The following is a 144,179-nucleotide window of genomic DNA, read 5'->3' on the forward strand; positions in this document are numbered from 1 at the left end:
TCCAATAGGATGGTGGGGGATTCAAGAGTCACGTAATATGTGTGAAAGAGTCACATGTGGCTCCCAAACCACAGTTTGGCCACCCCTGGAACAGAGCAAATGGGGGGTAAGAAAATGGGGAAAGAGGCTGTGGCTCAGTGGAAAAGCCTCTGCTTTAATCTCTGGCATCTCCATTTAAAAAGGGCCAGGAAGCAAGTGATGTGAAAGATCTTTCTCTGAGACCCTGGAGAGCTGCTGCCAGTCTGAGTAGACGATCCTGACACTGATGATTCAGGATAAGGCAGCTTCATGCCTATTCATGTGGGTCTGGCAGGGGTTTCGCCCTCATTCACTAAAAAAACCACTTCCTGCCTACCCACTACGTCGGTTTCCAAGGGCTGATACCCACTGGGAGGAGAAACCTGAGAAGTGAAACTCATTTGTTATGAGGGCCATATCTGACATGTCAGTTTTTTGGTCCAGGCCATGTATGCCATAAAATGCAATGCCAGGTATGTACCAGAGATATAAACTTCATGAAAAGGTAAAGGTAGTCCGTCCGTCCGTCCCCCTCCCCATGCAAGCACCAGTCATTTCCGACTCTGGGGTGACGTTGCTTTTTACAGGGTGGTTTGCCATTGCCTTCCCCAGTCATCTACACTTCCCCCCCAGCAAAGCTTCATGAAGGACAACCCCATTAACAATATTATTGATTTATTAATATTGATTTCTAGAAGTGAGAGCAACTGGTTTACTGGGGAACCCACAGAAGCCTGGCTCTCCTAGATCCCCCCACCCCCAGTTCTTGTCCCTCCTGTGTTTCCCATTAATGCGGAGGACTGAGAGAAAAGCTGGACAGAGGCTGTTTCACCTCCAGAGGGCGCTTTTTGTCCTCCTGAGGCCCCTTTTCCCTTATGGGCTGAGAACAGCACCAGTTGCTTGCGGGCCCAGGACAGGATTAACAATTAGGCAAAGCAGGCACTGACTTATGGGCCTTTAGGGACCCCAGACTGGCTTCCCTCCCATTTCCCCCCTGCTTGCAGCCCTCCCAGCCTGCACGCACTGTCAGCAACTGAGCCACTTTTTGCCTGACTTGCCTCATGTGGCTGCTGGTGTCGTTTCCAAGTGTGCCTCTCCTCTCCCACAGCTTTGTTAAAGGGGCTTTTGAGAAGGTGCCTGCAGACTGCAGTGGGGGCCACGGGTGGTACGGCGGGCGCTCCAACTCTGAGATAATCTGTGAGGGGGCCCCCAAGATTCTGACTGCCTAGGGGCCTGCACAGGGTTTAATCTGGCACTTTGCAGGCCAGATAAGAGCCCTGGACAGTTCAGTTCCATCCTGGGGGCTGAATGTTTGACGCCCCTGTCCTAGAACACCAGGCCCTGCAAGGAGACTGGAGATTCCAAGCCTGCATAGGACAAGGGCATGGAACTGCAGTCTTGGTATTTTAACACCTATTGCAAGAAGAGCTGAAAGGCTAACATATAAAGGAAAAGAGATGCTGGAAACCTTCACTTTTGCTGAACAAACGCATCAAGTCCCAGAGATACTAAGACCCCTAGTCAATAATCAGGTACAGGAGCAGGCTGTGAAATACAAGAGCCCTGGCTGTTGCAGTTCTTTGGCCTGCTCCACAATTCAGTTTGGCAGGGGAGCACTATGGAGCCTTCCTCATCCATTGCTAGAGACCACCGCCCCATCCCACCAGAGATCCCCTTCACATTGCAAAAAAAGCTGGGGGAGGGAACAGCTACAGGGAAGACTTGACAAGCAAGTTGGAGCTGGGTAACCCTGCCTCCACTGTCTTTTCTTCCCCAGTAAGCCCCCCCAGCCCCAAATCCCTGTAATCTCAGCAAACACGGCATTACTGAGGTATCTTTTTGTTCTGCGCTCATTGCTGGAGGTGTTTTCTTCTGAAATCCAGGGGGAAAGCAGAGTGGCAGCAACCACTGCCTAGCTGCTGAGCCCCCACTGACATAACAAATTGAATTCACTCCAAGGGAAGAAGGCTGACACCAGCCGATGCACTTCTGCGTTGCATAACAAGTTTGAGGCCAAAAAGTTCTAACAAGTTTCGAGAAAGGAGGCGTATGATTTGCAACCAAATAATAAGGGCTTTGGCAAAAGAAGGCCGGTAGAAGCAAAGCAGGCAAAGAGGGAGAAAGGAGAGCGGTTTGGAACGAAGGACCAAGAAGGGTGCAGGGAAAAGCTGTTCCCATCACTTTGCCTCCAGGCTTAAAAGCAGAGTTTTGGGGGCCAGGTGCCTACAGAGTAGAACAGCTTCTTTTCCTGATCAGGAATGGAGGATGGGGGTTAGATAGTTGCAGTGCTTCTTCATTCACCCAAAAAACATGAATCTGCCCACAGTTTGCAATCAAAGGTCAATGAAGGAAAAGCATCAGCCCCCCACCTCCTACACACGCTTGCTTGAAAAGAAGTCCCACGGTTTTCAGCAGGAAGGCATTGCACAAAAGAAGCGGGATGAATTAAGCAGGGATGATTCAAAGCCCTTACTGCTGCCCAGACTTTATTCTGCATTCGCTAACCTTCACTCCTGCTGTTAAAACACACTGTGATCTCCAAGGGGGTGGCCAACACAAAGTTATTGGGTCAGCCAACACTATCCCTCAACCACTGTCTGGGACCAGGGAAAACAAGCAAAGGAAGAGATGAGAAAAAAAATCTACCCTTTTGGTCTAAACACTCTGCCATCAATCCTCAGATGTGTATTTATTTTGGTTATGCTATGCTGAGGGGGAGAAGAGATCCTGCACATGTGATCAAAGCACCCATTCCTTTCATTACTACACATATTCCAAAGCTAAGCCCTGTACAGAAAAAAAAAACCCGAAAGAAAGAAATACATTTCCAGGCTAATCCCTGGATCTAAGCAAGCCCGGGAACCAAACAGAACGGATCATTCGCTTGTGGTCTGAGGACTGGACCGTCTCTGGTATTATCACGCCCACCTACGAGGGAGACTTTCAAACGAGCCATACCAATCAGGAAAAATACAGGACAGACAGAGGGAAGCAAATCTATCTCCAAAGGCACAGAGATGCTGCGCCGCTCCCCAAATTCTCCGCATATACGCTGTGCCTCTTGAGCAGACAAATGTGCATGACTCACCGCTCAATGATTTCTAAAAGGAGCCAAAGTTCAAGCAGAGCTCCAGCTCGCCTCTACTACACCAAGCGGCGTCTCCTAGCCCAAGCCTTTTGCCCTAGGACCACAGTCACAGAGATGTCTGCCCCCAGGGATACATCATCTTTTTAAAAGGCTGTCTTTAGCCCTTGACTGTGTAGCTAGGATTGCCAGATCCAGGTTGGGAAACTCCTAGAGATTTTGGAGTTGAAGCATGACATGGGGGGGGGGGGGGTTGGGGAGAGAGGGACCTAGCAGGAACTCCCTTGCATATTAGGCCACACACCCCTGATGTAGCCAATCCTCCAAGAGCTTACAGGACTCTTATTACAAGGCATCCTGTAAGTTCCAGGAGGACTGGCTACATCAGGGGGGTTGTGGCCTAATATGCAAAGGAGTTCCTGCTACAAAAAAAGCCCTGGGTATAATGCCATAGAGTCCATCCTGCAAAGCAACCATTTTCTCCAGGGGAACTGATCTTGGCCATCCGGAGATGAACTGCAATGGCGGAAGATGTCCAGGTGCTACCTGGATGCTGGCAACCCTAGTCGTGGTGCTCAACTGCTGGCCAAGACAGATCTCCCTGCTTCCACCTTCCATTGTTGTTCTCTCCGATAAAAACAAAGGACTGTGATAACCAACAAGCACCAGGCGCATTCTGTAAAATTAAAGCTTGCATTAAATGCACTTAAATAACTTCAGGATTATTTCACTGTGTTCTCAACCATTTTTAGATGCCAGGTCAAAAACTCTTTAGGAGAATTTCTGGAGCTCCCAGCTGGATTTATTGACTGCACTATAATATTGCAGGCAAGTTCTTGCATTGCTGTTTGTTGCGCTGTCTGTGACCTGTCTCAGTCAAATGGCAGGATATATGCCTTTGAATAAACGAAGTTCTATTTCAATTCTAGCCATTCTCCCTTATTCCCACTCCAGTACACCTTTAGCCCCCCTCCCAGCACAAAGCTTCTGGCAACTGACTTGCATGCTCTGTTGCAAAAAACAATACCTAATTAGGCCAGGGGTGTCAAACTCATTTTTTATGAGGGCCGAATCTAACATAAATGAGGCTTTTTGGGGCTGGGCCATGTGTGTTCTAATTTAAGATTAGGCAGTATACACTCTTTATTAAGGAAACAAACACAATTAAAGATTTTTTAAAAAGGTAAAACATGCTTAAAACATTAGCACTCGATGGTCTTAAAGGTGCTTTCTTGTATTTCTCCCATGGGATCCAGGGAACTGGGCAAAGGAAGCTCTGGCTCTTTCTTCCCTTCCCCAGGGGACCAGGAGGGGGATGACCCTCAGCCAATACAAGGAAGAAAGGCTTGGCTCAGTAGCTCTGCTGTGCAATTGAGAGAGCCTGGCAAAGCAAGCTTTCCCTCCCCACCCTTCATCCCCAAAGGAGCCCCAGTCAATGGAGAAAATAGAGGCTTTGCTCTGTAGCTCCTGTGCAATGAGCAAGCCTTGCAAAGCAAGCTGTTATGCAGAAGGAAGCAAGAGGTGGGGAGAAGGAAGCAGATGACAGCCAGTTGCTTGGGGGCATGACAGAAGCATTCTGGGGGCCTGATTCGGCCCTCAGGCCGCATGTTTGACACCCCTGGCCTAGGCATATAAAGAGTAACTGCAGTCCTCTTGAAATACAACCACCATAATTCCAAGTCCTCACTGTTCAGATGGACCGCTCCAGCTCAGAAGATTGACTCCTGCTGGGTAGAAGCCCATGCCAGTAAACAACACTCTCCTCCATCATGAGTCCTGAATGTCCAAATATGGTTTAGGCCAGGGGTGGCCAAATTTGCTTAACGTAAGAGCCACAGAATAAGCATCAGATGTTTGAGAGCCATAAGATGGACAGATGGAAGGAAGGCAAATAGATTGGGGGAGGTGGAAAGAAAGCAACTTTAACTTTGAATGCATTCTCCAAACTGCTGGCTTGGAGAATTGATTTAAAGAGAGAAATGCTCTCTCCAAATTGGTCGATGGGGGCTTCGAGAACCACATGTGGCTCCCAAGCCATTGTTTGGCCACCCCTGATTTAAGCTATAAGTCACACGAAGTTGCCTTATATTAAGACAGACCACTAGTCTATCAGTGTCAGTGAAGCTGCCACATACTGAAGCAGACCATTGGCCCATCAGGATCAGTACTGTCTATTCAAATTGTAAGCAGCTCTCCAAGGTCTCAAGCAGAGGTCTTTCACATCAGTTACTGCTTGGTCCTTTTAACTGGAGATGTTGGGGACTGAATCTGGGGCTTCTGCATGCTAAGCAGATGCCCTACCACTGAGCCATGACCCCCTCCAAGCTCTCCTTAGCCATGACTCCTCCACTCTGCCCAGCCTGCTGCCCTCACTAAGCCTCTGAGCAGATATTTTGTTTTGTACTTTAAGAATTTTTGAAGACACAGCAAACAAAAAACTCCATAGTTTGACATTATTCCGTTGTCTCCTACACCCCTGCAGCCTTGATTTCTCCCAAACCATTAGAAGGAAGGAGAAAATCGATCCACTCGCTTAAAGCCAAGCAACTGCTGCCGGAACAGTTGCAGAAGATCAGTGTGGAAGGTTGAGCAAGCTGCAAAGAGCTCTTATCCTGAAGTGTGCAGAGGAAAGGGACAGCCCTACAGGTGCCCGGGGCACAGACAAACACAGTTGCGGAAAATAGGAAACAAAAAGGCAGATTTTACAAATGAGAAACTAGCATGTACTCTAGGTCAAATCTTGGCCATGTAACATTTTGTTATGCTGTTCAGCATGCAATACAGCATAAGCGTAAGCAAGCAAGCTTTTAATTTGACAGGGCAGTCAGAAACCTCATCCCTGTCTTGCTACACATCTCCATCTAAAACGGTGACACTGATTTAAGTTCCAGTGGGACAACTGTAGGAGGCCTTCACAACAAAAACAAAAGGGAGCTATTGCAGCATCTTAAAACCTAACAGATGGCAGCGTCAACTTTCGGGGCCCCCACCGTGTCGGCTATATAATAAAAGCGGTTTTGTGTGGCACCTTACACAGATTTAAGGCAATTCGTTTTTCCATCTTCTCTTTTCGAGTTCACCCTCCGTGGCAGCTGACTTTGGATCGTCCATCTAATGGATCGTCGTGTAAATATATGCACATACTCGAGCTGCACACGTGGAACAACAGCACCACCAGAAAAGCAACTCCGTTACCCTTCACACGTTACAGCCCGCGGGAAATGGGTTAAACGGCTGAAGCAGGGCTCAATTTAAGCTCCACTCCACCCCACCCTCCACGCATTTTCAACATCGCTCCGGATCCCCGGAGGCAATGCCAGGAACTAATGCTCCTCCCCGCCCCACAACCGACGGCAAAGAAAGGGCAGGGTGGTCTCGGGGTGCAGGAGGCGATGTACTAGACTATAACTGTACGGCGTTCCCTCGCCGCCGCCTATCGTATTCTCCCCCCCTAAGCCACCCATTCCCTCCCCCGAACCTCCCGACATGCAAGAGTGTTTAACCCCTTGACCAGATCGGCGGCGTCCCCCTCGCTCCTCTTTCACAGACGGTTTCCTCCAGCTCCCTCCACTCCAGATCGCCTCCTCGGTCCTACACCGCAGAGGGAGGCGCGGGGCCCGGAGGCAGGCTGCGCCATGCCTTCATTCCCGCCCGCTTCGCCCGGCGCCCCAGCACTTTTCCATTGCCCCGAGCCACCCTGCCCGCTCGCGTCCCCCGCGGTCTCGCCCGGCTCCCCTCTTGCTTCCCGACCAGGCAAACTTTGGAGGCGCCGTCGCTGGCGACTCCCGGCGATCAGAGTTCTCCTCGGCGGAGCCCGGAACCCACCCGATTGCTCCGAGTTGCTGCTGCAGCACGCGTGGCGCTCACCTCTTCTTCGGACTGCGCGCTCCAGCAGCCCGGGAAAACTCTGCGGGCGCCCCCTTCCTGCTGCTCCCCTCTGCCAGTCCGCTGCTCGCCCGCCTGTTCCAATCCGGCCCCTTCACTCTCGGCCAGGCTCTCAGTACAGTGCAGCGGGGAGGGAAACACCACCCACAGCTTTAACTCTTCCTCCCCCGGGCGCAGCGCGCTCGGGACAGCCGCTGTCCAATGAACGCCGCGCTTAGGTCTTAGCTAGCTCCGTTTGTGCTTTGGCTGCATCGGCGAACAAGATGCAGGTTCAAATTGCAGACCGGCTCTTTTTTCCCCCATGTAGCAATTTTTGCATTTTGGAACCGTTTCAGTTTTCTGGATCGCTCATGTGTAGAACAATTGCATACTTTTTGTTTTTTAAAAAGGAATTTTTATAGCAAAATGCCAAAGGCTGTTCCTAACAATGCATAAAAACTTCTGGTAGCGAATAGATTTTTTCCTTCCGTCGGTTCGGAATGTGAGAGCCGTGCTTCTCAGAACCCGCTCTAATGTACGGTAAGTATATTAGAAATAACATCCAGGTAATACCATTTTATTAAAGCCAACCTGTATTTTCTAAGCTTTCGAGTTCTCCAGAAAGCGCAAGCAGCTTGAACATTTGCAGGCTTTCCTCAATAATTTGCTGGCTTTTAAAAAGTTTGGTGGCCCAGGCTCCCGTCTGATCTAGAAAACTAAGCAGGCTTCCGCCACGATTACCACCTGGACCAGAGGCCACTGAAGAAGTCCAGAGACAGGTGAGGGCAAACTACCTCTGTTCATCTCTTATCCTGGAGACTCGGGGGTCTTCATAGGTTGCCTATGCCTTAATATGCACTTTACACACACAATACGTTGGATTGCCTATATTGTGATTTTGCATCCTTCTTTGGAACAACAAAGCTGCCTGGAGCATCCATTAGGTGTCTGTCTCACATACTAAAGAAAGAAGGGGGCTGTGCTGCTGATCTTCACGTTCTCTTCCCCCCCTCCCCGCCCAACACTCGTGGTTTCATTGGGGCTTACACAGCAGCACTTGTGGGGGGTTGTTGTACCTAATGGGAGTGGGACAGATTTCGTTTGCCTCCCATAGAGGGCTAGTTCTGGAAGTTGGGATCCCTCCACAAGATGGGGTCCAGGAAACATGGACCAGAGCTTTCAGCTGATCCAAATGTGGCAAACAGGCTATTATTCAGGATTGGGTACAGGACCATATCACTCCCAGTCAGTGTTCCTTCTAAGCTGAGTTAGTGTGAGCTAACTCACTGATTTTTAGCTTCCAGCTCACACATTTTTGTCTTAGCTGAGGAATAATGACCCCAGAGCAGAGCACACTACTTTATGCAGTAGCTCACAAAGTAGAATTTTTGCTCACAAGACTTCAGCTTAGAGGGAACATTGCTTCCAAGTGTCTGGGGATTTGGTTCATAGATTTCAGGATCTAAAGAGCTTGGGCCCAAGGCATCGTCCAGCCTGCCGGTAAAGATCTTCCTCCAAGCCCCTACTCTCTGTGGTTCTGGCCTGCAGAGGTGGTGCAGGTGGCAGTCAGAGACAGGGCCTTTTAAGTGGTGGGATCTTGCCTCTGCAATGCTCTCCTGCCTGAGGCTCACCTGGCGTCTCCTGTGCTCTCTTAAGTGCTAGACCGAAATGTATAATCTCTCCTAAGCTTCAACTAAGGGGGCTGATCATTTAAAAAAATAATAACAGACTAAACCAATGTTCCCTCTAAGCTGCAGACTCTTGTGAGCAAAAAATCTACTTTGTAAGCTACTGGCATTAAAATTGTGAGCTACTGGCATTAAAGTTATGAGCTGCTGCATCAATTACTGTGCTCTGGGGTCATCCTTCCTGAGCTAAGACAAAAATCTGTGAGCTGGAGGCTAAAAACCTGTGAGCTAGCTCACAGTAACTCAGCTTAGAGGGAACAATGACTGTAACCTGTGGGCTCTTCTAGAAAGATCATTTTTAGACCACTAAATTGTGAGCTGTTTTTATCCTCTGGCCAGGGTTATAATAGTTGGTTAACTTTATCAATTTTTAAGCTATTTTATGGTTTTACTATTTCTGAGTTTGTGAACTGCAGAAGGCCTCCAGAAAGGCAGCACAGAAATTTCCTAAACAAACAATCCAAGCTTTCCCAGGCTCCTCCTTGCACTGGCTTCTCACTTACAGCTGGTCTGAATGAGATGGGAAGGAGGGAGAAGAGTGCTGAGGGAGCACAGAGGCTGCTATCAATTCAGACTTCATGGGAGGGATTATATTTCTTCACAGTGAATCCTAAAGTCACAGTTTCCTATAAACAGCCAGTACAACCTGCAAAGAGTTTCCCCTCCTGAGGTGCTCATTTACTCTTCATGGGGAGTTCTTACATGGCCGAGGTTTTTTTTTAAAAAAAGTGGCATCCCTTCAAGCAGTCTGAAGTGGTACAACCCACTTTGCTACCTCAGAATTCAGTCACCTCGGTCTGCTCCATGAACAGGCCAGGCCTTCCTCACCCCAGTGAACAACCAACCCCCATCACTGCTGTCACTCATCTCCCTCCCCGCCTTTTCCTGATAGCAGCTTTGTGAATGAGGTGGGGAGATGCTTCATCTAGAGGGCAAAAGGGGCAGTTGCCCAAGGCCCAGTGCTAGACCTATTGCATTGTACCCTTGGGTAGCAGGGTTGCTCGCTACCTACACCAGCTGATAGATATTGCTTCAAAAGTGGATTCGGGCAATTGAAAAGCACTAGCTAAATATTCAGCATACATACTTGGCATACGTACATATTTGGTGCTTTCACACATATAGCTAAATAATGCTGTTTCGATCCACTTCAGCGACTCTTGCGAGTGGATTTTGCCATTTCACAGAGCAAAATCCAGGTGTAAAGTGGATTGAAAGTGCCTTATTTTGTGTGTGTGAAAGCACATATATATGTGTGTGTGTGTGCGCGTTTTCACACACACACACACACACACTATATATATATATTATTTTTTAACTGGGGAAGGCAATGGCAAACCACCCCTTTAAAAAGTCTGCCGTGAAAATGTTGAGAAAGAAACATCACCCCAGAGTCAGAAATGACTGGTGCTTGCACAGGGGACTACCTTTACCTTTATATATAGTCTACAGTGTGGTAGCACTTATGGTAGGCCAGATGTAGCTCAGTGGTGCACATGGCAAGCATACTTGTGGCACTGATGCATATATGTGGCAATGCTTCAAGGAGATGTTGTTCTGTGCCACTCTTTCCTCCTGGCTTAAATGACCATTATTTATATTACTTTTCTTAAGGAGAAATGCATGTGTCATGTAAAGAATGTTTATTGGATTGCAGCTGCATGTATGTAGCAGCCACTGTCCAGAACTTTTTTCCTGTGTCCTGATAATACCCAAAATATCTCCCTACAGGAGCAGTGTCATGTATTAAACATCCCATTACGTTCTGGCTAGGCTGCTTTTGGCTGTTGGATCCATCTGTCATATTTTGATTGTTAGCCAGAGGTGAGGAAGCAGTTCAGAGCTAAGAGCCAAACTAAAAATTCATAATGAGCTGGAAGGCAGCCACTAATTTATATACTTAGGGATAGGTAATGACCATAGCATGTGTATAATTGGCATGAATGCAGTGAGCTGTAAACCAGAGACGTTAGACATATTGCATACATTATGTGGTATTAGTCTGGAATTCTAAGTCACATTGTGTATACGAATGCTAAGATCAGACCCAAGTCCCTCTAGGCCAATAATCTATTTCTAGCAGCAGCCAGTCACATGCCACTGGAAAACTCACAAGCAAGACATAAAGTCAGGGGGAGGGACAGTTTTCTTATTGGGCCCTGGCATCAGTATTTCAGAAGCAGACTGCTTCTGTACATGGAAGTTCCATTGACTTCCAAGACATAATAGCTGCTGAGAGATCTCTACTTCTCCATTAATGTGTTCAGTTTTTTTTTCTAAAGCCTTTGTTGTTGAACACACAAGAAGCAGCCTTATCAGACCATGGAGAGGGGGGGAGAGAGGGAATATATACGAACACAAAGAAAAGCATATACAAAATAGAAGGAAAAAACTGAACAGTTCAGAGCCCACATTTACCCCCCTAAAGTTGGTGGCCACCATAACTTCTTGCATATCACACATCTCAGCCTCAACTCCTTCATAGGGTTGTTGTGAAGATGGTTCTGTGCTCTTAGCAGACACCCCCTCTCTCCACAACTGTAGGGACAAGTTTCACTGCATCTAATGATGTCAGATGCAGCTTACACAAACTCGCACCATAATGAAGATGCTGCTTGATTCTTGGTGGGTGTGTGGGGAGGGCACACGATAGCTTATACCTTGAATAAAACTTTGTTGGTCTTAAAGGTGCCACTGGACTCAAAACCAGTCCTGGCATTTCCTTCCTGGAAGATCCTAGTGAAGGTTCTTGACCAAGAATGCTAGCCACAAGCACTGGACCCAACTTATTCCCTAGCAAGGCTCCTGTACTTTTTAATCGTATAGAAATAAAACTTCTGCCTATAGAGCAGGAAAAGACAAAACAACGGGCAATTTTTAAATTGTGCCAGAATATGGGAGGAGGGTTGCCAACCCACAGGTGGTGGCTGGATATTCCCTGGGATTACAGCTGATCTCCATGTGACAGAGCTCAGTCCACCTAGAGAAAATGGCAGTGGAAGGTGGACTACCCCCTGGAAGTCCCTCCCCTCCCCTTGCTCTCCTCCAGCTCCAAAATCTCCCAAGTATTTCCTAGCCCAGACCTGATAGTTCTAGTGAGAGGGCAGGAAAGCATGAGCTAGTGCTGGGCTTTCATGACCTTTTTTTTACGTTTCCAAGGTAATGCTGATTGCCACTTTGTGGTCATGAAGGAATATTCCTCAAGGAATCCTGGAGGTTTTCTTGGCTTCCTCTGGGCATAGAGCAGGGACCATCAGGAGAGTAGGGAACTGTGATTTCCCTGCATTGCATGGAGATGGACTACATGACCCTGGAGACTCCTTCCAGATCTTATGTTTCTATGCTTATTAACATAGATGACAGGATTTCATCAGGCACGGCCTCAGACTGTGGAATTCCCTTCTCCAAAAAGATCCACCAGGCTGCCTCCATTCTGCAAAGTTTTGATCATTATATTATTCCAGTGAATGCTTGGCATTTTTTATGCCCTGATGCACTGACAGCCCACAGATTCTGTTGCCGATTCCTGATTTTATGACTAGCTGGAACTTTTGATCTCTGCTGCTTTTAACAATTGTATTTCTATTTTTATTACTGCTTTCATTTTGCTGCTGTAAACTTTTTACAAATCTGTTCTATAATTACGTCACATTATAATTTCAGGTAGTGAGCTACTTTGAGTGCAGTTTGACAGACAAAAAAAAGGCATGAGAGAAGTCTTCCAGAGAAAGAAATAAAATAGCTCTGTTTGACTCACGCTCTTCAGTCATGCTCAAAATGGAAAAGAGTTATCTGTGCCTTTAATGATGTAAAGTGGAAGATTGTTTTAATTTGCAAGGTTTAATTTGCCCACAAATATATAATCTGCATATCTTGCAGACATAATTTAAGTTTTCTTGGTTCAAAATTAGAATGGGCTCAGAGCACAAACAATGTTATGTTTTCCTCACATTCTCCCTGGGTCTTAAAGGCACAGTGAGTTCTGTCCTCAGAATTAGATTCCCAGGCACACGGAGGCCAATTTGGATCAGAACCACTGCAGGCAAGAGGGTGGTATTTAAACGTATGGTGTTTTCCTGATCTTAATAGCCCTGTGGAACTGTCATATCCCGTTAAGAAACTTTTATGTATTGATGAGCTGTATGTCAGTATCCCCAGTAAGGCAAATAACAGTCCTGGAGGTAGTAGTGGTATTTGAGGCTTGGAATACAGTGGGGAAGAAAAGACTTGAGCCCTCCATGCTGGGAACACAGTTCAGACCAAAGAATTCACAGTGCATGTCTGATCATCAAGATACGGGAAGAAACGGGGGGAGGGGGGGGAATCTAACATGCGTTTGGGCCCTCACACCTACAACTCGCTTTACAGCAGGAATTATAGACTCTTTGGTAAAAGAAATATTTGGACACAAAGAGAACCACATACTTCACAGAATGGGAGAAAGTGACAAATTGGCTTTCAAGCTGAGATAAGGAGGGAAGTCAGTGCTTGGGTAGAAAAGAAAGGACAAGGATAGGGCACAGGTCCCTAAATGATATATTTCTAGATTTTTAACTGAGATCCCTGCCCCCTGCCCCAAACCTTAGGGCAGCTAACATCACAGAGAACAAATCTGCAATGTGCAAGCTACTAAAAAAGACCTATCAATGCCACTGTACAGCTTCAGCTGCGCCCAAATCAACTAACTCACCTGCATTCAAGTGCCTCTTTCAACAGACTGCCCATTGAAAAGAGTATTGCGTCAGGATTGTGCAGCAACAGGCCTTTGCTAGGCAGCAAAGGTGTCTCGTGGTTAAACCTCTGAGGTCATCATCAGAAGAGGAACACAGTCATGGATCTGGCCTCAGTGCCTACTTACATTTGGAGTGGAATCGAAACCACTTTATCTCACATATACATTACCTCATTTCACTCATTTCATTACCTCATTTCTTGGGGGAAAGCCGACAGGAGATGAAATGTCTCTGGTTCGGGAGGACTCGTCTCAAAGAGATGAAGGGTTAGCTGCTATTTTTCTACCGGGTAACGGACCGGAGTTGTCCACTGTGAAGGTGACAAACAATATGGACTGTCTGCCAGTGTCTCGAGGCGGCAGGAGGAAGGTGGCGGGCCTAGCTCGCCTGGGAAATTATAGATGTTTGTATGCAAATGCTAGAAGTGTTCAAAGTAAAATTGGTGAATTGGAATGTTTAGTGCTGGGAGAAAACATAGACATTGTGGGAATTTCAGAAACTTGGTGGAATGAGGAGAATCAGTGGGACACGGTGATTCCTGGATATAAGCTATATCGGAAGGATAGGGAGGGAAGGGTTGGAGGTGGGGTGGCTCTGTATGTCAGAGAGGATATACGGTCCAGTAAGGCTGAGATCAGAGAATTAGATTCACTTTTAGAAATGCTTTGGGTTGAAATAGAGGGCCCAAAAGGAAATTTAACTATGGGAGTTTGTTATCGCCCACCAAATCAAAAGAGAGAGGACGATTATAATATGATGGAAGGCTTAAAGATAGCGGCTAAACGTAAAAACTGTGTTGTAATAGGTGATTTTAACTACCCGCAGATTGATTGGGTCAATATGTGTTCTGGTCGAGAGAAAGAGATTGAGTTTCTTGATGCTCTCAATGACTGTGCTATGGAGCAGATGGTCTCAGAACCTACCAGGGGTGGGGCGATCCTGGATTTGGTCATAAGTAATGCCCAAGACTTGGTGAGAGATGTAAAAGTGATTGCGCCGCTTGGGAGCAGTGACCATAATGTTATTGATTTCACCGTTTGTATAAATAGGGAGTTGTCCAAAAAGACCACCACAACCACGTTTAACTTTAAAAGGGGTAAATACACTGAGATGAGGAGGCATGTGAGGAAGAAACTGAAAGGAAAGGTACATACGGTCAAAACCCTTGAGAAAGCTTGGACGCTATTTAAAACTATAATCCTAGAAGCTCAGATAAAATACATACCACAAGTTAGGAAAGGCACAAACAGGCATAAGAAAAGGCCTGCGTGGTTAACAAACAAAGTAATGGAAGCTGTAAAAGGTAAGAAGGACTCCTTTAAGCGGTGGAAAACCAGTCCAAGTGAGATTAGTAAAAGGGAACACAGGCTGTGGCAAATCAAATGCAAAACTGTGATCAGGCAGGCAAAAAGGGACTATGAGGAGCATATTGCAAAAAACATAAAGACCAACAATAAAACTTTCTTCAAATATATTAGAAATAGGAAACAAGCCAGGGAGGCAGTGGGGCCCTTGGATGACCATGGGGTAAAAGGATTACTGAAGGAGGATAGGGAAATGGCTGAAAAGCTAAATGAATTTTTTGCCTCCGTCTTCACTGTAGAAGACGAGAACTTTTTGCCCGCCCCAGAACCACTAATTTTGGAAGGGGTGTTGAAAGACCTGAGTCAGATTGAGGTGACAAATGAGGAGGTCCTACAACTGATAGACAAATTAAAAACTAATAAGTCACCGGGTCCGGATGGCATACATCCGAGAGTTCTGAAGGAACTCAAAGTTGAACTTGTGGATCTTCTAACAAAAATCTGTAATCTTTCATTGAAATCTGCCTCCATTCCTGAGGACTGGAAGGTAGCAAATGTCACCCCCATCTTTAAAAAAGGTTCCAGAGGAGATCCGGGAAACTACAGGCCAGTCAGTCTGACTTCAATACCGGGAAAGTTGGTAGAAACCATTATCAAGGACAGAATGAGTAGGCACATTGATGAACACGGGTTATTGAGGAAGACTCAGCATGGGTTCTGCAAGGGAAGATCTTGCCTCACTAACCTGTTGCATTTCTTTGAGGGGGTGAACAAACATGTGGACAAAGGAGACCCGATAGATGTTGTTTACCTTGACTTCCAGAAAGCTTTTGATAAAGTTCCTCATCAAAGGCTCCTTAGAAAGCTTGAGAATCATGGAGTAAAAGGACAGGTCCTCTTGTGGATCAAAAACTGGCTGAGTAATAGGAAGCAGAGAGTGAGTATAAATGGGCAGTCTTCGCAGTGGAGGACGGTAAGCAGTGGGGTGCCGCAGGGCTCGGTACTGGGTCCCATGCTTTTTAACTTGTTCATAAATGATTTAGAGTTCGGAGTGAGCAGTGAAGTGGCCAAGTTTGCGGATGACACTAAATTGTTCAGGGTGGTGAGAACCAGAGAGGATTGTGAGGAACTCCAAAGGGATCTGTTGAGGCTGGGTGAGTGGGCGTCAACGTGGCAGATGCGGTTCAATGTGGCCAAGTGCAAAGTAATGCACATTGGGGCTAAGAATCCCAGCTACAAATACAAGTTGATGGGGTGTGAACTGGCAGAGACTGATCAAGAGAGAGATCTTGGGGTCATGATAGATAACTCACTGAAAGTGTCAAGACAGTGTGCGTTTGCAATAAAAAAGGCCAATGCCATGCTGGGAATTATTAGGAAGGGAATTGAAAACAAATCAGCCAGTATCATAATGCCCCTGTATAAATCGATGGTGCGGTCTCATTTGGAGTACTGTGTGCAGTTCTGGTCGCCGCACCTCAAAAAGGATATTATAGCTTTAGAGAAGGTGCAGAGAAGGGCAACTAGAATGATTAAAGGGCTGGAGCACTTTCCCTATGAAGAAAGGTTGAAACGCTTGGGACTCTTTAGCTTGGAGAAACGTCGACTGCGGGGTGACATGATAGAGGTTTACAAGATAATGCATGGAATGGAGAAAGTAGAGAAAGAAGTACTTTTCTCCCTTTCTCACAATACAAGAACTCGTGGGCATTCGATGAAATTGCTGAGCAGACAGGTTAAGACGGATAAAAGGAAGTACTTCTTCACCCAAAGGGTGATTAACATGTGGAATTCACTGCCACAGGAGGTGGTGGCGGCCACAAGTATAGCCACCTTCAAGAGGGGTTTAGATAAAAATATGGAGCACAGGTCCATCAGTGGCTATTAGCCACAGTGTATGGAGCACAGGTCCATCAGTGGCTATTAGCCACAGTGTATGTGTGTATATAACATTTTTTGCCACTGTGTGACACAGAGTGTTGGACTTGATGGGCCGTTGGCCTGATCCAACATGGCTTCTCTTATGTTCTTATGTTCTTATGTTCACTGCTGATTACCATATTAATTTATTTATTCACAATCACCAACAGCATTTAGGAGCCTATCACCAAGGCAACATTCAAAGGCGGGGGAGAGATGACTACTTTTGATACCCTTGCTTGTTCATGCATCTGACAGATGATATATGGACTCCAGTCCATGATGCCAGAATCAACCATCAGGATTATAAATTTTCAAGACTCAAAGCTCCCTTCTTCAGATATGAGCTTTGACTCTCAAAAACTTATACCTTGAAAACCTTGTTGGTCTTTAAGGTGCTCTCGGAGTCAAACCCTGCTTTTCCGCTGCAGACTGTGACTACCTACCTGAAACATAACAAACCTGTTAGTCACAAGGCTTCTGTATGATTTTGTTGCAGCAGATTAACATGACTGTCTTCTCTGGCTCTTGTCACCTAATGGCAGGGCTGGTTCCAGATCCCCTCGCTACCTTAAGACCCTCAGTAATGCCTCCCTTCCCACAGCTGAAGAAGAATACTGCATTTATGCCCTGTCTTTCACTCTGAATCACAGTCTCAGAGTGGCTCACAATCTCCTTTATCTCCTTCCCCCACAACAGATGTCCTGTGAGGTGGGTGGGGCTGAGAGGACTCTCACAGCAGCTGCCCTTTCAAGGACAACTCTTGCGATAGCTATGGGTGACCCAAGGCTATTCCAGCAGCTGCAAGTGGAGGAGTGGGGAATCAAACCCGGTTCTCCCAGATAAGAGTCTGCACACTTAACCACTATACCAAACTGACCAACATGCTCTTGCATCCTTCCCCCACCCCCACCCATATGCCCATTCCCTGACAATGCTGAGCAGTGTGTATGACTGGAAGAATGGATGGCAGAGTGCTTGCAAGGAAGCAGGTTGGGGAAGGAGGGTGATGGACACCAGAGGAGTCTAATAGTCAGTGGCAGCCCTGGCAGCAGGACTGTTGCCAGCGGGGTGGGGGAGACAAACTGGGGGTGGTGCCTCCTATAGAATCCGCAGCACCCCCACCCACTGAAAGGGAAAACTGGGTTGGGGCGCTACAGATTCTATAGAGGGTACCGCCCCCCAGTGCTCCCTCGCTAGTTATAACTGCTGCACGGACTCTTATCTGGGAGCACCGGGCTTGATTCCCCACTCCTCCACTTGCACCTGCTGGAATGGCCTTGGGTCAGCCATAGCTCTCGTAGTTGTCCTTGAAAGGGCAGCTGCTGTGAGAGCTCTCTCAGCCCCACCCATCTCACAGGGTGTCTGTTGTGCGGGGGGAGAAGATACAGGAGATTGTAAGCTGCTCTGAGTCTCTGATTCAGAGAGAAAGGCGGGGTATAAATCTGCAGTCTTCTTCTTCTTCAGCACAGACACACTGAATAGATTAGTGGCTCTTCACAGCAGGAGGTGCTTCAGAAATGGCAGCCCAATGTAAGGCCTGCATCTCCCGCTGCACGAGAGCCATGGGCTGCGGAGTGCCAGTTCTGCACAGGTGTTTTGCGCAGCAAGCTGCAAAAGCAGAGCCTCCAGCTGCCTTAATCCCTCAGTCTCGATGGCAACTGAATTCATAATTGATGAGGAGAGGCTTCAGGGAGAGAGCTGCCATTCATTTGTCAGGGATGACAGAAAGGGGAAGGGACAGTCTTTCAAAGGACCGGCAGAGAGACGGGAGAAGCAGGAAAGGGACCACAGCTTTAAGAGGGAGAGGTTTCACTTTTTCGTTTCCTTTGCTTTGCAAAGACCAGCCCCTGCTTTCCTGGTGTGGGACTGGCGTGCAATACTGTTAAAGGAACCTCCTGGAGCAATATTTAGATATTGGATGTTGCTCTAGGGAATGGCTTCAAAACTGATTATAGCAACCACAGCAAAATCAACAATAAGCATTGTTTACATAGCACTTTTTAATTGCCTCACAAGAGCCTCATTCCTGCCTGTAACACTCGTGGGAGACAGGCAACAGCAGATGCCCTACTGAAGGAGGGCCGGGTCATATGCCCCAATCTTTGTGACTAGGTGCAGGCTCTGGTGTGGCTGGGAGGCACTCAGGGGACAGTTTTGCTGCACGCCCAGCTTGTTACACACTTGACATTTACTGTGCGATGCAGAAGCCGGTTGACGATGATGTAATCAAACGTGGGCTCAGCAAGTAGCTAAAAGTGCAGCAGAGCAATTCCCAAATCACTCCAGTGTATAACAAACTCTGCATGGATCCCTCCAATCCATATTTCCAGCATGCTGGTCTAAGTATAAGAACCAGCCTGAGCCTGATAGACAGAGCATTTCAAACCAGGTATCTGACGTCCATGGGACCCTGTGGGTTCCTGTCGTCTGTTGAAAGGGCTCCAGATGATGTTCTCTCCAGTCCAAGGCATGCTGCTTAGGTTTGCCACCTGAATGTGGAACTTAATCTTCTTAATGGTTAGACAGGGAGGGAGTTAGAACGGCGCAACTCGCGTTTCCACCAGCGTAGCAGTTAGTTTGCTCCCACAACACTTTCAGCCCACCTCACCCCCCCCCTTAGGATTGTGCTGCAAATGAAGCTCCACTAAACACACTTCTGACATTGGAGGTTCCTGCAATGGAGCCCAGAGACAGTTTCAAGGGGGGAAGAAGAAAGAAGAACTGCAGATTTATACCCCACCCTTCTCTCTGAATCAGAGACTCAGAGCGGCTTACAATCTCCTTTATCTTCTCCCCCCACAACAGACACCCTGTGAGGTGGGTGGGGCTGAGAGGGCTCTCACAGCAGCTGCCCTTTCAAAGACAACCTCTGCCAGAGCTATGGCTGACCCAAGGCCATTCCAGCAGGTGCAAGTGGAGGAGTGAGGAATCAAACCCGGTTCTCCCAGATAAGAGTCCATGCACTTAACCACTACACCAGACTGGCTCTCTGCAGTATGGATGCCTGCAGTCAAGCCAAGCCAAGCCCTACCAGGCAGTGAATATTAGAATAAAAAATGTAGTGCAAAGCCCAACTGCTTCATATATTTTATGTGAAACTTTCCCTCCTCCATCATAGAAATAATTTCCCTCAGGCCTCTTCATTGGCTTTTGTCCTCCTAGAAGCCTTCAAAGAATATAAACAGAACCAGGATCCTGCCAAAAAGGCCCATTTCAGTCCACCAAGTGGATGCTTCCTAGAAACCCATCATAGCTCACAGCTGAAGAATTATTTGATTCAGCCTCTTGCTACGGAAGTGCATGTAGAGAGAGAGACAGACAGCAATAAGAAAGCTACACATGATTCTAAGAGTTCTCATCGTTGGATAACCTCGTGGTGATCTTATTAATGCACAGGAAGGAACAGATGGAGAATTCCCTAAACCAGCAACATCCACGAGCCTTTGGACTTTAATTAACCCAGAAACAGGCACTCACCCCTGAAATGTCTCCCCACTGTGAGCCTGCTTAGCACCATGCCACACTGGTTGAGGTCAGCAGCTGTCACGACTAATGAACAAACAAGAGCAGTGAGGGCCGACTTTAATGTTTTTTGGGGAAAGCATGTAACAGACCTGCAGATTCCCTGCACCATAGCAAGGTAAGATACAGGAGGACTGGCAGTAAGCTCTTGGAGCTAAGGAAGTCTCTGTGCACCACCCTGGTTCTGAATAAGTCTGAAATAAGAGGGAAAAGCCCCGAAACAGCCACTTCTGGCTGCTCCTTTTAGACAGTGCCGAAGGAGGAGAGTCCTTTCTGGGATTAGTAGCAGTTCCAAAGGAGCCTCCAGAATTTCCTATGCTGAGTACAAGCAGGGAGGTTACGACGAGGGCAGCAACTCCACTGGGATATATGCAGACAGCAGTCCAGCTGGGAACATGAATGCCTTGTAGCAAGAAACAGCAGACGTCCTTCTTCTCTTGCAAGCTCCGCATCATGCGGCACCGAGTACAGAGGGCTCCAAAACTCCTCCAGAGAGAGCCCCCACCACCAGCCCCGCCACTACACGTGACCCCCAGCTCTGGCCAAGAAGCGCTCGTAGTTCTCCTCACACCTTCTTACGCAGCGGCAGAAGTAGTTCATGTCTGCAATGGCCTCCAGGAGGTCTGTCTGGACCAGACAAATGTCATACAGCTCTGAGGTAGGGATCATCTGGGCTCTGGCCTCTCCCAGCCTGGAGAACATCTGCCCGGTTAAAAAGAAGAAAGACAGGACTTGAGACGGCACAAATACTCTGATCTTTCCGGCAAGCAGAGAAAAACACCAGGGGCCCAAAACAGAGTGGCAGTGGAATCAAAAGCCACACCCCTCGCCTTGTTCACTTATGGGTTGGCAATACCTGCCTAGGATTCCCCAGAGTCTGGCAACTGGAATCTCTAAAACTCTGGAACAAGAGTGGCTAAACTTGCTTGACCTAAGAGCCACACAGAATAAATATTATAAGTCTGAGAGCTGCAAGACATCGGAGGGAAACAAATAGATGAGGAGAAAGAGAGGTAGAAAGAAAGCAACTTTAACTTTAAATGCATCATCCAAGCCGTCGACTGGCTTGCCTTGGATAAATCAACAGGACGGTGGGGGCTTTGAGAGTCACACAATATGCGTAGAAAAACCACTTGTGGCTCCCAAGTCACAGTTTAGCCACCCCTGCTCTGGAGTCTGGGCCTGGCCAAGCTACAGCACTAGAACTAGAACTACACCTCCTGGAACACAATGAATAACAAACTTGCACAGAAGACCACTGAGCATGCACAGAATGCCCCTCTCTTATTAGAAAATCCACAGCTCTCCTTCCCCTATCAGGGTGTGGCAGCCATCCTTTCCTAGCCTCACAATTTCCACATTGACCTTTGACAGGCTTATTCAGCTCATGTCAGCCTGGTGAACTTTATCCACGTTGCTATATGAGCTTCGGGTCAGGATGCCCACTCAAGAGACATCCTTGTTTTGGTAAAGCTGTATGTATAAAAGGCTGCTGCAAGGCAAGTCTAAAGTCTGTTTTGAGAACACTTTCTGACTTTGGCTTACAAAAGAATGAACTAGAGTACAAGGAGATAGCAGAGAGCCTAAAAAATGATGGAGGCTGCTTTACCTTATCCATGTTTGTTCCTTATCCTGCTATCCATTTAAAAATAAAATTTACAGTAAGGATGCCCCACTTCGAGTCCACCTTTATTTTCTGTCGGAGAGTTAATTTGCATCAGAATTTCACCCCTTTCCAGGTGAACGGACTTTTTAAAAAGATAACTGACTATAACTGAGAGAGCCAGTTTGGTGTAGTGGTTAAGTGCATGAACTCTTATCTGGAAGAACCGGGTTTGATTCCCCACTCCTCCACTTGCAACTGCTGGAATGGTCTTGGGTCGGCCATAGCTCTTGCAGGAGTTGTCCTTGAAAGGGCAGCTGCTGTGAGAGCCCTCTCAGCCCCACCCACCTCACAGGGCATCTGTTGTGGGGGGGGAGTAAAGGAGATTGTGAGCACTCTAAGACTCGGAGACTCAGCGTATAGGGCGGGATATAAATCCAATATCATCTTCTAAATAAGAACATAAGAAGAGCCCTGTTGGATCAGACTTCTAGTCCAGCATCCTGTCTCACACAGTAGCCAACCAGTTCCTCGGGAGGGCTATCAACAGGGCACTGAGGTCAAGGCCTTCCCTGATGTTGCCTCCTAGCTCTGGGATTCAGAGGTTAGTGCCTCTGAACGTGGAGGTTCCCCTTCAGTCACTATGGCTAGCAGCTACTGAAAGACATATCTTCCATGAATCTATCTAATCCCCTTGACAGTGGGTAACCACCACTAGTTCCTGAACTGCCCAAGCTCCTGAACAAGGGATCAGAAAACAGGAATACCATGTTCCAGTGCTTCACTTCCAAGCATGTCTGAGCCACAATACCTGCTTTTTCAAAAAAGAAAATCACCAGAGCTTTCTGCGACAAACTTAGCAGTGAGGAAAGGTACTCCAATTCTAAACTAAGATGCAATCATAGAGATGAACATCCCAACAGATGCATCATGACCAGCTCAGGTTCCAGAATCTTTTGGGAAAGCCAGCCTTTGGAAAACCTAAGACTAACAAGCTCTGGCTCAAAAGGAACAAGTGGGAACAAAGGTAAGAAAAGTGATCATTCCTCCCAGTGACTTTCACTGACCATCCAACTAAAAGGCTTGTGAAAGCCAGAAAGCACTCTTTGCTGAAGGAGAGGTACCTTGCCCAGAGAAGTTATTAAAAAGTAGCCCAAGGTCCTCCCTCATCCCCAGGGTGCTCACACACAGACACGTGCGTGAGACTCCTTTGTGGGCATTATTGCTCTGCTTGAACAATGATGCTGCCTCCCCCTGAACCACCCCCCGGTTTGCATGATGGAGTACAAATCAGCAGATGATTCCAAGTCATACAGGTAACAAGATTTCTTGCTGTACATTTCTAGGGTGAACAGTACCTAAGACTGCCTGGTTCACAGAACTGCCATACTGGATCTGGCAGACACTACTTCTGTCTTGCTGGAGAAACTGCAGCAGCCATAAGAACACAAGAAAAGCAGTGCTCAGTCAGCAAGTGGTCCATCCCGTAGTGGCCAACCAGATGCTCTGGAAGACCCATAAGTTGGACACAGAGGCCAAAAAGCCATTGATGGACCTTTCCTCCTAACTTTTGTCTAATGCTCTTTTAAGGCCATCTTTGTTGACAATCATCAGCACATCCTGTCGCATTGAGTTATATTAGTTGACTCTGCATTGTGCCAATAAATAGTTTCTTTTGTCTAGTGACACCTTTAAGACCAACCAAGAGTTTTATTCAAAGTGTAAGCTTTCATGTGCAAGCACACTTCAGATAAAATGAAATGGAAGAAAACCATCCAAACTTATCGACTGGGCTAAATAGCAAATTAGCATACAACATGTTGAAGACACTTTGAGGCAAAACAAGAACAACATTTCTTCCATTTCATTGTATCTGAGGAAGTGTGTGTGCACACAAAAGCTCATACCTTGAATAAAACTTAGTTGGTCAATTTTTTTGAAAAATGTTATTTTTTTTAATATGTTCAATCTAATATCAGTGTACTTAGACTTTGCCTTTTACTGACAATTGGGCTTTGTTAAAAGCTTGTAGTAAAAATTTCTAGTAATTGTGTAGATATGTTATATGTTCATTTCATTGTTTAATAGCATTACATCATTGAAGTATTTACCTCTAATATGATTTTCTATCTTATATTGTCTCATACCTCAAATATTTTTATGTCTATTTGGTTGGAATTTGTTTTATGGTTTAATAAAGTTTTTCTTGGGGAAAAAATTAAAACTTAGCTGGTCTTAAAGTTGCCACTGGGCTCTAACTTTGTTCTGTTGCTTCAGCGCAACATGGCTGCCCAGTTGGATCTTCCTTTTGTCTGTTGTGGATCTACTGACCATCAAATTCATCAAGTGGCTGTGAATTCTAGTCTTCTGGGAGAGGAAGTTATACATTATGTTATACACAATTTTATAACCCCTACAAACTAGGGATGGCAGCCTCCAGGTGAGACCTGGGAATCCTCCTGGATCACAACTCATTTCCAGACTACAGAGTGTCAGAAGACAAGGTCTTTTTGGCCTCAGCCTCCAGAGGAGGGTTAAAAGAGAGTCAGTTAGATAGGCACACTATGGATTTTCTTCCTGTTTACTCTTCTGTTTCTGTCCCCTTTGATGTGTAGATTGATACTTCTTAGGGAGCATTTTCCTTTCTGCTACACTCTTCCTCTCACACACACAAAGAAAGGAGCACGTACTTTTGTCTTTGAACAATGGACACAGGGCCTCTCATCCCTGCATCCATCACCATCTGTAGATAGTAAGGCTTAGAATCTCTCTCTCATTTATCCTGTCTAGAATGGATATTAATAAAGAACTCTCATTAGCTTTGAATATCTCTACTGGTTCTGTGTAACGTTGTAAGCTTGCAAGCACACTCAGCACCTTGCTTCTCTGCGTGGTCAGCTTTTGCACACTCTGCTGTTTAAGATAAAGATTCCTGGCTGTACCAAACCAGAGAATCCAACACAGGCTACAGAAATCACTTCCCCTCTGAGGAGAAATGAATGCTTTGGAGGCCCCGGAGCCCACTGAGGACCTTGTTCTCCCCGGGTTCCATCCCCAAATCTCCAGGAGTGACCCAACCTGGATCTGGCAATCTTGCTCCCCCAATCCCCCACCAGGGACCTGGGAACACCCCCAAAGACACATTTAATCATCTTTTTTCTAAGCTGAAAAAAAATCCAGACTTTTTAGCCTTTCCTCACAGGACAGATGCTTCAACTCCTTGATTCTTTTTCTAGTCCTTTTCTGCACCTTTCGTGAGCTGTACAATGTACTTTTCTGAGAATTGTATGCAGTCTCCCAAATGGAGCTGCACCAAGAGTACGAGAACTCTGACCTTTTCTCTTTTCACACCCTTTTCCTAATAACCCTCGGCCTGGAGTTCTTCCTTCTGTGCAGCTATTAAACCCACAGCAGCATCCCCTCATGCACTAAAATCAGGCTGCTGCCTGCACTCAGCAAATAAGTGCTTCTTTATATGAGGCCCATGAGCAGAGAACAATAAGGGGAGGACAGCAGGCTGGAGTGCAGCCAGGCCCCACATGCTTTGGGGCCAGAGATGAACCTGGGCTACAGGCAAAAGAAACCAGACGCAGCCCCAGCCCAGATAAAAATCCTCAGGGTCTCTAAGTCAACATGGGCCTGCTCTTGGAACCAGCTGGTGGCACAGAATCGCCAGGGGTTCTCTTCAGGGCACTGCTCTTTTAAAGTATCAGTTGACCAGGGGCCAGGGAGGCAGCAGGAAAAGAGGAAGACCTCACATGAGATGGATGGACTCAGTGAAGGAAGCCACAGCCCTCAGTCTGCAAGATCTCAGGATTGCTGCTAACAACAGGGCACTTCTGGAGGTCATTAATCCATAGGCTCCCCATAAAGCGGAAGATGGCACTTAACACACACACACAAATAAGGGCCAGAGAGAGGTGAGAAATGTTTTCCCCTCTCTCATCTTAGCCAACGGAGAGCAATCCATTTTACTGGGGGGGGGGGGGGGGAGAAGGAATGCCAGATGCTCACAAGAAGCTCTTAGTGTTTTCCCCAGAGAGCTCACTGTGTTATTGATCAGCTGTAAGGACCAAAGGAAGGGCAGAAAATCGACACCCTCCTGCGGCCAATAATGACACTTTGTCTACACAAAGAGCCTCGAGAGTCTATTGTGGCGGCTGGATTCCAGCAAGATCCAATTAACCTTTAGTGCCCAGCTGCTCCTCAGGCTGCCAGGCCAGCCAGTGACCAGAGCTCCGGCCGGCTCCCCCCTCCTCCTCTCGCAAAGAAAAACTTTCGACCAAGACAAAAAGCTGCCACAACAGCTAAAAACCTCCCCTCTCCCTTGCTTTGGAGCCTGCTCCAGTGCAAAAGCTGCCCTTTTAAGCACAGGGTGCTTCCTCAGGGCTGCTCAGAGCCAGTGAGGCTGCTGGGCTCCAGCGGTGAGCGAGCCGGAATGGCTCAGAGGATGGAAGGAGCTCTGCAGCAAGAGTGGGCACTAGGCAGCGCCTGCCATTCTGTACCTTCTAATCATCTGCACTTGTGCCTGGTAGCCAGCCAGCCCCTCCCCACCACGGCTGAAGCATCTCCCTTACCAAGTCAGGCAGAGGCTTTCATAAGCTGGGCAAGGAGAAAACATTCTGCCTGGATGTGGGAGGGGGGAGGGTGCCAATCTCCCACACCGCCCCAAAGCTCTCCTAGGGCAAGTCACATTTTCTCAGTCCCAAAGGTGATTAGCAAGACAAAGGTGAAACTAAAAGAACTCTATTTACATACAGCCATAGTGTATCCTTGTGGCCAAAGAAGCCTGCATAGAGTAATTGTTAGAACATGAGTGGCCAAACTGCAGCTCGGGAGTCGCATGTGGCTTTCACACAGGTTATGCAGCTCCTGGATGTCAAGGAGAAACTTAATGCAGGTTTTCTCTCAAGCATGCATGCATAGCATCAGGACTTGGGGACTGGATAAACATATGGAGCAGAGGTCCATCAGTGGCTATTAGCCACAGCGTATTGTTGGAACTCTCTGTCTGGGGCAGTGATGCTCTGTATTCTTGGTGCTTGGGAGGGGCAACAGTATAATGACTTCTAGAGTCCTGGCGCCACTGATGGACCTCCTATGGCACCTGGGTTTTTGGCCACTGTGTGTTGGAATGGATGGGCCATTGGCCTGATCCAACATGACTTCTCTTATGTTCTAGGACCTCAGTCAGCTTCTGAGCGCTGACTGTTTCCTCAGTGTGAAGTGCGGAAGGAGGGGGAAATAGGCAGGCTTGCAAGCTCTTCTCTACTACCACAGAGGCCACCTGGAGACTTAGAATAGGGAAAGAGAGCACAAGATCTGAGGGAGCCACTGAAAGGCGGGAAGGAAGTAAAGAGGGTGGTGCAGCGTTCCCCCTTAATTTCATAACTCTTGCAGGACCTGTATTTACATTCCATTGGTGTCCATGCAAAGAGAGATGCATAATGATAAAAATGGTGGTCAGTGATTTGTATGGTAGATAGGTGTTTCCTTCTTCCACTGGTGCCAAAAAATAAGACCACATGCTGGTCTTAAGGGGACTGCTATTCCCAGTTTTTGTTTTCTTAAAAAGTCTCCTAGCATGGTTGTGTTGTAAAGTGGACACATACATATTTTATCTTTCTGTGCAAAGAAAGTATTAAGAGTTTTAATAAAGATGTGTGTGTGATATTTGTTCATGTCTTCCAGCTCTCAAACATCTGATATTTATTCTATGTAGCTCTTACGTCAAGCAAGTTTGGCCACCCCTGGGTTAGAGAATGGAACTGGGGTGATGGAGGAGACTCAACCTCCACTTTGCCATGGAAGTTTGCTGGGGGTCGCTCGGGCCAGCTGTTCTCCCAGCCTACCTTGCAGGGTTGTTGTGAGGCTAAAAGTGGTGAAGCTTGTATGCCACCGTGAGATTGCTGAAGGAAAGTGGGATATGAACAAAGCACAAGATATGCCAGGCCAAAAAGACAAGCAGAGGTGGATGTTTTTCCACAAAGTTTGGAGTCTATTCCTAGTCTCCTCCCACATTTACTTTGTATTCTTATTATTTTTATCCCACCCCTGCAAGGAGCTATGGACACCTTACAAAGCCCCCCTCCGACTGTTATCTCCACAACCACCCTGTGAGGTAGGCTAGGCTGAGAGACTGTAAATGGCCCTGTCCTTATGATGGTATCTTAACATTCTAATAAAGAGAGCCTCATATCTGAAAGAAAATCTTCCTTCCCTTTTCCCCATTGTCTGGTATGTCACTCCTCTCTTTGTTTAAATGTAGTTGTTTTTACTCTATGAGACCCACAAACACAGCAGGGTTCATGCAACTGGACCTTCCTCCCTCTTCCACTGCAGCCCCTCCAAATTTGGGGTTTTCTAGGGAAGGGATCAGCGGACCCTCATGGACAGCACAGGAGGGGGTCTTCCTTTTGTTGAAAACAGATGGCAGGATATAATCTCTCTCCCCACCCTCCAGGGTGCTAACGCAACTGTCACTGGATTGTGTCCTGTACAATGATAGATATAGGTCACGACAAAGATACCCGAGGATGTACGATGGTGTCAGAATCATTTAGCCGAATGTTGTCATCTATACAGATGTGATGCACATTTGCGTCATGAGGATTGATCCAGAGGGGTTTCCCACCTTGACTGGAGTACTGATTGCTGGCCCACCTGTAACACAAGGAGACACGTGACAAGAAGCTCTCAGGGACTACTTTCTCAGATGACTTAACCAAAGCTTCTGAGGAGGCATAGTGTGCTCACACATAGTGAGAAGACATAGTGTGCTCCCCAGCCTGTTACCACAAGGGGAAAATGGAAAGAAAAGGAGGATACCAGAGGCTGTATTAGAAAAGATCACACACAAATCCCTACTCTGTTCATACTCTCCCACATTTGTCCTTATTACCACACTGCTTCTTCTGCCTTTAAAATTCAGGGTTTCATAAAATCTGATAGTTTTAGGCAACGAACAAGGTGATAAAGGAGAATGGAGGGTTGCATAGCATCAAGTTAAGTCCTCCTTAGAAATGGAAAGGTAGCATTAGGGTGGGACAGGGAAGAAGAGCCAACAAAAATGGCTAGAGGACCTTGCCAATCTACTGCAGCCCCCCTCCTCCAGTTTCTAAGCTGCCCCCCATCTTGCAACAATGCCAAACTGCTTCCAAGCATCTATCCAAAGCCACAAGGGCCAGAAACTCACTTTAAAAATAATAATAGATTCCCAGGATGTTGTACCACTAGAAGCTAAATTCTGTGTTAGAGAAGCAAAACTGCAGATGAATCAAATACCTGTCACACTTAATGTAGAACCAAAGGGATATCAGTGAAGGTTGTCTGTGTCCTGCTGTTTTGCACAAGCAGCACAGTACCGCTGTTGCAAAGAGAAGATCACAGGTAGGACTGGCAGCCTCTGCCAAAGGCCTAGGCAGGACAGGCCGCCTAGTAGTCATCCAGGCAATAAAAACAGATTATTGCAACCTGGCTATGCTGAGTTTTGATTGGCTGCTTAAATGAAGAGATTAGCCCAAATCCATTTCTCTATTCCAGGAACAAGCAGGTTAGTTGGCACAATGTCCATAAGATGACTCTGACTACATGGCAGAGAAGGAGATGCCATACAGGAGAGGCCAGCTAATTACTCCCGCACCACCCCCATGAGATTGACCTGGATGTAGGCCAACACATCCCTTTCTTACTGACAGGGGTCGAATTCCCGAAGAGCAAGGGGAAACCACACTCCTCAGTCCCAGCAGGGGACACAGCAGCACCCAAGGGAACTCGAACAATCAACCAAGACATGATTTTTTAAAAAAAAGTCTCCAAGTAATTTAGCAGATGTAGGATAAGCTGAGGCAAAGAAAAAGGCAAAGGAAGAAGCAGATAAATGTGCCTCAGCAGGAACGCGTGGCTGGGGACAGCAAATAAATGGGTAATTGCTTAAGACTGACTGTAGTTTGCTTGGCGCCAAAGAAACGGTTCCTTTCATATGATTTCTTTAATGAGCGACATCCTTGGAGATGCAGGGATCCGGGAAATCTGCATGCCAAAGCCAGGAGGCTTTGTTTTGGTTTGTTAATACTTGGGCCAAGATGGCTTTCCCTTGCTAATGGAACCACTGGCAGCAAATACAAAAGGACACCTCCATCACAGATTCAGACATCAAGCACAGTCATTCTATTCCTCACCAGTCAAAGTGATCCTGGAAGCCACAGAGGCCTTCCTTGGAGCTGAAGAACATGTACATTTCCCTGTCACCAGCTTCGGTGGAGAGCCGCTCTGCTCCCTGGGTCAACGTCACCTTTCGTTTGCTGCAACGGATTTTTCCTGGGCTGAGGTCTACAGGCAGCTACCGCAGCAGAGCGGAGAGATAAGAGAAACGGTTACTTGAAATGAGTGCACCAGGGAGAGAGTGTGATTATCTCACTTGAAATAAAAGCAGTAGGGAGATGGAGAAATCATGCTGAACAGAAAGCGCCTGTCGCCTAAGCAGAGGCTGGAGGAGTGCATTCTGCAAAGCCTTAAAACCTCTTGCCCCACATGGAAGCAGAAAAGACCCTTTGAAAGGGTCAGAGCCAACTTCCCTGTTCTGGCTCTTGTCTTGCAGCTCTTTCCCTGTGCAGGTGGTCTGCTTTTGTGAACAGCGTTCGGCATATGCCTGGAGAGCTTAGGAGGAGCCCAGCTGGCCCACCTAACCTAGCATCAGGCTTCCAACAGCACCCAGGGCTTGGAAAGAATCCTAATGGTGAGGTGGGAGAGAAATAAAACAATTTGGAAGTCATTTTAGGGTTCTATCAACTTTCAGGAGCTTAAGGAAGCCATGACCTTCCTTCCCCCCCACCCCACACACAGTTCCCCCTCAATGGGCTCAACTTCTCCCAACATTCATTTGATTGATTTACAGTCAGTCTTTTCTGGATTCCTGGGGAATCTCCAGGGAATGGGGAGACCTCTGCTTTGTCTATGGGTGACCTGGTTTTGCTGCTGTTATCACAAACAACATGGGGCTAGCCACTGTCCTACTGGATGTAGCCAGTAAACTGGCTTGGTAATGGTGGGCTTTATTCCTGCAGCCTCTGTTGTTTACTTACAAAATGCATAAGCAGTCTTTCCAAAGACCTGCCCAAGGCAGCTGTGTACTCCTAGGAGAGAGGGGAAGGATATGTCTCTGATCTTGGCAGGACTTCCTCTACTACCACAACCCTGGGGGTAGGGAAGGGGAGTAGAATCAGGAAACCTAAACCCAGGTCTCTGCAATCGCACAGAGGAACTCAAAAAGCCTGATGATGGGCCGTATGGAAAACTAAACCATCTGATGCTCCATTTATGTGAAAAGCCTCTACAAAACAAGAGAGAGTGAACCGGGAAGAAGCAACAGTCGGCTTCCTAATAAGGCAGCAACTGCGATCAAATCAGAAGGTCTCAAGCTGGGCAGGTCTGGAGGAACTCCTGCAGAGAAAAAGTCACAGTGTGTTTCTGGCCCACTCACCGGGATGTCCCGCAGCACAGGGAAGTGGGGGTGCTGCCCCTCCAGGGCACAGTGCATCGCCTGCAGGACACGAGGCAGGTCCGTGCCAAAAGTGCGGAAGACGACGGTGAAGTGCCTCCCTTCCCGGTGCAGACTCTGCAGGAGGTGGAAGAAGGAAGGCAGCACCAAGTGGTAGCGCTTGGCTGGCTGCTCACCGGGGATGGAGAATGTTGGGTGAGGCTGGCCGGGCCACTCCAGCAGTCTCAGGTGGTGGGCATGGAGGTCTCGGAATGGCTGGCCCAGAGGCTTGGTGGTGAAGGTAGTGTCACGGCCGAACTGAGAGTAAAAGTTCACGGCGTCTGGGCAAGGAGGGAGCAGTGAGGGGGACTTGCTCAGCCACTGCCACTTACCTGGAAGAAAGAAGGAAACATCTTTGAAAACATCTCCCTCTGCCACTGCTGGTGCCACAAGAGGCTTCAGTCCCTGCACTGCTCCCCTTACACCTCTTGAGACACCTTGACCCTTCCCTTACACTTGCTAAGCTAGCTTACACATCGCTCCCTCCTGCCTCACCACTCCAACGACCTTCCCCTCTTCTCTCATTTCACTGTAGTCCCTTCCTTGAGCTCTACCTGCATACGTTGGCTCCTAGTCCATCCACATAAACACATTGTAAGCTGCCTGATTCTGAATGAGACCACTGGTTCATGAAGTTTAGTATTATCTACTCAGCCTGGCAGTGGATCTCCAGAGTCTCAGGCTGAGGTCTGACATCACCCTGATCCATTTAACTGGAGATGTCAGGAATTGAAGCTGGGACCTTCTACAGGCAAAACAAATGTTTTCCTCACATTCCTTCTCCCATTCCCAAATTTCACACCTTAGAACAAGAAACAGCTTTCCAGGCTCTACTTTGAAGGCTGCTTAAAAGGTGTAACAAAAAAAAAAGCTTTTAAAGGAGCATCAGGGCTTCATCATCACTGTATACCAGCGGTGGCCAAGGGTAGCTCTCCAGATGTTTTTTGCCTACGATTCACATCAGCCCCAGCCAGTATGGCCAATGGCTGGGGCTGATGGGAGTTATAGGCAAAAAACATCTGGAGAGCTACCCTTGGCCACCCCTGCTGTATACCTTGCTTGTGGCTTATCTGCCTGAGCCTCTGTTTTGCTTACTTATACAAAACCTAAAATTGTGCTAGATACCATGGGCTGGCCCCAGACCAAACTAGCAATTTCTAATGACCCCTCCTCCTTCCTGCTGCAGACCTGCCCATGACATTCTTCAAGGTTCCCTATTCCACAGGAGTAGCATTTTGTATGTAATTGGAAAATCTAGTCTGGATCCAATCCCTTGTTTCTGCCAACTGTTCACAATCTGGCAAACAGTTTGAACAGACCTGAGTTTAACATCTAGCCATACAAGGGATGTCCCATGCTTAAGAACGAGTCACATGAAATTGCCTTATACTGAATCAGACCTTTTGTCACTCAAGGTTAGCATTGATCATGCTGGACTGGCATCAGATCTCTAGGTCTTGAGTTGCACATCACCCACTTCCCGATCGAACCTGGGACCTTCTCTGTGCAAAGCACATGCCCTGTTTCTGAGGAATGCCCCACGTCCTTCCTGTCATCCACCCATGTAGCGGCAGAGACCCCCTACAGCAGAACTGTGTATGCAGCCAGAACTCTGCTGCCCATTTCGGTTCCAACAGCATTTGCTGTCAAAGAGACAAGCTGGTTCCAGAAAAGACAGCTAAACTCCAGATGCGCATGCCACTCTCTCCCCTGCACCCACATTTGTACCTGAGCCAGCAGCTTTTGCAGTGCCGTGCCAGTGCTGTGACATGTACCTAGGTACATTAAAGGTTTCCTTCTTTTCCCAGGACATCCCTGTACCAGGCTGCACAGACAATGCTAATCTAATTACCAGCAATCTTATCTGCCATGGATGGTGGAGGAGGGGTAAAGGCAAACGATGCAGGGATCAGTGCCTCCATTACCCTAATAATATATTGACTTCCCACCTACCCAATCTTTTCTACCTTTTCTTGAAAATCTCCAACCAAGGAGATTCCACAACCATTTCTTGTTAGGTTTATTTTACCGCTTCTATGTGACAGCAGTAAAATACTGTCTATCTCCCACCAAGGGAATCAGAGGATTCTGTGAAGCCAAAAATCACAGCACGTTCAAAATATTATTCAACATATTTTTATGAATATCTGATGTGAACAGCAGTGGCCCAGGCAGAGGGCACCTGAAGTCAAGCCCTTCCTGCTGAATATATGTTCATCTGGATCCCTGATGCCTGAATGGGAGGGAGAGAAAGAGAGAGAGAGAGACAGACAGAGGGCCATAACCCATTTCTGAAGACATCAACAATATGCAAATGTACTTCGAAAGCACTGAAATACAGGTTGTGGCAGCTCTTTTGATAAGGTTACTTTCACAGAGAACAAAGGAGCTTGATCTATAAAGAGATCCGGATCGTGGGCGGCATAATAGGTACATGGTCCTGCCTTGCAACAGGGAGTTGGACTGCCAGATAATCTTTTAGTTCTAGGGTTGCCAGGTCCCCATGTCACACTGGCGAGGGGGGGGGGTTGGGGGTGTTCCAAGAGTGGGCAGGGGCATCGCAGAATGCACTGATGTCATGGGGAAAACTACATCAGCTTGGGAGCAACACTGCTTTTTTTGGGCAAAATTCTATGGTATAATTGGCCTCAAACCATAGAGTTTTGTCCAAAAAGGAGAGTGTCCCCCCAACATCACTGATGTCACTTCCGGGTGATGTCAGCACATTGCACACAGTGTCACTGTTTGGGGGGAATTTCTGTGGGCAACAGCCCATGAAAGCAGACAATCCCTTACCCTTACCTGGGGAATGTTATCCCTATTTAGTTCAGATCCACACCTCTTCAGACAGGCACAAGAAAATCTGTATGTATATATATATATATATATATATATATATAACTGACACGGGTGCAGGATACTAAGGACAGAACTGCATGTCACAAAGCAAACATGGCTTCACTACACTCATCTCTCTCTTTTATCCTACACTTTCACTGTATAGCTCCAGATGGCCCTCCTTCTGTTTTATCATCACAGCAATCCTGAGAGGTAGGCTAAGCTGAGAGAGAATGACTGACCCAAGGTCAAACAGTGAACTTCATGCCAGAGTAGGGATTTGAACTCAGGTCTCAGACTACTGTTCTAATCACAATACCATGCTGACTCCCCCGTGTTTGCCCCATAATACTAACACAGCAGGAGCAAGGAAAATTTGTCCCAACCACTGGGAGAGTCAGTGGTTGGGACAAAACAGGATTGTATTTTAATGTCTGAATTTTTTGGAAGTTTTTGTTGCCTTGTTCATTACGTGTTAGCCTATATTTATTGCACTGATTTATAATTTTCTGTAATCTAATTTTATTGCATTATTTATTGTTTGGACTGTACAATTACACTGCACTTTAAAAAATTTTGATTTCCGTTTGAGTAAGCAAGAACAGCAGGCTAAATCAATTAATTTTAAAAATCCGCTGCCTGAATAATTCACTCAGTGATGCATCACTAATATTTACCTTTCTTTCAAAAACCAGAAAAACAAACCTTTTGTATCTTCACAGAACATTTTCTTCACTTTAGGCCAAATGCACAGCATTTTTTAGGGGGTTCCATGTCAGCAAACTGCCAGCATTAGGAAGCACATTGTCAAAGAGCTGCACAGGCTGACCCTGTGAGTCCCCAGGGCAAGAGCATGCAAGTAACCAGACTGGTGTTATTTTTTTTTTAAAATCATATAATTTATTAGAAGAACAGGCAAGTTATTAAGATTACAGCCAACAGGTTATCAAAAGGTATACAGAACACAAAACAAGCTTACTGCCTAACACTCCCAAAGGTTTGTCAGGCGATGCAAAATTTACATCCAAGAGCAAGCCTCAAATTAGCGCAGACTACGATTTCAGCGACTCACAAAACACAGATTCATTCAGGCCTTTAAGCATGAAGTCTCAGAGAGGAACCCCTGCCCTCTAGGGAATGTCACAATTATCGTTTTTGACCCGTCAAATCAGGTGATGTTAACATCTAATCCCAATAAGCCTCCAGGAGAATTCCCCAGGATCTGACATCATTGCTCCTTCTCTTCCCCCTCCCAATACATTCTCATGAGAAGCTCATTCCCCAGACCTTGGACTGATCAAGTGCCAGGCAGGCCCAGGCCCTTAATGAATGACACCTGGTCTGTTATTCATACACTAACCCTTGAGAGGAGGCAAGAATGATGCTTCACCTCACACGCATTAATCCATAGTGAAATCCACTGTTAAAAATCAAAGATTCTTGCTCTGACCAGGCCAATCTTCTCAGAATTCTGAAGCAAAGCAGGGCTGACCCTGACAAGTACTTGGAAGGGAGACCTCCGGGGAATACCAGTGCCAGGATGCAGAGGTAGGCAATACAAGCCAGCTCTCTGAAAATGTCCTAGTCCCACTAGGGGTTGAGAAAAGTCACCATGACTTCCAGGCACGCAAGCGCACACACATAAAATCAAAGGTTCTCCCACACGTGTAGCTACAGGTTGGGAAAGGAAGAAGAGCTGGAGCTGTTCCACCAACACTATGGGCCACATGCTGGAGTGCCAATGTAAGTAAGCAAGGCTACATTCCAGATATCAAGGAATAGGACACGTCACTTCAGACAAAGCATGACTCCTCTCTCAAACAGGTTTTTCAGATGTTAAGGGGGTAAGCTGTGAACAAAGGTTCAAATCTAGATGCTGCTATGATCTAGAGTTAACAGCCCCTTGGTGGGAATGGGAGAACTCCCACTTTTGCATGCTCTTGTCTACCACTGGCCAGCTGATGTATGAGGGGAAATCCAGCCCCTAACTGACCTTTTCAGGCCCACTTCCAGTTTTGGGCCTACTTCCAGTTTCAGGCAACACTCTGGTTTGAGGGCAAAACTCTGTGGTTTGAAGCTGAATTTACTATAGAATTTTGCCCAAAAACCAGAGTGTCTCCCCTCCCCCTTGGACCAGAAGTAGGCCCAAAAATGCCCAGCATCACTTCCAGTCTTCCAGAAGGATGTCAGGAGACTCCTGTTGGCCAGGTAAGTTGTCCTGTCAACCCTACTATGAACTGATTAAGAAGCCCCTTAAACAAGCCACTATCTGCAATATGAAGATAGTTGTGCTGGTTTGTTTTACAGGACCCACTACTTCACTGAGGAAGGTGAATGTGTATTGAATATTCTAAAAGCACCACATAAATTTTAAGATTTATTATCTAAACTTGTTCCAAATGCATTCTAGTTCTCCTACAAGGCCCTGCTCCCTCAAGAATGCATTGGCCTGCAACACATGGAAGCCAAATGCACAGTTTGCCACAAAGCCACAAGCCCAACTGTTGTTCCCAGCTTGAACTCCAGATAGGTGTGCTGCTCAACAGAGAAGCACCCAGCTAGCAAGTACACGTCTTTTATCCATTTTTATATAACTTTCTTAAAGAAAAAGGTTCAGAGTGGATGAGGCTGAAGCTGGTTCCCAGTTCCATTATTCATTCCGTATTTAGGACTTATTCATGAATCCAACTACAAATACTGAGGCTCATTTAAAACAGAGGTGTCAAACATGCGGCCAAGGGGCCAAATTAGGCCCTTAGAGGGCTCATATCAGGCCCCAGAGCAATTGGCTGTCATCTACTTCCTTCTCCCTCTCTTGCTTCCTTCTGCATAACAGCTTGCTTTGCCAGGCTTGCTCAGGAACTACAGAGCAAAGTCTCTATTTTCTCAATTGGCTGAAGCTCCTCCCTTGGGGAGGAAGGGGAGAGCTTACTTTGCCAGGCTCTCTCAATTGCATTGTGCAAAATAAAAAAAGAAGAGGGGCACTGTATAACATAAGCAGAAAAAATGCCACAGGCTCATGGAGCTACAGGCTTGTACACTGAATATTAAACACCATTCAACACAACAAAAGTCTTTTCCGATTTCATAAGGGAATAATCCCACTTTTATACAAAATCTAGAGATGCAGACTCGACAACATGGATCCACACATGCTCTAATTTGCTGCTACCGGCTCTACCTTTTTGAAGAGGCTAACATTCTTTGTGACTGTTGATAGACTTTGTCAGAAAAATTTCAAGAATGCTTAGTGTTCCTTAGTTTTGTTTTTGTTTTACTTCATTAAAAACTCGTATTTACACGCCTTGTGTGAGAGTTTTATTGCTTCCGGTGGTTATCTTATATTGCTTATCTTTATACCAGCTCCAGTTGTATTTACTATCTCTTCTTTCTACTGGATGAGGCTCCTCCCCTTCTGGACCCCTGGGGAAGGAAGGAAAGAGCCAGAGCTTCCTTTGCCCAGTTCCCTAGATCCCATGGGAGAGATTCAAAGAAACCACCATTAAGACCAGTGAGTGCTAATGTTTTAAAGCATGTTTTAAGTTAAAAAAACCCTTTAATTGTGTTTGTCTGTGTCCTTTATGAAGTTTATATCTCTGCTACCTAATCTTAAATAGGTACACATACGACCTGGCCCAACATGGCACGGCCCAACAAGGTTACATTTATGTCAGATTCGGCCCTCATAACAAATTAGTTTGACACCAGAAAACAGCATATGTCTTCTCAGAGGGCAAAGTCCCTGAATGTGAGGGTGTATGATTTGTGGTGCTCCAAATCTGACATAAATGTAACTTTGTTGGGCCGAGCCATGTCGGGCCAGGCCATATGTGTACCTATTTAAGATTAGGTAGCAAAGATATAAACTTTGTTTTGGGGTTCGGAGCTTTTAAACTATCCTCAATATTTGTGGATGGATTCATGAATAAGTCCCATACAGAGCGAATCAAGAACTGGGAACTGACTTCAGCCTTCCGCAGGGTCGGGGAGTTGCGTTGCTTGTCACTGTCTCATTCCATCGCAAACATACCCTATAGGTATGTTAATTCTATTCACATGACACAATATTCACATGACACAAAATAATGAATGCGACACATGTTGCACTGTACTTTGCCCAGGTAAAAAATACTGAGTAATGAAAACGCTTAACCTCACAACAAAATACAACTGTGTGTAGCAAATGAGAAACAAATCACTGCATCTAATAATAGTCTTGTGTGGATAAAAGAAGTTGCCCAATAAGACCAGCTGCAGACTAGGGAAGAGTCTGTTTACTCAAGGGACTCGCCAGGTATGCAGAAAAAAATTGAAATTGGAAATGTGGAAGGGGGAAGGGGGGAAAAACCCTTTTAAATCCTGATAATGACTGAAAATGCTTCAGAGCTGCCTGTTCAAGCCCCCAAGAGTTTAGAGGGGGGGAATCTGCAGGGCAGTGAAACATTTCCATATTAGTCCTCCCACCCACTCCCATCCCCCAATTTCTTGCAGATCCCACAGACTGTATAACCCTGCCACAACCCACACCCCCCCCAAAAAGAACTCTAACAACAGAGTAAACTCCAACAGAGATTACTCTCATGCAACCTGAGGTTTTGGAATGAGAATAGCCATTTCCTTGTTTTGAGTACTTAGAACTACATGAAGGGGGGAATTAAACATGACAGCAGGATGCAGTGAACACTCAGAAATACAATGGAGCCTGCAAGAAGATGCAGATTTCTTTCACAATATTATTCAGTTCATCAACTTCTGCTTTCTAACAACATAAACTGAGACATTTGATACAGTATTATTGTAAAAGGCCCTCCACATCCCTGAGTGGTTAAATGGGGGGTGGGGAGAAGACAGAGAGAAACCCACAGCAGTGAGCATAAGGTTCTCTGTTCTCCTCCTGCATCTTTGAACTGCTGTTTCTTCACACACAGATGCACACTTAGCTCCTCCAAGTCCTGATGAATGCTTGGACAGAGCTATTTCCTAAGCATTAAGGTAATATCTACAATCCTTAAAACACATTACCATTCCTTTTATCAGGGGCTCTGCCTTCCCCTAGGCATGCCACTTGAGGCCAAAGCCCATAGATGGGGCCTATTTACCATGATCTAAGTTTCCAACAATATAGTTATCTGAGATCTTACCTGCAGGGTTGACCTTTCCCCAGGTCACAGTGCTCAAGTAATAATTCAGAGCTGCACTGGGGTCCTGATTGGTCACTGCATCAGACACCAGGATCGTGTTGTTCAAATCAATGTGCAGAACCAGCTTCCGTTTCTTAGGTCTTAAGGGCGCTTCCAAAAGAAGACCATCAGCAGTTTCTGGTTGCCGGCAGACTGTTTCGTCATCCTCATTTATTTGGGCAGGAGACTGATCACGTCCCCCACCTTCACAGTTGGCCCTATTGACCTTGCCCTCCTCGGCAGGATTGCTTGGGCTACTCTCCAAACAGCCAGTCCCAGAAAGAGAATCCTTTCTTTTCCTCAGGCTAGGTTGTTTGGAGATCAGTTCCAGCTCTGTCACTCCAGGAGACATCTCTGCACATAGAGGCATCGCGGGGCCAGAACTGCTGCTAGAAGCATCGCCTCCCACAGTCCAGCAGCTGCAGGGATCTGCCTCCCTCAGAGCAACAGGGTCATTCATGGGCTGCTGGGAATCAGGGTGTGGTCTCTGATGCAACTGTAGGGATCAGAAGAACAATGAATCAATTATAGCTACCGCGTACTTTATTCAGTTTAGCTCCGTGGCTGAGCAGATTGGGTTGAACCTGGGAAACAGAGGTTCAAACCTTCATTCAGCTCTGAGGCACATCATGCAGATTTGGGCAAGTCATGCCCTCCTGGCAAACTGAACTGCACAGTTGTTATGAGGTCAGAATCCTGCTCCTTGGAGGGAAAAAGCGCAAGACTAACAACAATCAATGGCCAGAGCTGTCAGTATCCTCATCAGCCCGGCAGTTTATCCATATCAACACTTCCCTTTCACAGATAGCAATCTAAAGGAGAGCAAATGTTATTTCCCCAAGACCAAACAGCAGCAGCCAGCAGCAAAGGCATATGGTACAGTCCTCACAGGATGGCATCATCTCAGAACACACAAAGAAGGTTGTGCATATGTGAAATGGATTCCATGCCAAAATCTCTCTGCACCTGTAACAGTCACCCCATTAGGTATAAAGCTTTAAGCTATCTGAAGTGAACCACCACAAGACAAGGCTTCTAGCTTAGCCATACTATGCTGCCTTTGCACAAGAAGATTTTTGTTTGAGGCCCCAGTCAAATACAGGATTTCAAAATCAGTATCACTGTGCTGGGATCTGAGCTCTAGTTTGTGCTATAACTCTTAGTTATTGTTCTGGTAAATTTAATCTACCCTGGCCTGGACAGCCTACACTAATCTCAACATATCTCAGAAACCAAGCAGGATCATCATGGTTAGTTCTTGGATGGGAGACCACCAAGGAAGTCCAGGGTTCGCAGAGGAAATCTATGGCAAACCACTTCTGTGTGTCTCTTGCCTTGAAAACCCTAGAGAGTCGTCATAAATTTGCTGCGCCTTGATGGCACTTTAGACATGCACAGAACTACCAACAGCATTTGCACCTTCAACGATGTTGGACTAGGATTTGGGAGGTTTTCTCTGACTTGGAAGTTGGAAGCTCGCAGAGTGACCTTGGGCCAGTCATTCCGCCCTTACAGGCTTGCTGTGAGGATGAACAGAGAAGGGGAGAACAATTTTGTAACCTGCTTTGGGTCCCCATTGGGAAGAAAATCAAGATACAAAAAAAGAAATCAACCAGATCACACTAAGACTTCTGATGTCAAACTCTCTGAAAAGATGAGACTGAAGGAGAAACTCCAAGCATATCAGGTCTTGTTGACAGGCTATGTTTAGCTCATGAGATACACATGACCGTAAGTACAACTTGCATGGGTAATGAAGAAGTAAGTTCAAGGAATGGATCTCCCAGAACTTTTTTCCTTAAAACTCCTATCCCAATTCCAAACACTACAAGCATCACCACTCCACACATACCTGCTCACCTCTGTGTTCCTCCATCTGATGCATTTGGTGCACACTCACTCATTTTGTTCCATATAGGTGGAGCACAACAAATAACAGGTTTCAGTCATTTCAAAGTTACTCAGCCACAAATAAAAGGGACGTTTCTTTATGTAACACATAATTTAGCTTATGGGAATCACTGTCACGAGATGTTGCAATAGCCACTGAGCCTTCTTAAAAAAATAATTCGTCACTATGAAACATGGATGTTAAAAGTATCACTGGCTGCTAGTCATGACAACTGAAAATGAAACCTTAAGTTCACAGTCATTACACTTCTGATCAATAGATGTGGTTAGTTTCCCAAAGCACATGGCTCATCACAGAAACAGTCCTTGTTTAAGCAGAAACTCTGTAATCCTCTGTAATCCATATAAAATGGCACTAGCAACACAAAATCCACAGACCATATTCCAAAGAAACTCAAATGATGTGACCAGAAGGATACTTGGTATCCTGAGTATCAAGCCATCAGTATTCCCAGCTTTGTCCTGAGCTGGAAGGCCCTGGCCAGACTGACCTCATCAGAACCTGGAACTGGGTTGGATGGGAGACCAAGGAAGTCCAGGGTTGCTATGCAAACCACCTCTGAATGTCTCTTGGGTTGAAAACCCTACAAAGTTGCCAGCCACGACCTGATGGCACTTTCCGCCACCAATCCCAACCTTACACAAGTTTGACTTAAAAAAAACAACAACCCTACAACCTGAACTTATGCAAAGTTTGCTCACAAGGAGGATTCCAGGTGTTCAGAGACCCTGAAGTAAAAGCCTGTTGCAATTCTGTTCATACCAATTTGGAAACAAGTCCCACTGAACACACTGAGCCCACTATGGGAAGGCAGGATATAAATATAATTAAATAAAATGCAAAGTAACCACTAGGGAAACAGGGGCAGATCATACTGTGAGTTGTGCCACTAAACACAAAGCTGCAATACACTGAGTCACGCCACTGGTCTATCAAGCTTAGCATCATCTACTCTGACTCACTGGCAGAGGAGTTTCTGCCTCTAGTGCCACAGAGCTCTACAAGAGCAACAAAAAACTGCTTAAACACATGTCACATGTAAACAAAAAACTAGTGACCTGTCCCCCTGCTCCCCCTAACACATTTAAGAACATAAGAGAAGCCATGTTGGATCAGACCAATGGCCCATCCGGTCCAACACTGTGTCACACAGTGGCCAAAAACCCCAGGTGCCTTCAAGAGATCCATCAGTGGGGCCAGGACACTACAAGTCCTCACACTGTTGCACCTCCCAAGCACCAAGAATACAGAGCATCACTGCCCCAGACAGAGAGTTCCATCAATACCCTGTGGCTAATAGCCACTGATGGACCTCTGCTCCATATACTTATCCACTCCCCTCTTGAAACTGTCTATGCTGGCAGCCGCCGCCACCTCCTGTGGCAGTGAATTCAATGTGTTAATCACTCTTTAGGTGAAGAAGTGCTTCCTTTTATCCATTCTAACCCAACTGCTCAGCTTTTTCATTGAATGCCCACGAGTTCTCGTATTGTGTGTGTGAGAGAAAAGTACTTCTTTTTTTGCCTTCTCATAGCGTGATTGTAGGCTCATTTATGCCAGAAATTATACATACAATATGTATGAAACACCCTTCCCTCCCAGGATATATTCTATTTTTCCACCCAGCCCTTGTGCTGTTTCTCAAAACCCAAGGCACTCCACATCTTCCAGAGAACCTTCCCGGGGGAGGCGGAACTGCAGTGAATTCAGCTTCTATCCACTTGCCCCCTCCTTACGTCTGAAAGGACAAGTCCTCTAAAACCCTCTTCCCTAGAGGCAGTCGCTCCCTCCCACACCACCAACGTTACCAAGTTACCGCTGCCCGGCATCCGACTTCCGCTCCGGCTTCTTCTCCAAGCACCATGAAAAAGCCTCTTTCGTTTTTGCCGCCGCCTAGAGCGCCTCTTCATGGGCGTTTCCTTCTGCGGGACTGGCAACCGCGGCGCCATCTGGTGGCTGGAGTTCGTTCGTTGGTACGCACCCGCTCACTTTCGTCTCTGGTCTGACTGCCAGAGGCTTTTCAAGGTCTCAAACAAAGGCTGGAATCAAAGACTAAGCCCAAAGAATACCGTGGTTGCAGGGCCATTAACAATTAGACCAACTAGGCACTGGCCTATGGACCCCCACACTTTTAGGGGTCCCGGGCTAGCTTTCCCTCCCAGTTTCCCCCCTGCTTGCAGCTCTCCCAACCTGCAGGCACAGCCAACAACTGAGTTGCTCTCTACCTGACCTGCCTGGTGTGGCTGCTGCTAGCATCATTGCCAAGTTTGCCTATCTCTGCCTCTCCCCTGCAGTTTTGTCAAACGGGCTTTTGAGAAGGTGCCTGCAGGCTGCAGTGGGGGCCATAGGCACTGGGGCAGGCACTCTGACTCAGAGATAATTTCCAAGGGGCCCCCGAGATTTCGACTGCCTAGGAGCCTCCACAGGGTTTAATCTGGCACTGTGTTGGCGGGCTTCTATGATGAGATCCTTAGGATCACAATTTAGCTGCAAAAAAGAGACCAAAGGGAACTATATAGTGCTGTATACTATTTTGCTGTTCAGTCTCTGCCTAAATGAATCAACTGTTAACTTCCATTTCATTGTATCTGACAAAATGTGTGCGCATGCGAAAGCTCACATCTTGAATAAAACTTCGTTGGTCTTAACATGCCACTGGACTCAAACTACCTCTCTGCTAGGGTTGCCAAGTCCAATTCAAGAAATATCTGGGGACTTTGGGGGTGGAGCCAGGAGACTTTGGGAGTAGAGCCAGGAGACATTGGGGTGGAGCCAGGAGCAAGGCTGTGGCAAGCATAATTGAACTCCAAAGGGAGTTCTGGCCCTCACATTTAAAAGAGACCGTACACCTTTTAAATACTTTCCCTGCACTGGAAATAATGAAGGATAGGAGCACCTTCATTGGGGGCTCATAGAATTGGACCCCCTTGTCCAATCTTTTTGAAACTTGGAGGGTATTTTGGGGAGAGACACTGGATACTATGCTGAAAATCTGGTGCCTATCTTAAAAAACAACCTCCCCAGAGCCCCAGATACCAGTGGATCAATTCTCCATTATAACCTATGGCAGGGATGGCCAAAAGTAGCTCTCCAGATGTTTTTTTTGCCTCCAACTCCCATCAGCCCCAGACCAGCATGGCCAATGGCTGGGGCTGATGGGAGCTGTAGGCAAAAAACATCTGGAGAGCTACCGTTGGCCACTTCTGTGCTATGGGAATCAATCTCCATAGGGAAAATGGAGTGCCCAGCCGACATTTCCCTCCCCTCGCCCCGCTTTCTGATGATCCTGAAGCGGGGGGAGAGCCTCCAAACTGGGGTATCCCCTGCGCCCACATGGGGATTGGCAACCCTAATGTATCGACTGTTAACTTCCATTTCATTGTATCTGACAAAGTGTGTGCGCACGCAAAAGCTCTTACCTTGAATAAAACTTTGTTGGTCTTAAGATGTCACTGGACTCAAACTACCTCTCTGCATATCATTTGCCTGCTAATGTCATTTGTTATCGGAAACCATTCCACTTTCCAATATATAGGACAGCTGGACTCACATTCTAGCTGTATCTGAAGAAGTAAGCAGCGACTCATGAAAGCTCCTATCCTGCCACCGTCTTTAAGTCTATTAAATTTATACCCCGCCCTCCCCACTCAGGGTGACTTACAACATTAGTCACAATAACAATAAAAGACTAACACATTGGTACCTAGAATCAATTAATTAATAAAACAATTTAAAACAGTTGGTGCTAATAACATTTTGGCGTTATTCAGGTACGATGACGTCAGTATTTCCTGGATTCCTTCTGCTGTTATAGGTCTCAAAAGTCAGCTGAAAGCAAGCTGGAAGAGTACGGACTTACAGGCCTTGCGGAACTGGGCGAGGTCCCGCAAAACCCTAACCTCTTCTGGCAGCTGGTTCCATCAGTAGGGGGTTGCTACTGAGAAGGCGCGATCCCTGATAGTTGTCAGTCTCGCCTCTCTCGGTCCAGGGATCGCTAAAAGATGTTGAGTTCCTGATCTTAGTACCCTCTGGGGAATGTGTGGGGACAGACAGTTCCTCAGGTAGGCAGGTCCTCGGCCATAAAGGGTTTTAAAGGTAATGACCAGCACCTTGTAGCAAATCCAGTATACTATTGGCAGCCAGTGCGGTTCTTGCTCCCATCTGGGCAGCCCCAATAACAGCCTGGCCACCGCGTTCTGCACTATCTGTAGTTTCCGGGTTCGTGACAAGGGCAGCCCCATGTAGAGGGCATTACAGTAGTTTAATCTTGAGGTGACTGTTGCATGGATCACCGTTGCCAGTTCGCTTCGGTCAAGGAAAGGAGCCAACTGTTTCACCCGCCTAAGATGGAAAAAGGCAGGTTTTGCAGTTGCTCCTATCTGGGCCTCCATTATCAAGGAGGACTCCAATAGCACCCCCAAGCTTCTGACCTTGTGTGCCGTTGTCAGTGGTGCACCGTCAAAAGTTGGTAGGGGAGTTCCCCGACCCAGACCCAAGCCTCTGTCTTCATCGGATTCAGCTTCAGTTGGCTCAGTTTAAGCCATCCAGCCACAGCTTGCAGTGCTTGGTCCAGGTTTATTGGGGCATCATCATATCAGCCATCCATCAGTAGATAGAGCTGGGTGTCATCATCAGCATACTAGTGGCAACCCAGCCCATACCTCCAGACAATCTGGGCAAGGGGTCGCATATAGATGTTAAACAGCACTGGGGATAGAACCGCCTGCTACTGAACACTTGCTCTTTTCTGCTGCTACAGACAGATTAACACTGCTACCCATCTTGACCATGCCGATTGTATGCTTTCTCAGCAGCATCTGTGATGTGCATGAATGTCCATCCTATATTTCATCTCTGCTACTCCCAGCAGCAAGGGCAAAAGGGGCAACAAAGCTGACCTATTTACTCTTTCAGTTGTTCTCTTCAAACAGCAGAAATGAGCAGGAAAGGCAAACTGAGGAGCAGGGCCAGATCTAGGGGGGAGCAGAGAGGGTGTTTGCCCTGGGCACTGCCGGGGGGGGGCAAATTGGGTATGGAGAAGCTATTGCATGGGCTTGTCCCGCCTCGGCTGAGGGGGGGGGTCATCTCCCCTGCAGCCGCCCACCCAACCAAGCATCGCCAGCAAAGTGCCCCCACCCTGCTTCACGGATGTACTCGAAGCCTCCAACCCCAGGCAGAGCAGGGCACTGGCAGCCAACGACCAGGACATGGCCGCTCCAGCTGTGGCAGAAACCACTGACCCAGAGGAAGGGCCCTCCACCAAGGGTCACCCCTGTGATGCCCCTCGGGCAGCCTGGCCAAGAGATCCGCAGTTCATAGCGGCGCAGGAGGAGGACAAGGAGTTGGAAGATCTGAGACGGCGGGAAGCGATCCGTGATGGGGTGGTGGTCGATGCCCGTCGGGGCCAACGCCTGCCCAGGATAATCCATGACGAAGGGGTATGGTATCGCAAGGTAAAGGGGCGGCTGGGGCCCTATAGGAAATTGTTTGCTCCCCATGGATATAGACTGGAGGTCCACCAGGGAGTCCATGACCATCAGTGGGCCAGCCACCAAAGGGTAAAGAACACCCTAGCCTGGGTGTTGGCCCACTTCTTCTGGCCCTCGGTCGCCAGGGAGGTCCAAGCCTACTGTCGGTCCTATGACATTTGCCAGTGGACGACAGCCCGGGCCAACCCCCTGACACCTCTATCCATTGCACATTCAACAATTATTCACATCCATTTACCAACCCCAGATGGATGGGCTGGTGGAATGGACGAATCATGCTGAGAAAAATGGCCTATGCCCACCCCACAGTGTGGGACCTCTACTTGGACCCCCTGGTCTTTGCGGTGCACAAGACCCCCCAAGCCTCCACCAGGTATTTCCCCTTTGAGTTGCTCTACGGGCGGCAACCATGGGGCATCTTGGGTCTGGTAGAAGGGCAATGGGTCCAAGGGAAGGGGCCAGTCGCCGAACCCCCAGATGAATATGTTAGACAACTGCAGGAGCGGCTGGCACACATCCGCCAAGAGGCGTGCGAAAACCTGGGAAGGGCCCAAAAGAGGCGCTACGACATCAAGGCATCAAGGTTCAAGGGTTTCAAGTGGGGGACTACGTCTTGGTCTCTCAAGGGGTAATGGGCCAGCAACAAGGGGACCCCTGGAGAGGGCCCTTCCGGGTCTCCCGGGTGTTGGGGCCTCTTACTTATGAAGTCCAATGCGGGCCTCGCCCCCGTCAGAAAAAGTCCATTCACATTAACAATCTGAAGGAGTGACGACAGTGGGACCCCCCAGAAGAAACAGGCCTACTGGCCGAGGACCCCAACGACCTAGGAGACGGCACACTCCCCTGGACCGCCACCGAGCACACACCTGAACTCCCGGTGTTCGGCAAGGCCCTCACCCCCACCCAGCAGGAGGACCTTCACGGGGTCCTGAGAGAGTGCCCTTCAGTGTTCTCCACAAAACCTGGCCTGACCCATCTGATCCAACACCAGCTCCTGACGCCCCTGCGGCAAGTGGCAAGAGCCAGGTAGCAACCCGTGCCGCAAAAACGATGGGACACCATTGCATGCGAGGTGGACAAGATGCACCGCCTTGATATTATTGAGCCCTCCCAAAGCAACTGGTGAAGCCCCGTGGTCCTGGTGCCGAAACCAGATGGCAGTGTGCGCTTTTGTGTGGATTATAGAGAGGTGAATAAGTTCTCCAAGTTTGATGCCTACCGCGCGTGGACATCCTCACTGACCAGCTTGGGAGGGCCCAGTACCTCTCTGCAATAGATCTGACAAAGGGCTACTGGCAGGTGCCCATGCATCCCGTGGACCGGGAAAAGATGGCATTTGCTACCCCGCAGGGCCTATTCCAATTCAAAAGAATGCCCTTTGGTCTCAAAAGGGCAGCCGCCACGTTCCAACGGCTTGTAGACCACACCCTGGCCCAGTGCAAAGGCTTCACCCAGGCCTACATCAATGATATTATCATCAGCAGCCCCTCATGGGACACCCACCTAGACCACCTGCGATGGGTGCTACGGGCCTTGCGGGCTGCGGGGTTACAAGCCAATCCCTGGAAAAGTCATCTCAGGTTCCAGGAGCTTAAATACTTAGGTTTCCTAGTTGGGAGACGCCTACTCCGACCCCTGCCCGAAAAGATTGTAACCCTGGAGTGCCAACCTTGCTCTCGCACCAAAAAGCAGCTACATCACTTCTTGGGGTTCGCAGGGTATTATAGCAAGTTTATACCCCACTTTGCGGCTATCACCACCCCACTGACAGACAGCCTGCAGGGGCGTGACAGGGCTCATAACATAGAATGGGCTCATAAGGGGGTGTCATTTTTTAATCCCCCCCCCCCAAAAAATCCCATGTTGATCCAGTCCTGTTGAGGAGGCATCTTCATTGGCTTCTGTTCTCCCAGAAGCCCTCAAAGAATGTAAGCAGAACCAAGATCCTGCCAAAAAAGGCCCATTTCAGTCTACCGTCCTGTTTCCAACAGTGGCCAAGTGGATGCTTCCAGGAAGCCCATCATAGCCCACATCTGAAGAAGAATTTGATTCAGCTTCTTGCAACAGAAGTGCGTGTAGAGAGACTATAATGTACTAGGTTCAAAGAATGACGCCCAAGAGATAGTGAATTCAGCTCTTTATTCAGTGATTCAGCATAGTGAGACAGGAACAGAACTATCTGGCAGGACCAACGGCCCTGCTTATATGCATGCAAACCTCCCCACCCAAAAAACCATTACCATCATCTCATTACACACAACTATAGGTTAATAGCTGGCCTAACGATCCCTGATGGGCTCCTTCCTGAATCCAGGTGGCTATTGTTTTAGGGTCTCCAGCTCAGCCAAGTCTCTGCTGGCCCAAAGGCCAAACTCCAGTTCCAATACATAACAGAGACAGTAATCAGAATGCTATGCATAAGTCTAAGATTAAGAGTTCTCATCATTGGATAACCTTGTGGTGATCTTGTTAATGCACAGGAAGGAACAGATGGAGAATTCCCTAAACTGGCAACATCCATGAGCCTTTGGACTTAATTAACCCAGAAATAGGCACTCACCCCTGAAATGTCTCCCCACTGTGAGCCTGCTTAGCACCAGGCCACACACCGGTTGAGGTTAGCAGCTGTCACAACTAATGAACAAACAAGAGCAGTGAGGGTCAATTTTAATGTTTTTTGGGAAAGTACATAACAGATTCCCTGCACCATAGTCAGGCAAGATACAGGAAGATCGGTGGTAAGCTCTTGGAGGGAAGAACTGTCCATCCTTGGCAGGGAAGTCTCTGTGTACCACCCTGAATAAGTCTGAAAGAAGAGGAGAGAGCCCCAAAGCATCCACTTCTGGCTGCTCCTCTTAGTGCCAAAGAAGGAGAGTCCTTTCTGGGATTGCTAGCAGTTCCAAAGGAGCCTCCAGAATTTCCTATGCTGAGTACAAGCAGGGAGATTACGACGAAGGCAGTGACCCCACTGGGATGTATGCAGACAGCAGTCCAGCTGGGAACATGAATGAACATGTAGCAAGAAACAGTGGATGTCCTTCTTCTCTTGCAAGCTCCGCATCATGCGCCATCAAATGCAGGGGGCTCCAAAACTCCTCCAGAGAGAGGCCCCCCTCCGCCAGCCATGTGACCCCCAGGTCTGACCAAGAAGCGCTCATAGTTCTCCTCTCACCTTCTTATTCAGCAGCAGAAGTTCACCTCCACAGTGGCCTCCAGGAGGTCTGTTTGGACCAGACAAGTGTCATAAGAACATAAGACATAAGAGAAGCCATGTTAGATCAGGGCAATGGCCCATCCAGCCCAACACTCTGTGTCACACAGTGGCCAAAAAAATTATATATATATACACACACACACACACTGTGGCTAATAGCCACTGATGGACCTCTGCTCCATATTTTTATCTAACCCCCTCTTGAAGCTGGCTATGCTTGTAGCTGCCACTGTGGCAGCAGGCCAAAAAGTAAATATTAGGATATGCTTGGGGGCTATATCTATATCAATATAAAGGGATTTGGGGCTAATTAAGGCTAACAAAGTAGGATCAATAAGACAGGCAGAAAAGGCTTCTTGCATTTTACAGCTGAAGAAAAGAGGAACTAATGGCCAAGAAGCTATCTACTGGTAAATTACTGCATACGCATTAGTAGGCTTCACATAGGCTTACCATATAGGCTTCAGTAGCTGAACTAGTGGTTTGTGGCCGGAGAAAGCACCCCGCTTAAGAAATAGGAAACTGTAATATCAACGGGCTGTTTATCAACGGGCTGTTTACCAATAGGAAACTATAAGGAAACTGAAATACCAACGGTTTGTTTTCCGTGCCTTCTGGAAAGTCCCGCACTCTCCATGTAATGTACCGGACCTGGAACCACTGATTCGTAACCAGCAACCATCAGTCATGTTTTCAGTTCATGTTTAGTAGTTCAGTAATTTGCGGTCACAATGTAACCAAATGACCTATGTATTGCAGCTATGTAATGCTTGTTGAAAAAGATATAAAAGGCTGTGTTTCACTCTGTCCATTGCTCAGACTCCCTTCTTTGTCTGGGCCCGTATGTACGTATGTAATAAAGAAAGCTGTTTTCCTGATTTCGCCTCAGGCCTCTTCTGTCTCTGATCCGGTTTTAATTGATAACGCGGGCTCCTCCTGCTACACCACCACAGCTCCGAGGTTGGGATTGTCTGGTCTCTCCCAGCTGAGAGAACATCTGTCCGATTAAAAAAAAGAAGAATGTAATATGGAACCTGAGAGAACACCAATACTTTCCAGCATGTGCAGAAAAACACCAGGGACTCAAAGCAGAGTGGCAGTGGAATTGAAAGCCACGCCATTCCTCTTGTTCACTTTTGGGATGACAAAGCCTGCCCCCCAGCAATTCCTCGGAGCCAGGCAACTGGAATCTCTAAATGGGGAACCTGGGCCTAGCCCAGCTCCAGCACTAGAACTAAAGTGGAACATGTGGCATAACAAAGCACAGATGGTCACTGAGCATGCACAGAATGCCCCTCTCTTATTAGAGAATTCACAGCTCTCCTTCCCCTATCAGGGTGTGGCAGCCATCCTTTCCTAGCCTCACTGGGTATTAAGACATTTCCATGTTGACCTTTGACAGACTTATTCAGCTCACTTCAGCCTTGTGAACTTTATCCCTGTTGGAGTCTTCTGGGAGAGGGAGAAAAAATTCTATCTACGGCATACATAATTTTATAACCCCCACAAACTAGGGATGGCAGCCTCCAGGTGGGACCTGGGAAGCCTCTGGAATTACAGCTCATCTCCAGACTACAGAGTGTCAGAAGACAAGGTCTTGGTGCAGTCTTTTTGGCCTCAGTCTCCAGAAGGGGGTTAAAAGAGAGTCAGTTAGATAGGCACACTATGGATTTCCTTCCTGTTTACTCTTCAGTCTCTGTCCCCTTTGATGTGCGGACTGATACTTCTTAGGGAGCAATTTCCTATCTGCTATACTCTCTTCTTCCTCTCACACACACAAAGAAAGAAGCATGCTGTTTTCATCTTGGAACAATGGACGCAGGACCTCTCATCCCTACACCCATCACCATAGCTTGGAATCTAAACATCCCTCTCTCATCTATCCTGTCTAGAATGGAGTTCACTATATTAAAGAACTCTTATTAGCTTTGAATATGATTACTGGCTCTGTAACTTTGTAAGCTTGTTAGCACATTCAGCACCTTGCTTTTCTGTATGGTCAGCTTTTATGTACTCTGCTACTTAAGAGGTAAAGATTCCTGGCTGTACCAAACCAAAAAATCCAACATAGACTACAAAGATCACTTTGGAGAAAATGGATGCTTCAGAGGCTGGACTGTATGGCACTGGAGCCCAGTGAGGTCCTTGTCCTCCCCAGGCTCCATCCCCAAATCTCCAGGAGTTTTCCAACAAGGATTGGGCAACCCTACCCCTGCCAATCCCCCACTGGTGACCAGGGGGGACCTGGCAACACCCCCCCCCAAAAAAAAAAACACTTTTAATCATATTTTTTTCAAAGCTGCAAAAAATCCAGGCTCTTTAGCCTTTCATCCCAGGGCAGATGCTTCAACTCCTTGATCCTTTTTCCTGTTCTTGTGCATCCCCTCGTGCACAAAAATATGGCTGCTGCTGGCACTCAGCAAATGTGCTTCTTTACATGAGGCCCATGAGCAATGTTTCCTCTAAGCTGCAGAGTTTTGTAAGCAAAAATTCTACTTTGTGAGCTATTGGTATTAAAGTTGCGAGCTACTGGCAATAAAGTTGTGAGCTACTGCATAAATTATTGTGCCCTGGGGTTATCCTTACTGAGCTAAAACAAAAATGCGTGAGCCGGAGGCTAAAAATCTGTGAGCTAGTTTATGCTAACTCAGCTTAGAGGGAACATTGCCTATGAGTAGGCAGGGTAACAATAAGGGGAGGACGGCAGGCTAGAGTGCAGCCAGGCCCCACAGGCTCTGGGGCCAGAGGTGAACCTGGGCTAGAGGCAAAAGATGCCAGATACAGCCCAAGATCAAGGCTGTGTTTGCAGGACTCAAAATCCTCAGGGCCTCTAAGCCAACATGGACCTGGTCCAGGAGCTGGCAGGAGTGAACATAAGAACATAAGAGAAGCCATGTTGGATCAGGCCAGTGACCCATCCAGTCCAACACTCCGTCACACAGTGACCAAAAAACACAGGTGCCATCAGGAGGCCCATCAGTGGGGCCAGGACGCTAGAAGTCCTCCCACTGTGCCACCCCCCACAAAGCAACAAGAATACAGAGCATCACTGCCCCAGACAGAAAGTTCCAACAATACGCTGTGGCTAATAGCCACTGATGGACCTCTGCTCCATATGTTTATCCAATCCCCTCTAGAAGTTGTCTGTACTTGTAGTTGCCACCTCCTGTGGCAGTGAATTCCATGTGTTAATCACCCTTTGGGTAAAGAAGTACCGTACTTCCTTTTATCAGTTCTAATTCAACTGTTCAGCAATTTCATTGAATGTCCATGAGTTCTTGTACTGTAAGAAAGGGAGAAAAGTACTTCTTTCTCTACTTTCTCCATCCCATGCATAATCTTGTAAACCTCTATCATGTCACCCCTCAGTCAACGTTTCTCCAAGCTAAAGGTTAATGCCTTCAATTAAAGATCCGCCAATGCGGTCCAAAGATCTATACCGCAGTATAATTGTATCTACTAGACTGGTTTTTAATTTAATGTTTTAATGTTTTATTGTTCTATAATGTAATTCTAATGTTTTATTTATTATGGTGTGTTTTTATGGATTGCTGTTAGCCGCCCTGAGCCTGCCAAGGTGGGGGAGGGCGGGATATAAATGAAATTAATAAATAAATAAATAAATAAATAAAGAGCCCCAAGCGCTTTAACCTTTCTTCATAGGGTTCCAACCCTTTAATCATTTTAGTTGCCCTCCTCTGCACTTTTTTCAATGCCATAATATCTTTTTTGAGGTGCTGTGACCAGAATTGAACCAGCACAGAATCGCCAGGGGTTCTCTTTGGGGCACTGCTCTCTTAAAATATCAGATGACCAGAGGCCAGGGAGGCAACAGGGAAAGAAGAAGACCTAACATGTGATGGATGGACTTAATCAAGGAAGCCACAGCCCTCAGTCTGCAAGACCTCAAAATTGCTGCTAACAACAGGACACTTCTGGAGGTCATTAATTTATAGGCTCACCATAAATTTGAAGATGAAATTTAACACACACACACAAATATAAACACACATAGCCAGGGATAGATGAGTCCAGATGGGTCTGAAGCAGTAGAACAAAGCAGGAGCCATGTAGCACCTTTTAAGACCAACAAAGTTTTATTCAGAATGTAAGCTTTCGTGTGCTCTAAGCACACTTCATCAGATAAGGAATCAGGCACAGTGAACAATCCGAAGAAGCTCTTAGTGTCTTCTCCAGAGAGTTCACTGTGTTATATTGATCAGCTGTAAGGACCAAAGGGTGGGCAGAAAATCAACAGCCTTCTGCAACCAATAATGACACTTTGTCTACACAAAGAGCCTCGAGAGTCTATTGTGGCAGCTGGATTCCAGCAAGATCCAATTAACCTTTAATGCCCAGCTGCTCCTCAGACTGCCAGACCAGCCAGTGACCAGAGCTCCGGCCGACTCCCTCCTCTTGCAAAGAAAAACTTTCGACCAAGACAAAAAGCTGCTGCAACAGATAAAAGCCTCCCTCCTCCCTCTCTTTGGAGCTCCAGTGTAAAAACTGCCCCTTTAAGCACAGGGCGCTTCCTCAGGGCTGCTCAGAGCCAGCGAGGCTGCTGCTGGACTCCAGCAGTGAGCGAGCGAAAATGACTCAGAGGAAGGAAGGAGCTCCGCAGCAAGAGCGGGCACTAGGCAGCACCTGCTGTTCTGTACCTTCTGTAACGTACTCAGTCTGGAGACGCGAGTAGGGCAACATTCTTTATTAGGAGCACGTTGCAAGAGAGAGAACACGCGGGCCGGGTCCCGCTTATGTACACTCCCCGGTACAGCCTACTGGACAGGTCAGGCCAGGCCAATCCTGATCTGTTAAACTTCCCGCCGCGGCTGGTGATTGGCGGGGGGTTTCGCGCCCCGCGCTGGAGGCGCCTGGGACAGCCCAGTCGCCTCTGCGCATGGCGCGTATGGCGGCCGATACACTACACCCCTCCCCCCCTGGCTAATGAACATAGTCCTTAAGGTACGCGGGAGGTCGGCGCTCCCTGGGGGACCTTCTGGGGAGGTCCGGTGGAGGCGGTGCAGCTTCCGCTGCTGGTGCATCGGGGGGCCGTGATGTGGTCGGAGGCTGCGGGTCTGGTTCCGTCGGTCTCTCGGGCTCTGACGGTCCGGGCGCTTCGTACGGCGGTGTAGCCGGTGTTGGGGCTGTGTCCTCAGGTCGGCCCACGGTTGGCCCCTCCCCGGGTCTCGCCTCTTCAGTGTCCACAGGTTCCTCCGGTAGCGTGCGGCGGCGTAACTGGTCTATGTGCCGCCGTAATACCTGGCCCCCCTCGGTTGATATATCGTAGTGGCGGGACCCCGTTACTCGTAGCACCCGGCCCGCCACCCATTCGGGCCCCCTGGCGTAGTTCTGGGCGTATACCGGGTCGCCCGTGAAGAAACCCCTGGCTGCGTCCCGGACCTCGGGACTTCCGCGGGTGTCTGGTGCCCTGTCTGGGTGTAGCCTATCTAGGCAGGTTATGAGCTTGCGCCCATGAGGAGCTCTGCCGGACTGACCCCTGTGACCGGGTTGGGGGTGACCCTATTATCGAAAAGGAAGGCGGCTAACCTGTGGTCCCAGTCGCCCTGCACGATTCGGCTCAGGGCTTCTTTGGTTGTGCGGACCATCCGCTCTGCCTGGCCGTTGGTGGCCGGGTGGAAGGGGGCAGACCTTATGTGCCTTATCAGATATCTCTGGAGGAACGCCTGGAAGTCCGCCGAGGTGAACGCGGCCCCGTTATCCGAGACGATGGTGTCCGGGATACCATGTGTGCATAAGGCCCTGCGCAACGCTCGGATTGCGGCGGCGGACAAGGTGGACCCTACGGGAATGACCTCCAGCCATTTGGTGTAGGCGTCCACGATTATCATGAAGATCTGCCCCTGGAATGGCCCCGCGAAGTCGAGGTGGAGGCGCGACCATGGCTTCCTGGGGGACTCCCACCGTGTGGCGGGGGCGCTGGGAGGCTCGGGCCGCATCTCCTGACATGTCTGGCACCTACGGACCCAGCTCTCAATCTCCCCGTCCATCCCCGGCCACCAGACGTAGCTCCTGGTTAATGCCTTCATTCGGACTATGCCGGGATGGGTCTCGTGTAGGGATTCCAGAACACGCTTTTGCAGCGGGGGCGGGACCACCACCCTGCTTCCCCATAATATGCACCCTTTGTGTGCTGCTAGTTCCTCCCTCCTGGTTTTATATGGCTTGAATTCTTCCCCCATGTTCCCTTCTGGCCAGCCCCTCACCACCCAGTCGAGCATTGTACGTACCGCATTGGACACCAGGACGTCCTTGACTGCCTGAAACGCGGCAGCTTGTCGTTTGCCCCAAACCCAAGGGGCTTTTTTGTCCAACAGCCGGTGAAGGGGCTCTGCAAGGGCTGCCTTGTGGGGGAGGAATGAATGGTAGAAGTTAAGCACCCCCAAGAAGCTTTGTAGCTCCGCTTTGCAGGTGGGGGCTGGGGCTTACACGATGGCTCGGGTCTTTTCTTCCGTTGGGTGGATTCCTGCTGCATCTACGGCGAACCCCAGGAACTCCACCCGTGGGACCCCCAGCAAGCATTTCTCCCTCTTAACCTTGAGCCCCGCTGCTTGGAACCGGCGGAGCACCTCGCGTAGGCGGTTGCCGAACTCTTCGGGGTCCGGGGCGGCGACTAAAACGTCATCGAAGAATGGCTGGACGCCGGGGATCCCTTTAAGGAGAGCGTCCATTATACTCTGGAAGATTCCCAGAGCGACGCTTACCCCGAACTGTAGCCTCCTCACCCGGAAGGCCCCCCTGTGTGTCACAATCGTCTGGGCCTCGGCCGTCTTATTGTCTACCGGGAGCTGTTGGTAGGCCTGTGCCAGATCCAGCTTCCCGAAGATTTTAGACCCCGCGAGGGCAGCCAGGACGTGGCTCACCAGCGGCACTGGGTAGGGGTTATCCTGCAGTGCCTTGTTTATCGTGCATTTATAGTCTGCACAGATCCGCACCTCCCCGTTTGGCTTGATTGGGGTTACGATGGGGGTCTCCCAGGTGGCGTAGTCCACTGGCTCCAGGACTCCCTGGGCCGTGAGGCGGTCTAGTTCGGCCTCTATTTTTGGCTTCAAGGCGAACGGGACCCTCCTTGCCTTGAGCCGAATCAGCCTGACCGTGGGGTCAAGTGGTAGGGAGATGGCCGGCCCTTTGTAGCTCCCTAGGGAACCATCAAATACGTCAGGGAACTCTTGGCATATCTCCCCGAACCCTCTGGGCGTTAGGGTTTGCCCCATCCCCTCCAAGCGGATCCCCAAGGGTTTGAACCACGCTAGTCCTAGCAGGGTGGTGAGCTGGCGCTTTACCACCAGGATGTCCAGCGGCCCGTAGAAGGACCCCCGCTCGACTTGCACCCGCGCCCACCCCGCGATCTGCACCGGGTTCTTCTGAAAGTCCCGGAGTATGAAGTCCGCCGGCCTTAGTTGAAGCCACTGGCGGGGGCACAGTTTCCTCAGGGTCTCCTCTGCTATAATGGAAATGGAGGAACCGGAGTCCACCTCCATTTGGCAGGGGTTCCCTTCGATGAGGACCGCCATTTTAATTTTGTCGGGGGTGGCGAGGGGCAAGTTCAGTACCTGAAGGGACGTGGAGTCTGTGGAGTGGAACTCTGCCGACTCGTGATGCGTGGTCGGCCTCCGGCGGTTGGGCTTGGCTCGGCAAGCCCTGGTGATGTGGCCGGTCTTCCCGCAGCTCCGGCAGTCCCAGGTCCGGTACTGGCAGTCTCTCCGGTCGTGGGGGTCGCCGCAGCTGGTGCACTTGGTGGCAGGGACCCTCTCCGACGCTGGTGGTCGATCGGGCGCTCGGGGGCTTTGGGCTGCTCTGTTGGGTGGCCCGGCGGGGCGACGCAGCTGGTAGGTTTCTCCCTCCTCGGGGCGGTCGTGGTCCAGCTCCTCGTGGTGGACGGCGTCTGTCCGGGCCTTGGGAAAGGTCCTGGAGGTCCTCTCGAATGCCACTGCTTCGTTGAAAGCGCTCTGGAGGGTGAGCTCTTCCTTGGCGAAGAGCTTCTGCTGGAGCCTCTCGTCGCGGAGGCCCCACGTGAAGCGATCGGCCAGGGTGTCTTCCAGCTGGGGGAAGTTGCAGTTCCCGGCGATCCTGCGGAGGGCCGCCAAGTAGTTGGCGGCCGATTCTCCGGCAGCCTGGTCCCTTCTGTGGAACAGGAAGCGGCGGGCCACCCATGAAGGCTGAGGTAAAAAGTGGCCGGTGAGGAGTCTGCTGACCTCGGCGAAGGACTTCTCCGTGAGGCGGGCGGGGGCCGAGAGACCCTTGGCGATCTCGAATGTGGCCGCCCCGCAGACGCTCAGGAGAACGTCCCTCTTCATGCTGTCCTCCGTGACCTTATTGGCCCTCAGGTAGCATTCGATCCTTTCCAAGTAGGACTCCCAGGCCTCTGGATTCGCTGGGTCGAACGGCTCAACATGACCGGTGGTTCCGCCCTGGTTGGCCATGGTGGCTGCGGCGGCGGTCGTGGTCGGTGGTGCCCTTGATCTCCGACGTAGCCGGTGAGGCTAGAATCCCATCCTCGTCGCCAGTGTAACGTACTCAGTCTGGAGATGCGAGTAGGGCAACATTCTTTATTAGGAGCACGTTGCAAGAGAGAGAACACGCGGGCCGGGTCCCGCTTATGTACACTCCCCGGTACAGCCTACTGGACAGGTCAGGCCAATCCTGATCTGTTAAACTTCCCGCCGCGGCTGGTGATTGGCGGGGGGTTTCGTGGCCCGCGCTGGAGGCGCCTGGGACAGCCCAGTCGCCTCTGCGCATGGCGCGTATGGCGGCCGATACACTACACCTTCTCCTCTAATCACCTGCACATTTGTGCCTGGTAGCCAGCCAGCCCCTTTTAGGGTTGCCAGCCTCCAGGTGGGGCCTGGAGATCTCCTGCTTTGACAACTGACCTCCAGCCGGTAGAGATCCCAATAGGCAAAATGACATCTCCCACCACATAGACTGGGGGAATGGGTGAATCCTCTTCTCCACTTGCACCACAGTTCTGATCCATGGGCCACAGTTAGAGTTGCCAGCTATGGGTTGGGAAATTCCTGGGGATTTTGGGGGTGGTGCCTGGGGAGAACAGGGTTTTGGGGCAAAAGGGGTATAGTGCCATAGAGTCCATGTTCCAAAGCAAACATTTTCTCCAGGGGAACTGATCTCTGTAACCTGAAGACTAGTTGTCATTCTGGAACATCTCCAGCCAGCACCTGGAGACTGGCAATCCAAGGGGACTGAGGAAAACAGGCAACTCAGATCAGACTATTACTCAAGCTGGGGACCCCAGACCAAATCTGTGTACTCCGGAGTTCCCAGGAGGTATCCCGTTTAGCAGGGGTGGAATTCTAGCAGGAGCTCCTTTGCATATTAGGCCGCACCCCCTGGTGTAGCCAATCCTTCAAGAGCTTACAATAAGAGTTTTGTAAGCTCTTGGAGGATTGGCTACATCAGGGGGTGTGGCCTAATATGCAAATAAGCTTCTGCTAGAATTCCACCCCTGTCGTATAGACCCTGAACAGATCTAGCCCTGCTTAGCATCAGCAAATTTTGTCTGAGGATCATATCTTGGAGCAGAGTACTCTGTAAGTTTTTTGCGCAGTGTGAAATTGTAGGAGTGTGCTGAACTTTGGAGCCTGCTCTTTTGCTGAAGAAAGTGAATGAGGAAGTCTATGAGTCAGATTCCTGTTTGTAAGCGTCATAGTCCAGGGGACAGTGTCACAGCAACAGGGTTTCACTCAGAGCCAATATAATGCCTCACAGTTTACCTTAAAGGGCTTCACAAGGACGTTGCTTCACCAGGTAGGTCACTCTTATTCCAGTTTTACACATGAAAACAGAATCTGAAGTAGTGAATTGTCCAGAGTCATTTAAGGTACATCAGACTAATAGGCAGCTAGAGAAGAGAAATGTTCTCAAGTGAGCCAATGACTGCATATTGGGGAAGGGTGGTGTTGAATAATTCTTGGATTTCCCAGCAATATGGCAACTATCAGCTTGAGAACTTTAGCTCTTTATGGTTCTTGACAAATATGTACCTCCATGAACAAAATAAATTATATTTCACTTGGTTTCCTACCTTGGTAACACTAGTAGCATATGGAAGCTAACAGAGACCTAGAGAAACTGTTATCCCTTAGTTCTATCTAGGAATGCTGTCTATGTTGCCTTGAGCACCACTGAATAAAGTCAGTATTTTGTTTCTTAAGTATTTCTTTATGAAATTTTGACTATAAACTCATCAGAGAACAGGATGTTGAATAGGGTTGCCATTTCTGTGTTGAGAAATACCTGGAGATTTTGGGGGTGGAGCCTGAGGAGGGGGGGTTGGGAAGGGGAGAGACCTCAGCCGGGCATAATGTCATTGAATCTATTCTCCAAGCAACCCTTTTCTCCGGGGGGAACTGATCTTAGTCAGTCATCTGGAGATCAACTGTAATAGTAGGAGATCTCCAGGTGCCACCTGGCAGTTGGCAACCCTATTTACAGCTGGGTGGGGAACCTTCATGGTCCATTATGAGTGTGGCTCTAGTTGCGATGGTTGTTTGCAATTTTCAGTTGTGAAATGTATCGGAGAGTATATGAACTTATACTAAGTACAAAAGGCAGCAGGGTTTCCCACCATCATTTTTCCTGGCAAGAAATTCAATGTCCTTAGGAAGGCAGACATTCAACAGATTAAGCTTTTCCAAACTGCTGCTTGTCTGGATGAAATGGCACCTGAAATTTCTGCCTGCCACGTAGCTGTTAAAACTAAAAGTACAGAAACCAAGCAGATAAAGACAATCAATGCCCAGCTCGCTAAAACAGAGTCTGAAAACAGAGTTACAGAAACTAATTACTCTCAGCACTGGGTTCAAATCCAAAACCACAAGGTTAACAATGGCTTGGTTTGCAGGGCTGCCAACCTCCAGGTGGAGCTTGGAGATCTTCTGGAATTAGAACTCATCCCCAGATGAAAGGGATCAGTTCCCTTGCAGAAAATGGCTGCTTTGGAGGGTGGATTTTATAGAATTATACCCTACTGAGGTCCTGCCTCCCCCAACCCTTTCTGCCCCCCAAAATCTCCAGGTATTTTCCAATCCTGAGTTGGCTATTCCATGGTTTATCCAGTGGCTTTTGCTAGGCCTGGAATTCATCCTCCCCTTGCAAAAGAATGTTGGAGGAACTCACAGAAGTTCCATTGCCACTCAGTCTTGAAGCCAGGCTGTGAAATACCAAGTTAATGCTGGCATTGTAATATGATATTTGAATCAGGCTAAAAATTCAGCTGTGGTAATTCCATAGTGGTACGAAGGAGCAGGCTGTTCCCTAGATAATGAACATTTCCCAGCCATGCATGAGCCAGTCGCTAAGTTACCTGTGGTAGCCAAGCTCTTTCCCCTTCTTATATCTTGGTGGCACTGTTTGTACAGGAGTAAGGCTTTTTGCTTTGTGAAAAGAAGCCATTTGGCTGAAGGGGGGGCAGGGCTGCTGTTGTTGATTCAGCCTTTGGCTGCCATAGGAAAATTGTTTCTTTTATTTGCATGTTACCAAGAGGTCAACAAACACTGTGATGATACCCTCCCATCCCATCTGTCCACTCCCTAAGCAGCCCGTGTCTAGGCCACCCATCGCCTTGAGAAAGAGCAAGAGAATGCACACAGGCCATTGGCAGTGACACCTTTGCTTCCAACACCTGAGATCCAGTGAATAGAGGAGAGCAAGTGTGGGATGCGGATCAGGCAGGTAATCAGGAAGGCCATCTCTGTTTTTTGTTTGTGTATTTTTCTGTCCAAAGGCAGGGAGATTTTTGAGGATGTTATGCAAGGAAGTCATTTCCATACCATCCAATGGTGCAAGTTTAGTAACTTATTTTTATTATTTTTCTGGAAGGGAGATGCAAAGGGAGGTGTGTGATGCCCTTTGGAAACAGGAGATCCATGCCTGGGGACTGGAGTCTGGAAAGCCAAGCCTAGTCCACTGCTTGTTTTATTGGAAGATGACCAATCAAAGCACCTGAAGGTGTGGCTATAGGGTTGGTCCAGAGGGTGGACTCCAGGGCTTTTTTCCCCCTGGGGGAATGTTGTGGAATGCAGTCCTGGAACCTCTTTGTAGAAACAAAATTCTAAAAAAAAATATTTAAAAGTTCATGAGGGGCACCCATGTGTTTCTCCTTCATTTCCCTCTTGAGAGTTCCAGCACCTCTTTTTCCAGAAAAAAAAAGCCCTGGTGGACTCTATGGAATTAGACTGCATTTATGTCCTCCTGCCCATCCCTTAACCCCTCCATTCCAAAATCTCCAGGACAATGCCAGCCCAGCTCACTGAAATCAGAGTTACAGGAACTAATTACTCTTAGCAATAGGTTGGCATCCAAAACCATAAGGTTAATAATGCCTTGCGTTACCAACTTCCAGCTGGTGGCAAAGACTGCAACTGATCTCCAGATGACAAGAGAAAATGGGAGCTTTGGAAGATGCAGTCTATGGCATGGCATACATCAGTGAAGTCCCTCCCCTGCCTTCCTCAGGTTAAAACTCTATGGTGCCTATTGTACCATTTTGATGACATCACTTCTGGGTGACGTCATCGCGCCAGTGATGTAGGGGGAGGTTCATCCCGGGTGGGAACCTCCCGGGCGGGGGATTCCCCACCTGGACCAGGGGCTTGGCAGCCCTACACAGAGTGTTGGACTGGATGGGCCGTTGGCCTGATCCAACATGGCTTCTCTTATGTTCTTAACCTGCCTCCTTGCCTAGGAATCCAGGGCTGCATTAAGCCCTGTGGAGGTCCCAAGGCAGTCAAAATCTCAGGGGCCCCTCACAAATTATCTCAGAATTCAAGTGCCGCTGTTATTTGTAGCATATAATGAAAACAAATCAAAAAAAGAGGGTAAAAAATCTTCAACCCAGAGCAGACCAGGCTGAAAAAGGAAATAAAGAAAAACTTATATGTGGAATCTTCACTGTCAATTTTTTAAAAACTAGAATTATATTCCAAACATTTAAATCAAATTATAAATATTTCTAAAAACTTGTGCATCAAAATACATCAATCTTTGGTTACATATATAGGTATCTTCTCCTAGTGTAATAAAACATTTTAAGTAAAATTGTACTTGTGCTTGTGTATGTACAATTTTACTTTACATACTGTGACAAGGTAACCGCTTTAATAATCTCCTCTCTAAAATGATCATCCTGTCTGTTTGCTTTGTCAAAAATTTCCCTAAGCACACTGAAAGTTGAAACAGAAATCAGAATTATTAGAACAAACAGGCAGCTTTGGTTAGGATTGGTAGAGAGAGGTTTGAATATATATGCAAAACTGCTTTTTACAACACTAGAGATATTTAGAGAATATGTTTTCTTGGATTACTTTGTCTTGCTGCTATTACAGATGTTTCACTGCTCATATGGTGATACATGTATTACTAGAGTGTCTTATACCTTCTTCTGGAGTTTGTTACTGGATAGGCACACAGAGTTGAGATCTTATTATGCTTTAACCCTATGTTTATAGACCAGCGGCTTTCCTATCTGTCCCCACTTCCTCTGGCCAGATTGTTATTCTCTTCTCCTTAAGAGCAATAACCCCTTTTGACTTGCTTGAGGGACCTCTGTGCCTCCTCATATTTTTTGTCAAGGACAGTTTCTGTAAACTGGTTAATAAGCTTCCATACTGAGAATGACTAATTTCTCCACTTAAGTAGTGTTTCTGTACACACAAGGGGATTTCTTTTTCTCCTTGAATATGTGAGGTTCTGACACTTCTTTGTCAGAATCACTGTCACCATCCGAAGTCTGTCATTTGCAGAAGTCGCAGCATACTCCTCTGCTACAGACAGGGCTTAACAGACCTTAGAGTCTCTTATTAGAAGTTTTCTGTCCACACTCCTCTCTAGCTCTAACCCCAACCCCAACCACTTCAACCAACTGCCTAACTGTCCTATTTTGACAGTTAAAGTATTTTAAAAGTAACAGGCCTATGCAAGTATCAAAATAATTCAAAACAGAGCCTCAAAGGTACAGGAAAATATATCAAAAATCTTACAAGCAATAAATGAAATACAAGTCCATCAGTTCAATACAGTATTCAAAATCCACTTCTTTAGTTCATACAATATTCCAAATTTCACTTGTAGTTCACAAAATTCAAATATCACTTCATTATTCACATTGTTCATATAAGAATCCTAGTTAAATGTCTCGTTATGAGTATTCTTCTTCAGTGAACCACTATGCTGACTGAATTGATCCCTAATGAATTTCAGCACTTTTCCACGATGTTTTTAATTTTTATTATTTAATTCTTTCTAGCAAGGCACCCTCAACATTTTCTTCATATCAGACTCAAGCATCCATTTCAAAGTGTGGTATAGCTTCATGTGATGTAATGTGAATTATAAAATATACACACACTATAGTCCTTTATGAAATTTATTTGGACACCATTACAACTAATTCTCCTCCTTTATTTATGCTTTACATGCTGTAATCCTTAAATATACTAGCTGTCTTGACAGTTAGCAGAAGTTCCCCCAATCAAAGTGAGTTGAGTTCTATTAGCTATCATTCATCTGCAGTTCCATTAGCTGTCACTCTTATGCACTGCCTTGAAGCCTGTATCCTGCATAAACCCACTGCCCATTACACATGTTATTTACTTAAATAACATAAAATACATATAAACCAAACCCAATGCATTTAAGCCATGAGCCTTTCCTCAGTTGTTTAGATCTGTACAGTATCATACATTTTGTTTGTGTGTGTGTTGGGGGGTGCTGTCAAGTCACAGCTGATTTATGGCAACCTCATATGGTTTTCAAGGCAAGAGATGCTAAAAAATAGTATGCCATTGACTTCCTCTGCATAGAGACCCTGGTATTCCTTGGTGGTCTCCCTTCAAATACTGACCAGGGCTGATCTTGCTTAGCTTCTGCGGTCTCATGAGATTCAGCTGACTTGAGCTATCCAGGTCGGGGGTTTTGTAAAAATTACCACATACATAACCAAAGCCCTGATTTACATGGACTGGGTATCTCTTTGTTGTTAATTAGAACCATCTGAGATAACTATCCAGATAGTTGATGTTAGTGGTCCAAATTTATCTGTAAGGCAGGTCAGTATGAAACATTGCAATAGAAATACTTAGTCCATATAAAAATGTTAGCATCTGGACATTCAGTACTTTGTTCAGGTGTGTTGTAATTTTAACAAAAACATTGTATGGTGCGTATTGAACAGATTCAAACAACTGAGGAATAGCTCACAGTGTTTGGTTTGGTTTTCATGTATTTTATGTTATTTATAATTGTACCAGGTTTTAGGAAAGATGTTTGTAAGTGTGTGACAGACAACCCCATGTGCATAAGCACAATTTTACTTTAAAAATATTTTTACACTAGTGGAAGTTACCTATATAGGTAAACAAAGATTGATATATCTTGATGCACAGTTATTAATATTTATAAGATAATGTTTTTGGAATATAATTTTAGCTTTTTAAAACTGACAGTGATAATCTCATATATGAGTCCCCCCTCCCAACCTATTTGGTTACCTGGTCATTTTTTTTTTTTTTTGCAAAACCCTTCCAAATTAGTTCAGAGTGACTATACAAAAAGGCTGACTTTTAGACATTGTGTTACCATTAAAAATTAATCTAATAAACCCAGTGTTGCTGGTCTGCTTGTCAGATTCAACTCTTAACTCTGGAAGATACTCAAATCTAGTCACATGCAATTGTTTGTCCTACAGGATTCTGGTTCTTAAATGTTAATCTCTAGACCGACCATGTCAAATATATGGCCTGCAGTTCAGAACTGACCCATCCAGGGCTCTTATCTGGCCCACAAGCAACTGATTACATTTATTGCCAGATGACAGAGGCTGGGCTTTATGTCCCCATATACTGTTCCAGAGCTAATGTGTAACAGACAGTAGAAAAGGGAAGGTGGGCATCAAGGAGATACTGTAAGGAAATACTATAAGAATGTTCAAGTTTCAAACATGTTTGTATTTTGAGTATCCCGCTCCCCCCAGTAGCTGGGTTAGGGACATTTACATCAATTAGGGTTGCCAAGTCCAATTCAAGAAATATCTGGGGACTTTGGGGGTGGAGCCAGGAGACACTGGGGGGCAGAGCCAGGAACAAGGGTGTGACAAGCATAATTGAACTCCAAGGGAGTTCTGGCCATCACATTTAAAGGGACAGCACACCTTTTTAAATGTCTTCCTTCCATAGGAAATAATGAAGGATAGGGGCACCTTCTTTTGGGGCTCATAGAATTGGACCCCCTGGTCCAATCGCTTTGAAACTTGGGGGATACTTTGGGGAGAGGCACTAGATACTATACTAAAATTTGGTGCCTCTACCTCAAAAAACAGCTCTCCCAGAGCCCCCGAAACCTCCAGATCAATTCCCCATTATACCCTAGGAGAATCGATCTCCACATAAGGAATAATGAAGTGCTCAGCAGACGTTTCCCTCCCCCTTCCACCCCGTTTCTGTCGACTGAAGCAACGGATTGGCATCTCTACTCATGAGTTGCTGCCAACTTCTTCAAAGTAACACAGACACACCATCCCAAGAGGAAGCCTTTCAATCGGAGACTGAAGGCTCCAAAGGCACAGTCCTCTGGGGGCGGGGCTTCCCCCCCACCAGGCCCTATGGAAATATAGTAAATCCCACAAGGGCTGGGTGGAATTTGGCAGAGAGTTCCACCAGACTGGGGCCAAGGCGGAAAAAGCCCTGGGCCTAGTTGAAGACAGCTGGATGTCTCTCAGGAGAGGAACCACCAGCAGATTGCCAGAACACAAGTCTCTCCAGGGGTATACCAGGAAAGGATACATGTATCCTGAAGATATATGGGTCCCTGGTCGTTAAGGGCCTTAAAGGTCGACACCAACACCTTAAACCTGAACTCCACTGGAAGCCAATGCAGCTCCTAACACCAGAGAGATGTGAACTGTGTGTGGGGTCCCCTTAAGGACCCAAGCTGCTGCATTCTGGAGTTTCTGGGTCAGTCTAAAGGGTAGGCCCATGTGCAGAGGAAGTTGCAGTCATCCAGTCTGGAGGTGACTGCTGCATAGATTACAGTGGCTAGGTCAGAGTGAGACAGGTAAGGGGCCAGTTCCCTGACTTGATGCAGTTGGTAAAATGCCAGTCTGGCAATATTGGTGACTTTATACTTCCCAATCCTGTTCTATAATTCAGCTTTCCACAGAGGTAAGCCAAGATAGTACAAATTAAACATATTTGCATAACTGACTTAATTTGCATAATTGCTTCTGTCACAAAATTTGAGTTTGCTGCCCGCAAAATAATTGAGGTTCTTTCTTGCAGAACTTGGCACTTCAGTGTTCCTTTCTTAGTTTCATATATATGTATAACCTCTATTGGTTTCCTTATATGTCTTTTACCTTAAAATCTGCTGTTTGGGGTGCATTTTATGCAACAGGGCCGTGATATGATTTCATCTTGGTATTATTATAGCGCACTCAGTGTTCTTTTCATGTAAAATGTAGTCTCAATGAAGCAACTTCTGTGAGGATTGGAAATGGATATTCCCAAGGATGCTACAAGCAAGTCACTCACAGCTGCAGAAGAGAATAAGGAAGTACAGTCTGAGGTACAAACAAAACCTGCATTTTCTTTCCTTTTGTCAAAACTCCTTTTCAATAATACTCTATATGCAGTGTTTGTTATTCATCACCTGATAGTGCTAACGGTGGTCAGGAGGCACACCTCGAATACCCTCAGAACAATCTGACAGTCAGAGAGACTGTAAGGGGAGAGGTCAGCTGCTTGCGGGCCAGATCCAAGCCCTTCAGGGGCCAGACCCGGCCGCGTAGGGTTGCCAAGTCCAATTCAAGAAATATCTGGGGACTTTGGGGGCAGAGTCAGGAGACTTTGGGGGTGGAGCCAGGAACAAGGGTGTGACAAGCATAATTGAACTCCAAGGGAGTTCTGGCCATCACATTTAAAGGGATAGCACACCTTTTAAAATGCCTTTTTCCCATAGGAAATAATGAAGGATAGGGGCACCATCTTTTGGGGCTCATAGAATTGGACCCCCTGCTCCAATCGTTTTGAAACTTGGGGAGTATTTTGGGGAGAGGCACTAGATGCTATACTAAAAATTTGGTGCCTCCACCTCAAAACATAGCCCCCCCAGAACCCCCAATACCCGCAGATCAATTCCCCATTATTCCCTATGGGAATCGTTCTCCATAGGGAATAATAGAGTGCCCAGTAGACATTTCCCTTCCCCCCCACGCTTTCTAAAGCGGGGGGAAGGCCTCCAAACCAGGGAATCCCCTGCCCCCTCCCTCTCTCTCACACACAAATACTTACTGGGTCTTGTTCCTGCAGAACTTTACTTGCTCTGAAAACTGAACGCAAAAGAAAGGGAGGGGCTGTTCTCCAAAGCCCTTCCTGTTTCCTGCTTCCTGCTCAGCCTTAAAGGCACATATTTTAAAAACGGACCTGCAGGAGCTCTAAAACTACATGAAGATTGTGGGGGGTGGGGCTTCCCCCCCGGCCAGCTGGTTGAGGGCTGGGACCTGGGGATTGGGAAGCCTAGGCCCGCGGGTCACTTGTTTGACACTCCTGTGTTAGATGCTGGAGAAAGGAAGGAAGGAAATAGATGGGAGGAGGGAGGGAGAGGTGGAAAGAAAGCAACTTTAACTTTAAATGTATTCTCCAAGCTGCTGGCTGGCTTGGCAAAGTTATTTAAAGAGAGAACTGCCTTCTCCAAGCTGGCCAATGGGGCAGTGGGCGCTTCAAAAGCCACACAATTTGTGTGAAAGAGCCACATGTGATTCCTGATCTGCAGTTTGGCCACCCATGTTCTATAGATTTTCTCTCTGAGCAATGTCTTTTATTTGACTAACTCATTTACAGAGCTCTCCAAGCCCATTCGTTTTTTCACTCTGCTCAGGCCCAGCTCAGGAGAAATGGAAAGTGTATATTACTCATCTAATTCCTGGCTTCTCCTAGAAATTACTGGGTTTTTCCATATTACTAAATTGCAGGGGGGTGGGGGACACTAGTTTCCAGGGATAAATTAGAGTTGCCAGGTTCCACCCCCCCAGCCACTGGTGCAGGAAGGGGTGGTTGCAGTGCCAGATTCAGATTGGGAAGATTAGGGGTGGAGCCTGGGGAGGCCAAGGACCTCAGCGGGGTACAGTGCCATGGACTCCGCCATCCAAAGAGTCCATTTTCTCCAGAGGAATTGGCCTCTATAGTCCTGAGATGAGCTGTAACTATAGGGGCTAGCATCCCTAGGACAAATTGGAAGGAGGACTTAACATACTAAAAGCCAGCGGGGACCTGAAGCAGACTGATAGTTGCTTTGTATGAAGCACTGCATTGTGGCTTAGCCAAAAAAACCCAATGGTGCTTTTAATCTAATAATGTAATCTCTCTTTCTAATAATACAGTCCCCAGCATTCTCAGAGAAAGGTCGTTCTCTGTAGGAATTACCTTCCTCTGCTTGAGGCCTTGCTGATCTGCTGCCAGTCAGACCCGATGATACTGGGCTAGATGGGACCAGTGGTTTGATGCAGCAGGGACATGAGGCAATTTCATATGTTATGTGTTAGACAGAACAACCCTTTTTTCTCCAGTCCCAAAAGTAGTGAGGGGAAGGACATGTACCCATTAGGGTTGCCAAGTCCAATTCAAGAAATATCTGGGGACTTTGGAGGTGCAGCAAGGAGCATTGGAAAGGAGCAAGGGTGTGACAACCATAACAGAACTACAAAGGGAGTCCTGGTCATCACATTTAAAGGGACCACACACCTTTTAAATGCCTTCCCTCCATTGGAAATAATGAAGGATAGGGATGCCTTCTTTGGGGGCTCACAAAATTGAATTCTCCAGTACAATCTATTTGAAACTTTGAGAGTGTTTTGAAGAGAGGCATCGGATGCTATGCTGCAAATTTGGTGCTTCTATTTCAAAAAGCAGCCGCCCCAGAGCTCCATACCCACAGATCAATTATTCATTATACTCTATGGTAATAAGTCTCCATAGAGAATAATGGAGTGCCCAGCAGACATTCCCCTCCCCTCCGCTTTCTGATGACCACTTAATCACTGAAAGGATTGTGGAGGAAAGGGGACACTGATTCAATGGGGAAGGAAGGAAGGCACCCTGCCTTCTACCTCATAGGTCCCTGCTTGAATATCTACAATAAACAACCACAGTTCAACGTGTGAACAGCCAAGATATCTGTGTAGAGTAGGCATTCATAGAGTGACTGTAGCCTTGTCACCCAAAACATCTGAGAATGAATCCATTTTTAGTTCACATGCAGGCAAGCCTATTCAAAGCGATTACCCCCAAACAAAATTCCCACTAGCCCAGCCTCTCACACCACACAGAGGAAAACAAGATGCATGATTTGCCCAGCTCTACAGGCTCTCATGGGAGGGTTGCCAACCCCCAGGTATGGCTGGAAATCTAAAATTATAACTGTCTCCAGGCAACAAAATGGCTGCTTTGGAAGCTCAGCTCCATGGCATTATACCCCATTGGTGTACCTTCCCATCCCAAATCCCACCCTCCTTAGGCTCCACCCCCACAATCTCCAGGTATTTCTCAACGTGGAGCTGGCAACCCTATCTCAGGGTCTGTGGAATTTTGTCCACCAGTCCCCTTGATTTTCCATGCATTAGAAACAGGCCTGAGAATAGAGCAAAGGGTGCATAGGTCCTGCAAAAAAACCCACACCTAATCTTGTTTTTTTCAAAGGAAAATGGGTAAAGAATTAGTCATATGTACAATAAAAGGGCCAAACCACGTCTATATATAGAAACATCCAACAATTAATTAGGGTATTGATGTTGGGAGTTGTGAAGAAGCGCACATCGATTCAAAAGATGCTGATCACACCTTTTTCTTACCCTAATAGCCATGTTGACTTCCAATTACATGACAACTGTGCCTATTATTATAATTGCTACATACATGCAGCTATTATAATCATTAATTTAAATTATAATTATTACAGCACTTTTCAGGTACCAAGTACTTTCCTCATCTCATCGATGCAGTGATGCTATGCTCTGAGACATGGCACATGTGCATATGAGTTGCTTTGGATAGGCCTGATACAATTCTTCACTGGCTGACACTGGCACAGCAATGTAGGGTTGCCAAGTCCAATTCAATAAATATCTGGGGACTTTGGGGGGTGGAACCAGGAGCAAGGGTGTGAGAAGCATGATTGAACTTCTGGCCATCACATTTAAATAGACCGCACACCTTTTAAATGCCTTCCCTCTATTGGAAATAATGAAGGATAGGGGCACTTTTTGGGGGGGCTCATAGAATTGGAACCCCTGGTCCATCTTTTTGAAAATTGGAGGAAATTTGGGGGAGAGGAACTGGATGCTATGCTGAACATTTGGTGCCTCTACCTCAAAAAACAGCCTCCCCAGAACCCTAGATACCACAGATCATTTCAGAGAGCTCTGAGAGAGAGCGGATAAGAAGTGCTATAAGGGTGAGCTTTGGCTTTCTAAACAGCTGGGGAAGGTGCTGAGAATTTCTGAGTTTGTGTGACTATGTGATTGCTGAAAATTCTGAGTTTGTGGTTGCTGGGGAACTGCTGTTTGTTTGGTTTGAGTGGGCTGAAGGTGATTGTTGCTGATTGATTAGGAGTGGCTGTGTTCTGGGGCAGACTGAGGCTACACCCTCTTTGCATTATTAAGCTGCACCTTTTGCCAGAGGCGCAAGCCTTTGGTGAGAGCCGAAGGGCTCTTGGCCTGTGGCTCTTAGCCTGGGGGCTGTGTAAGGACCAGGAACCCAGATCCCTATTTTACTTGTGTTCCCAATAAGGTAAGTAGACCCTCCAGGAGGAGAGCCACATTAAAAAAAACCCACAGGATTTAAAAGGGGAGTGTATATTTTTTTTAAAAAGCTATCATGAAGGTAGAATGCCAGCAGGGGGACTTTCCAGTGTTTTGCACTGAGTGTCACATATATGACTATCTGCCCACAAGACAGAAGTCTTGGGTGTGTGCTCGATGCAAAGAGCGCCTGGTCCTCAGGGAACGAGTTCGTACCCTTGAGGCCAAGGTGACTGACCTGGAGAAGCAGAGACAGTCAGTTAGGCAGTCGAAGACTCTCAGGGACGTATTAGATGAGCCCCACTCTGAACATGGCAGCCCCGTTGCTGCCAGGGAGCATGAGGGTCGAGAGGGAACATGGCACCGTGCTGAGGATAAGGGGAATGCGCCCTCAGTAGGGACTTCTTCTTCATTTGGTGAATGGGTATCCTTCCACGCCAAGGAACAATCCCTGGGCAGGGAGAGGGGGTGGGGTCTTGGTAGTTGGTGATTCGATCCTTAGGCAAGTAGATAGCTGGGTGGCAAAACCGTGTACTGACTGTATGGTGACTTGCCTGCCTGGTGCGAAGGTAGCGGACATTACGCGTGTTGTAGATAGGCTGATAGACAGTGCTGGGGAGGAGCCAGTGGTCGTGGTGCATGTTAGCACCAACAATGTGGGGAAATGCAGTCGTGAGGTCCTGGAGGAAAAATTTAGGCTGCTAGGCAGGAGACTTAAGGCCAGGACCTCCAAGGTAGCCTTCTCAGAAGTGCTACCTGTTCCACGTGCAGGGCTGGAGAGACAGGCACAAATTAGAAGTCTCAATGTGTGGATGAGACGATCGTGTAGGGAGGAAGGGTTTACGTTTGTTAGGCACTGGGATGCTTTCTGGAACAAGCAGGAGCTGTATAAAAGAGACGGTCTCCACTTGTCCCCAGATGGAACCAGGCTGCTGGCGCTTAAAACCAAAAAGATGGCAGAGCAGTTTTTAAACTAAATCTTGGGGGAAACCCGACAGGAGATGAAATATCTCTGGCTTGGGAGGACTCATCTCAAAGAGATGAAGGGTTAACTGTTACTTTTCTACCAGGTAATGGATCAGAGTTGTCCACTGAGATGGTGATAAACAGTATGGACTGTCTGTCAAACTCGAGGCAGCAGGAGGAAGTTTGCAGGCCTAACTTGCCTGGGAAATGATAGATGTTTGTATACAAATGCTAGAAGTGTTTGAAGTAAAATTGGTGAGTTGGAATGTTTAGTGTTGGGAGAAAACATAGACTTTGTGGGAATTTTAGAAACTTGGTGGAATGAGGAGAATCAGTGGGACACGGTGATTCCTGGATATAAGTTATATCAGATGGATAGGGAGGGAAGGGTTGGAGGTGGAGTGGCTCTGTATGTCAGAGAGGGTATACAGTCCAGTAAGACTGAGGTCAGAGATTTAGATTCCCTTCTAGAAATGCTTTGGGTCGAAATAAAGGGCCCAAAAGGTAATTTAACTATGGGAGTTTGTTATCGCCCACCAAACCAAAAGATAGAGGATGATTATAATATAATGGAAGGATTAAAGATAGTGGCTGAATGTAAAAACTGTGTCATAATAGGTGATTTTAACTACCCACAGATTGATTGGGTCAATATGTATTCTGGTTGAGAGAAAGAGATTGAGTTTCTAGATGCTCTCAATGACTGTGCTATGGAGCAGATGGTCACAGAACCTAGCAGGGGTGGGATGATCTTGGATTTGGTCCTAAGTAATGCCAAGACTTGGTGAGATGTAAAAGTGATTGCACCGCTTGGGAGCAGTGACCATAACATTATTGATTTCACCAATTGTATAAATAGGGAGTTGCCCCAAAAGACCAGCACAACCACGTTTAACTTTAAAAGGAGTAAATTCTCTGAGATGAGGAGGCATGTGAAGAGGAAACTGAAAGGAAATGTAAATACAGTCAAAACCCTTGGGGAAGCTTGAAGGCTATTTAAAATTACAATCCTAGAAGTTCAGATAAAATATATACCACAAGTTAGGAAAGGCACAAAGAGGTATAAGAAAAAGCCTGCATGGTTAACAAACAAAGTAATGGAAGCTGTAAAAGTTAAAAAGGATTCCTTTAAGTGGTGGAAGGCTAGTACAAGTGTGATTAATAAAAGGGAACACAGGCTGTGGCAAATCAACTGCAAAACTGTGATCAGGCAGGCAAAAAGGGACTATGAGGAGCATATTGCAAAAAACATAAAGACCAACAATAAACATTTCTTCAAATATATTAGAAGCAGAAAACCAGCCAGGGAGGCAGTGGGGCCCTTGGATGACCAAGGGGTAAAAGGATTACTGAAGAAAGATAGGGAAATGGCCGAGAAGCTGAATGCATTTTTTGCCTCCGTCTTCACTGTGGAAGATGAGAAGTGTTTGCTCGCTCCAGAACCACTAATTTTGGAAAGGGTGTTTAAAGACCTGAGTCAGATTGAGGTGACAAGAGAAGAGGTCCTGCAACTGATTGACGAATTAAAAACTAATAAGTCACCAGGTCCGGATGGCATACATCCAAGAGTTCTGAAAGAACTCAAAGGTGAACTTCTGAATCTCCTGACAAAAATATGTAATCTTTCATTGAAATCTGCCTCCGTTCCTGAGGACTGGAAGGTAGCAAATGTCACCCCCATCTTTAAAAAGGGTTCCAGAGGAGATCCGGGAATCTACAGGCCAGTCAGACTGACTTCAATACCAGGAAAGTTGGTAGAAACCATTATTAAGGACAGAATGAGTAGGCACATTGATAACACAAGTTATTGAGGAAGACTCAGCATGGGTTCTGTAAGGGAAGATCTTGCCTCACTAACCTGTTACAATTCTTTGAGGGGGTAAACAAACATGTGGACAAAGGGGACCCAATAGATGTTGTTTACCTTGACTTCCAGAAAGCTTTTGATAAAGTTCCTCATCAAAGGCTCCTTAGTAAGCTCAAGAGTCATGGAGTAAAAGGACAGGTCCTCTTGTGGATCAAAAACTGGCTAATTAATAAGAAGCAGAGAGTGAGTATAAATGGGCAGTTTTTGCAATGGAGGACGGTAAGCTGTGGAGTGCCGCAGGACTCAGTACTGGGTCCCATGCTCTTTAACTTGTTCATTAATGATTTGGAGTTGGGAATAAGCAGTGAAGTGGCCAAGTTTGCAGATGACACTAAATTGTTCAGGGTGGTGAGAACCAGAGAAGATTGTGAGGCACTCCAAAGGGATCTGTTGAGGCTGGGTGAGTGGTTGTCAATGTGGCAGATGAGGTTCAATGTGGCCAAGCGTGAAGTAATGCACATTGGGGCCAAAAATCCCAGCTAGAAATACAAGTTGATGGGGTGTGAACTGGTAGAGACTGACCAAGAGAGAGATCTTGGGGTCATGGTAGATAACTCACTGAAAATGTCAAGACGGTGTGTGGTTGCAATGAAAAAGGCCAATGCTATGCCGGGAATTATTAAGAAGGGAACTGAAAACAAATTAGCCAGTATCATAATGCCCCTGTATAAATTGATGGTGCGGTCTCATTTGGAATACTGTGTAAATGTTGGTCACCCCACCTCAAAAAGGATATTATGGCACTGGAAAAAGTCCAGAAAAAGGCAACTAGAATGATTAAAGGTTTGGAACACTGTAATGAGATAAAAAAAACCCAATATCCAATAGTTTACATTCTAAATAAAAATTGGTTGGTCTTAAAGGTGCAACTTGACTCCTGCTTTGTTCGTTCTGAATAAAACTTAGTTGGTCTTAAGGTTTGGAACACTTTCCTTATGAAGAAAGGTTAAAATGCTTGGGGCTCTTTAGCTTGGAGAAACGTCGACTGCGGGGTGACATGATAGAAGTTTACAAGATTATGCATGGGATGGAGAAAGTAGAGAAAGAAGTACTTTTTCTCCCTTTCTCACAATACAAGAACTCGTGGGCATTCAATGAAATTGCTGAGCAGTTGGGTTAGAATGGATAAAAGGAAGTACGTACTTCTTCATCCAAAGGGTGATTAACATGTGGAATTCACTGCCACAGGAGGTGGTGGCGGCTGCAAGCATAGACAGCTTCAAGAGGGGATTGGATAAAAATATGGAGCAGAGGTCCATCAGTGGCTATTAGCCACAGTATATTATTAGAACTGTCTAGGGTAGTGATGCTCTGTATTCTTGGTGCTTGGGGAGAGGCAAAGTGGAAGGGCTTCTAGACCCACTTGTGAAGCTTCTGATGGCACTGGGGGGGGGGGGGGGGTTGGCCACTGTGTGACACAGAGTGTTGGACTGGATGGGCCATTGGCCTGATCCAACATGGCTTCTCTTATGTTCAGATCAGTTCTCCTTTATATCCTATGGGAATTTGTCTCCATAGGGAATAATGGAGTGCCCAGCAGACATTTCCCTCCCCCTGCCCCTGCATTCTGATGACCCCATGAAGTGGGGGGAAGGCCTCCAAACCAGGGGATCCCCTGCTCCCACCTGGGGATTGGCAACCCTAGCAATCTGAGGTCAATATTCATGTTACAAAGTCCCCATGTTTATTGAGCAATGACACAGTTGCTCTGAATCAGACATTCAGTGGGAGTCTTGTCCTCCCAGATTCACACATGCCCTTCCTTGTGGCTGGGGTACGTGGGCAGAAGCAGCTACATCCTTCCCCTCTATGCTGTTCTGAAACCATCCCACAGAGCAGCTATTGGCTCCATTTGCAAAATAACATTATTTACATGACTGCACTTAAGTTTTGCTATGGAGCCAACTGAGGCTCCATGGAGCAGTTTAAGGAGCAAATAGCCCAAGGGGGAAAGCTGCAGCCACTTTTGTCCATGCACCCTAGTGACATGGAGGAAGAGGCCAGTATGAGTCCAGGAGGCACAAAACTCTAATTCAGGAGAGGCCAAACTGTGGCTGGGGAGTCACATGTGGCTCTTTCACACATATTGTGTGGCTCTCAAAACCCCCACTGCCCATCAGCCAGCTTGGAGAAGGAATTTCTCTCTTTAAAGCACTTTGCCAAGCCAACCAGCAGCTTGGAGAATGCATTTAAAGTTGCTTTCTTTCCACTTCTCCATCCCTCCTCCTTCCCCTTCCTTGTGGCTCTCAAACATCCAATGTTCATATCTTGCAACTTTCAAACATCTAATGTTTGTTGTTCTATGTGGCTCTTACATTAAGCAAGTTTGGCCAACCCTCCTCTAATTGAATGTCTGATTCAAAGTCCTTGTATCATTGCTCAATAAACGGGAGGACTTTGTAATGTGAAGTGTGTGTGGTTTTTCACTGGCACAAAATACTGGTGCTAAATATCCACAATGACAAAGCTTTGGAGCACAAAGGCAACAGCAAGCAGCGTGGTAGTGGAAAGTGGTATCAAGTTACAGCTGGCTTGTGGCAAGGCAAGAGAGGCTCAAATGAGGTTTGCCATTGCCCTGAACATCTTCCTTGGTGGTCTCCCATCCAATTACTAACCAGGGTTGGTGCTGCTTAGCAGCCAAGATTGATCAAGATCAGGCTAGCCTGGGCCATCCAGGTCAGTACAAACAAAAACACAATGTGGAAAGAGGAGCGGCTGGGTTGCTTAACATCCTGTTCAGTGTTTTGGAATAATGAGCACTCTTGTATAGGCTGGAGCACAGCCATCTTCATGAGATCTAGGCTTCAAATCTATTTACTTGGAAGTAAGTTCAGTAAATACATGTAGAAGTTCAGTAAATGTGTATGCAGAGCATGTTACATCATCACTTGTCTGCCCACCCAATATGGATTCCCCCAAGGCTTATGTTCTGTTTGAACAATTAGCAATATCCTTATATCTTTTCCCCTGGCTTGTTTCCCCTTGTCCTCAGCCTCCCATCTACCATTAGACATACTCATTAGCTATGTGTATTTATGGAACTTCACACTCCCTTTTTTGAACTAATTCTTTTTAATTTTATGCCTGTAGTTGATTCCAATAGATCCCAAGGGTTTTTCAGCTGAGGATGAAGATCTCTTCTCTGGACTAAGTCCTGAGGAGGCAGAATGTTTAGAGTACTTGCTGCAAACGATCAACACTGTGGAAGGAGAGATGTTACAAGATGATGAAGGTAAAGAGAGAATGGCAGAATCTCCAGGTGAGGTTGAACACAATTTCTTTTCATGACTCCTTGACAATTTTGCTAAATCATCTAGGCGCCATAATTGAGCAGGCTATTGTCTAACAATAAATTCAATCTCCTCAACTCTCTGCACACCTCTTTACCAGGGTATAGAGGCTTTCCTATCACTAGCCCTTCTGTGAGGTATCTCTCTAGCTTGTGATTGCAAGGTAAGGATCAATATTCACAAAATAGAGTTTACAGGACTACGAGATGCTGGGAACCCTGGATTCATCTTGTGATATGTTACTTGTGTGTTCCCTCTCTTCCTACATATGCTGTTTCTAGGGTTGCCAGGTCTTTTGGAAAATACCTGGAGATTTTGGGGATGGATCTGGGAGAAGGTGGGGTTTGGGGAGGGAAGGGGCCTCAGCATGGTACAATGCCATAGGTGTGTCAAAGTCATTTGTTATGAGGACCAAATCTGACATAAGTGAGTCCATGTTGGGCTGGGCCATGTGTGTACCCATTTAAGATTAGGTAGCAGAGATATAAACTCTATAAAGAACAAAGGCAAACACAAAGATTAAAAAAAAAACCTTAAAACATTAGCACTCTTTGGTCTTAAAGGTGCTTTCTTTGTAATTCTTCCATGGGATCCAAGGAACTGGGCAAAGGAAGCTCTGACTCTTTCCTTCCTTCACCATGGGATGGGGGGAGGAGCCTCAACCAATAGAAGGAAGAGAGGCTTGGCTCAGTAGCTCTGCTGTGTGATTGAGAGAGGCTGGCAAAACAAGGTATCCCTCCCCCCTTCCTCCTCAAGGGAAGAGCCTCAGCCAATGAAGAAAATAGAGGTTTTGCTCTGTAACTCCTGTGAGATTGAGCAAGCCTTGAAAAGCAAGCTGTGATGCAGAAGGAAGCAAGAGAGAGGGAGAAGGAAGCAGATGACAGCCACTTGCTTGGGAGCCTGATAAGAGCCCTCCGGGGGTCTGATTCAGCCCCCGGGCCGCATGTTTGACACCTCTGCTTTAACCATTGTACCTCACTAGACTTTACACTTTGCATGTTTATGAGGGGAAATTGACTTAACAATAGTGTCACTGCACCAAACATAATTTCTACATAATTTGTGAAGTGGCTCAAACCTGACTGGGTTGAAATAAGAGTTAAGGTGAATTCCTATGTCTTGATTTCATAAGAAGGGCCCATTTAGTCTATCATCTTATCTCACACAGTGGGCCACAACAAGGCATAGAGGCTGAGGCCTTCTGCTGATGTTGCCCCCTGGTACTTGGGTTCAGAGGTTTACTGCCTCTGAATGGGAAGGTTCCCTTTAGTCACCATGGCATGGCTAGTAGCTACTGACAAACCTGACCCCCATGAAGGGGTATAGTCAGGATGTTTTAGGTCAGGGGGCTTTTGAAAAATGGGGGAGGGGACACTTGCATTTTTAAAAAGCCCCTCCAACCTAAAAAAATCCTGGCTATACCCCTGAGAGGTGAAGACCTGCCGCCTCTCACTCTCCCATTCTGCTCAGTCAAGGAGAGGAAAGAGGTGGGACCAGCCTGAGTTGGGGGGCCTAAATGAGAAGTTGGGGTGGGGCCCCAAGAGACCTCCCTGGTAGCTACAGGCCTGCCTCCAAGATTTCCTGCAGTCTGCTTTGTCCACAAGCACAACCTGCTCCTAACTGCTTTTGGTTTGCATTCCTTGGTGTACAGATGCTGAGGACCAGCACAACAATAGTGTCAGTGCCAACATGCAGCAAAGCACCTCCAGAGAGGCAGCCCCATCCAAGCCTGTTTCCAAGATGAAAATGATCAAGTCTTTTTCAGAGGAATCTATTGACTTCAGGCTGAGGAGAAGACCTGACCCTCATTGTCCCGAAGCCAAAAGGTCTCCTGCGCTGGGAAGCTCTCACTCCCCTCATTTCAAGAAGTTTGACACAATAATGAGGTCTGGGGTCAATGTTCAAGAACTTCGCTCTCGCTTCCTCCTCCGCCTAGACAGCACTGCAGAGGTCAAGGAACCAACAGAGGCTGCCGCGAGAACAATTAAGCAATCTGGGCTGTTGTCTGGAGACCAGAAATCTCCTCGGGATGAAGCGCTGAGGAAATTGGGCCTGCTCCAGAGAAATGTCAGTTTTCCTAATACAAAAGGCCCTCCTCCTGTGATCGTGTCAGGTCAGCATGCCCAGACGCCGCTTGCTGAGGGGCTGAATCATGAGGCAACCCTGAGCTCCATTAACACTTCTGGAGCGCCTGTAGATAGACAAATAAGTGTTACGGCCCAAGAAGAAGTACTTCCTCCATAGGACCTATACCTCAGGAATTGCTAGGGTTGCAGCCTCCAGGTGGTGGCTGGATAGGGTTGCCAATCCCCAGGTGGGGGCAGGGGATCCCCCAGTTTGGAGACCCTCCCCCCACTTCAGGGTCGTTAGAAAGCAGGGGGAGGGAAGGGAAATGTCTGCTGGGAACTCTATTATTCCCTATGGAGATTTATTCCCACAGAAAACCATGGATAATTGATCTGCGGGTATCTGGGGCTCGGGGGGGGGGCTGTTTTTTGGGGTAGAGGCATCAAATTTCTAGTATAGCATCTAGTGCCTCTCCCCAAAATACCCTCCAAGTTTCAAAAAGATTGGACCAGGGGGTCCAATTCTATGAGCCCCAAAAGAAGGTGCCCCTATCCTTCATTATTTCCTATGGAAGGAAGGAATTGAAAAGGTGTGACGTCCCTTTAAATGTGATGGCCCAAACTCCCTTTGGAGTTCAATTATGCTTGTCACAGCCTTGATCTTGGCTCCACCCCTAATGTATCCTGGCTCCACCCCCAAAGTCCCCAGATATTTCTTGACTTGGACTTGGCAACCCTATGGCTGGAGATCTCCTGGGATAACAAGTAGGGTTGCCAATCCCCAGGTGGGGGCAGGGGATCCCCTGGTTTGGAGGCCCTCCTCCCGCTTCAGGGTTATCAGAAAGCGGGGTGGAGGAGGGAAATGTCTGCTGTATACTCCATGATTCCCCATGGAGACCAATTCCCATAGGGTATAATGGAGAATTGATCCATAGGTATCTGGGGCTGGGGGGGTGCTATTTCATGAGGCAGAGGCACCAAATTTTCAGCATAGCATCTTGTGACTCTCCCCAAAATAACCTCCAAGTTTCAAAAAGATTGAACCAGGGGGTCCAATTCTATGAGCCTCCAAAGAAGGTGCCCCTATCCTTCATTATTTCCAAGGGAGGGAAGGCATTTAAAAGGTGTGCGGTCCCTTTAAACGTGATGGTCAGAACTCCCTTTGGAGTTCGATTATGCTTGTCCCACCCTTGCTCTTGGCTCCACCCCCAATGTCTCTTGGATCCACCCCCAAAGTCCCCAGGTATTTCTTAAATTGGACTTGGCAACCCTAATAACAAGTGATCTCTACAGAGATCAGTTTACCTGGAGAAAATGGCCACTGTGGAAGGTGGCTTCTATGACATTATACCCAATTGCTCCCTCCCTGAACCCTCCTCAGGCCCTACCCTCAAAATCAAAGGTTATTCCCAGCATGCCTCTAACAAGCCTAGGAATTGCTAAGAAAACCTGGGTCTGGTTTTGTATTGAAATAAAACTCTGAAGTTCCTTCCTCATACACAGAACTGCTTCCTGCTAATTTCATAATCAGCATACTCAGGATTTTGAAGTGGTCTCTTCTGAGGGGAGCTACTCCCTGGTCATAGGTTGACATGGAGGTCTCAGTGTTTTTTTAAATTTATTTTTATTATTTTATTTAATTCATTTATATCCCACTTTTCTGTCCAATGGTGACCCAAAGTGGATGACATCCTGCTCCTTTCCTCCATTTATCCCCACAACAACTGGCCCAAGGTCACCCAGCAAGCATGGCATAACTGGAGATTTGAACCCCGGATCTCCCAGAGCCTAGTCTGACACTCTTAACCACAACACCTCACAGTGTTTGATTGTTTTGCTAGACATCAGAATGTTGCTCCCTGAAGTCTTAGCATTGACAGCACCTCTGAACCACCTTGTGTGAAGATTCCTTAGCTAGCATTCCAGCCCAAAGATGTGGGGTGCTTAAATGGGGAGGGAAGCCACAGGCCTGCCTTTGCTGCCTCCTCACCTTGCAGGGAGATTGCAAGGTGATATTCCTCCCCCTCCCCATTTAACACCTTGGTGGGGTGTTTAAATGGGGAGGGAAGCTGCAGAGCTGCCTTTGCTGCCTCCCCGCCTTGCGGGGAGATGGCAAAGGCAGGCAGTCTGACTCACCCCCCCCCTTTAAAGACTCCACTGGCCACCAAGGTCTTTAAATGGGGGGAACCATGGAGCTGCTTTTGCCACCTCTTTGCAAGGTGGAGAGGCAACGAAAGCAGCTGATCTTTCTTCCATGGGGGGGGGGGGATTAGGCACTCCCCCAGCAGCGCTCGGTGCTAGCACCCTCTCTGTCCCCCCCCCCCCCAAGATCTGGCCCTTTGTTCAGGAGGAAAGCAGGCATAGAAATTTCTTAAATATATTAAATACATGAGAACTCAGGCATCTTCTGTTCTAACTCCTGATACTACAAGGCTAGAATAATTATACCAAAGAAATTCTCCTCTGATTTGTTTTTGATATGAGGGGATCACATTTGATTCCAGTGGTTTTCTGGTTTTCCCTTTTTTATGCACTCCCACTTAACTCGGTGCTAATCTAGTGAGGTAGAGCTCAGTAGAACAGCATTTTATTTTCAGCTTTGCTTTCTCAGTGACTCTGAAATGACACATTCTTGTCTAGTGCCTCCTCCCTTTCTTCCACTGTAGAATGGGGTAATGTCATAGGAAAAGGCCCGATGAGAGTGGGGCTCAGCAAGTGCATTGCACCAGGGCCCTTGCAAAGGGAGCCCGAGAATTTCCAGGATAAAGACTAGTATTTATATCTTCTGAATGTTTAATTCTATGTGACATCTTTCTTCTCTGTGTTAGTATCAGCGGTGTGATACAAAATATTAGCTCCCAAAAATAACGTAATCCAAATCATAAATGCTATATTGGATGCTGAAGCAGAAAACATTGAAACACTCTTTATGGAAATGCATGTGGAATGAAGCTAAAATTGTTGCATTGATCCTTAACACAGAAATCAAATTCTCTCATGAATGCGGTAGAGTTATACACAAGAACGCAGGGCTGCGTGATAACAGACCTGATGCTAACTTGCTGGAAATTAGTGACACAGATGATTCACCAGAAGACGCCTACTTAAAAAAATCAGTGTTTTATGTTTTGGTAGATAGTGTTATAGCAGAATTAACTGTCAGATTCAATGCTGTGAAGCAGTTGGCTGAAAAATTCGATTTCTTGTGGAAACACCTCACCATGTCTGAAATTGATCTGAGAGGAACAGATTTATTTTTGTTAAATCAATATCCTGATAGCCTTAATGATGAGGATTTTTTGACAAAAATGCAGCCTCCAGCCTTCTTTGGCACAATAGATGCAGGGTCCCCTCTGGATCAGTGTCTATTCAAGGTAGTTTAGATTAGTTCTGACTCTGTCTCTAAAGCTTTACTATCTAGAATGTAATTCCTAAACAGAAAGACTGTTATTAGTCTTGAAGTTGATAAGTGGCTCTGTGTAACTTTGTAACTTTGCTAGCACACTGAGAGCAAAGAGCGTCTACTGTGTGTAGCCAAGGTGCATTCTGCTAAGTTGAGAAGAGATACTGAACTAACTAGCCAGTTACTTCCATTAGAAGCAGCCTCCTGACCCTCAAGAGAGAGTCAGTTTGGTGTAGTTGTTAAGAGTGGTGGACTCTAATCTGGAGAACTGGGTTTGATTTGTCACTCTTCCACATGCAGCTGCTGGATGACTTTGGGTCCGTCACAGTTCTCGCAGAACTGTTCTCTCAAGAGCAGTTCTCTCAGAGCTCTCTCAGCCCCCCCCCCACCTCACAGGGTGTGGGGAGAGGAAGGAAAGGAGATTGAGTGAAAGGTGGGGTATAAATCCAATCTCCTCCTTCTCCTCCTTCCCCTGCTTCAATGTCCCGCACAACCTTTCCTTCTGCTAGATGGCACAGGTTGGTTCCAATACTCCCTCTAAACTGTGGAGTCTTGTGAGCAAAAATTCTGCTTTGTGAACAACTGGCATTACAGTTGTGAGCTACTGCATAAATTAGTTTGCTCTGCGGCAGTTTTTCCTGAGCTAAGACAAAAATGTGAGCTGGAGGCTAAAAACCCGTGAGCTCGCTCACAATAACTCAGCTTAGGGGGAACACTGGTTGGTTCTGTCATATTCCTCCACCCCTGCTGGAACCAAAAGAGGCCCCAGGTCACAGTGCTAGATTAGAACATCATGTCCCTTTTCACAGACATTGTAAATAATTAAACATGTACCACTAATTGCAACTATGAACTTCCAGATGTGTGAAGTCATCCCTTATCTGCAATAGCAAGCCAAGCCCTTTGTTAACCCAGATACAGGAACTCAAATAGCAATTTCATCATATATTCACCTCATTTTGTGAAAACCAGGATAAATCATCATTAAATCAATATGACAGTTATATTTAAGAAGGCTATTTTTTTTTTAAGTAAGAGGCGTCTTATCTTTGTGTTCTCATCGCCTAGGCATAAGGTGTTCTACCACCGTTCCAGGACCATGGTAAAAACACCTCAAAGACCATTTCCCCAACTGTGGTGAGTTCAACACCAAACTGGAATGTGCAGAAGAAAAAACAACCTGACTCCACACCAAATCCCCTCTGCAAAATAAGCATAGGGGAAAGTGACATGAGGAACAAACACAACTAAGTCGAATTGGGGGTTAGTGGTTTGATTGTGAAGAAACTCAGGAGTAAGTTAAGTGTGAAGAAAAGATCAGAGATCACTTCCCCTGAAAGTACCATTGTGAGACATGAGGATTTGTGTTAGAATTTTAGGAAATGGCTGTGTTGTTATGGGCCACATGTGATTCTTGATTTAGTGTATGTTTCCATCTTATGAACCTCTGACACCCGCAGGGCTTTTTTTGTAGCAGGAACTCCTTTGCATATTAGGCCATGCCCCCTGATGTAGTCAATCCTCCAAGAGCTTACAGGGCCTACTGGAAGCTCCAAGAGGACTGGCTACATCAGGGTGTGTGGCCTAATATGTAAAGGAGTTACTGCTACAAAAAAAGCCCTGAATACTCCACTGATGATGAAGATGATGATGATATTGGATTTATATTCCACCCTCCACTCTGAATATCAGAGTCTCAGAGCGGCTCACAATCTCCTTTATCTTCCTCCCCCACAACAGACACCCTGTGAGGTAGGTGGGGTTGAGAGAGCTTTCCCAGAAGCTGCCTTTTCAAGGACAACTCTGAGAGAGCTATGGCTGACCCAATGCCATTCCAGCAGCTGCAAGTGGAGGAGTGGGGAATCAAACCTGGTTCTTCCAGATAAGAGTCCACTTAACCACTACACCAAACTGTCTCTCATGTACTTAAACCTGGTTCCTATTGCTTGGTTTCAGACATCAGAAAGAACATTTTCCATTACCTCTTTTTTTGCTGACAACTATGTTCTCCTGAAAACAATCTAAAAGGTGCTTTATCCAATGGCACAGACATCAAAAGAAGAATTATCTTTTGTGGCCATCATCCTACTCCTAGACTTCACTTGTAACACTTTTCCTGGCTGCCCATTCTTTCCAGACAAAAGTTGTAGGCAGCTGTGCTCTTCTAGAAGAAAAATTCCAGAAGCAACCGAAGTTCAACTAGCTTCGTGACATAAAATGCCACTAAGCTCCTGAGAGTGCTTTTGAGTTTACTAACCTGAACTGTTCTTCAGGCTGGATATTGAGCAGAACAAAAAGACAGGAAAAAGGGACAGAGGGAGAAAGAACGAGATGTTATCGGTTATGATGAAAAGCCCCAATCTGTTCTTTGCCGTATTCCTATATCTGAAGGAAGGAGAGTATTGTACAGACTTCAGTGGTGCCTAGTGCAAAAACAGTTTGGTGAAGCAAGGCATGCTGGGGAGAAGGAGCAATGGCTGCTCTCCTTCTGAAAATAGAAATGCCAGCAGTTATGCAGATCTAGCTCTAACAGGCACTGTTTTTATAAAACAGAAACCAAAAGTTAAAGAGAAAATGGCACAATAGGTATAATGCATTATTTTAAAAAATCAATAAGGAGGACTGATATATATATTTTTAATTTCTGTTCTTTATCTTTAAAGGGAAATGTTCTGACGAGTGCTAAAAATAGATCTGAATAGCTGGTGGGTTTTTTTTGCTTTCAAAAGATCAGCCATAGCTTCTTTATCACAGTAGACTTTGATGCAATCTTTTTCTTCTTCTTTTTTCTATCAAGCACAATTGAACCTAATTGTCTGAGTAATATCTCCTCCATCCCGTTTTTACATATCAACAGACTTGGGCTTTTCATTGTACCTCACAACATCTTTCTCCTTTTCTTTACTGCTTTTTCCCCTCAGAATACATTACGGTTATGTTGCTTTGAGGGGTTTCGTATCCTTTGTTATGTTAAGTATAAGAGACAGTCTTGAGAAACAGGATTCTCTGTGTCTGAGAGTCTACCATGTGTGCATCCCTTTGAGCTGAATGTCTGATCAGATTTTCCATAAAAGTTAAGTCCTGTATAGTATAACTATGGATCATCTTTAGATTTCTGTCCTGGAATTAGGCTGATCAAATGTCCAAAAAAAGACTTCAGACTTTGTCAGCTGTATGAATCACCAATGCTGTAACATGCAGCCACCAGTTTTTTCCTTTCCATAGCTACAAGGTTTTCATTGTTACATCCAGTGCCATCCTAATCAGAGTGATGCCCTTCTAAGTCCATAGAGTTGGGAAATACCTGGAGATTTTTTGGGGGGGTGGAAGGGGGGGCAGGACCTCCACAGGGTATAATGCTGTCATGTGGAGTCCACGCAACAGCATGCAGGCTGGTAACTGTCAACACAACATGAGCACCATGGTGATAAGGTGCTGGGGAAAGTGATGACTTTCAAAGGACACCTGCTGGATCAGTTAAAAGCCTGTTGGAAGAGTTCTGTCTTGCAGGCCCTGCAAAACCTGGATAAATCCTGCAGGGCCTGGATCTCCAGTGGGAGCTCATTTCACCAGGTAGGGGCCTGGACAAAAAAGGCCCTGGCCCTTGTTGAAGCCAGTTGAGCATTAGATCCAACCAGATTTACCAGCTAGAAAAAAAAGAATGGAGGAGAGTGGTCTCCTCTGTTGATACACAACTATGTGCCCCTGGACTATTACACAGCAATCATGCCCACCTGAACTGGGATGATTTGTTTTCCACAGAAGAGAGGCAAACCCAGTCCAATCTCTAGGCCCCTAGGCAGGCCGACATGACACTGAGTCTGGTTCACAGGCTTAGCAAACATTTTGGCTAAAGAGGCATCCATCTTCTGATCCTGGAGATGGAGAGATCCAGACCCAGATAAGGAAATATAGTGGGCAAAATTGTAAAAATTCCTTCACCCTTTTTGGCAACCTCTTTCAAGTCCTGTTCTCAAAGTGTAAAACCTGCAACACTTAAACAAATGGTCTGTATGTATGATCTGCTATCCCTCAGGAAAGACAGCAGGAACACAAAGGTTAAAGGCTAAGGGCCACCTTGTGTGAATATGTGGTATATCTTTAATCTGGTCTCACATTTCTGTCAGGGAAACTTGGTTCTATAGAATCTATATTTTTCTTTCATTACTGCTAAAGGCTATCAGAGTGAAGCCATCTCCTGAACACTTGTATGTCCATCTTGACACATAGAGAGATTCATCACCTTTCATGAAGCTTCAAGGGAACCACCTCTGTAATAAAAGAGCCATAAAGCAGTTGCCCAAAGTAATTAAAATTCCTCTTTTGGGGTTTGCATATATTTGACACCCTGCTTTCTCATTGGATACTTGGAATCTCTTGATGTGATATAATTTACTCTAGAAAACAGGCCATCTTACCTGTTAGGAGAGGTTCCCTGGAGGTCTTCTTCGGGTTCCCTTCCAAGAGGGCTCTCTTGTAGCCTGCTTTCCCCTCCATCCCTTCTTGAGAGAGATTCCCTTTCTCCCTCGGACTGAGCCTATGCTGCAAGAACTAGGTAATTGTATCACACACCCTCTTCCTACCTATCAGCTAACTTCTGTAATTCCTCTTGTATGCTTGAAAATTCTTTGATTGGGATGTAACTATTTGAAAATAATTTCCTATAATAAAATCAATTAATTTAACCAAAGGATTTCAGCGGTTTGTCCACATAAACACTGACAGAGATCCTGTGTTACCTCACCTCTCGTAGCCTATCATTTTGAGTTAAGAAAAATTAATATTCCCCAATAAAAAACTGGTTGAGGTAACACTGTCCACTAAAAATGCTATACTGGGGATCATGGGCAATACTCCCTCTAAGCTGTGGAGTCTTGTGAGCAAAAATTCTACTTTGTGAGCTACTGGCATTAAAGTTGCGAGTTGCTGCATTAATTACTTTGCTCTGCAGCCATTTTTCCTGAGCTAAGACAAAAATGTGTGACCCAGAGGCTAAAAAACTGTGAACTAACTCACATCTACTCAGCTTAGAGGGAACATTGATCATGGGACATGCACTGGCATGTGTGCTGTGCTGAGGAGGGGAGCTCGGCAGGACTGACTGGCAAAACTCTGATCTAACCTACAGTACTGAAATTTAAATTACTTGCAGAGCAATCCTATGCAAAGTTCCTCCAGTCTAAGCTCCATTGACTTCAATAGACTTAGACTGGAATAACTTTGCATAGGATTGCAATGATTAGTTGTATACAGGATGGCAGCCCTGGCAGAACAGGGTTTCAGCTGGGCCTAAGATTCAAACTTTTTCTCAGACCATGAACAGAAATCAGCATCAAGGTTTATATTGCTTGATGCTGACTGCTGCAGTTGTTCTCTGAATTATTTTCTGAATTAAATGTTCAAGGGACAACATTTGGCTGTCCGTTTTCACATACCAATTACACACACCCCCAGCAAAAAAATAACAGGACATTTGGAGAACACTTTCTTTGCTCTGACTGCTGGCTTTCAGTTTAGCTATGACCCTGCTTTCCAGTTCTGGTTTGCCTCTAACACAAACTATGGCTAACTGCACATCAGGACAGGAGGGAGGGAAGATGGAGCATGTAAATCCAAGACTTGGTCAGCTATTGGCAAACCATACTATCCCATAATGACTGACTCAAATTAGCCTGTTAAAATACTTTAAACTTGACTGATATTGGGAATGATATTTTTAAAATTGTCTTACTGGGGGATGGGGTAAGACGTTTAAACCACTCCTGCTATTGGATTTGGTACCTTTCTTTCCTCCTCTCTTTCTTCAGCCAGACAAAACATATAATAGCTTTCTTATGTTTATGGAAACATGTAGGGTCCTCTTTCATGTTTTTCCACTAGCATTGGCCTTGAATGGTAACTTCCCCTCCCTTATTCAGATTAATCTTTCAGATTAGTTACAATGACCTTGACTAGAACACTAACATCAGATTCCCACCCTCCTTCAGTAGTTCTGCAGTTTCAGCTTTCAAATATGTTGCCTTTTGTTTGTTCCCAGTCTTTCAAAGCGAAAACTAGAAGAGGATAATAGAGAACAACAGCAGTTTGTGCTCCTTTCTGGTAAGGGTATCACAGGGGTGTCAAACTAATTTGTAATGAGGGCTGTACTGACATAAATAAGACCTTGTCGGGCTGGGCCATGAGTGTCATAAAATGTAATGTCAGGAAGCAGAGATATAGCCTTTATAGAGGAAACAAACACAAAGATTTTTTTTAAAAAATTAAAATAAAACATGCTTAAAAGATTAGCACTCTTGTAATATTGTGTTTATTTAACAGTCTCTGATAACTGACACCTCTTGCTCTGAATTATTGCATCAAAATCTTGAGACGATGTTTGTGCTGTAGCAATCTTGAGTATGCTGTTCAGGTGTGTGTCTAAGAATCAGAGGAAAACATGAAATGCCTGGGCATTGCAAGTCTTTGTACATAAATTGGTTCATGTGCTGGTCAAGAACACGACACAGATTGAGAGCTACGTATTTGTCTACAAAACGATAGTCTTCTCCACAGGGGTGGAATTCTAGCAGAAGCTCCTTTGTATATTAGGCCACACACCCCTGATATAGCCAATCCGCCAAGAGCCTACAAAAAAGAGCCTTGTAAGCTTTTGGAGGATTGGCTACATCAGGGGCGTGTGGCCTAATATGCAAAAGAGCTCCTGATAGAATTCCACCCCTGCTCCAGATAAGGTGCTTGGGGGGGGGGGAGTGGAAGGACATCTAGCCCCAATTGTGAATCTCCTGATGGCACTTGGGGGTTTTTTTGTTTGTTTTTGGCCACTGTGTGACACAGAGTGTTGGACTGAATGGGCCATTAGCCTGATCCAACATGACCTCTCTTATGTTCTTAAATAACTACAACTCCTATGAGGCAGTGAAAGAATAGAGAGACAATCATGTATAGTGGTCAGTATCAGTCTACTATGTGGGAAGCCTAGGTTAATATCCCCAGTCTACAAAGGAAATGTGCTCAGTGAACTTGGTCTGGACACACTCAGCCTAATCCATCTCATAGGCTTGTTGTTATTCCCCATCTAAATAGTTCACATTACTTTCCTACTGAGAAAGACTGGATCGTGAAGGCATTAATATGGTGAAAAGGGGGAGGCAAACCCAGTTGCATCCAGGAGAGGCCTGGCATAACCAACCAACAAAACTCTCCCTCTCTCTGTAGCAAAGCAAAAAGCTCATACCTTGAATAAAAATTTTTTGGTGTTAAAGTTGCTTTCTTTGTATCTCTTATTTGGGATTGAGGGAACTGGGTGAAGGAAACTCTGACTCTTTCCCTCCCTCCCCAGGAGATGAGGAGGAGGAGCATCAGCCAATAGAAAAAAGAGATGCTTGGCTCAGTAGCTCTGCTGTGCAATTGAGAGCCTGGCAAAGTAAGCTCTCCCTCCCCTTTTCCTCCCCAATGCAGGAGCCTCAGCCAATGGATAAAATAGAGGCTGTAATTCCTGTGCAATACAACAAGCCTGTCAAAGCAAGCTGTGATGCAGAAGGAAGCAAGAGAGAGGGAGGAGGAAGCAGACTTGCTTGTGGGGCTGATAGGAGCCCTCTGGGGGTCTGATCTGGCCCCTAAGCTGCATGTTTGACACCATGATTTAGAAATTTCAGTCAAAAAATCAGAACCAATTCTTTGTCATGTTGTAGTCATGAAGTTTTGGAAAGGTATGGTCAATTGTGAGATTTGTTGTAAGCAGCAGCATCGAGATGTAATAAATTTGTTAGAAGCTTGTAGAAGCAAGTGCAAAAGTGGTGGGAAGGGCGGGATATAAATTAAAAATAAATTAAAAATAAATTAAAAATAAATTAAAAATGTGGGACCAAAGTACTACTGCGTCGCGTTCCAAAACTTATGTGCCTTGCTGTACAAAAGGATAAGTTCTTTGGAGCATCATTCTCTATTTGAAATTCTTCAATGCAAAATTTCTTCTGGAAGCATTGTTCTTTATGAAAGACTTGACCGTTTGAATTTCTGCCTTCATCCATCCTTTGGAATTTCTTGGACATTGACTTGTCTGTAAATGACTTTGGGTGAAGGTTTATGTTCTTTATTTGTCATTTATATATGAAATGCTTTTGCACAACTTAATATAAATTTCTAGTATTTGTATTTATTTGTTATTCGTATTTGGCAATTTGAGGCTGGGTTTTGAAGAGGTTTATTACCTTAATTTCCTGCTCTATTATTTGCGTTGCTCTTTGTGGGTTGCTCAATCCCCAGTTGGGGGCAGGGGATCTCCTGGTTTGGAGGACCTCCCCCTGCTTCAGGGTCATCAGAAAGCGAAGGTGGGGAGGGAAATGTCTGCTGGGCACTCCATTATTCCCTATGGAGATTGATTCCCATAGGGTATAATGGAGAATTGATTCACGGGTGTCTGGGGCTCCAGAGGAGCTGTTTTTGAGATAGAGGCACCAAAACCTTTGCATAGCATCCAGTGACTCTCCTCAAAACACTCTCCAAGTTTTAAAAAGATTGGACCATAGGGTCCAATTCTATGAGTCCCCAAAGAAGGTGCCCCTATCTTCCATGATTTCCTATGGAAGGAAGGCATTTAAAAGGAGCACAGTCCCTTTAAATGTGATTGCCAGAACTTCTTTTGGAGTTCAGTCATGATTGTGACACCCTTACTCCTGGCTCCACCCCCAAAGTCCCCAGATATTTATTGAGTTGGACTTGGCAACCCTACTTGGTAGATGCTCTTGGGCATATGCAAAGTTGATTTCCCTAAGCACAAAGTCCTGTTAAAATTAAGAGATGGGCTACAGGTAAAATAATGTTTCTGAATGGTGAGTTCTGACACATTTTATTCTAGAAATTAAGTACTAGAGAGTTTCCCTGCAGAGGGAGAAATTCTGACACAGAGAGGTGACAAGAGCTTCTTGCCAACAGGCACACTAAACCCCACCTTTCCAAATAATCAGATGCCCTCCAGTCCCTTTCCGAATTCTGACTCCATTTTAGTCCAGAGCAGAAAGGCATTCTAGAGAACATCACTCACTCTAGAAAGCATCAGCATTAAACAGGTTCAGAACACAGACCAAATCTTCTCCCCAGGAAAATCTGTTAATCCATGAAAAAAAAAAAAGCAAGTTCAAATACATGCAGAGCAGATTACTCAAGAAAGCACAGCAGTTCCTAGCTGTTTGGAAATGGAATGATTCTTCTCTCATACCCTGTAACTTGTGTGTCTCTCTTCTGAGCCTTGTCTAACCACGATAACTGATTTCCCAGACCTCAGCTCCCATTCCCCAAACCACAAATAAGGCTGTCAACCTTGAATTTTAAAATAAAAAAGGATATTCATCCTTGGCGAACTTAGGTATCTGGTTAACCAAACATATGGGTTTAAGTGGGGGCCAGCCATTCACTCCTGCACTGCCTGAAAGCTGGCAGAGGAGGAGCCAACAGTGGTTCCAGTGAGCCCTTAGCAATGGACGCTGTCTGCTGTACAGCAATGTGGGTGGTGCCCATGACCAGAATGCACAGCTCCCCCCATGCTGCAGATCAGCTATGCAATGGGTGAGGGTTTAAAGATCCCAGCTGTGTTCCAGCCTTTTAAACCTGTCTTTGCCAAGCAGCTGATTGGTGGCATGGGAGTAGGGAGCAAGGGACCTTGACAGCGGGATCCTGGACATGGGATCCTGCACTTTGTGAGAGCTGGCAGCTCCCCTGTTCTTGAGAGGAGGCAGCACTCAGTTAACCACGTGTCGCAGCTAACCAGTTGGTTTAGTGGTTTGGTGTGGTGGTTAAGTGGGTGGACTCTTATCTGGGAGAACCGGGTTTGATTCCCCATTCCTCCACTTGCAGCTGCTGGAATGGACTTGGGTGAGCCATAGCTCTCGCAGAGTTGTCCTTGAAAGGGCAGCATCTGAGAGAGCTCTTTCACCTACCTCATAAGGTGTCTGTTGGGGGGGGGGAAGGTAAAGGAGATTGTGACCGCTCTGAGACTCTGAGATTCAGAGTATAGGGTGGAGTATAAATCCAATATCATCTTCTTCTAACCAAATACCAGACCACACAGCTTTTACTGTATCTTTGAATATCCTAGAGGCAGACCTTGGAGTGCAGCCAGCCTGCCAAGAATGGAAACACAACCAGGGGTGCAGCCCGCAGACAAATCAGTCTGTTGCACATTCATTCATATTACTTTCATCAAGGTTTTTATACTTTTTAAATTTAATACCATTTAATACCATAATGGATGCCGCTTTAATACCATATCCCCCAAAAGCAATATCACACATAAGTCCCTCACAGATCACAACAGTACCACACTTGCTCATTCATTTCATTTACAACCCACCTTTCTCTTCACCAGGGACTCAAAGCAGCTCCCATCATTCTCCTCTCCATTTTATCCTCACAACAACCCAGTGAGGTAGGTTAAGCTGAGCCTTTGTGATTGGCCCAAGGTTACTTGGGATGCTTCCAACAGCAGAGTGGAGATTCCAAACTAGGGTCTCTCCATGATCATAGTTCAACAATCTAATGGCAACACCACACTGGCTCTACATTAGAAAGGAGGAAATAGCTTACATATCAGAACAGATAACTCTAAGAAAGTGAGCCATGCCACAAACTACAGAACACATCATGCATATATGTAAAATTTTTAGGAATAAATATGTAGAAAACAATTACTATTTTATGGATAGGGAACACCGAGCCAGAGACCAGTCCAGTCAATTAATCTATTACCCATGAAACAAAGAGAAAACACAGCACCCCTTCTTTCAACATTAGTCCCTTTTCACAACAGACAGTATATATATATATATATATAGACAGGGCTGGACTGTCCACTAGGCATCTTATTGCTTAGGGTGTCAGCAGTCCAGGGGCACAGAATTGCCCTCTCTCAGTCCTGCCCTCCTCTCCTCTAAGCAGCACAGCCTGGCACCTTTCAGCGGCCTGCTGCAGTCAGCAGTGTTGGGGAGGTGGTGCTCGCATGTGTGCATGTGTGTTTGAGTGCTGGGGGAGGGGCGAGTGGTAGCAGCCCCAGCACAAGGGTCCGTGGCCTTGGGAAAAGCCAGAGAGCCACCTCTTCTCAGCTACCCCCCTGAGCTAGGGAAGCCCCCGAAGGCCTGGGACTTTGGCAGGGGAAGGGGGGAGAGTGACCTGCCAGGACGGAGCATGCCCCCTGAAGGAAGGCCAAGCCACTGTTTCGACCAGGCTTCTGGGAAGGATGGCAGTGCCCCCCATCACTATCTTATAAATTTAAGGTAGGTTATCGGGTTGCCAGCCCCAGGTTCCTGTTTTTAGAGGCTTTGATCCTATCCAATGCAGGAAACCCAACCCCCAATTAGGGTGATGTCATCGCCAATGCTTCCTCTCAACTGCGGAGTCTTGTGAACAAAAATTCTACTTTATGAACTACTGGTATTGAAGTTGTGAGCGAGTGATTTGACTACTGCAGAAATTAGTTTGCTCCGGGGCCATCTTTCCTGAGCTAAGACAAAACCGTATGAGCCAGATGTTAAAAAACTGTGAGCTAGCTCACATTAACTCAGCTTAGAGGGAACACTGGTCATTGCACAAGGGACATCCCATGGAGACGCTTCGATATGTGGATAAACTCTATGGTCTTGAGGGCAAAAAAAAGAGAGTTTTTCCTCAAATACAAGAGCATCCCTGCACGATGTCCCCAAAGCAATGATTGGTGATGTCATCGCTTTGGGAATGTAATTCAACATCCCTGCCCCCCCCCCCCGAGCACCCCCTCTCCCAAATCCCCCACCTAATGGGCGAGGAAACCTGGCAACCCTTGTCACCAATATGCAGATGACACCCAACTCTATCTCAGGCTTCAGGATGATCCCAGGGAGGCCACAGAAATCTGGAACCAGTGACAAGGACTAGTTTTGGAGTGCAAGCTAATAAACTGAAGCTTAATCCTGACAAAACAGAAATGCTACTGGTGAGCAGAAAGTTCGACTCAGGATTTCAGTCCTTGCCTGTTCTGGGTGGGGCTGCGCTCTACTTGAAGGAACAAGAACAGGTTTGTAGTTTGGGGTTGGTCTTGGATCTAGTCCTAGTGCTGGATAAGCAGGTCTCAGCTATGACCAGGAGTGCCTTTTTTATGTTAACCAGCTGTGGCCTTTCCTTAGCAGAAAAGATCAGGCTATTGTGGCGCATAGCCTGGCTACATCTAGATTAGATTAGACTACTGCATAGAGCTGCCCTTGAGAAGTGTTCAGAAACTTCTATTGGTGCAGAATCCTGCACAGGGCTGAATCTGGGGGGGCGGGGCAGAGGGGGGTCCTTGCCCCGGGTGCTGACGGAGGGGAGGGGGCCGCCAAATTGGGTATGGAGTCCATTGTATTCTATGGGACCATAAGAAAGAATGGTCCATAAGGGGGTGTCATTTTTTAATTTTGCCCCCCCCCCCTCAAAAAAACATGTAGATCCAGCCCTGATGCTGTTGCCAGAATGTTGACTGGAGTGTACTATAGGGACCATATCAATCCAGTCTTGGCCCATCTATACTGGCTATTAATTTGTTTCTGGCCACTATTCAAAGTGCTGGTGTTGACCTTTGAAGCCCTATGGTTTGAAATCAACATACCTGTAGGAATCTATGATTTGCAAAAACACCTATTGACAGGGAACTTTATTACCTTTTATGGCTATCCAGACCAAATGGCCAAGCCACACTGTTGTATCAAATGACCACAGCCAGTTTGCACTCTTAAACAAACTGTATGTATTTCAGCCCACAATACCTGACCTCCTTGTCTAATGAAGTGTGCTTAGAGAGCACACGAAAGCTTACGTTCTCAATAAAACTTGGTTGGTCTTAAAGGAGCAACTTGACTCCTGCTTTGTTCAAATACCTGTAGGAATGTCCACTTCCTAATGAACTCACGCAATTACTATGGCCATTGGAGGCTTTTGTTTGGATGCTCCCCTTTGGGTCAGGTGTAGGGTTGTCAACTCTGGGCTTAGAAATACCTGGAGATTTTGGGGGGCTGGAGCCTAGAGAGGTTGGAGTTTGGGAAGGGAAAGATCTCACCAGAGTATAACCCCAGAGTCCACCATCCAAAGTACCTGTTTTCTCCAACAGAACTGTTCTCTAGAGATGAGCTGTAATTCCTGGAGATTCCCAGGTCCCACTTGGACCCTGGCATCCCTAGCTGGGTGTCAACCTGTGGGAGGGCCTTCTCAGTTTGTGGCACCAAAACTCTGGAACTCTGCCCTCAGGAGATTTGCCTGTCCCTTTTTGTTGCTGCCTTCTACCAGAAGGTGAAAATGTTTTTGTTTGCCATTTACTCAGTGATTCTCCTTCCTGACTAATGTTTTGAGTGTTGTTTTTATATCTTTTTTCTGTTTTTATATCTTTGGAGTTCTGTTTTTAATTGTTTTAATGCTGTCTGTTTGGGAGGTTTTTTTTGGGGGGGTTAATGGTTTTAAAATATGATTTTATTATGTATGTTTTAATTTGTTAACCACCTTGATAGCCCTTGTGAGGGCAAAAGGCAAGATATAAATATTGTAAAATAAAAATAAATAAAATAAAATGGGGAAAGCGATATTTGAGAAATTCAGCTGTTGCTCAAGTGTAGAAGAGGTAAGGGACTTGAAGGGGACCTTTGGCTTTTATGCCTTTGAAAGATATTGGCAGGCTAAGTAGAGACAGGAGATGTCACAGTGATTTGGGATTCAGAGGTCATTTTTGGGGGGTCAATGGAAAAAATCTATTGTGGACTAACAGAAATAAATATTTTGTCGTCGTTCATAGAAATTTATATCACAATGCTGTGCTTTTCTGTAAATCGCTTTGTGCTCCCACTGGGGGGGAAAGTAGCATAGAAATACATATCGTAGGGTTGCCAGCTCTGGATTGAGAAATACCTGGAGATCCGGGACCTGAGGAGGGCAGGAGTTTTGGTGGGGCGGGATGTTAGAAGTGTGAAATGTCATAAGAGTCCACCCTCTGAAGCAGCCATTTTCTCTAGGGGAACTGATCTCCATAGCCTGGAGACCATTTGTAACTCCAGGAAATCTTCAGACCTAACCTGGAGGATGGCAAGCCTAAGAGGTAAGGGGGGTTCTTGAGAACTGGTAATGAAAAATCCTAGGCAGAGGTATTTAGGGTAAAAGAGGAGAAAAATAATTTGAGAATGACTGACAGGGTGGAGACCACTGGGAGGGGAGGCAATGAGGGTCATGTAGGAAGCCAAATGGTTGGTATGGAAGAAGGTTCAGAAAGGTGTGACAGAAAATCCTCTAGGTGGAATGGGTGGGCAGAGCTTCAGGGGTTAGGCAGAGCGGTGGGGGTGGGTGGGAGGAGCCTCGCAGGTGGGCGGGGCCATGGGGCCAGTGGTGGGCGGGGCTTGGCGCGGGCCACTGATAGGTGTGGCCAACCACCGCAGAGGGGGCGTTGCCCAGGTAAAGCAACCAGGCGAGGGCGGGCCTCTCCCGAGGGGGGCAGCTGGGGCAGTTCTCGCCTTGCCGGAAGCGGATGTGGCCTAGTATTTCCGGCGCTCCGCAGGCGGGCGGCCATGTTACAGCAGCTGGGACGGTGCAGTGGCTTTGGCTGGTTCCCGCGGCGGCCGGTAGGTTGCGGGCCGGCGCCGACCGCGAGCGGCGGCTCCTGGTGGGGGCGCTGCAGCGGGGACAAGCTCGTGCCTGGGCGCCTCGGGTGGCTCCCTGCCCATCTCCCCTCCCGGCGCCGCCGTCTTCGTCCTCCTCCCCCAGCAGGGGATGATGCCCCGCCCTTCCCTCGGGCTCCCCTCTCCAAAGCCCCTGCGGGGTCACCATCCACACGACACGCCCATCCCTGCCTCGGTGGCTTTCCCCCTCCGGACCACGCCTGCCCGGTCCCTGGCGCGCCTACCTCTCGTGCTTGTGCTGCCCCTTCCTCTGTTTTCTGGGCAGCTTCTCAGCCCCACCCCCTGCCCCGAGTCTCCACTGTGTGTCCGATGCAATGCAACCGGTGTTTTCCCGGCCCCGATCTTGCCTCCTTGTGGCGTGTATTAAGCAAGGAATTCACCGGTGGCACCTTCAAGACATAACAAGATTGGTGCCAGAATAAATCTCTCTGGATTTATTAGCCGGGTGACTTCGTGTCGCTCCCAAAGTCTCCTGTCCCCCTGCTCTAGAGAAGAGGTGCAAAACAACTGTCGTTTGTCTTCTCTACTCTTAGCCCAGCCTAGGTGTCTCTGCTTGTAACCGGTGTTACAAATCAGACAACGAGAGGGTAATTTGCCAGAGGTTTTGGGTTTTTTTTTTTAAATGATGGGTTTGAGTTTTTTTAGAAGGCGAAGGTGGTAATACTTTAAAAGTAGCTTTGACCTGTTCGTCCAATTCTTTTGGGCTGTTCGTAATAATATTGCTTTAAAACTTGCTTGACACACAAGCTTTGTTTGTGTCCCCAAACGCCCACTGATAATAAGCTTCTCAACAGGTGTTCAGATTCTTAGCTTTGTTGAAAACAGTCAGGAATGTGATGATGTGTGATCTGGAGGTTTTAAAAGTTCTCTTCACCTTATTTATTTCCTTTAAATTATAACAATTCAAAACTAACCAAAAGATGTTTACAGGCAAAAGAACTAAGTGTATCTTTGCAAACCAAAATTCATATATTTTCTTATGTCACTATTGTGAGATGCTAAGATTTCTGCCTCAGGGCATTTACAAAAGTTGTTTAGGGTTGTATCTATGTCAAGTTTCCAGTTCAGGTGCATGTTTGGCAAAACTCTGGAAGAGTGTGTACCCTCATGTTACTGCTCCCATTCTCATTGTTTTCTACCAGTTGATGGTGACTTTTTTGTTTTGTTTGGTGTTCTCCTTCCTGCTTGTTTTGATCTGTTGTTTTATGTATATGTATTTTTTTAAAAATGATTTTTAACTGGTTGCTGCCTTGATGGGCCTAACTGGTTGGGAAAATGTTTTAAATAAAATAATGTTATTAGCTAGCTACCATTCTTGGACAGTTTACAAAAAAACACTAATATTATAAAACCCTAATAGAATCATATAGACACTGTATGTGATATATCTGTATCATTTATGTGATGTGTCCGCAAACAACTGCAGTTTTTTTTCTAATAGCCTTAACATGCTATAGTAGGAGTTGCAGATTAATAGGTTATATGGTGTTTAGTTACACCAAACATTTCTAGATATATCCAAGGCTACTTGGATAAAGAAGTGCAAAAAAAGACCACCTTTTCTTTTGTAAATATGAAAATATTGCTTCTGTTCTAGTTAAGTCTGCAACACCTCCTATAGTCCATTTTAAGACTGCTTTAAATTTCACCTGTGGTCCAGAAACATCTTTGTTCCTTCTTTCTCCTCTCCTTTTGTTTGTTGTACTGAACAGCTTAGGAGTTCTGGAGAATGCAAACACTATTTTATGTCATTTTGATCAGTCCAAATAGAAAGAAATTGCTGTTCTGTTGTGTGTTGACCAATATTTATTTATTATTTATTACTTCACATTTATATCCCTCCCTCTCTGCAAGCGGACTCAGGGCGGCTTACAATCAATTATATAAAACAATTTAAAACCAATAAAATACATTTAAAACATTTTGTGCTGCTATACACTTAATATGGCGGGATCTTTCTTTTCTTTTTTTTGTTAATGATCCCATGATATTTGTAGCTCCCCAGCGGTGAGAGGTGGTGGTTCTCTTCCGGATTCAGATGCTGAAGACCTGTCAAAACAGTTCTGTCTTACAGGCCCTGCGGAATTGTGAAAGATCCCACAGGGCCCTTATGGCCTCCGGGAGGGCGTTCCACATTTCTGGTGCTGCCACCGAAAAAGCCCTAGCCCGTGTAGAGCATAGCCTGGTTTCCTTTGGTCTGGGGATGGACATTAGATTTTGTGTCCCTGAATGCAGTGCTCTCTGGGGAACGTGCAGAGAAAGGCATGTTAGTTAGTTAATATTTATTTATTTATTATTTATTTATTTTTCACATTTATATCCCGCCCTCCCTGCCAAAGCAAGCTCAAGGCGGCTAACAGCATCATAATGGACAATATGGACACCTTCTGTGTGTTCCCTTGATGCAAGCAACAATATTGGAACAAACGTAACTCCATATCGCAAGTTAATATTATATCTTTTATTTAAGAGAGGACTGTCTCAAACCAGGAAATTCTATTTTCTGTCTTTTCCCCCTGAACCTACTTGTCATTGTAGTATAATTAATGTTATACTGCTCTTTCTTCCAAGGCCAGACCTTTTTTCTTATGGACTTCTGGTGAGTGACGTTTAGTCCTTATTTATACAAGGATATGAAGGCTTTTTGTGTTGAGGGCTTGAAAATTGCAAGCAGTTTCAGAGCCTGCTTTTCCATATTGCATAAGTGCATCTCTTTGAATGTGGGTTGTACATCATCGTTAACCACTTCTGTCTCTGATTTGTGATCATTGACCACTTGTGTAATCCTGAAATGTCTTGGGAGTTGAGCTGCTGGTTTTGATTGGTTTTTAGTAATCATTCATACTGGTTTTTGAGGGTGGTAAATTGCAATATTAGAACTTGCATTTGGAAATGGATTGGCTGCCTCATTAATCCAGAGTGAGAGCTATTGAGGAGTGTTTTCTTTGTGATTGGCTTGTATGTTCAATTGGTTTCTCAGCCCGAAAGTATTAACACAATGACTTTGGGAATGAGGCTATTGATTTCATTCTGTAGGCCTTTTAAATGATTGAAATGCTTTACATTCTTCATATTCATCCTTTCAACTGCCATGTGAAGTAATTCTTGCTTTTTTTCAAATTGGGACCTGAAGCAGAGTATGTTCTATCAACAAACTGGCCTGGTCTAGCTGGTTCTTAGCCTTTCAAATTTTGGTTCAGGCTTTTGGGCCGAGCCAAGTTACTGAAGGCTCCTCTCTGGGAAATTAATGTCATGATGGTGTACAGTTTCAAGAGAGATAACGGATGAGATGGAGTTAGGCACAAGTACAAGTGAGATAATGGGTCTGGGAGCTTCAAGGTCAGAGACCCAGAGACAGTTTTGCATTCACATTCTATCTCATTAGTGCCAGGAACCCCAGGTGTGGGTGAGTTGCTTGATTTTGAGCACGTGTCAGCTGCAGAGGTCACATGTCTTACCGATGTACCTGATTGGCTGAACAGGATCAGGCCAGTTGCAGGCAGTCTTGCATAAAGTAAGACCATTCATTCTAGCTTAGACTCTTTGGGCCTTCTTTCATTCCAGCCGCCTTTTTGACTGAGGTTGGGCTTTGTGCTGCCGGAATACCTGCTTCTTGGATTTTGGACTTTGGCGTTCTATATGGATTCTGGACCTTCATTTGGACCAGGTAACATCTAGATGTGAGGACTAAAGCCTGAATAAGTATTCTAGGATAGTTTTGTTATTATCTTCCCTGCTTTGCACTACTTCTGTACTTTTATACTTCTATACATTTCTTTTAATAAACTTTATTGATTATATTATTGTATTATATATATAATTAAGTATAATCATATATGGAGTTTTGGGCTTCAGTCTAAACCCTGCATGTGTGTGTGTTAAGTGCCACCACCTTGCTTCCGACTTATGCCAGCCCTGTGGATTAATAACCTCCAAAATGTCCTATCATTAGCAGCCTTGCGCAGGTCTTGCCAGAGGGCCCATTGCTTCCTTTATAGAGTCAGTCCATCTCATGTTGGGATTTCCTGTTTTCCTGCTGCCTTTGTCTTTTCTTTGCATTATTGTTGTTTCCAGTGACTCTTCTCATAATGTGACCAAAGTATGATAGTCTCAACTTAGTCATTTTAGCTTCGAGGGAGAGTTTGGGTTTGATTTGATCTGGAACCCATTTTTTTGTCTTTTTGGCGGTCCATGGTATCTGTAAAACTCTCCTCCAACACATTTCAAATCAATCAATGTTCTTCCTGTCAACTTTCTTTATTGTAATCGACAAGACTTCTTTTTGTAGAAAACGCCCAGCAGGAACTCATTTGCGTATTAGGCCACACTCCCTGATACCAAGCCAGCCAGAACAGCATTTCTACTTTTTTAAAAAAAGCCCTGGTAATAGGGAATATTATGGCATGACCTGTTTTGATTGCCAGTGACCACATCCTTACACTTAAACATCTCTTCTTGCCCTTTCATGGCTGCTTTTCCCAGTATCATTCTCCAGATTTATTGGTTGCAGTCTCCCTTTTGGTTTATGATGGAACCAAGGAATAGAAAATATTTAACAATTTCTATTTCTTCATCATTGTCCTTAAAACTGTGTAATTCTCTAGTAGTCGTTACTTTTGTCTTCTTGAGGTTCAGTTGTAATCCTGCTTTGGCATTTTCTCCTTTAACCTTCATCAGGAGTCATTTCAGATCTTCACTGTTTTCTGCCAGTAATGTGGTATCATCTACATATCTTAAATTGTTATTATTCCTTCCTCTGATTTTCACTCCACCTTTATCTAAATATAATCTTGTTTTCCTTATATGTTCTGCATACAGATTGAACAGACAGGGAGATAAAATTCATACTTGTCTGAGACCTTTGCTCAGTGGAAACCATCTTGTTTCTCTGTATTTGGTCCTAACAGTAGCAACCAGAATACAGGTTGCACATCGAAACGATAAGATGTTGTGGCACTCCCATTTCTTTTTATAACAACCATAGTGTTTCATGATTCACACAGTCAAAAACTCCGCTGTAATCTATGAAACACAAACTGATTTTCCTCTGAAATCCACTTGTATGCTCCAGTAACCACCATAAATTTGTAATATGATCTCATGTCCTCTTCCTTTTCTGAATCCAGCTTGAGCATATGGCATTTCTCATTCTATATTAAACCCAGTATGTTGGCTAATTTGGCTACAAATACCAAGTAATTGTGGAACTTAACTTGCAAGTGTCCTGACTTCTTGATTAACACCTCAGCTAAAGGTTAGTTTACAGGGGTTGATTGTGACTTATTAGCTTAGGCAGTGAGGATTCACTCCCCGGTATTGTGAGTTTTGCTCTTGACCTTCACCCAAAGCCTTCTTGTGGGTCAAGGGAACTTTGAGACGCCTTGTCTAAAGTCACCATGCAAGATTATTGAAGAACTGACTGGGCTGTGATCTTGTGCCCAAGACAAAGATGACTAAGTTGGTTGCAGTATTAATGGGATTTATACATCATTCATATGTGTGTGTATACACACACACACACATATACATACACCGTTCATGGTGGCAAAATGAAACACCCCGATTGGTTGGGACTGTACTGCATCAGCCTTTGGCCCATCAGCCCATCAGTCAAGGTTTGTTGCATTCCATTGTCTGAGAGTGGGAGGAAGAGGGAAATGGTCACAGAAAGTGTTCCCCCAATTGTCTGAGGGCTCCTGGATCTTCCTGGTGAGTGTATAAAAGGAAGAGAAGTGAGTAGAGCTGCTCTGCTTTCATTTTCCTGTTAGTCTTAAGATTTCGAGTGAAATACAGCAGATGGTTCTAGTGAGTAAATTGCTCCAGTGAGTAATTGCCCCAGTGAGATCACAAAAGTGTGTGCTTTCAAACAGTATTTATTTGGCTGCTTTGTGTGTGAGAGTCAGGATGTGTGTTCAGTTTAATTTAGTGGAAGTGCAGTCAGCTGCTGGGGGTCAAGGAAATGAAGACTATTCAGGTGAATGGCAATGTTGTATGGGGGGGGGGGCGGAAAAGTCTCTTGGCTCAACCACCAAAGTTCCCAAGCATTTTCTGAGTTGGACCTGGCAACCCTACAGCCAAGCTTGGTTCTATCATTAAAAGGCAGGGGGAGGAGGCCCTTTGCAGGCCTATTTTGATGCCACCTGACTGGTATTACTTAACTAGGCCTGTCTGCTTACTCACCCACTGTGATATACTGGCTGACAGTATATTTTGTAAAACCTTTTTAAGAAGTCATAAATCCTTTTAAACACATTATAAAGAAGTTCAGCTTTACAAGATTACAAAGAAAAGTCCATCTAGCGAGCACCTTGGATGTAGGCTTATTTCATCAAAAGTCTTCCTCAGGAGTATTTCTGTTTTCCTCAAAGTTATCAGCTTCTTATTACAATTCAGTGTTAATATTGGGGATCCAGCCAGGTCTTAACATCTTCTCTAAACAGATGCAAAACCCTTCTGAATTTGACTGGCAAAATGCTCTCTGCAACCTCTTTATTTTCTTCACAATTTCTCATGCTGAAATAAACCATGGTAATTACAGCAAGCTACAACACAAAGCTGGATAGAAATGGATAACTTTTAACATTTTTAAATGAATAATTATATATATATATATATATATATATATATATATATATATATATATATATATATATATATATATATATATATATATATATATATATATATATATAAGATATATATAAATCAAGAATTTACCTCTCAATCGAGTGTGTATATTTATACTAGGGGCAAGCTGGTCCTCAACCTCTCCCCTAGCCAGATGCAAAAGCCTTCTGGATTTTGATGGCAAAATGCACTCAATACCACTTAAGGGTGTCGAACACATTTGTTATGAGGGCTGGATCTGACATAAATGAGATCTTGTTGGGTGGGGCCATGTCAGGCGGGACCATGTATGTACTTATTTAAGATTAGGTAGCAGAGATATAATAATAATAATAATAAATTTTATTTATATCCCGCCCTCCCCGCCTAGGCGGCTCAGGGCGGCTAACAACAATTCTTACATTAACATAAATGGATAAAACTTTAAATTTAACAATTAAAAAATTAAACATATAAAAACCAGTTAGTTAAGTTAAAATACATAATTCAAATCACATTAAATGTGTCTGGCAGCAATAACTGTTCTGGCGCTGGTTCTGCCAGTTTAAATAGTTCCATGATCGTATTATAGATGGCGGTTCTTTGTTCTTAGCAACTCAGCAGTCAATATCACTATAGGCTTGCCTGAAAAGGGCGGTCTTGCAGGCCCTGCGGAACTGGTCAAGGTTCCGCAGGGCCTGTACTTCCTTCGGAAGCTGGTTCCACAGTGTAGGAGCCGTGGCTGAAAAGGCCCGTGTTCTAGTGTTTTGGAGTTTGACCTCTCTCGGCCCAGGGATGGACATTTTATTTTTACCCACTGACCTCAGTGCCCTCTGGGGCTCATCTGGGGAGAGACGGTCCCTTAGGTAGGCTGGTCCTCGGCCATATAGGGCTTTAAAGGTAATAACCAACACTTTGTACTGGACTCGGTAGGTGACTGGCAGCCAGTGCAGTCCACGCAGCCCCGGCCGTATGTGCTCCCATTTCGAGAGCCCCAATAGTAGCCTGGCCGACGCGTTCTGCACCAGCTGCAGCTTCCGGGTCTGGCACAGAGGTAGCCCCAAGTAGAGGGCATATAAACTTTATAAAGGACAGAGACAAACACAATTAAAGATTTAAAAAAAAAATCCTTAAAATAAAATTTGCAAACATTAGCACTAGTTGGTTTTAAAGGTGCTTTCATTGTATTTCTCCCATGGGATCCAGGGAACTGGGCAAAGGAAGCTCTGGCTCTTTCCCTCCTTCCCCAGGGGACCAGGAGGGGAAAAAGCTTCATCCACTGAAAGGAAGAGAGGTTTGGGCTCAGTAGCTCTGCTGTGCGATTGAGAGAGCCTGGCAAAGTAAGTTTTGCCTCCCCCCCTTCCTCCCCAAGGGAGGAGCCTCAGCCAATGGAGAAAATAGAGGTTTTGCTCTGTAGCTCCTGTGCAGTTGAACAACCCTGGCAAAGCAGTTTGACACTCCTGACTTAGGTGTTTAATTTAGAAGCAAGCCAGTCTTGAACTTCTTCTCTGACTAGATGCAAAAACCTTCTGAGTTTTCCTGGAAAAATGCTCTCTCCAAAAAGCTTGAAAACTAACTCTACTTAAAGAAAACTAACCTAGGTAACTCCATGCAGCTGTGTCTTGGATATCTTTCTTAAAGTTATAAGACGCAATGATATAGTAAAGATTCAGTGATACAGTAAAAATTTATAAATGGTGTTCCATTAGACCCTCGGAAATAATCAGTTTCTGGTATGATTTTAAAATGTTTTAAATACTTCACTGATGTATCATTGAAGGGGATGGTGCTGCAGTTATTTAGTAAATGTAAGAAATAGAGTTCATCTCTTAAAATTATCATATTTAAAGTACATTTAAGTGGAAGTACTACATATGTTTTTAGCCCATAACCATTTTGACAGTCATGGTGATGTGACAGTCAGTGCTTCAGGGCAGAATCTGCCAGACCCAGGTTCTGGAAGCTGACTGGGGGACTTCAGACCAATCACAGGCTTCTCCCTAAGAGGCGGAGGACATCTTGGGTGTTTCCCACCGTCCAATCAGGGAGGCAGGAATCTTAAAAAACTTCCCCTTCCTGTGGATGTGGGAACCACCCTCCTTCCAGTTTATTTCCTGCCTCGACAGGGAGTAGCAGCGTTTAGGCTAGGTTCCTACCCTTTCTCATTATTTGCCTATCTCTTTAAAAAAAAAAAAAGATATTTTCTTTCCCTTCAGTTCCTACCTTGTTATATCATCTCCTGATATTCTACCTCAGATCTTTTTTTCTACCTTTCAATCCGTCCTTCAGTCCCTCTCAGCTCCTCTGCCTTCTTCCCCCCCCCCCACTTTCTTCAGCGCTTCAGAAGCGGCGCGGCTGTTTAAACTCAAGCCGTGGCCGAGCGCACAGCATTCAAGCCGCAGAGGAGAGGGAAAATGACGTGTCGGTCAAGAGACGTGTTCATGGACGACAACCTGGTTCCTGACGCCTGGCGCGGAACCGAGAGGCCCGCCTCTGGAGCCGGCATGACTTCCAAGCTTGCCTCGGCTACCGGCAACGTGCCCTGTAGGGGCGAGAAGCCCAAAGGCGAACGCAGGCGGCGCTGGTCTTCCCCAGCCGCGGAGGAGGCTTCCTCGTCAGGGCTCTTCCCCACTAGCGGCGGCCATCTTGGGGAGCGCAAAAAGGCGCGAAACGGGGACAGACCTCAGCCATGCAGCTTCCAGACGCAGGAACGTCCCGATGCCAACCTCCTGGCGGGAGACTCAGTTGTGGATGAGACCCAACCTGCACTGGAAGCCACGCAGACCTGCCAGCCCCAGACGGGCTTGGGTAACGTACCCTTTATGGGACCCTCCTTTTTTACTGAGTTTCTTGAATCAATAAAACAGACGGTGGGGGCAGCAGTCAGAGCATCTGGCCATAGGAGACCAAGGTCCCCCAGGTCCAGTTCCTCCTCCAGATCCCCTTCTCCAAAGAGGTCCAGAGGTAGCTCCAGCCACCATAGGGCTTCAAAGAAATCTCTGCTCTGTGACCAGATGGAGAGCGAAAGATCCATTTCTGAGGCCCACTCTCATGATTCCTATGGGGGAGATCGGGAGGAGGGCGAATTCTTATCTGATGAGGAGATAGAGGATGTTGCAGTTCCGGAACCCTCATCACGGTTTTTCAAGGCAGAAGAGTTCCAACCTCTTTTAGCCAAGGTGCTGTCTGCTCTAGACTTACAAACATCACCCGAGGAGCAGGAGTCTCCCCACCCACTAGCCAACCCCAAAAACAAACCCAAGGGAAATACGGAGTTTTTCCCCAGATTCAGATCCTCTGACAAGGTTTTTCCCTTCCCTGAGTTCTTTGAGCGTCAGTTGAAATCTGAGTGGGCCAAACCTAGTACCAACAGGCAGGTACCCAATTCTATCAAGAAGCTCAGCTACGCCATCAAGCAGTGTATATCAGAGGCGTATAAGGCGTTAAACCTTCAAGTACCACCAGGGATCACTGCACACTCAACTAGGAGTGCGGCCACCAATGCTGCCTTCAACAGGAATGCTTCCATAGAGGAGGTGTGCAAGGCAGCTACGTGGTCATCTATCTCCACTTTCATCCGCCACTATAAGTTGAACGCATATGCGTCGGTGGACGCAGCCTTTGGCAGACGAATCCTGCAACACGTGCTGCCTGAGTAGGACGATCCCACCCTGGATGACATACTGCTATGGGAGCACCCAAGATGTCCTCCGCCTCTTAGGGAGAACGACCCTTGGCACTTACCGTGAGGGGTCCTTCTCCTAAGAGGACAGGAGGACATCTTGCCCTCCCCTTCTTCTATCGCCCTACCTTGGGCAGCATCTATCTTTTATGTACCTGGATCTAGCTTCTTCTCCTGTAGTCTCGTCTACAGCTGTTGGTTACTCTTTAACACAGGCTACCTGTAGTTTACCTGTTTTTCTCAGTTTCTATACGAGTTTATTTCAGTCGGTATGGGAGGCTCATGCCAAGTTTTTGTACCGACCACCAGTTAGCTCACCTTTTTTCATAGCAGCGATGGTTGCAAGAGTTTTTTACTGCTTCTTGGAGTCACCCGAACTGGAAGGAGGGTGGTTCCCACATCCACAGGAAGGGGAAGTTTTTTAAGATTCCTGCCTCCCTGATTGGACGGTGGGAAACACCCAAGATGTCCTCCTGTCCTCTTAGGAGAAGGACCCCTCACGGTAAGTGCCAAGGGTCGTTTCAGCCTAACCTACCTCACAGGGTTGTGCAGATCAAAAGGTGGAGAGGAAAATGATGTAATCTGATTTGGAGAAAGACTGGGGGGGGGGGATGGAAAGCTGAAGTGAGTGGTCAGATAAAGGTAGGTTAATGATTGGCTGGGAAGGAGAGAGGGTTGCCAACTCTAGGTTGGGAAATTCTTGGAGATTGGAGGGGTGGAGCCTGGAGAAGGTGGAGTTTGAGGAAGAATTGGAACTCAGACAGGTACAATGCCATAGATTCCACCCCCAAGCCAGCCATTTCCTCCTGGGGAACCATTGTTGCCAATCTTCAGGTGAGGCCTGGAGATCACTCAGAACTACAGCTGCTTTCCAAATGGGCAGAGATCAAACGGGACTTGCGCCATTCTCCGGGTGCCTCAGCATATGTCCACCCGTGGCTGCTGCTGGAGTGGCACCATGCCCAGCCAGCGGCAGAACTGGAACGCACGCTGCTACTCTGGCGTATGAAGGGGTGGCCCCAGTGGCATGGCCACAGTTAGTTGGCTCCCTAAGATTTTTCAGCCAGGGAACGCTCCCCGCGAGAGGCGCAAAGTTACAACAACAAGAATGCAGGCATATCCAATAGAAACCCATGGATCCCCAAAACAATGTTTGCTGCCTCCCCTGGCGCAGCCTCGAAAACCCTTTGGGAGCCGACTAAACGGCGCACCAATCCCCACAAGCCCTTGGTGGGATGAGCTCCCTTTGCAGCACCCAATCACAACCCCCCCCTACAAAGCCTTACGTCCCAGCCCGCACAACTCCTTAGGTAGGGTAGGGTGCTCAGCACAGGACTCTGCTGGAAAGCTCCCAGACGCACGGAATTAGAGGGCCCGGGCACATTGGTGGTGGACACTGCACAGCAAGGGCGCTTATACAGTATAGGGCGAGCGCTTTGATTTGCATGGAGGAGAGTGAGGTCTCTCCCCTGGGGCTAACCGCTCTCATTTCCAGGTCTCAGTGGGTACCCAGCCTTCAGAGGCTCAGGGTACAAGGACGGTTGCCCATGGCTGGGTAAGTGTGACTGTGCACCCCCAATTTCCTCCTCCTCCCCTCGAGGCTGGGTGGTGTGACAGTGTCTCCAGCACTTGAACCAGGCAGCGGGCAGTTGCTGGCTCCACCCCCTGTGCTGCTGCTGGCCCCTTTCCCTTGGTCTATTCTCTGCCTCAGATGCCTGTGGGGAGGTGGGTCAGAGACTGTACCTTTAAGAGAGTCCCGGCTGAAATACAATCTCCTGCTCCAGCTGCCGCCCCTTCAGGTGCTCTTGATCTCTGTCTCTGTTTTGCAGGTGGGAATTCAACACAGAGGCTTCCGTGTGTGGCACTCCAACGCCCCCCCCCCCCAGTTAGCTGTTTCTGCCCACTGCTCTGAGTGGAGCCCCACCCCCTGAGTGGAGCCCCAGCACAATAAAGTCTGAGCTGTGCCCTGCTTTGACTCTCCTGTTTGGCATCTGCTGCACGTTCCCTGTGCTCCTCCCCCTCCCCTCTGCCATTCTGTCCGTGGGCTCCTCGAGGGAATGTCTTGGAGGGCAGGCTTGCTTGTTTCTTGGGGAGGGTGTAAACTATGAGCTACCTTCGCAAGAGGCTGGACAGGAGAGCCGGAGAGTCTTTCCCCCCTCGTCCCATGGCACACAGCAGAGGGGTGTGCTGGTGGGGGGGTGGGACACAATGCAATGGGCACCTGCCTGGTGCCTCGCACTCTGTCCTGCTGCCACTAAGGGAGGGGTTCCCCACAAGCAGTGGGAGACGTCAGAGCCCTCCCCATACCGGGGAGGGCTTCCCTGTGGGACCTGGTGACATGCCGAGACTCTGTCTGCTCGTTCTAATACACACATTTTACCTGGTTTCCTTAATCGTAGACTCCTGCACTATGTTTTCCCTATTTGTTTATGGCTCGTGGGGAGGGCACATGACTTCCCTCGCCTGCTTGCCATTGGCACGAGTCTCTGACAGTGGCTGGGCGCAGCCGCGGGCATGGCCAATCCTGCAGCTCTGCACTTCCCCTTGCCTCACAGCTGCCCCCACCTTGGCAGCGAGCAAAGCTTCTCTCTCGCATGCACACCCAGCCTCACTCCTGTCCCCTCCCCGTGTTGGTGGGACATCTCTCCTTTACCTTTGACCGTTTGCCTATGATTGGCTCAGTTCTCTGTCAGGGGGCGGGGTGGGAAAGGTGATCAGCCTCTCTGGGGCTGTCTCTTCCCACCTCCGACCGTCATCTGCCACGGTGCCTGCACCAGCACTGGCCAATCTGGGGGGGGGGGCTGGGCTGAACCTTCCTCCTCCTGCGTCCGCCTCGCCCACCCACCGGTTTGATATGCGGTGACCTATGCTTCTTCTCTCCCCACACCTGAGCGTGCCAAAACCCTTAGGGTGTCAATGAGCAGCGCCTTAGTTACACCATGGTCAGCCAACACAGAAGTCAGGATTGGGCTGTTAGTTCTTTAGATGCACACTCATGTCTGTGTGTTATGCTAAGAAGAAAATGTCAGGGACTGGGCAACAATTTCCCTTTTTGTCTTTTATCTTGACTGCTGTATAATATTATGAGCTGGTTGCTGTTTGACAGACCAAAGTATTAAGTAGCCTTGAAGAGGTAAGGTTTCTCACTGGTGGTGGTGGCAGCACTATAGTCATCATTGAGCCCCCCTTCTCAAAGTACACATGTGAAAGCTGCTTGTTCTTTTTGTTCTTTTGGTTTGATATTGTAGTTATTGTTGGGTTAGAATCTGGGAGACCCAGGTTCAGATCCCTGCTGTGCCATGGAAATTCACTAGGTGCCCTTGAGCCAGTCACATGCTTTCACTCTAACCTGCCTCACAGGGTTCTTGTAAGGATAAGTGGAGGTGAGGAGAATGGTGTAAGCTTCTTTGAGGCCTACTAGGAAGAAAAGTAGGATATAGTGAGGACAAGACAGATGACGCTTGTCACAAGTGTAAGTTAATAGTACTTTTAGAGGAGAAGGCTTGGAGCCTGGGGAAAAGAATTTCTACTTTCCATGAAATCAGGGAAGGGGATGAGTTCATAAACAGAAGCCTTGATGTCCTGCATAGGGAAGGAGAGACCAGTCAAAGGGACAATATTGCAGTTGGCTGTCTTTACGAGATACTTCAGAGTGCTACAGCCCTACCCCAAAGGAGTAAGTTGAGCAAGGCAGCACTCAATGCCATGAAAACTAAGGCACCACCAAGAGGGCTTTAAACTGACAGTATGAGGGGAAGGAGATGACCAACATAGGGATTGAAATGAAAGAGAGCACACAACCAAGGTCTGCCTGGGAGGGCTGGGTCTCATGGAGCTAAAGGTGCGAGGCTTCAGATGTCTATGTACCATTGCCCAAAGCTTGGGCAATAAGAAGGAAGAGCTTGAGCTTCTATTGCAGATGGAGGGATATTATTTAGTAGGCATTAAAGAAGCTTGGTAGGATAATTCCCATGACAGGAATGCAGTAGTGGATGGACATGAGTTGTTCAAGAAAAACTGAAAGGGTTGAAGAGGCAGTGGAGTGGTGTTGTATGTGAGGAGAAGGTTGGTTTGTCTGGAAATACTGGAGGAGGAGGGCAACAGTCCAGTGGAAAGTGACTGGGTGAGGATAAGGGAAGGAAGGACAAAAAGTACTGTGGTTGGAGTCTGCTGTAGACCTCCTGAGCAGGATGAGGAGGTGGATGCTGTCCTCTTTGAACAGCTTGATGGTATCCAAACAACATGACCTGGTAGTTATGGGTGACTTCAGCTTCCTTGCTGTGTGCTGGAAGACAAACTCTGCAAAGCATTCAGAGTCATGTGCATTCCAGACCAGTCTGGCTTACATCTTCCCTCATCAGATGGTGGAGGAAGGTACGAGGGGCTCAGCCATACTTGACTTAATATTGACCAGCTAGCAAGAGATAGTGAAGAAGAAGAAGAAGATGATATTGGATTTCTATCCCGCCCTCCACTCCGAAGAGTCTCAGAGCGGCTCACAATCTTCTTTACCTTCCTCCCCCACAACAGACACCCTTTGAGGTGGGTGGGGCTGGAGAGGGCTCTCACAGCAGCTGCCCTTTCAAGGACAGCCTCTGCCAGAGCTATGGCTGACCCAAGGAGGGAATCAAACCCGGTTCTCCAAGAGAAGAGTCTGCACACTTAACCATTACACCAAACTGGCTCTCCAGTTTGTGAAGGTGGTGGGCTCTCCTAAAATAAGAGTTCTTGCAGGCTCAAGCCATCACTATCCCAACAAGAATGAAACATGGAAGGGGATCCAAAAAGCCAATGTAGATGAACAGAGAACTCCAAGATGTGGTAAGGGAGAAAAAGGAAATGTTCAAGAAATTGAGGCAGGGGCATACCTCTAAAGAAGAGTATGTGCGAGTTGCTAGGCACTGTAGGTCAGCCATCAGAGAGGCCAAAGCTCACGATGAGCTAAAGCTGGCCAGGGAGACTTGCTACAACAAGAAAATATTCTTCAGATATATGAGGAGCAAACGCAAGATAAAAGAGGCATTGGGCCCACTGTTTGGTGAAAATGGAGAAACTTTGACAGAAAGAGAGCAGAAAGGGAAAAACTGAGTCCTATTTTGCCTGTTTTCCCTGAAGAATTGTACAGGCTCATCTAGAGATGGTAGTAGGCAAGGCACAATGTCTGGGCTGCTGGTTGACATGGACAGAGTGGTAGTTGAGAAGTACCTGGCTGCATTAAATGAGCACAAATCCCCTGGGCTGGATGGTATGCACTCAAGAGTGCTCAAAGAACTTTCTAGAGAACTCACAGAGCCTTTGTCATTTCAAACAATTTTATATTAGTAACATATGGCAATATATTCAATTTCTTACATCATTAATAATTACCTTTTTTAAAATCCCATATATTACTTTCCACCTATCCCTCCCCCCTTTACTTGACCCCCGTCAGTGTACTAAATGCAAAACATTTCAAAAGGTACCCCTAATTAATAAGAACCAAAGTTCATATCTTCCCCCCACTTATACTTAATCATTATCAAAGATTGTCTAATGTCCTTTTATTTTCCATTCTTTTTCTACGTATCTTCTGAACTTCTTCCACTCCATCTTAAATACTTCTAAATCATAGTCTCTTAAAGTTCTTGTTAACTTATCCATTTCACTCCATGTCATAACTTTGACAATCCAATCCCATTTCTCTGGTATTTTTTCCACAACTGTGCATACAATGTCCTAGCAGCTGAGAGCAAGTACCAGATAAAAGTTCTGTCTTCTTTTGGAAATTTTTCCATTTGTAATCCTAACAGAAAAGTCTCTGCAATTTTTTTAAATTCATATCCCAAGATCTTAGAAATCTCTTGCTGAATCATCTGCCAAAACATTTTAGCTCTTTCACAAGTCCACCACATATGGTAGAAAGAACCTTCATGCTTTTTACATTTCCAACATCTGTCTGGCATCTTGTTATTCATCTTTGCCAATTTTTTAGGAGTTATATACCATCTGTACATTATCTTAAAACAATTTTCTTTGATATTCTGGCATGTTGAGAGTTTCATAGAGTTCTTCCACAAATATTCCCAAGTTTCCATCTGTATTTATTTACATTAATTGCCCATTTAATTATTTGAGATTTTACTACTTCATCTTCTGTAGACCATTGTAAAAGTAATTTATATACTTTTGAAATTAATTTATCATTGTCTCCAAGCAGAACTTTTTCCACGTCTGTTTGCTGCTTCCTTATTCCTTCAGTTTTAATATCATTCTCCACCAAGCTCTTTATTTGTTGCTTTTGAAACCAATCATATTTATTATTCAACTCTTCAGCAGTTTTCAGTTCTATTTTGCCACTTTGTATTTTTAACAGTTGACTATATGACAACCACTTTTCTTCCCCTATCTCGGCTGTTATTTTTATTACTTCCGCTGGTACTATCCATAATGGTCTTCTCTCATCTCCGTACTTCTTATATTTCATCCATGTACTTAACAAATAATGGTGAGAGAAAAAACCGTCCATTTTCTTTTTTCCATAATACAAATATGCGTGCCAGCCAAATTTATTTCCGTGACCTTCCAACACTAAAAGTTTTCTGTTTAACAGCATTATCCATTCTTTTATCCGCACTAAGCAAACTGCTTCCTGATATAATCTTAGATTCGGTAGTTGAAGTCCACCTCTCTCTTTTGCATCTGTCAAAATTTTCATTTAATCCTTGGTTTCTTCCCAGCCCACACAAATTCTGAAATTTTTCTTTATTTATCAAATTGTTTACTATCCTTTACAATAGGAATAATTTGAAACAAATACATTATTCTTGGTAGAATATTCATTTTAATTGCAGCTATTCTACCCAACAATGACAGATTAAGCTTGTTCCATTTTAACATGTCTTCATCCATTTTACGCCACAACTTCTCATAATTATTTTTAAACAGATCAATATTCTTCATTGTTATCTCCACCCCCAGATATTTTACCTTGGAGGTGACTTCGTAGCCCGTTAGTTTCTGCAATTCTTGTTTATTTATCTGCATATTTTTACACAGAATTTTGGATTTTTCTCTATTAATACAAAGTCCTGCCAACTCCCCATATTCTTGTATTTTAGCTAACAACAAAGGTGTAACTTGTATGGGGTTTTCATTTATAAACATGTCATCAGCAAAAGCTCTGTATTTGTAAGTAAATTTTATTCTTAATCCTTCTATATCTTTTTCTTCTTGTATCTGCATCAATAATATTTCAAGAGTCATTATAAACAACAATGGTGAAAGTGGATAACCTTGTCTAGTACCTTTGCTGATTTTCATATCTTCTGTAAGATCTGCATTTATGCATAACTTTGCGCTTTGTTCAGAATATATTGCTTTTATCATCCTTATAAAGCTTTCTCCAAGCTCCATTTTTTTCCATTTCTGCAAACATAAAGTCCCAGTTTAAATTGTCAAATGCTTTCTCTGCATCTGCAAAGAATAATGCTACTACTTTTTCTGGATGTCTTTCATAATATCCTACAGTATTTACAACAGTTCTAATATTCTCTCTTATTTGCCTTTTGGGAAGAAAACCTGCTTGATCTTCCTTTATAAAATTTACCAAATGCTGTTTAAGCTGTTCTGCCAGGATTCTTGTATAAATTTTATAGTCATTAGTTAATAGCGAGATTGGTTTATAATTTTTTACATTCGTGACATCTCTATCTTCCTTATGTATCAACGAAATAACAGCTTCCTTCCACGTGTTTGGTATTTTCCCTTTCATTCGTATCATATTCATCAACTTCTGCAACTTTGGTATTAATTCCTCTTTGAAGAGTTTAAAAAAATTGTTGTATATCCATCTGGCCCAGGTGCTTTTCCATTTTTCATTGCGTTGATTGCTGCTTCAATTTCTATATTTTCAATTGGATCATTCAAAACTTTTCGCATATTTTCAGTTAAGGGCTCTATTTTTACCTTTTGTAAATATTCATCCATCTTCTTCTTTATTTTAACAACTTTAAATAATTTGGCATAATACTTTAAAAATTCTCTTTTTATTCCCTCTTGGGTAACCACTTCTCTTCCATCTACCACAATTTTATTAATAATTTTACTTTCCCTCTTTTTTTTCAATTGCCAAGCCAAATACTTTCCCGGTTTATTTGCTCCCTCAAAGGTTTTCTGCTGCACTCTTTTCAAACTCCATTCCACTTCTTTATTTAACAAATGTCTCATTTGAGTTTGTAATATTGTAATTTCCCTTATTTTCTTTTTCCCTGGCCTTTTTCTCAACTCCCCTTCTTTTTTCTTTATCTCATTTTGAATGTCCAACATCTGTTTCTCTTTTGCTCATTTGTCCTTATTATTCAAAATAATCAACATTCCTCTCATTACTGCTTTTTAAGCATCCCAGACCGTCTGGAAATCTATGTCCTCTTTGTCATTCATTTGGAAAAAGGCTGTAGTTTCATTTTCTAAGTATGTCACTGTTTCTTTATTCTGTAGCAAATCTTCATTCAATCTCCATCTTCCCAACTTCTTGGACAATTTTGTAATCCTCATTATTGGGTTATGGCCAGCCCCAATCTTAGGTAAATCTCTATTTTCCTTGTTATAAGACCTAAATCTTTAGTTCCCCACAACATGTTTATTCTAGAAAAAGTTTTATGTTTTGCTGAAAAAAAGTATAGTCCCGAACTTCAGGGTTATATTTCTTCCATATATCTTCTAGATTTTCTTGTTTAACCAATTCAAAAAAAGACTTTGGCAGTTTTCCTTCTTTACTGTTGTTTTTCCCCCCTCCAGACCTGTCCAATGAGTTCTTAACTGTTCCATTAAAATCTCCTATTATCAAAACTTGATCATAGGTCAGTTCATCAAGCTGTTGTATAATGTCTTTTTTAAAAAGCATCCTTTGCACCATTAGGCGCATACAGTCCCAATAGCAACATTTTCTTTCCATTTAATATTGTTTCTACTGCTACAAATCTCCCATCTTTATCTTTAAACACTAATTTTGTCTCCAATTCTTGTTTAATATAAAAAATCACTCCCCTTTTCTTCTGTTCAGCCAATGAAAAAATCCTAGTCCCAATTGTTTATTCCATAAAAATTTGTAATCCTTTTGTTTAATATGCACTTCTTGTAAACAAATTATATTACAGTTTTGTTTTTTAATCCAATGAAATGTTGCCCTTTTTTGTGGTGAATTTAGTCCATTAACATTCCAAGACAATAATTTGTAATCCATCATTATGCAAATTCTTTATTTTCTTCATAAAATCTACGCATTTCCTGTGCATTTGTAATTGTGATTCTTTTCCCCTGAAGTTCGAAGCTCAGACCTTCAGGTATTATCCATCTAAATCTTATTCCATTATCACTTAATTTTTCTGTCAATTTTTAATATGTTCTTCTATCATTTATCACTTGCCTTGGCAACTCCTTCATAATTCTTACTCTACTGCCTCCCACTATCAGTGTCTTTTCAAAGTTTTTATTCATGATCCTTCCCACCATTTCCTTTGTCATAAATCTTATAACAACATCTCTTGGTAAGTTATTTTTCTTGGCATAAAGTGAGTTCACTCTATACATATAGTCATACATGTTTTTAGTCTCTTCAGGATCTTCCTCTAAAAATTCTGCAATTATTTTTATTATATATTCTTTTAGATCACCATCTTCCTTTTCGGGTACTCCTCTCAGACGTATCTGAGTCTCCATCAGTTTGCAGTCATGGATTGTCACTTTTTCTTGCATTTTCAACAAGGTAGAATCATATACTTTCACTCTGCCTTCTACCTCCTGTACTTTCTTAGATGTTTCCTCAGTTTCCTTTCTGAGATCCTCCATATCTTTTTTAATCTCTTCAATAATTTCTTTTTTCGATTCAGTTATCATCTCTCTCATACCGCTCATCATTGTGGCCTCCATTGCTTCTAACTGGTCCTGCATTTTTTCTAATGAAGTAGCCCTTGTATGGGGTTGCTTGTGTTCTGACATTTAAAAAACAGTGAAAATTTAGACCTCACCAAATTCAAATTCAACTATCAGATTCAAAAGAATAGGACTTGCCTTTTATAATAAGCCTAATTTCGCTGTCCTCCAAGCTCCCAAAATAAAGATATTTATTTTTAAATTCTTTAAATGTTTCAAAATGGCGGTCGCAACTTTTTGCTGCTCCTTACATTTTTTCCCCCTTTTAAAAACTTTTAAAGTCCACACACATAATATGTCCAATAATACTTATCTTCTTGTCCTCTTCTGAGTTAATTCCAACAATTTTTAATATCCCGAACACTTTAAAAACCTTATTTTAATTTTGACCTCCAAGCAATGGCCGCCGCTATTTCTCAATGGTGTTATATTCCTAGAGTAGGTTTTCCATCCACTACTTCCTGGTTTACTTGCCACGAAGTCTCATTCACACTAGTAAGGAGATCTTATGATATTTGACGTACTTTCTGTTTTGCTTGAATATGCTGCAGGTCTGTGACGATGGTGCTCTTTTTTCAAAACCGCAAGTAGACCAAACAATAAATTCCTTTTCACTTTTTAGCACTGTCCTTTATATTTACAAAATCCAAATTTCATCTCTTTTTCCCTTCTTCCAAGCTTTCTAGATTTTCATTTCCCACCTTTAAAATTTACTCCATTAAATTGTAAATAGTCCCGGAGTGAAAGATAGTAATCTGTACCTTCTCTTCCAATTATCCAAGTTCCCACCAGTCTTGCGTAGCTTTAAATGTTTAGCAATGTCCAAGAAGGTTAGGATTCTGTCGAGCTTATGTCAAATAAATGACTCTGAAAACTTCTGCAGATGATAATAATAATCATAATACATTTTATTTATATCCCGCCCTCCCCGCCAAAGCAGGCTCAGAGCGGCTTACAACATATAAAATTACAATTTACAATATAAAACATCAATACAGTTCAATAATTCATAAATAAAACCAACACAATTAAAACCATCATTTGCAATTAAAATTAAAATTTTCGGTGCTACATCTCAGTGGGTGTGGCGGATGGATATAGTAGATTATATCTACTGCAGGTCTACATTAAGCCTTCATTTAGGCGAAGGTCTTTTTAAAAAGAGTGGTCTTGTATCTCCTATGGAATTGGTCAAGACTCCGCAGGACCCGCACCTCATCCAGTAGTTGATTCCACCAGCATGGAGCGACGATCGAAAAGGCCGTTCACACGTGCTCTTCAGTTTGGCTTCTTTCAGCCCGGGGATTGTCAACCAGTTCTTTCGCCCTGATCTCAGTACTCTCTGGGGCACATGCAAATGCAACTCTGCCCAGAGGCCCCTCAAAGGAGCCCCCCCCCCCGAGACTTCCTTTTAGCCAAGGTAAATCTCCTCAAAATTTCCTGTGCATATCTTGGACTAATCTCTGACTGAGAAAAGTAGGTAGTAGGCATTAATTTGTCTTCCACTACCCCGAACAGAAGTTCCAGCCTGCTCCCGTTATGAGAAGCAGCTCAGCTCGACATTTTCCTCCCCCGGAAGTCCCTCGCAGAGCCTTTTGTCAATCATCTTCCAGGCTTTTTGGAGGATGGGAGAAGTGCCTCAAGACTGGAGAAGGGCAAATGTCATCCCAGTCTTCAAAAAGGGAGGAGGGATGACCCAGGAAACTACAGGCCAGTCAGTCTGATCTCTGTCCCAGGGAAGATACAGAGTAGATTTTAAAGGGATCAATCTGCGGGTACCTAGAGGACAACTTGATGATCCTGGGGAGTCAGCATGAATTTGTCCCCAGCAGGTCTTGCCAGACCACCCTCGTTTTCTTCTTTGATCAAGTAACGAACATTTCAAGGAAATGTTGTTGATGTTGTTTACCTGGATTTCAGTAAAACTTTTTACAAGGTTCCCCATGATGGTCTGATGAGTAAACTAGAGGACTGTGGACTGGACTCTAGGATAGTTAGGTGGATAGGGTACTGGTTGGAGAACTGCACTCAAAGAGTAGTTGTCAGTGGCATTTCATCTGAATGGAGGAAGGTGTCCAGCGGGGTGCCACAGGGCCCAGTTTTGGGCCCAGTACTTTTCGATACTTTTATTAATGATCTAGATGAGGGTGTGGAGGGGCTACTCATTAAATTTACAGAGCACCAAATTGGGAGGAGCAGCAAATACACCAGAAGACAGAGATAGAACTCGATGAGGTCTGAACATGCTGGAAAAGTGGGTGGAAGTGAACTAGATGCAGTTTAACAAGGATAAGTGCTGAGTTCTATATCTGGGTAACAAAAATGAGGCACAGGCATACTGGATGGGGGGATACATTCTGGGTAGCAGTGTATATGAACAAGATCTTGGCGTATGGTGGACTGTAAGTTAAATATGAGCAGCCAGTGTAATGCAATGACAAAAAGCGTAAATGCCATCTTGGGGTGTATCAACAGTGTACGGTTCTGCCTGTTATCAACTCCACAAATCCATCCTCATGTGAATATAGTTAGAATTTATTGGTACAAGAGTTAACCTTCCACTAAAAAGTCATTGCTAGGAATGACCCAATAGGCCAAGTGACTACAATTATTCACAGCAGAAAGTGTGGACTAACATTCGCCCCACCTCCCTGGTCTGTTGGTTCACATAGCAGTTGGTACTTCAAGATGTGAGGTATTTTCTGAGGTTTCCTATCACCTAGTCACAGTTACATTCTCAGGCCCAACAGGCCCGTTACTATAACAACTAGATAAGCAAGCTTGCTACAAGAATGATATACGTATAGCGATATCTCTGTTCTCTATCCTTCTCCTGCACCCATTTAACAATGTATGGTTACATGCAAGCACTAGATAAGTAAAATGTAGCATAGTTCAGAAAAAAGAAAGCATGGCAGGCTCAGCCTGAGGAACAGAGGCATAACATCCAGATTGCAAGATGTCATAGTTCCACTGTACACTGCATTGGTCAGGCCACACGTGGAGTATTGTGTGCAGTTCTGGAGGCCTCACTTCAAGAAGGATGTGGACAGAATGGAGTTGGTGCAGAGGAGAGCTATAAGGATGATCAGGGGCTTGGAGAGCAAGCCCTATAAGGAAAGGCTGAGGGACTTGGGAATGTTAAGTCTGGAGAAGAGGAGGTTGAGAGGGGACATGATTGCTCTCTATGAGTATTTGAAGGGCTCCTATTAGGCCCCCAAGCAACTGACTGTCATCTGCTTCCTTCTCCCTCATGGTTCCTTCTGCATCACAGCTTGCTTTGCAAGGCTTGCTCAACTGCACAGGAGCTACTGAGCAAAGCCTCTATTTTCTCCATTAGCTGAGGCTCCTCCCTTGGGGAGGAAGGGGGGAGGAATAGCTTGCTTTGCCCAGGCTCTCTCAATTGCGCAGCAGAGCTACTGAGCCAAGCCTCTCTTCCTTATATTGGCTGAGGCTCCTCCCCCTCCTGGTCCCCTGGGGAAGGAAGGAAAGAGCAAGAGCTTCCTTTGCCCACTTCCCTGAATCCCATGGAATTCAGGGAAGAAAGCATCTTTAAGTCCAATGAGTGCTAATGTTTTAAGCATGTTTTAAGATTTTTAAAAATATGTTTCTGTTTGTGTTCTTTATAAAATTTATATCTCTGCTACCTATCTTAAATATGTATACACATGGCTTGGCCCAACCTGACATGGCCTGGTCCAACAGGGTCTTATTTATGTCAGATCTGGCCCTCATAACAAATGAATTTGACACCCCTGCTCTAGGCTGATGCTGCATTGAGCGGGGGTTGGACTAGATGGCCTGTATGGCTCCTTCCAACTCCGTGACTCTATGAAATGTATTCATGTTTTGATGTTAATTTTAATGGCTTTTTATATAAGGTTTTAATTATATAACCACACTGAGTGTCCACACAAGGACAGAAGAGCAGAATAAAATTATTGTTAACAATAATAAATGAATAAAATAATAGCTATATATATATATTATATATATAATATATATATATATATAGCAAGTTGCCTTGGGCAGTTTCTTTGAAGAAATGGTAGAGTATAATTTCTAAAATTGTAAAACTTCTGATAACTCCATATCTCTTAGGTATGACAGAAAAGGCTTAACAATTGTGCCATAGCAACAAATAATCCAGGCTTCTCTATGTGATTACAATTTTTTTTTGTAGTAGTAGTAGAATTGGGGAGTGGCCATAGCTCAGTGGAAGAACACTTCCTTTATTTACTTCCTTCTTTTATATTCTGCGTTTCTTGCCTGAGACTCAAGGCCGATTACAGCTAAAGACAAAAGGGTAGGAATAGTATGCAGAACCAACAAAATAAAAATGCATGGATGCAGACAAGAAAGCGGCATTACTAAACCCATTGCAGTGAAATATTATGTTATAAACAACGGTAATAAAGTTAGATCACAAAAGTTAGAGGCTGGTGTCTTTAAAAAGTGTAATACACACAAGCGAAGACTCCCCTAACTATAGCTTCATTGACTTCATACTCTTCTGTTTATGCATTTTGTGGAATGATAGGAATGCAGGAGTCTTCCTGACCTCAGGCAGGGCATTTCTGTAGGTGAGAGCCACAGCAGAGAATGCTCAGGTGCAGGCAGCTGTTGATCTTACCTATTTGTGGAGTGGCACATCAGAAATCTTCATTCTGGTGAGCAGAGCTGTCTCAGCAGAGCATACTGGAAAAGATTATCTTGAAATACATAGGTCCAAGGACATGAAGGGCTGTGTAAGTGATCACTAGTACTTCAGATTATGGTTGGGAGCTAATAGGTAACTAATGTAGTGACTGCAGAATAAATGTAATACTGTAGTGTTCTCTACCAGTTGGAGTTTTCCGGTAGTCTTCAGGGGCAGACTTATATAGATTGTTGAACAAAGCAGGAGTCAAGTTGTACCTTTAAGACCAACCAAGTTTTATTGAGAAAGTAAGCTTTCGTGTGCCCTCTAAGCACACTTCATCAGACGAAGGGATCAGGTATTGTGGGCTGAAATACATGCAGTTTGTTGTTTAAGAGTGCAAACTAGCTTTGGTCACATGATAAAACAGTGTAGCTTGGCCATTTGGTCTGGATAGCCATAAAAGGTAATAAAGTTCCCTGCCAATTGGTATTTTTGCAAATCACAGAAAGACATATATTTCCTAGTTGTAGGCTACCTAATTTACTTATCAGCATCAATCTATACATTATAAGCATCATTCTAGTCTGCCATTAGAAAACAAGAATACATAAAATGAAAATGGGTTAGGTATATGTAATGAGATGAATAGCCAATATCCCTTATTTGAGTACGTCAATATAAAACATTATTCTGATACGCTATTATAAAAGAGAAATACATTGGAATACTGTGGATGTATAGCTATTCTCATTGAGAGTGAGTTTAGTATATGTAATGAGATAAAAAACCAATATCCCTGTTAAGTCCTGGGGAGGTGTTTGTTCCAAGCCCACAATACCTGATCCCCTCGTCTGATGAAGTGTGCTTAGAGAGCACACGAAAGCTTACGTTTTCAATTAAACTTCGTTGATCTTAAAGGTGCAGCTTGACTCCTGCTTCAGACCAACACGGCTGCCCTCTTGGATTTATGTAGATTGTATTATGGTAGTCTAGCCATAAGGAATACAAGATATAGAAGTCAGGTAGCACCTTAAAGACCAAGGACTTATTCAGCATGAACTTCCATGGATTGTAGCTCATTTCTTCAGATGCTATGTTTTTCTACGTATTTATATAAGGAAAATCACAGAATGGGTGTGATGTCAACCCATCTCCAGACCTAAAGCTAGGGACTTAAATTTCACACTTTACAAACTTCTTTTGTTAAAAAAATACTTTAATACTTATGTTTGAAGCTTTTGAGATTGTTTAGTCTTCTAGTCCTCAGTGAGGACAGTGCCTGGACTCAGTGCCATATGGCATTCATCTGATGCATAATGAGGGTATTATAGGCTTGAAGGACCCACACAGTAGGCTTGATGGAAACAACTAAGAAGCAGGTTTATTTCAGTGGTATGTATGGCTTTGTTGTTTCTTTGTTTTCCTTTTCTCCAGCTTTTTTACAGGAATAAAGTTATTGGAGAGCTGGGGCCTGAGAAAGTGTAACATTGTGAAGCAAGTTTCTTGTTTGACTGATTCAGATTTATAATGTGGAACAAAAAGACTTTTAACTGTTTCTGAGAGGAATGGCACCCAAACTCTGGTGGTGAAAAGCGCCATCAAGTTGCAGCTGACTTAATGATGACCCTGTGGGGCAGGAATGTCAAACAGGGACAAATCCGTCCCCTGTAGGGCTTTTATCAGGCCCACAAGCAACTGGCTGCTGCTTCCTACTTCCTGTTCCTCCTTCCCATTTCAAGCATCGCAGCTGGCTTTTGCGCAGTCTCTCATATTTCCTGCTTCTCAGAGAAGGGAAAGCCAAGCCTCCCTTCTCTTGATTGGCTGAGGGCTCCCCCCCCCCCCCGGGGAGGGAAGGAGAAGGAAAGAGCCAGAGAGAAAGAGTGTCCTGTAGCACCTTTAAGAAGACCAACAACATTTTATTCCAGGTATAAGCTTTTGTGTGCTTGCATACTTCTTCAGGGGAGGAGAGGGGTAAGAAAGAGCCAGAGAGAGAGAGAGAGCAGTGGAGTACCATGGTACTTGGAGACAGGCCTCGGATTCAGCAGGAGCACAGCTCCTGAACCTTTCTGAGAGTTCCACCTCCTCCTTCCCACCTTGTCCACTGAATAGTAGGTGCAACTGCATAAGAATCCCTGGATGAGCTCCACCACTTATTTTTCTACAAAACGACCCTTGCTTGGAGACATCCCCCTTTCCAGTTGTAACAGATGGGGAGGGAGGAGAAACCTAAGAGCACAGTTTGTATTTTTTATTATTATTGATAGGAAGCAAGAGTCTAGTAGCCCCTTTAACAACTAACAAAATTTGTGGCAGGGCATGAGCTTTCATGAGCCACAGTTCTCCAGTGGTAGTGCTCACACCGCCAGTCAGGGAATCGTACAATCTGTTCAGCCCATCGAATGTCCGGCTGGTGTCAGGCGAGCCACCCTGCCCCCACCACTACGTCAAAAGACGATGACGGGGCTATCACGAAAGTCTCAATCCCCCAGTGATCCTCCGTCCCTACAGGGGTCGCCTGGGTCTCCAAGGTGCAAGGCTCCCCCCTCATGGTGGACCCATCCATCTGTTCGAATTGGATGGGGTGGGGTAGGGGGGACGTGGCCAGTCCTAACGCCTCTACTAGGCGCGGGGTGATAATGTCTCGGGTGCACCCTGAGTCAATCAGGGCGCGGGCGTGCATAAACCGTTTAAGGTTGGGGTTCAGGAGGGTGACCGCCATGAACAATAACCCCCCGGTAACTCTCACCGTCAGTAGTGCCGGCGTTTCCTGGACCTGCTTTGCGGCACCGATTAAAGCAGGTCGCTGTCGTTTCCCGCCGACTCCTGGTCCCAGGACTCCTTGCTGGACTCCTCTATGGTGGTAACATCCTCGTCAATCGCCAAGGAGGTGGCGACGGCGCCCCGACTGGGCTCCTTGGAACGACTGCCTTTCTTCTTCTGTGCGGTGGTTGCCGGCTTGGGTTGAGTAGGGGTCGGCGTCTGTCGCACCAGACAGTTAGCAGCTAGGTGGTTCGGATCCCCGCACCTAAAGCACTTGCGAGCCGCGGCGGTAGGGGTCGAGGTTGCGGGGACTCGCTTCCCTTCAGGTTTGCCGGACGCAGGGCTCGGCTTCCCCCCCTTTTTCCCTTGCTGCTGCCGCCGCATCCCAACATGTTGGAGGTCGGTTTCCACCTCTCCCGCCAACTGGATCCATCCCACCAGGGTGTCGGGCCTCCCTTGGTGGTAGCATCAGTCAAGGATGTTCGCGTTCAGTCCGTTCTTGAACGCGGTGTACTTCATCACCTCGTTCCAGCCCCGGGCCGCCGCGCAGTGGCCCATGAATTCGGTGGCGTACTCGCGCGTTGTCCGGTTCCCTTGCTCGATCCTCTGCAGTGCCTCGATGGCTTTTTCCTCCCTCAAGGGATCCCTGTACTGGCGGAGCATCGCTTGCAGGAAGTCGGCTACCGTGGCCAGCTCGGGTTTCCTTCCCGTGTATAGCCCCACGTACCATTTCCGCGCCGGCCCCCTCAACTTGGAGGCGATGTGGTCGACCCAGCTCGCCTCCGTGGGGTAGCCCGCTCCCCAGTGCGTAAAAAACGTGTTGCACTGGATGGTGAAGTACTCGACTTCGTCCCCGTCCCCGTCGAACGTAATCTTTAGTTCTCTGGCCCCTCCGCCATCCGCCCCGGCCGGGGCGGCGGGAGCCGGTGCCGCCGGTGCGGCTGGGGCTGCCGGGGCGGCGGGGGCCACTGGAGCCGCGGGCGGCGCGGGGGGTGCTAGTCCGCCCGGTGGCGGGGCCGGAGGGGCAGCCAGCGGTGGCCCCGCGGGACCACCCCCTCCTCTGCCTGCAGGGCCCGGGGGCGGCGGAACCAGCGCTGCGGGCGCGGCGCCCTGGAGCACTTGTATCTGGTCGCAGATCGCGCCTATGTTCTGTTGCATCTCCTCGGCCATCAGCACTCGGGACGCGTGGACCTCGTCGTGGATCTCTTTCACCCAATCGAACAGCTCGTTGCGCAGTGTTCGGATCGGGTCCCCACCGCCGTAGGTGCTGAGTCCCTCGTCTCTGGCCTCGTCCTCCTCTCCTCCCCCTCCGCCTGTGGCTAGGACCCGGTATCGCTGCTCCGCGGCGTCCATAGCGGCCGTGGATTTCCTCGGGCTCCAGGTCCGCGGGGGGAAGGCGTCGACGGAGAAGGGTGCGGGGACTTTGAGTTTGCGTCTCGCCCCCGTTACCTTTGGGTCTAAAGGTTCCTCCTCCGGCGGGATGTTGGGCTCTCCGTTGTCTGGAGCCTTTGCCTCCATTGGGCCAGGTTGCCAGTCCAGATAAGTCCCAAAATAGAGATTGCTGTTATAATGTCAGAACTGGAACAAACTTCAGACGATTCCAATACTTGTTACAAAGTTAGGATCTTTATTGAAGAACTACAGTGCTAGAGCAACGAGATAACAGCAATGCCGAGTTCTGGCAGTTGGTTACATTTTATGCCATCAGTAAAGTACAATAAAGCTATCATTCACACGGGTTACAGACAAGTGTCTCTATTCCCAGGCTTCGTTATCAGAAGGGAAGATGCTTCCCTGTGGTGAAGGCCAAACGGCCTGTCTTCAAAAGGGCACCTGTGGATGTTGAACAGAGACTATCTGTCGCCCGTCTTGCTGCCCTAAATATTTGGAATAGCTACGAGGGCAGGGTTAATTGCTCAGGCCAGGGATTCTGTGTTAGTGTTAAGTTACAGCATGGAGTCAGTTTGGCCAAGGCAGACAGAGGAAAAGTTACAAGTTCTGACACAAAGTTCTGTGCATTTTTCCTAGACTCAAGAGTTAGCAAACTTTAGATAATTCATATCCATTAGACTCCACCTCAGTTCTTCATCGTTCCCTTTCAAATTGCTAAACCAGCATAGAGGGGGTGTGGTCATTGTGGAGGATAAATTTGTTTCTCTGCAGATATGATTTCAATTTATTTAAGGACCATCGTATGTCAACACACCATCCCTATGCCTTATAGTCATCCCATCAGTTAGCTTCCTGATCAGGAAAAATATTGGTTGGGATTGTTCCTCTGACCCTTCCTGACTCAGATCTGCTCCAGAACCAATGGTAGAATCATCTGTAGTTAAAGTGAAAAGGGTTTTCAAAGTCAGAGGCTCCGAGGACATTAGAGTTTTTCAGCATTGGAAGGCTTTATGGCATTTATTTATCCAGTTTTCCTGATTGACTAAAAAAGGTATGCCCACTCAGTTCAGAAGCAACTGTGGTAGTAGAATCTTCTACAAACTTTCACAACCATCCTACATTCCTAGGAATGATCTTACTTGGTGCTTAGTTTTGGATATACACCAGTTCACAATTACATCTGTCTTCAAGTTTTTCTGGTTGCATGATGCTTACACTATGACTCCAATATTAGATTTTGCTTCATTTCCTTCCAGGGCATTTCTTTGGTTTGATTTTCAACCCAGACCTTATCAATGCATTGTAACGTGTGGTCAGTCTGTGTTATTAAACACCCACATCATCAGTATATGCAGCTAACTGGTTTATTCCCATCAACTGTTTGTTGACTAGTCCTTGGACGTTTTGGAGATCAAAGGGTAAAACAGTAAACTCAAATGCTGCTTTGGTAAAAAACACGGTTTTGGTCTCATCTTTCTGCAGCATGGGGACTTGCCAGTATCATTTGGTCAGATTAAAGATTGTCAGAAGTCTAGCAGCTCTTAATTCCTCCATTAATTCATCCACTCTGTACCTTTGTAAAGTAATAATACTTTTATAATAATGGTATACCCTTACAATTTCCCCAGCCTTCCAGCATCCATTCAGACTTTTCTTTACACCACATCTATTACAAGCATTTTTGTTTACTTTGAGTGCATTGCAGGCTCACTCCTGCTGCTTCCAAGGTTTCCCTTAGGATATTCTGCAACTGCTGCACAAACTCCACAATGTTCACATGGTTGCCTTGTATTGTCTTTTCCCAGTCAAATGGCCCTCAAATTCTTCTGCCATGCAGCAGCTCAAAAGTACTAAAACCTGTACATTCTTCAGGCACTTTTCTATAAGCAAAGTGAAGAGGTAGTTGTTAGTCCTACCTCTGGTTCTTAAATATACAGTCCATTTAAGTTCAAAATGATTGCATTTATTCAGACATGCAGGTAAGATATAGACTCAACTGAGTCAGATCCACTCCCCAGCAGACAAACATAGACTTTATAGTGTACACAAAGTGCATGAAAGCAAGAGCAGTGCTCACACTACCCTTTCCACAATCCAGTACATTTGCACAGTCCAATACGCTCCAACAGTCTCTTTCTAGGTGCAAGCATCTTGAAAATGGGGAGAAATGAACTGATTCCCCTTGCCAGCATTGAGAACAACCCTGTACTAGATGTGCTAATCTGTACATTTTGTCATGTAGGAAGCCCAGCAGAAGTTACCATGGATTTGAGGAGCAACTTTATGTCACTCCTAATGTAATGAATATGATAAGTATGACTTGAAGCTGTCAGCATACCATTTGGAAACCAGTGACTCACTTACTGTAGAGATTCCATTCTACCTTAAATCACATATTGAGGGCCTAAATCAGTGCACATACTAGAGACTGGGTTGTTAACATTCACTGCTGTCAAGATCTGTTGTCATCATGGGTTAAATTCTCTGTTGATTTTATGGTTGATGTTTTGGTTTCACTTGTCTGGGAACAGCCTTTTTCCTGTTGGTGAGAATCAAGTCCAAGACAGCAGATCCCCTTGTTTTCTTCTCCACTTTCTGGAAAATGAACTTGTCAGCAAGACAAGTCAGGAATTTATTTGACCTTTTGTTTTTAGCTCAATTGGACTTCCAACAGATATCCTGGTAATTAAAATCCCCCATGACCACCATGTCCCATCCCTTTAAGAACTTCGTAATCTATTTGAGGAGTATCTCATCCAAGTCCTCTGTCTGGCCTGGTGGTCTATGCCACCATAATATCACTTTTATTTTGGGGTTTTTATATTTTTACTCACTCTGAGCTGAACTGCCATGCTCAAATTCACATATTTCCTCACAAGTATATATCTCCTGTACATATAATGTGATCCCTCTGCCCTTCCTTATTTGTCCCTTTTACATAAACTGTATCCCTCAATCCTAGTATTCCAATTGTGAGTGTCACCCCACCAGGATGCCTATTAGGTCATAGTCCCCTTCTTGTATTAGGACTTCAGGTTTCTCCTGCTTGTTTCCCATGCTCTGCACATTAGCGTAGAGACATCAGAATCCTGAGGTTTTTGTTTCTGTACTTACCTGCAATTTCTGAGGTAACTTTTCCTTAGTTCAGAACAAAGGCACTCTCTTCTCTTCACATTCCCTACTGCATTTGAGTCTCTCAGTGCTGGGTTTCTCGGGGAGAAGTCTTCACACCTTTTAACTGTTGGTGTTTTCTTGGTTCCTGAGGTGAATTTATAACTACTCATTTCAGCCTCTATACTGTCCATAATTTCTGCTGCGGTAGTTACAGAGGTAGGCTTTTTATCTTTAATTAACCAAGTACATTGTTTTGGCACCAATTTATAAAATTGTTCCAAGCCAGTGGGTGCCTCCAGATCTGCTTCAGGTTTAATTTGCTCCCTTCTAGCCATCTATTAAGCTAGCTTCACTGTATGTTTCTCTGGGCAATTTATGTAAACCTCTGAAATCTCTACCGTACTACTGAGTAATACTGCTCCATACTCTCTGAAATCTCTTCCATACTACTTTGGTAATATGTAGACTCCTGAAGGCTTCTTTCTAAGTAAAGTTCATTTAACTCAGAGCATACATAAGATTTGAGATGAAGCATTCTCTGATTATCAAGCACAATATCCTTACACGCACATTCAAACAAATGAAGAGGCTCCCTATATCATCTTTTTTGATACCTTGAAAATTCTTTATCAATCTGAGGTAAATCTTGTGATATTTTCTGTTCTGTGACATAAGCCTTAAAGGTTTAACTTCCGGAGTTCAATTTCCTTTTCTTTTGAGGCCAGTTTTGCCTCCCTCTCTTTGTCAGGGCAAGTCCCAGTTCCTTTTCTGTGAGGGCAGTTTCTCTCTCCCATTCTTTTTCATTGAGAACACCTTCTCTGTCCAATTATTTTTCTATAAAGGCAGTCTGCCTCTCTATTCTGACCAATTCCAGCTTAATTTTCTAGATATCTGAGTTCAATTAACATTCTCCTCAGCCATAGTTCCATCACCTTCTGCTGTCTTCAGCTACTTTCTCTACTGCTATTGTTCTTTGGAGGCATCCTGACAAACTTTTATCTCACAGAGTGCTTTTGTGTGACTCAACAAGCTATTTACTTTGGTGTAAACTCAAAATAAAATTTCACTTCAGAAGTAATGGTAGTTCTGATCTATATTTTAAACTGGTTCTCCCAAATAAGCACAAATTTCAAATCAAATCCCACCTTGCCAACACCAAACTGTTAAATGATCCGATAATACCAGGTCTCCAGGCTTAAGAACTAGGGACTTAATTTCACACCTGTGGTGCCACCCAGCATTAAGGTTGAAGTAACCACAATGTGATACAGTGGTTAAAGAGTGATGAACTCTAATCTGGAGAACAATGTTTGATACCACACTCCTCCTCCACATGAAGCCTGCTGGGTGACTGGGTCAGTCACAGTTCTCAGCAGAGTTGTTCTCTCAAGAACAGTTCTCTCAGAGCTCTCTCTGCCCCACCTACCTCGTAGTGTGTCTGTTGTGGGGAGAGGAAGGGAAGGAGATTGTAAGCCACTTTGAGCGAAGGGCCAGGGTATAAATCCAGTCTCCTTTTCTTCAAGGTAGGCTTGATGAAAGCAACTAAAGCAAGTGTATTGCAGTGGTGCTAGAGAGAAATGGGTCTTGATATTACAAAGCAGGTTTCTTGTTTGATGACACAAACAGCACCCAAGCCCTGTCTATCTTCAAATGATCCATAAGGGACTCCCTACCTAACCAGCACAAAAGCCAGGGTGGATAAAAATGAGTGATTTTTTTTTTTTAAATTGGATTTTTAAAATTTAAACTAGATTTTTAAAAATAAAATCTTTTTTGAGGAAAAAAATCTATCATTATAGTCTAAAGGTTATTCATCATGAAATAAGGATTAGTTTTTAATTATGTAGCATGAGGCTGTGTATAGTCATGTAATGTTCACATTTTTTGGTAAATGAATTCTATTAATCCATTCACGTCATGCTCTTCCAGAGATTTCTGTAAGATTATTAGGCAGTTTTTCTATCTGGAGATATTCTCATAGATGCTTGATTTTACAGTTCTAAAACTGAATTTGTTTCTGCAGAGATCACATGCCTCTTCTTCACAGCAAAAATGTTATAAAATAGACATACAGAATTAAGAAACCTCAATCCTATTGGTCCTCTGCAAATACCCCTTATCTCTTCAGTGCTAAATTACTAGAAGTTCAATGAATATAAGATTGTTTGGGTGGAATAGGTCTGGATAAGGAGAAGATGTTAAGAGGTAAGTGTGAGGAGGAAGGGACAAGCACTACAAATGACAGTGAAAACTTTTTGAGCAGAATACTCCAGAAATCTTGAGATCTTTATGAGTATATCCTCACGGAAGTCTAAGCAAATACAATAATACATATGCTATATAATGTTATTCACTTAGATAAAACAATGTGAATGGTTATTGTTAATTATTATTTTTATCTTTCTAATAAAATGCAACAGAAAAGTTGTCCAAATATGAATAAGTAACCTAATAAACTGGAGAGAATTGACGTTGCAGTGATTTTATAATTATCTATATAACTGAAACTAACTTGAAAAGTTGTAGTAGTAAAAAGAAACCTTCATCTGCGTGATAAATATTATGGCCAGCAAGAATTAGCCTTTACGTAGAAAGCCATTATTTAAATTGAGTCTTAAATCCACCCTGACCCAGGCCCTATTTAAGGATCCCAGAGTCCCTTACCAGCAGACTTCCTAACCCTTTCTCCAGACAGAATGCAACTAACCTCAACTCTGTCAGTTGGGCAGCAGTTAAACTGTCAGTCAGCTTCTGCCCCCCCCCCCCTTTGACAATCCAATCATCCATTTGGAAGTGATTGGTGGAAGAGCCTAAGATAGCGTATACGGGGGCAGAGTCAGCATGTAAATTTGGTTCCTGGGTTTGCAACTCTTCATATCACCAATGGACCACCCAACAGAGACAAAAACCCAGGAATCAAATCCTGCAGCAGACTTCAATGGTAACTTGGTTCAACACCATGTATCTTTGGGTTAGTCATCTCTTCTTCCACTCTTCCCACCATTGTGGGGTGGCTCCAAGCAAGAGAGAAATGAAGGTGATTTGCTGGTTATAGGCTGCAGTTCTTGCTCTGCAAGTGAATTGTCTGTGAGTGCAGGGCAAGTTAGTAATCATGAATGCTATACATAAGTTCAGTGAGAAAGTCAGTACAGGAGAAAAACTGATGTGGGATACAGCCGAGAGGGGTGGCAATAATTGATAGTCTAGCAAATATGCCTGTCAGTTAAGAAGTATTGGAGTTTAAAGAGTTTTGCAGGAAGACATACCCAGTTTAATCAAGGAAGGTGACTGGAAAGGTGGGTCCCAACATGTGGACCGCCAACGGTATAAGAAGTTCAGAGAAAACTCATCTTTCCCATGAGATTCACCCTAAGGTCTCAACCCTTCTCCTAAGCATTTATATCTCATCTGAGTCCTTAGAGTGAATTTCATGGAAAAGATCACCAGTGGTACAGCAGAAAAATGAGTAAATTCCAGATGGGCAAATAGAAGGTTTTGAATAGGACTGTTGTTACTGGCTATAATCATTCCAGCAACAAAACAAAATAATCCCTAGAATACTTGCCAGCAATATTGGCTTGACTGTTTCTAATGAACAGGAAAACAGGAGGGCTGTACCAGTCACCAAAATGAAAGATAGCAAAGACAAATCCTGACAGCACAGTGTCAAAGTGAAAATTTATTGATGGGCATACTAAAAAGTCCTGTGGTAGCTTCATCAAGGGATCTGAAACATGTTATAAAAGGAGTATAAATACATTTTTTAATGAAAAACAGTCAAATATGGGATATTTTAACACACAAAAGAAACCTGAACAAGTAAGCACGAGTGAGAATATTGCATATATTGAAAAATCGCAGTCACTAGAAATACTATCATATGCAGGAAACAAATACTTACACTGAAGCAAAGCAATATAGAGCTTTGGCCACTCACATGGGCCAACAAGTTTAAGAATATGTGTAAGAAATAAACTCTAAATGTTTATGTACAGTGCTTTTCCACAGCTTCTGAGCTCACAGGAAACAGGAAGACAAAATAGAGCAAGTCCCTCATGTATGTTAGCTGCAAGAGATCTAGGTCCTCATTTAACCCATGAGAAACCAAAGTACCCAGTCTCAAAAATCCAGTCTCTTTTTCTAAGTAGCAAGTTATCATTAATGCTGGCTAGTTTCTGAATGGCTCACAATGACAGGTCTGGGATAAGGCAGATTTTTATGTTCTGCAGCAGGAATGTATAGATTCCTCCATGTTTTTTTCCAACATACACACACACTCTGCCATAGTGCATTGTTGCTGGAGCACAAAGAGTCTTTGCTGTCAGGGTTTTTGTTGTTGATGAAGATACCATGAAGGACATGCTTGACTTGATGGAATTTTAGACCAGGGGTGGCCAAACTTGCTTAACATAAGAGCCACAGAATAAACATTAGATGTTTGAGAGCTGCAAGACATGGACGTGAGATGTTTGAGAGCCACAAGGAAGGAAGGAAAATAGCTGTGTGTGGGGGGGGGAGATAGAAAGAAAGCAACTTTAAATGCCTTTTCCAAGCCAGCCGATGGAACAGTGGAGGCTTCAAGAGCCACACAGTATGTATGAAAGAACCACATGTGGCTCCCAAGCCACAATTTGGCTACCCCTGTTTTAGACTGTGGTTCAGTATTATTGATATGAAGTCTGCTAACTGGAACACCAACCCTTATCTGGAGCACTTTGAATATATTGCTCAGCAATTTCCTGCATGCATTATGATGATGAGGAATTTCATTCTTCAGGAAATTGGTAGGGCCATTAATACTTTGACACACATAATGACCTAAATGTGGTTTTCTGTGAGTCGTTGAAAATTAACATGTCAACATCTTGTCCAGAGAAGCATAATTTGAAATGTTCTTCAAAAAATAAAGCAAAATCACTTGTGAGTCTGCTCAGACACCAGGAGGAGGGGGGCATATAACTTGCTGGAAGATATGGTATACATGCTATTGCTTGTTCAATTTATTTAAAACTGAAGATAGAACTACTTGTGTGGCTTACTTCTGCATTCAAATTTGGTCATTGAAGTTGTGCTAGAACTGATCAGTTATGATTTTAGGCTTGTATTCCATAAATAGCAGATTGTCTTGTGATTTTAAGAGCCAGCACTAGAAAACCTAGACTGATTCTGACTGCATAAAGTAACTTGTGTTTTTCCCTTTTAATTTGAGGTCACCCGCACTGGCTTCCAAGTGGTTTGGACCTATTAGAAACTCCTGTAGCCTAATGCCATGAATGTTGCAGCGGACAATGTGGAAGAAAAAGCCGTCCATTCCTGGTCAAGGATCTCTTCTGCAGGACAGAAAGCATTGGAAGAAGCTCTCCGAGTATTCAACCCCATGTCCAAGGACCTTTCCGATACAGAGACCCAGCTGGTAGCCTTTCTTCAGGGTCTCAAGGAGGAAGGCTACCAGCCCACGATTCTGAGGAGCAAAGATGTGTATGGATACAGCTCATGCACAGCCAGCACACCCAGCCAGATGAAAGGCAGCCCTCAAGACTCTTCAAAAATAGCTGCCTCTCTTTTGGACTCTGTTAAGGCTCCAGCCCGAAGCACAGTAACAGTGGCAAAACTATCTGCCCCCCTAGCCGGTATTACAGTAAGTTCTCCTAAAGATCCTTCCACACCACTGTCCAAGAACAGCAATGCCACAAACCTCCTGTTGAATTCGTTGAAACGGACACGTTCACACACATCAGAAGCCTCAACAGTGGGCTTCCCTGCTAACATGTACCCTGGTGTCTATCCAGCCATGAGGCTGTCTGTGGTGCTAGAAGCCTTGGTGCCCCTGAAAGCCACAGCATCCTGCCTGGAATCCAGATGCAAGCAAGGGCATCTTGGGGTCTCTCCCTCAGACCTTAAACTCCTTAAGGCAGCTAGTGCATCCAGGCAACCTCCAGCAGTCAAGACCACAAAAATGTCACCAGGCCAGCTGGACCCCAAAGGGTATAGGCACATAAAGAAAGTGCCAGATCCTGCCACCTTGACTGTCACCCTTTTGAAAAGATCAAAGGGTAGGGTACTGCAGGAAAGCAACGCTTGTAAAGCCTCTGGGATCTTGAATGGCAGGATTTCTGGAAGCACCTCCCAGAGCTGCAGCGCGGGGTCCTCCAGAACTAAAGAGCCACCGGTGGGCAAAACGGAACGGAGAGCAGGTGGCAGTCAACAGGAGACTGTCGGGCAGAAAAGGAAAAAAGCTGAGGATGGGAAAGAGCTGCCACACAGAAAGAAACCCAATTCCATTCCATCCTCCAGTAAACCAGAACTGGCTTCGAACACACTGAACCTGCTGAAATTCCGGGCCATCAAGGTGGACAGCTCTTCAGATGACGAATTGAGGAAGAGGGCACAGAAGATCCTGAGGGTCAATCTGTCCCCCGTTATCAGAATCCAGCCTTTGCCTAGCTCTCACAGTGTCCCCTGAGCCAGCTGCCATGGAGCCACATGGTTGCAACGCGTGGAGGGCCAGACCACCTTCCCAGCTCTTGAGCTTGGCGAGGATATAGAGACACATCTGCAGTCCTGGGGCAGCCAGCCGCAGCTTAGCAGTTGGGGAAAAGTTCTGCAGAGCTGCTGGATTATAGAACCCATGTTTAGAGATGCCAGAGGAGGTCTCTGAAGCTCTGTTGAGAGGAACGTGGAGCAGAGCACTGGCTTTCTCTGGGACACACTTCAACAGTGCTTTTGTAAACATGGCAGAGTGCATGACTGGGAGGCGGCTGCACCAGGTTTACTGCTGTACTGTGATTTATTTTTTTTCTTTTGCTCTTTTCTTTTTTTTTTCAAACTGTAAATCTGCTGGGGTTTATTTCGATCATATTTTGTATACTTATTAAATATAAATATCTACTGACTCATGTAGTGCCTGAGGGCTGTCAGAATGTGACCACCTCTTTGTCTTGTTCCCCTTCTCTAGAATTGGGTTCAAAAGCTTTTCTCCCTCACCCTTTTTGTGGTTGCAATGGGAAAATGACAAGAGCTTTGTTTCCAGTATTGCCTCCCCTCATTCATCATAAACCTGGGTAGGTAGCTTTTATGTGATTTGCTGGTCACTGAGTGGTTGTCCACTGCTGCTACCGTGAAGCTGGTTGGGGTTCATATTTTACATGCCTGCTGAAAGGGAGTGTGTTGCAATTGAATGGAAAAATGGAATTGGGAAACATGTCCTTTCTCTGGTATCCTTTCCCCTTGACCAGAATGTTGACCCCCCCCCCAAAAAAAAACCAGGTTGTGAGGCTGCAGCAGTGGAAGAATGGTTGCCCCAAATACAACAGACTTTGCCAGTCTTTGAGAAGGTGACCAGGGGATAGACAGCATGTCCCCACACGAGTAGAGAAGCAGGCCCCACTGAGCGTTGCCAAATAGCGTGCCATAGGGGAGGCACCTCTGTCTGCGGAGAAGCTTTCTGAAGACACGGTGCCTTGCCACTTCCTCGGTAGAATTCACAAGGGAAGCCTGGCTTCTGTCCAGTGCCCTCTCTACTTCTGTCTGTCGCCTTCCAAAGGGTAACTGCTGCAGAACCCTGTGGAGTTAACTGTTCTATTACTTGTGTTGATTAAGATAGAAAATGAATCTGTGGCTTCCTCTGAGCCTAAGAACTTGACAGCTGGTATTGTAAACAATGCCTTCAGGTGCAATTAAAAAAAAAAAACATCTCTGCTACCCGATGTCCCAGTTACGTTCTGTCCCTTTCTGTGGAATGGATTGCCATTAGGCTTCTGAATGTATGTGACTTGTTACAGGTTGCAGCTGCTGCAGAGTAGTGTCAGGAGAGTCCTGGGCTTGATGAAAGGGATACTAGATGTAATTTCTTTGCCTGTGTTGTGAAGGAGGAGGTGGTCATTCGAAAAAGATCACAGAAGAGATTTCTGGCCTTCAGACCACAGAAGGTTCAGCAATATACACTTGCCAGAATCTTCCAGTATTTTACAGTATCATTGTACTTGGTGCCACATCTACAAATCCAAGGTTGTGTTAAGCCTGTTGAAGCAGCATGGCTTCCAGAGGGCACATGGACAGTAATAGCGCTGTTCTTGCAAAATTTCAGTTACCAGAGTGAGTTCTCTGGGCAGAAAGTCAGTGAAAATCACAAAGGTTTTTCATGTAAACTTGCTGTTAGGGTGCATGGCTGATCAAGCCCAAGTTTTCTTGCTAACAGAATACAGGTTTTGCTATGTTACTGTAATTTTTAATAAGCAGTAATCAGGCTTAAATAGTTTTTGGCCTTCATTATTTAGCTACTAATAGCCATTTCAGAAAGTATACAAATTAAGATGATTAAGGAGGGTATTTTCAGAGCACAGATGACCATTTCATCTCGTGCAACTTTTTAAATTTTCTGACCCTCCAAAATTATATCTGGAAGTTATCACATTGTCTTGGATGGAAGTCTTGTGGTGAGCATGGAAGCATTGTTGCGGATCTCCCATTCTGTGGCCATCCCCTTTTTTTCACTACAGGTAGTTTCTCTTGTGGAGTAAAGTTGGCTCAGCCCTGCACCAGGTTTATGGATGATCTCTTGTACACTTTGTGGTAACTTTTGCTTTGAAAATAATGAGCCACTTTTTGCACAGTGCTGAGCCTGAGCATTAACCTTCCCCCAACTCTAAACTGCCTCACTCTTCTCTTCATGGTCAGTTGGCAAACACTTTGCTTCACACAGCAACCAATGTCACCACCTTTTGCCATGCATCTTCTCAAACTAAGCCAATGCTGGGACAATCTTATTTGTACCTCCCTGCTCCCCTAAGAATATATTGGTTGGCTCCACATTAACCTCTGGATCTGTGTATCACCTGCTGTTGAGCAGCAATAGGGAAAATTCATGTCCCCCCGCCCCCCCCATCCCCAGTACTTTGCCTACTGCAGTCAGGTTACTTTCAGAAGTCAGTCTCTCTGAATTGAAGAAATCTGATGTCCCTGTAAACTCTTCTGTCATTGGTATTTAGTAATAGGATAAAGAAAAAGGGCTTTTATATAGTGCTAGAGCTTTCTCATTCATGACTTTGCATAAAGCCATTTAATAGTTGTACTCCTTCAGCATTCTTAAATTGATGCTGTGTTCACAATCTGGCACAATCTTTAAGTGCCCTTACAGTGGTACTAAAGGGAGTCCTGGCTCAGAATTGCTGGTTTGATTTTTTGTTTGTTTGTTTTCCTGCTTAACAAGCCAGCATCGTTTCTGGTAGAGCCTTGGACTATGGCTGTGCATGTGTACTGTGGCCATGTATGAGAGATGGGGATAATCTGACTTAACACTTGTGGCTTCCATCATCCCTCCTAGTCTTCTTTGATGTCGTTCTTGCCGAGGCTGGAACTTGTCGATATAATCCTTAGCCCACTTTGGTTCTGTTTTTCCACTGAGGTCTACTCAGAGAACGCTTTTATAGGGTGATCCTAAGCAAAGTTGCATTCTTATAAGCTCATTGACTCTGGAGGGTTGAGAAGGGTGTCACTGTGTTCAGGATCACACTGTTGGTCTCTGATAATTGCCAGGGAGATGATCAGCACATACCTCATGCCATTTATTTTGAGGGTGCACCTAGGATGAGAAAAGCCACCTTGAAAACATTTGACACTCCTTAAAGGCATAGGAACATCTTTAAAAGCCAGGAATTGTCAGTTTTACTTTCTGCTGCCAAATTCCATTAAACTAGCTGTGGACTCCTCAAAAGTGCTGGGAATTGTCCCACTTCTCTAACAGAGTAGTTGTTGAGGGAGTTTATAAAAGCTTTATTCCATCAAGGAGGGTTTGTATCTTGGCACTACGTTGCTTTTCTTATGTAGAAAGGGCTGCCTGAAAGATGGGCTGAGATGAGAAGCCCTCTGAAACGCTGGAAATCAGAGGAGCAAACAGGGCTGGCAAGAAGGAACTCATTGATTCCCAAGGTGACATACAATTCAAGTGTGTGTTGAGCTTTTTGTTGTAATGAATAAACTGGACTAACAAGAGAACTGACCTTAAGAAAGAAGCTGACCCCTTCTTAGCTTGGAGCAGATTCACCATTGCCTGGTGACGCTGAGTCTTGATCCCATGCAAAGGCATGCAAAGAGCAGTTTTTCCAGCAAAAAAATTATTGCAGAAAAGGCGATAGTTGGCTACTTTGTAGCCATGATTGGGGGTAGTTCCTGCCTGATTTAATTAATACTTTGATCAGTAGCAGGTAGAGGGAAGGGAGATGTTTTTGTGTGGAATTACTGCCTTTAAATGCAGCTCATTAAGATGCCACTTCTGTTTTCAGGCAGTAGAGGGAACATCAGTCTGCTGTTGCCCTAAATACCAGTTGAGGGCCTATCTGTTTGCACATGTTCCAGTCCTTCTGAAATGGCCCTGGGCAGTGTTAGAATCCATTCAAAAGGGAGAAGGAGGTAGCAGAGAGTTAAAAAGAAGAGGGCAAGCTGAATTATTGGCTTATTGGGCAATTCACAGACGTTCGTTTTTTAAAAGTGCTGGGGTAACACCCAAATACAGAAGAGAATACAAGATGCTGAAGTCAGTCAATAAATGAATTCACTCAAGCAAAGCAGTAATATATATAATGTGACATAAGACCAGTAATAGGGCTGTAATAACCAGTCTTGCATTGTCTGTGCTTTAAAAGACATTTTAAAAAAACTATCAAAACAATCTGTTTTAACAGATTTGCCATTTTCATGGCTGCATCCTTCTTAATCCAGATTTAGTTCTCTCATCCTGATCTTTATGCCTGTTACCGCACCCAGCACATCTGATGGGACTTTACAGGCAAATGTGTATAGAGTTGCTGCGCTTGGATTAAAAAGTAAAAAAGTAGGGTTTCAAACTCCTCATAGTATGAGCGTTAAGGAGACACGAGGCACACGTTGAGTGAGAGGCATAACGGAACCTAAATGAGAGGAAAAGAAACAGCCCTATAGAGAGCATTCTGCCACCTGTGTTTTACCATGCTTTAAGAAACTCCAAATAAAGGATTTTAGTGCTTTCTTGGGAGTCATAAATTAGCTGTTCCATAACAGTTGAGTTTGATGGAATAAGTAGAACTGCTTGTTTTCATACTACCATTTTAGACTTGTTAGGCTTATTGTGCGATGGGTTTTCTGTATCTTATTTAAGCCAGGCCCTCAAATCCTTTTCCTGAACATTTTATTTCACCCTGTGTTGTTGGTGCTGCTGCTGCTGCCACAAAAACAGAATTCAAAAGTCTTCAGTTTTATAAATATTCCCAGATAGTTTTGAAGCAACAAGTTCTGGGATGGTTCGAATGGCATGCTTCTGGTTTTAAAAATCCCAATTACTATATTTTAATTTACTGTGGGTTTTTTAAAAAAAAAATCTGAAGAGAAGGTATTCTGCTTCTCCTTGAAATTGGAAAGCATTTGGAACTTGGGCATTTTTACTTTTTAATCAAGATAACAGGGTTTTTTGTAGCAGGAATTCCTTTGCATATTAGGCCACACCTCCCTGATGTAGCCAGTCCTCCAGGAGTTTACAGGGCACTTATTACAGGACCTACTGTAAACTCTTGGAGGATTGGCTACATCAAGGAGGTGTGGCCTAATATGCGAAGGAGTTCCTGCTATAAAAAAGCCCTGGACAACAGCAACCCTATACACATTTTCTTGACTGGTGAGTCTCTCTGGAAAACTGTGTAGTTGTATGCACTGCCTCTTTCTCTTGACTGATCTCCAGCTCTTGTAAGAATTACTTGGTATTATCTCGTAGAACAAGGCTAAGGCCTGATCCAAATCACTGGGTTCATTAGAACTTACTCTCTCTGGTAAGTGTGCTTAAGATTGGGCTGCACATATTGTTGCTATAGAGAAATGTCATGGCTTAAGACATAGAGAAGTTGGGACCCATACCTTCTGTCCCTGGTTGCTGCCTGTGAATGCCCTTATTTACAAAAGGTCTGCATAAATACTGCAAGAGTTGGAGCTTTTGTCTTATTTTTAACTCACAAAACCACTAGATGAGATTGAGAAAGCTATCTAGGAAGAGTCCTTCTAAGCCTACTGCAATGAGACCTGGTCCAAAAGATGTGGAGTCATGCTTATGAAAAACTGTAAAGAAAATCTAAGCAGATGTCTAGACAGATTTTGTGCCTTTACAATTATCACTTCTGCATAGTCTACTATCTTTTCTTTTGGGGCTGATGCTTGAAAAGCCTGCACAGGTGACTGTTAGTGCATAGATAGGCAATCTTCTAGTGCCCACAAGCCTCTAATGCCCTTTAGTTGAAGTCTTGGATGGGCAGTGATGCCTTCTTATTTGCCTCTTCAGCCATTTGCTTTTAAGGCAAGGCTTTCTATATTTATTTTCACATGTATTTTAAGATGGTGCTGACCTAAGAATTTTAAGCCCAGAGATATGATGCGACATCTCCTTGGGTCCTCTTCTTTTAGAAGAACTTCTTATTTTGTCCGTGGGGGTCAATTCTTACCACATGCAGTCAGCCTCTGCTACTCAAAGTTCCTAGGCATGTGTGGAGGAGGCCAGAAGTTACCAGAGCAGGGAGTCACAGCTCAGAAATAAAGCACACACCTGTATATGCACAAGATCCCAGGTTAAAACTTTGACAATTCCAATTGAAAAAGATCTTTGTGGCGCACCTTGAGAGTCTGGACAACTCCTATCAATTGGGGTAGTTGGTAATGAGCCTTGTGGACCAGTGGTCTATCTTTCTGTGAAGCTGCCTCATATATATTTAGCACTTATTAAATTGCGTCTGATTGGGGCGGGGGCAGGGATATTGCTAATTGGCCATCTGGTAAAGATTCTCTCAACTGCTCCCTAGATGTGTGGACTATGTTGAAGAGTCCGTCTTTAGGTTAGTAATCTATGCAGCCCTCCAGGATCCCATTTTATCACATTAAAATTAGTGTAACGAGTTGACATTTTCTTGAGGGGATGACATTTTGTGTCATTGGGTTGATGGGGTGCTTTCCCCCCTAAGCTTCTAGGCAGTGTGTATCAGTATGGAGATGGTACCTGGGCTGATCATCAAGTTGTGTGCCTTTTGGGGAGGCAGTGAAAGGCAATCTCCTTGGCTTTGTGGACTTTGGCTTGGATCCAGTAGTGGATTTGCACATATGGTGGAGGGATTTTTGCTAGTTTTCCTTTCTGCTGCAGAGCTCCAACTTCCTTCTTATGCAGTTCATTTTTGGGAGGGAGGGGGTTCCCATGTTTCGTAGGAGCAGCAGTTCAGGGACATTTTAGACTGCAGCAAGAGGGGGAAGGTGAAAAATTGCACTCTGCAGACAGAATTCTGCCGAAGTCTAGTGGATCCAAGCCTTTGGGTTGACAATAGACCACCACCACAACTACTAGACCTGCATCTGTTTAATATTGCATATGATTTCCCAGCAGCAGCCCTAGGAAAGAAAACTGCTTCAAGTCAGCAGGTTCCTCATGACAGTTACCTTTGCAAAAGGGATTCAGCCCTTCCTGGTTCCTTGGTGATGGTTAGCAAATGCATTTGTCTTTCTGGAAAGTTGGCTTTGTACTGTATTGACGCTGGGAAAGGAGAGCTAATGAATGTAAAGAAATGCTGCTTCTGAGTAGGTGTGGGCATATGAAGGTGTAAGAAGTAGGGTTAAAGTGTTTTTGAAAGTTGCATGTAGTTGCTCAATTCTTTTATTCATAGACAAGAGCAGCAAGATTGGTTTTGCTGCATTTCCTGGAGAACCTTCTTTTAGTGTGTGTTAAAATCCCATGGGAGCAATGTTGCCTTTGTTTAGCAAAATGTGGTATCTGAGCCTATCGTTCTGTGCTGCAAAATGAGAAGTGGTACTTAGTTATGGCCCTTATGCCAAATTCCCATCTCCCCCCTCCAACTTTGGAATGCATTTACTTACATCTACACATGAGTAGACTGAGAAAGGGAATTTTGTTCTGATAGCTCTTCCATTTGTTGTACCATACAAACTTGGGACTGTGAGGACTAGCCCAAAGTTAAGCAGAACTCTCAGTTATGTGGATTGCTTGACCCAGTTCCCAGTATGCCAGCAAGAGCTCAGGCCGTTCTCTGCATGTATGTACTATGGAGACAGAGTGTTGAGAGGTGTACTTTCAGT

At 45.6% G+C, this 144,179-nt stretch overlaps 2 protein-coding genes and 1 long non-coding RNA gene across 5 annotated transcripts; 1 reads left to right on the plus strand and 2 right to left on the minus strand.

The window, feature by feature from the left end:
- Nucleotides 1-20,180: 20,180 nt before the first annotated feature.
- LOC132572401 (uncharacterized) lies at nucleotides 20,181-43,201 on the minus strand. 2 transcript variants are annotated; one of them, XM_060239359.1, is made up of 6 exons: nucleotides 43,025-43,201; nucleotides 39,258-39,792; nucleotides 31,222-31,610; nucleotides 29,921-30,081; nucleotides 28,271-28,403; nucleotides 20,181-20,839 (listed from the first exon to the last, which is right to left on the minus strand). In XM_060239359.1, exons 1-6 carry the CDS (start codon nucleotides 43,070-43,072, stop codon nucleotides 20,657-20,659), a joined length of 1,449 nt encoding a protein of 482 aa, XP_060095342.1. In that variant the 5' UTR covers nucleotides 43,073-43,201; the 3' UTR covers nucleotides 20,181-20,656. The 2 variants fall into 2 exon arrangements, with proteins under 2 accessions (XP_060095342.1, XP_060095341.1); XM_060239358.1 differs by having other exon boundaries at nucleotides 43,017-43,201.
- A 6,146-nt stretch (nucleotides 43,202-49,347) lies between these two features.
- Nucleotides 49,348-68,314, minus strand: LOC132572403 (uncharacterized). Its single transcript, XR_009555427.1, has 3 exons — nucleotides 68,232-68,314; nucleotides 50,761-50,908; nucleotides 49,348-49,918 (listed from the first exon to the last, which is right to left on the minus strand). It is a non-coding gene; the product is annotated as an uncharacterized LOC132572403 (long non-coding RNA).
- A 29,432-nt stretch (nucleotides 68,315-97,746) lies between these two features.
- CCDC71 (coiled-coil domain containing 71) lies at nucleotides 97,747-136,980 on the plus strand. Of its 2 annotated transcripts, XM_060239362.1 has the most exons (3): nucleotides 98,409-98,570; nucleotides 101,548-101,650; nucleotides 135,298-136,980. In XM_060239362.1, the coding sequence occupies exon 3, from the start codon at nucleotides 135,358-135,360 to the stop codon at nucleotides 136,549-136,551; it is 1,194 nt and encodes a 397-aa protein (XP_060095345.1). In that variant the 5' UTR covers nucleotides 98,409-98,570; nucleotides 101,548-101,650; nucleotides 135,298-135,357; the 3' UTR covers nucleotides 136,552-136,980. The 2 variants fall into 2 exon arrangements, with proteins under 2 accessions (XP_060095344.1, XP_060095345.1); XM_060239361.1 differs by lacking the exons at nucleotides 98,409-98,570; nucleotides 101,548-101,650 and adding an exon at nucleotides 97,747-97,926.
- Nucleotides 136,981-144,179: the final 7,199 nt, after the last annotated feature.

Source organism: Heteronotia binoei, chromosome 5 (assembly GCF_032191835.1).
Source record: "Heteronotia binoei isolate CCM8104 ecotype False Entrance Well chromosome 5, APGP_CSIRO_Hbin_v1, whole genome shotgun sequence".
Taxonomy (NCBI): Eukaryota; Metazoa; Chordata; class Lepidosauria; order Squamata; family Gekkonidae; genus Heteronotia; species Heteronotia binoei.

What these genes read in the sequence shown, in the direction of transcription:
- LOC132572401 (XM_060239358.1), bottom strand. Translation starts at nt 43,157, where the DNA reads ATGGCGCCGCGGTTGCCAGTCCCGCAGAAGGAAACGCCCATGAAGAGG. An exon ending in TGCCGGGCAGCGGTAACTTG is followed by an intron (nt 39,793 to 43,016) that starts GTAACGTTGGTG and finishes TGATCCCTACAG; the next exon opens with TTGCATCAGAGACCACACCC. An exon ending in GGGAAAGGTCAACCCTGCAG is followed by an intron (nt 31,611 to 39,257) that starts GTAAGATCTCAG and finishes TCTTTCTTCCAG; the next exon opens with GTAAGTGGCAGTGGCTGAGC.
- CCDC71 (XM_060239361.1), top strand. Translation starts at nt 135,358, where the DNA reads ATGAATGTTGCAGCGGACAATGTGGAAGAAAAAGCCGTCCATTCCTGG.